General features: G+C 45.4%; 3 protein-coding genes, 1 non-coding gene and 1 pseudogene across 12 annotated transcripts in view; 2 read left to right on the top strand and 3 right to left on the bottom strand.

Moving 5' to 3' along the window:
- The first annotated feature begins 10,882 nt into the window (after positions 1-10,882).
- On the top strand, positions 10,883-97,059 carry TOP1MT (DNA topoisomerase I mitochondrial). Of its 6 annotated transcripts, none has more exons than XM_077166607.1 (19): positions 10,884-11,012; positions 12,024-12,122; positions 12,438-12,537; positions 13,049-13,119; positions 27,326-27,386; positions 27,766-28,937; positions 34,546-34,661; positions 36,721-36,842; positions 72,704-72,826; positions 73,720-73,907; positions 74,834-74,978; positions 81,393-81,536; positions 81,734-81,919; positions 83,665-83,733; positions 83,908-84,022; positions 85,438-85,565; positions 85,981-86,075; positions 95,828-95,977; positions 96,872-97,059. In XM_077166607.1, exons 1-19 carry the CDS (start codon positions 11,008-11,010, stop codon positions 96,972-96,974), a joined length of 3,192 nt encoding a protein of 1,063 aa, XP_077022722.1. In that variant the 5' UTR covers positions 10,884-11,007; the 3' UTR covers positions 96,975-97,059. The 6 variants fall into 6 exon arrangements, 5 of the variants coding, with proteins under 5 accessions (XP_077022722.1, XP_077022723.1, XP_077022724.1 ...); XM_077166608.1 differs by having other exon boundaries at positions 13,052-13,119; XM_077166609.1 differs by lacking the exon at positions 12,024-12,122 and having other exon boundaries at positions 10,888-11,012.
- On the bottom strand, positions 15,415-15,485 carry TRNAG-ACC (transfer RNA glycine (anticodon ACC)). Its single transcript has one exon. It is a non-coding gene; the product is annotated as a tRNA-Gly (tRNA).
- Positions 97,060-112,711: 15,652 nt separating the features above from the next.
- Positions 112,712-120,055, bottom strand: ZNF696 (zinc finger protein 696). 2 transcript variants are annotated; one of them, XM_077166619.1, is made up of 3 exons: positions 120,001-120,055; positions 117,446-117,557; positions 112,712-113,957 (listed from the first exon to the last, which is right to left on the bottom strand). In XM_077166619.1, exons 2-3 carry the CDS (start codon positions 117,459-117,461, stop codon positions 112,864-112,866), a joined length of 1,110 nt encoding a protein of 369 aa, XP_077022734.1. In that variant the 5' UTR covers positions 117,462-117,557; positions 120,001-120,055; the 3' UTR covers positions 112,712-112,863. The 2 variants fall into 2 exon arrangements, with proteins under 2 accessions (XP_077022734.1, XP_077022735.1); XM_077166620.1 differs by lacking the exon at positions 120,001-120,055 and adding an exon at positions 119,484-119,986.
- Positions 120,056-122,688: 2,633 nt separating this feature from the next.
- LOC143688549 (small ribosomal subunit protein mS27 pseudogene) lies at positions 122,689-123,786 on the top strand (annotated as a pseudogene).
- A 16,327-nt stretch (positions 123,787-140,113) lies between these two features.
- The window catches only part of GLI4 (GLI family zinc finger 4), a 13,285-nt gene continuing 10,278 nt past the window's right edge, over positions 140,114-143,120 (bottom strand). For all 3 annotated transcript variants that reach the window (XM_077166617.1, XM_077166616.1, XM_077166618.1), the window contains one exon: positions 140,114-141,102. In XM_077166617.1, the coding sequence (XP_077022732.1) occupies positions 140,222-141,102 (881 nt within the window). In that variant the 3' untranslated portion in view covers positions 140,114-140,221. The remainder of the gene's footprint in view (positions 141,103-143,120) is intronic.

Here is a 143,120-nt window from a genome sequence, read left to right on the forward strand (position 1 = left end):
AGACTTTGGCGGGACATGCCTTCTCCAGAGCCTAAGGGTCCCAGGCTGGTTTGCCGGTGTCAAGCTCTGCCCCCCCGCCCCACATTGCAATCCTTCTTTTTGCTATCTCCTCTGGCGCCTTGGGCTCCTGTGTCCAAGTTGCTTTGCTTATAAGATTCCAGTAGTGATGGATTAAGGCCCACCCTAATTCTATTTGGCCTCATCTTAATAGGCTCTGCAGAGATCCTGCTTTACAAATGAGTTTCCATCCACAGGGCCGGGGGGTCAGGATCGAACACGCCTCTGCAGGGACGCGATTCAATCCACCAAACAAGCAGGCACGCAGACAGCAAATCAGAGAGGAAGAGACTGTGCACAGAAACGGGCACTTCCAAAAAAGGATTGTTAACATCTTCCGGGGAAAAAAACAGGAAAGATAGTGCATCCATGAAAAGAGAAAAGTAATCTATAACAACGGGAACATTTTTTTTAAATTCAGATTGACTTTAATAATGTATTTCTCATGAAAAGTATTACAGTAATAAAATAAATGTCATGTATCAAAGGACATTTCTACTGTCCATCTATAGTAGAGTGAATAAATAAATAGATTTTGGGAATTATGAATGATATTACTCTGAAGATGCCTGTTCTTATCTTTTGGTGGAATTTCTGGGTCATAAGCTGTTTGTGTGTTCAGCTTTAGTAGATACTTAACTTGTTCATTTAACTTTCTACATAAATATTTATTTATTGTGAGATAGTCTGTAAAACTGTTTTTTAAACAGTTACATAGTATATCACCAAATGGTTATACAGCAGTTTACTTAATAATTTTCCTACTGGTTCAATCTTTTGGATGCTTATAATTTCAGAACTCCTTAAAGAAGTTTATACAACCTTTACAAATTTTAGGTACAGCTATTAATTTCATTTATGGAGTGCCCAAACGATACCCTGGAGAGGATATTCACAGTGTATAAATGCACTTATCTATCATCTAATGTGAACTGTCCACCCAGACAGGTGCTATATTTATGGGGATGAAATAAAGGTAGCCTCAGGCACTCAAAGAAATTGACCAGTTGGGTCTGAATCTTGAATGATTCTCACACACACATATCCCTTTTTTAAAATTTATTTATTAATTAAAAAAAATTTAACAACAAATGAACTAAAACATTAACGTATGATCATTCAGTTCTACATATATAATCAGTAATTCACAATATCATCACATAGTTGCATATTCATCATTTCTTAGAACATTTGCATCAATTCAGAAAAAGAAATAAAAAGACAACAGAAAAAGAAATAAAACGAAAACAGAAAAAAAAAGATTATACATACCATACCCCTTACCCCTCGCTTTCATTGATCACTAGTATTTCAAACTAAATTTATTTTAACATTTGTTCCCCCTATTATTTATTTTTATTCCATATGTTCTACTCGTCTGTTGACAAGGTAGATGAAAGGAGCATCAGACACAAGGTTTTCACAATCACACAGTCACACTGTGAAAGCTATAGCATTATTCAATCATCCTCAAGAAACATGGCTACTGGAACACAGCTCTACATTTTAAGGCAGTTCCCTCCAACCGCTCCACTACATCTTGAATAACAAGGTGATATCTACTTAATGCATAAGAATAACCTCCAGGATAACCTCTCAACTCTGTTTGGAATCTCTCAGCCGTTGACATTTTGTCTCATTTCCTTCTTCCCCCTTTTGGTCGTGAAGGTTTTCTCAATCCCTTGATGCTAAGTCTCAGCTCATTCTAGGGTTTTTCTCAATCCCTTGATGCTGAGTCTCAGCTCATTCTAGGATTTCTGTCCCACATTGCCAGGAAGGTCCACACCCCTGGGAGTCATGTCCCTCATAGACAGGGGGAGGGCGGTGAGTTTGCTTGTTGTGTTGGCTGGAGAAAGAGAGAGAGAGAGGCCACATCTGAGCAACAAAAGAGGCTCTCTTGGGGATGACTCTTAGGCCTAAATTTTAAGTAGGCTTGACCTATCCTTTGTGGGGTTAAGTTTCATCACATATCTTTTTTTAAGTATAACTCATAGAATACTATACACTATGTACTGTACCTTGATGTTTTTCATTTAGCAATATACTTGGAGGGTCTTCCCTTTTAGTATTTATGTATCTGTCAAAAGAGGAAAATTTGAAGAACAAAGAAGGACTCCTGGATATTAAAAACATGAGAGAAGAAACTCAGTGGAAACGAACAATATGGTTGAGGGCGTCTTTCAGAAAATGGGACAAAAATGATAGAGATGGGAAGTAGGAAAGAGAACTGGAGTGCTAGTTTCAGAGGTCCATGATCTAGATAATAGGAATTTTAGAAAAAGAAAGCAGGCAAAAAGGGGGTGAGGAAATCAGCAATGAAATCGGTGAAGAAACTTTCTCAGAACTGAACGACAGGAGCTCCCCACTCCAAGAGCTCAGCACGGAAGATGAGGTGGGCACACACAAGGCATGTCTTTACACCTACTCACAAAGCAGGGGACAAAGGCTGCCCAATTGCCCTACAGGTGGGAGATAACAGAGCCCTGCCTTCAAAATCCTGAAAGAAGAAATATTTTCTAATAAGAATTCTATACCCAGCTAGCAACCATTTGGAAATGAAGAGACATGTCTAAATAAGGTTGGAAAGAAAAGAAAGTTAAAACAGAAATGACAAATGACCTAAAAGTAACTAAAAACTAAATGCATGTTGTACCAATTTATGGAATATAACCAAAGCTGTACTCAAAGAAAATTCTGTAACCTCAGATGCTTTGATTGCTAAAGCATACATGCAAAATAAATGAACCAAACCAAAAGAAAGTAGGAGGAGGAAATTAATAAAGATCAAAAACCTGACATCAGCCACATTGCAATAAAGTTGTTTGGGAAAATCAAAATAAAGTTGCTAATCCCTGGGAGGTCTGATTAGACAAAAAGAGATCGTATCAGCCAGCATTTGCCTCTGACCTCACAGGATTGGAGCCACTTGCCCAGAGGCGCGGGTTGTTTATTATTTTTCCCAGACCAGAAAGTTCAGAGGCCCACGGGGGGCATTGTGGCCCCTGCCCTCTGCTCTGCCTCCTGGAAAAGGGGGAAAGAAGCACTGAGGAGGAAAGCAAAATGCCCCCCAAATCTCCCTGAACTGTGTCCTGAGGCCAGACGGAGCTGCAGGGGAGCCCAGAGAGGTTTTGTCCCCCACCCCCACCCCGTCCCAGCACATACTGTCCCCTGCACAGCTGGGGTTCTGTTCATGAGGAAGGAAGTGAGAATGAGGGGAAACAAAAGTAGGCCACTCTCGGAAACGAAAAAGAGCAATAACCAAGTTCTAGAATTTACCTGCTGTAAGTGAACATTATCAAACCCAACTTGAAGATCAAGAGAAAGTGGATGAGTTTGTCTCAAAACATAAATGCTCAAAGTTGACCCAGCAAACAGGAGAAAGCACAGACCCATAACCATAGATGCTCACAGGGCACTAATAGTTACACCCTGAAGTCCTTAATCTGCAAAGAACAGATGCTTCTAGCCTATAAAAGGGGTGGGAAGTTTCCCAAGGTATCCTACCAAGCTACAACCCCAAAATCTAAAAAAGAAAGGGCACAGAGAGCCCCAGATGGATTCTACTCATGAGCAAAAGTTACAGATGTTGGTGGCCTGTCTACATGCCCCTGTGTCTGTACAGAATCCCGTGGGGTCAGTGCCTCTGCCTCGTCTGGGTCCACACGCTCCAAGGAAGGTGACTAGTCCTGGGCCCCAGCAAGCATAGACATGTGGTGCTCAAGCAGGAGGATATTGAAACTAGGTGGGCGCCCTGGTTGTCTCTCTAGCCTGTATTCCATGGCTGGAATGCTAACTGCCCCACAATGCTGCTGCAGACCTGCATAGATCACCTTCCTGACCCACATGCCAGTAGGCCTTTGCTGAGACATACTGACCTGTCGTGTTAGCCCCCGTCCCTACTTTCTTTGCCAGAGATTAATCTGCAGGTATAGATGTTGGATGTAATCTCAGGTGGCTGGGAAGAGGGGAGTCTTCAGGGGGCTCCCCGGAAAGGTTCCCCTGGCATAAGAGAGTCCCACAGGAGAAGACCAGGTCCTTTTCCTTGGGATGCTGTTACAATCAGGTGCGGCTGCAGCCCTTTTCTGACTGTGAGGGAAGTTGGCTGACGAGACAAGGATCAGCAACAGGAAAGTGCAGTCCTGAACCTACGCCCCTTCTGACTTCTCATTTGGTGTGATAACAAGTGTCCTTTCTAGTCCCTTTGAGTGGAGTTTTCTGTCATTTGAGGCCCAGAACATCCAGATACAATATAGACATAAAAATTGAGGAAAAATACTAGTGAGTCAAATTCAGCAGTTTATTGAAACATGAACACAACATGACCAAGTAAGTTCCACATTTGGAAATCGATCAACCAACGTTATCTATCAACAGATTAAAAGACAGAAAGCCATATTAATGTGGCCCTGTTCTAGTTTGCTAGCTGCTGGAATGCAACACACCAAAGACGGCTTGGCTTTTAATGAAAGGGGATTTATTTTGTTAATTCTTCAGAGGAAAGACAGCTAACTTTCAACTGAGGTTCTTTCTTATGTGGGAAGGCTCAGGGTGATCTCTGCTGGCCTTCTCTCCAGACGTCTGGGTTCCAACAACTTTCCCCAGGGTGATTCCTTTCTGCATCTCCAAAGGCCTGGGCTGAGCTGCGAGTGCTGAGATGAGGTATGCTGAACTGCTTGGGCTGTGCTACGTTGAGTCTCTCATTTAAGCACCAGCCAATTAAGTCAAACATCATTCATTGCAGCAGGCATGCCTCCTAGCCCACTGCAGATGTAATGAGCAACAGATGAGGTTCATATACCATTGGCTCATGGCCACAGCAACAGAACTAGGCATCTTCACCTGGCCAAGTTGACAACTGAATCTAACTACCACAAGCTCCCAAAGGCATTTGATAAAAATTCAGCCACTGTCCCCAGTAAAAAATTCTAAATAAAACAGAAATAGAAGGAACTACCTAAATTTAATGAAAACAATGCATCAAACACAGCTAACAACTAGATTACATGTTGAAATCTCCAAACCATCACTATTTAAATCAGGAGCAAGATTTGAATGTCTGCTCTCACTTCCATCCCTCAGAGCTGATTTGTGGTTTCTAGTAAGGAGATAGCACAGCGTAAATATTGGGGGAAAGGAGACACAATTATCTTTGTATTCAGATGATATAATTTCATAATTTGAAATCCCAAATCATTCAATCAAAAGCAGTATTTGGAGTGATTAGAGAATTTGGTAAGGTGGCTAGTTTGAAGATAATTATATAAAAAATCAATTGCTTTAAAAAAAACTAGAAATGTACATGGAGGACATTTTCATTCACAAATGTGACAAAACTATAAAATTCTTGGGGAGAAATTTAAGAAGAAATCCACATGATCTATGAGATGAACAAAATTTTATGGAATGACCATTTGTGTTCCCCTCAAAACGTTATGTCCAAGTTCCAATCCCTGCGGGAACATGACCTCATTTGGCAAAGGGGTCCTAACAGATAATTACAGATCCCAGGAAGAGGTCAGCCTGGACTGACCGTGGCCCTAAACCTGATGCCTGGTGCCCCCTTGATAGAGACATACAAAGAAATAACTGATTCTAGAAATATCCTGTCTGACGTGGATCGGGTGGCTTAGGGTACTGCCTCATTCCCCAGGTGATGCTGAAGAATTTGGACGTTGGGGTCTTTGGGCTTGACCCCAACTGTGGGAAGACTCTGTGACCCTTGGGAGTGCTGAGGGCGACTCCCCTCCACGCCCTTCTAAATTAGTGGTCATTGCTGACACCTTCTTTACACTCGCTTTGTTTTCAGAAGGAGGAGCATTGGAGGGAGGGTTTGGAGCCACAGAATGTGCCAAAGCCAAAGAATTTAATTAGATGTGTAATTGTCCACCGTTGAGATATATTAAGCTTTTGGATTTTGGATGTGCCCCGTATTTACAGTTTAGGGCACACAGTGGGCACCACTGAAAAAGCATTTGGGATCAGGGGAAACTCTTTAAAGCCCCCTTCTTTGGGGTGCCTTGCCCAGGCCTCAGCAGGAAGGGTCTCTCTGGACCCAGAATTGCCCGGGGTCTGGAAACTTCCAGGGACCCCCTTCAGGTTGGAGGCCATCCTGGGCAGGGGAAAGCTGAGTGCACTCAGGGCAAGGGAGAAGTCCTGCTTGGGGTGCCCTGCCTGTTGGCCCACAGGACCAGCACTGCCTAGGAAGAGAGGAAAAAGGACTTGGGGGTACAGTAATTGGGGGCCAACTCAGCAAGCGGCCAAGAGCATTTTTCTGGGGAGCTTCTACCTCCAATCGGGAGATTCCGTGGCCTAAGGGAGAGGGAGGGCTGGGCTGGGGCTGTGGAGGTGTGGGGGGCTGGGGGCAGGTTGGAGCTGCTGACACTAAAGCCAGGCACTGAGCTCAGAGGGGCTGGGAAAGGGGGGCCAGGGAGGGCCCCAGGGCTAGTGGAGGCGCTGGTGGGGCTGGGGGCGGGGTATCCGAGGTGTCTTGGGCAGAGGGAGGGGACAGGGAGATGGCGGTGCCTGAGGAGTTTTGCAACCCCTTCCCTGCTGAGGGGTCTGGGAGTCGAGGTTCATGAACTGGGTGCAGTTCAGGAACAGGAGAGGAGCATAGCAGTGGGGGGCGCCCGGAAGGTGGGAAGTGGGGGCGGGCGCGGCAGTGCTGGAGAGCCGGAGAGTGACCAGGGGCCAGGGTCACGGCCCAGCTGCTTAGGGGCGACCAGAGAAGGTGGGTGGGGGTTGAACGGTGGGCGGGGAGACCCAGGCTGGGAGGAGAGGGCTGACGGGGAGGGGCGACCCTGGGGGTGGTGCAGGGAGGCTGGGCGGGAGGGCAGAGTGAACTCGCAGGAGGCTCACACCCAGAGCAGGTGTTGTTATTATTCCATTTGCACCTAGAGAAACTGAGGCACGGAGAGGTCAAGTCCCTCATCCCAGGCCACACTTAGGTGGGGCAGAGCTGGGATAGGAGCCCAATGAGTCTTGGGTACTGTCGGGTATGCTGACCCCTCCCATCTGGGGTGAGCTGCAGCCTCTGGGAGGGGGCAAGCAGAGCCCGCAACGGGGAGATGGGAGGGCGGGGGTGCACAGGAGTCCATGAGCTGTGGAGGAAGGGAAGAGGGGCGGCCAGGGGAGGAAGTGGGGAGGAGTGACCTGTGGGTGAGAATCAATCGTGCTCTGAACTCATGCCCCGGTGGGGCTGGGCTGCCTCCCACCCTTCCTGCCTGCAGCTTGGCCTCCCAGCCACCCACCCTCCAGGCTGTTCCCGGCTGTCCCTCCCAGGCCAGAGCCCTACTCACCGGGTCACTGAACTGGCCACAAGTCTGTCCCTTTTCCCAATTGCAACTTGGAATATGAGCTCCTTGAAGGTACTTGAGGCTAGGGGTGATGTCTGATCTGAAAGTCCAGAGAAGGGTGGGTGCCAAGTGTGGGGGCCTGTCATCTGTGATTTGCAGGAGAAACCCCCGCCCCTGACCCAATTCCAGGGCCATGACCCTTTCATTCACTGGGGAACCTGATCAAGAAAAACTCAGTTTCTGGATGTCAAAACTGGCTGTGTGGCCACTGCAAACCTTTCATCAGAAATTTTCCGATACGATTTATAAACTGTTTTGACACTTACGGCAGGGCTCTGGCCCCCAGATGAGGCCACTTAGACACGTCTGCTCTCGGAAATACATTTCGGCAGAGAACAGAATGCATTTATTCACCCAGCGAAAGAGGGGGGCATTATTCAGTGAAACCAGAGCCTCCTTCTCCCTGAAAAACTGTTTCTATTTTCCACGTATGACCAATTTTTAATCTCAGTGACTGAGCGGTAGTGCCGCTGCCACTAGTGCTGACAGGGCATTCTGAGAAGCGTGTGATCTATGCTGCCTTCTCGGCCGGGCCCCTGGGTGTCTGTGCTGCTGGGTAACACGGACTCGCCACAGCCGGCCAGATCAGATGCCATCTTCACGCCAAGCTGCCACAGCATCAAGACCCATTGAGCCTGCTTCCGTGTGGCCCATCAGTCACCAGAGCAGGGACACGGCTATTTCCCACAAGCCCGTTTGTTAAGAAGGCAGGAATCCAGCATCTTTAATAACCGCAGACAAAGGCATTTGAACTTATCAAGTAACCAAATTGTGAAATGCAGGCAAGATTGCATTTCGCAGAGCATGTTTTTAACGGGCTCTGGTTTCCTGGGTCTACGTTTTTCAGGCAATTTTCCTGTGACAGGCCTGGGGGTGGAAGGGTCAGGCCTGTACACCCTCCAACTTGTCTGCGACCTCTCCACCATCCCCGCTGCTGGGCCTGGCTCTGGGATCAGCTGTCACCCATGGGGACAATGGCATTGAGGTGCCTGAGCCTCCCTAACTCGCCACCCCTCCTGCTCACTGACACGCAGCCTCCTGACCACACCCCGCTGGGCCCGAGCCCAAACACACATACATACACACATAGTGCATGCACACACTCGCACAGGTGCACACACACGCCCGCACACACTGTGGCCAAAGCTCTCTGCCTATATCTCCTTGGTACCGTCTGTCCCCCGTAGGCACCTGGCACTTTCTGCCTGAGGCTTCTCTGGTTGCTTAGGTGGGTGGCCTGTGCCCAGGGCTCACTGGTAGTGCCCAGGACCCCCTGAAGCAGCCCCGGCTAATGGCAGAGAGGAGGTGGAAGATGGGTGCAGGAGTTGGCTCACTTCAGAGGTGTGTCCTGGCTCTCCCCTGTCGGAGGTCCAAGCAGGATGGAGCACAGCTGCCCACACCACTACCTTACTCATCAGCACACCTGAATCAGATTCTTTCCCTTCCCTGTCTCGATTCCCCAGCCCCCTACCCCTGCTTCTCCAGCCCATCTCCCGAATAAAATATTTACACAAAGGGTCTACCTCTACGGGCCCCAACCCCAGACTCCTCTGCTCTGGCCCCCAAAAACCATCCACTGGGCTCCTGTGCATCCAGCTCCGTCTGTGCCTGGAATCTGCTCTCCCCTGTCAACATCTTAGCTTCCCAGACCCAGCTCAAGCTTCCCCTCTCCAAGCTGTTAGCCCTGACTAACTCGACCCCTCCCTCCTCTGGATGCCAGCTGACCTGGTGTATCTAGATGCTGCCTCCCCTCCTTCTTCTTGACACTGAGGAATGTATTTCGCTTTGCTCCATGTACCCGGTACCCAGCCGAGGGTGCAGCACCACCATGTTCATGTTGAATGAAATAAACAGTAATGCATACCATTTACCAAGCTGGCACTTGCTATCGGTCTCATGTAACCTGATAACAGCTTACATTTATTAAGGACTTGCCATATAAGCTGTTCTCAAATGTGATCTCATTGAACCTCAGAATAACAAAAAGCATCAACAGTTTCCCTTTTTTCAGATGAGAAAATTGAGACCTGGCAAGGTTTAGTAAGTCCTGGAGGCCGCTCAGGGCATGAGTGGCCGCCCTAGGCCAAGAGCTTTAGGAGATGAGAATGCCCAGGAACTGTGGGCAGAAGCATGCTAGGGCAGAGTGGCTTTTTCTGACGGTCCCACGCCCTATGTCTGGCACATCTGTGCTGCTGGGCCAAGCACCTTGGCTTTCCTTGGTCCGTTTGAACTCCACCAGGTAGTCCTGGCTCTGGGGCTTCTCTCTCTTACTTTTCTTGACCCATCTTCACCTGCTTGGGCCCTTCTGAACCCTTCTCACGCCATCCCCTGCCCGGCCTCATATGCGCCTCTCAGGGATGCTTCCAAATCTCCTCCTCAAAGCCCAGCTCCACCTTTACATCCTTGGGACATTTTTATTTTAAATGTGGTTATATATATCAAAATCTGCCATTTTGAGTGTCTAATTCAGTAATGCTAATTTTATTTACAATATTGTGTGATCATCAACACCATCCATTACCCAAACTTTCCTACCACTCCAAACAGAAACTCTGTACCAATTAAACAATGATTCCCCTTTCCCCCTTCCCCAAGGCCCGGGTAACCTGTATTCTTCTTTCCATCTCCATAAATTTGCCTATTATAAGTAGAATCATACGGTGTTTGTCCTTTTGTGTCTGGCACCTTCTACCCAGCATATTTTCAAGGTTCATCTGTGTTGTAGTATGTATTAGAACTTCATTCCTTTTAGTGGCTGAATAATCTTCCGTTGTGTGGATACCCCACATTTTGTTCATCCATTCATCTGCTGATGGGCACGCGGGTTGCTTCCATCTATTGGCTACTGTGAATTACGCTTCTGCGGACAGTGCACAGATAAGCTGTTGGAGTGCCTACTTTCTTCCAGAAGTGGGATTGCTGGGTCACATGGTAATTGCATGTTGACCCCATTGAGGAACTGTCAGACTGTGTCCCACAGCTACTGCCCTATCTCACATCTCCACCAGCCACGGGGGAGGGTTCTGAGGCGTCTCGCCCTCGCCCACACTTACAGTTTTCCGTTTTGACCACACGAGCTGCCCCAGGGGGGCAGGCACCGGGAACCAAACCAGGTCTCCGGCATGGCGGGCCAGAATTTCGCCACTGAGCCATCGTCGCACCACTCCTCACTGTAGTTTTGAGCTATATTTCCCGAATGGCTAGTGGTTACTGGGACGTTTGAACAAGACAGCCCTGCCAGGGGCACCGTCCACTCAGCTGGGGCTTTGACAGAGACCACAGACAGCGACCGCAACAGCCCCCGAGATCCCCACGGGCACTGGCAGTCCCTCCTCACCACGCCCCTTTCTCACCGAGGCCCCCACGCATGCGCCACCGCCGTATCAGGCATGCGCCCACCCGTCTTTCCGGCAGCGTCCGCGGCGTCCTCGAGGCGCAGCGCACGTGGCGGAGCGACTGCGCAGGCGTAGGGCGTCGGGGGCGCGGGCAGGACTTGCGTGGTGTTCCGGGTTCATCTGCACCCCTGGCCTGACAGAGGCCGCTTTCGGTGCTTGCTTTAGCCACGTTGGGTGGTCGGGAGAGTCTTGGACTGCTTGCGATGAGGTGGGGCCCTGTCTAAAGGCTCAGGGCCAGTGTAGGGGTGGGATGGGGTGGAGGGGCTCCCGGTGCGCCCTGAGGGTCTTCTCTCCCTTTGGTTATCCCCTTCCCCTGGGGGTCCCCCCTCCCCTCAGTAACTTCCTTCCTCTGGGGTCCGATTTCCCTTAGATGACTCCCTTCCCTTGGGGGTACCCCTCCTCCAGGTAACCCCTTTCCACTAGGGAACCTCTCTTCTCCGTGGCTCCTTTCCCCTGGGGGTCCCTCTTCCCGTTGATGACCACCGTACTCCCCCAGTGACCCTCCCCCACAGGGCCACCTCGGTGTCCCTCTGGCTGTACGACTTTCCTGTCGCCCCTGGGTCCCCTGCTCACACCCTCTTGCATCTGCTCTGTTTGGTTCAAAGGGCTTGGACCGGTCCTCCCAAGTGGGAATTTTCCGTCGTCCCCGGGCTTCACGCTCTGGAACCTGAACTTCCCCCCTCGTGCCAGCCTTAGGGGCTGATTTTTCCAGTCGTTGAGTCGCTTCTGGGTTACCGTCTTCATTTTCTGAGGTTGGATATTACCCTGCTATAGCCACCCTGTAGTATCTTCGTTGACAGCTGGTTTAGTATTTGGCCTGTTGCTTCTATAGCCTTAAATCTTCAGCTACAACCGGCAATGGGATATTTTTGGTGGAGTCCATACTGCATTCAAAATGTTTAATTGTGATATTTAAAAATATAAACGGGATATTGTACAGAACCAGGGGCAATGCCCTGGACCTGTAAACCAAAACTTAGTAGAGAAATTGATTCTGTAGTAGTGAGGGCCAATAAAAATGCTGGCCCTTCGTGGTCAGACCCATTGGTGACCTCAGCTGGGGGTTGTTGTGTGACTGAGTCATGGCCAGGCCACCTCCTGCTCAGCCAGGGGCCCAGCAGGTGCTGGGATATTTCTGCCACATGGTGTACGCTGCACCTTAGAATGTGCCACGGCCCTGGTACTCTTAATGCCTCCACACCCTTTGTGTTTCTTACAGTTGGGGGTACACAACTAAAGATAAAGGAGAGGCCATGGGAGATGGTAAAGAGCTGGAGGTGAAGCAGTTCTCAGTGAAGGACAAGGTTGCCCTCACCAGGTAACAGAGTGCTTTTGGGAAAAAGAGCGGTCTTTGCTGGGCCAGTGGTGATTTTTGTTAACGGGGGATGTTTGGCCTGAGGATGGTTTTTGTGGCAATCTGCTCTAATTGACTCCCTTGCACACAAGCAACCGCAGGGAATGCCTAAATGCTGTGCTGTCACAGGGTCAGGGTTGGACAGAGGAGCAGGGGGCGCAGGTGATCCTACCTCTTCTGCAGAACAGGTTGTGTTTCCTCCAGTGAAAGGCAGCGTTTTAACTTCAGCTTTGCTGTTGCTTCCTTTGGAGTCACATTAAAATATCTCTTTGATTAAAGGAAGAGGAAGAATACGGAGCAGAAGAAGCCAGGACACTCAAAGAAACAGAAAGTGAAAGAGCGAAGCCAAAATAATCAGAGAAGATGTGGGGGAGATCAGGTTGGAATCTTTGTTTATGTTTTACTTTAAAACTCATCGTGTTCTACATATTGTGTTCTCCATATTTTATACCCACAAGCTTTTTTATTTCCATGTTAATAAATTGTAAAGTATGTAATTTGTGTTCCTGTAAAGTACATCTATTCTTTCCCTTAAATTTCAGGAGGGCTGGGTGTGCCCTGAGATTGCTGCTTTCTGTGTTGTGTGTAGTGTTTGGGGCTGGTCTGGGAAGTGGTAGGTTTAGCTGTTTGCTCCTTGGAATCTTTTGCACGCGGCTGCTGCCACCACGAGGCTAATTTCAGGCTGAGGAGCTGTCACAGCTGGGGCAGCCTCACCCTGCTCTCTTCCTATCCCATCCCATGCCATACCTTTGCCTCCCAGCTGCCACATGCAGGCCCCAAGGGGATGGGGTGGAGAGCTGTCTTTGTATTTTGATAAGACAATCCAACAGTTCACTGTGGCAAGGAGACACTCCAAGTAAATAAACTTCCTATTGTCTTGTGACTTTTAGCAGTGCTTGAAAGAAGAAAATAAATTCTCCATTTTGAAACAAAATCCAGGACAGGAGAACTTTATTGTCGGGTAAGATTCTTTTTTCTTTTTACCCCTTTCTGTGTAGAGCGAGGTCAAGGGAGGTTGGTGAGGAGATTCAGCAGGTGAAAGGGGAGGGGCTTATTGAGGCCACAACTTGTCCTGAGGGCCTGGCCTTCGCCACAGAAAGTTGGTCCCAAAAGGGCTGCTTTGCATTCCAGTCCTTGTTTCCCCTTGAGCAGACACGTGGTTCCAGGAGAGGGAGGCGTGGGTCAGTGACAAGCTTGACTGTCAGCCCCTTCCTGTGCCCCGAGCTGTACTGCTCACACTGCAGGGACCGGTCTTTTCCCCGTGGAACATCTGCTCTTCTTTTGCCTTCTCTCTCTCTCTTTTTTTTTTTGCATGGCAGGTACCAGGAATCGAACCCGGGTCTCCGGCATTGCAGGCGAGAACTCTGCCTGCTGAGCCACGGTGGCCCGCCCCTTCTTTCTCTTTTTAAACAAATGTTTTTTTCTCATCAGAGTGAAATACTTTTAAATTTGTTAACAATCATTGCAAAACCAGAAATGATTTTACGGGTACTTCAGGACTCTCAGGCTGCAGAAGTGTGGGTGCAGCTGCAGGGAGGGGGGCCATGTGTATTGGCCACAGTTTCCAGGGCTCTCAGCTGTTTAGATGAAGGCAGAAGTTGGGTTTTTTTTTTTTTTCCCCATCATGGTCTCAGAACACGCTTTATATGATTTCTGTTCTTTTACATGTGTTAATGTGTTTTATGGGCTAGAATGTGACCTGCCCTGTGGAATGTTCCATGTGAGTTTGAGAATAAAGTGTGTTATGCTGTTGTTAGATAGGGTATTCGATAAGTGTCAGTTAAATCAAGTTGGTGGGTCAGTTCTATCCTTATGAAATTTCTGCCTGCTTGGTTTATCAATTACTGAAGGAGGGATATTGAATACTTCAATTCTAATAGTGGATTTGCCTATTTCTCCTTGCAATTGGGATTTTTATAGTGAAATTTCCCAACTTTTGAATGTTACTGCAATTTTATTAAAATGTTTGGCAGCCAAATAAAAATGTCTGCGGCCTAGATTTAGCTCGATGGCTAAATTTCCAACATACCCCCCACCTGTGTCTGTTTGCAACCCCATGCCTGACGCACAGCCCACGTTCTGCCTTTTCTTCTTCTTTTATGGAAAATGCCAGCAACTTTTGGAAGCTTTTTCTTTTCTGTAAATTGTGGTAGAATTTACATAACCTCACCATTTTAGCCATTTTTAAGTGTTCAGTTTGTTGGTATCTTAGCACATTCACAAGGGTGTGCAGCCACCACCACTCATTCCAGGATGTCTCCCTCACCCCTGGAGAAGCGACTGCTCTCTAATCCGTCGCCCCCTCCCTCCAGCCCTGGTAGTGTCTCATCTGCTTCCTGTCTCTGGATTTGCCTTGTCTGAACATGCTGTCTGATTGGACTTCTCCAGTGTGTGCCCTTTTTGTCTGGCTTCGGCAGTGGGGATAGCATTGAGTTTGTAGATGACTTTAGGCAGCAGTGACAGCTCAACCATGTTAGGTCTTCCAGTCTATGAATTCAGGATGTCTTTCCTTTTATTTAGGCCTTTATTTTTTTTCAGCAGTGCTTTATACTTTTCAGCATATGTCTTTCACCTTCTTAGCTAAGTTTATTCCTAGTTATTTTATTCTGCTGATGCTATTGTAAATGGAATTGTTTAATTCATTTCCTTTTCAGATTGTTCATTGCTAGTGTATAGAAACCACTGATTTTTGCTTATTGATCTTACACCCCACAGCTTTGCTGATTTCATTCATTATCCCTAGTGGGTTTGTGTGTGGGGATTCTTTGGGATTTTCTGTATGCAGGATCATGGCAACTGCTAATAGAGACAGTTTGACTTCTTCCTTGCCTTTTACTCCTGTCTCACCTAACTGCCCTGGCTGGAACCTCCAGTGCAGTATTGGATAGCAGTGGTGGCAGTGGGCATCATCAGTGTCTTGTTTCTGACTTCAGGGAAAGCTTTTAGTCTTTCACCACCAAGGTTTATGTTAGCTAGGAGTTTCCCATAAGTGTCCTTTACCTGCTGAGGAAGTTCTCTTCTGTTTCTAGTTTGCTGAGTGCTACTCATGGAGATTTTTTTTTTAACTTTTATTTTAAAATAATTTCAAACTTATAGGACAGTTGTAAAAATAATACCCCCCCCCCCAAATAGAATACTCCAACATACCCCATCCCTGCCTGTTCAGGTTTGAAACTGTTGTGTAACCCAGAAAAGCCAGGCTCTTTAATCCTCATTCAGTATTGCCAGGTGGGATCTTTTTTGGGGGTGGGAGGGGTGCATGGACTGGGAATTGAACCCGGGTCTCCCACATGGTAGGCGAGCATTTTACCACTGAACCACCCGTGCACCCTCTAGGTGTGATCTTTTTGATTGTTTCCGTGAAGAGATGACCCACCCAGTTGTGGGTGGTAACTTTTGATTAGATGGTTTCCATGGAGATGTCTCCACCCATTCAAGGTGGGGTTGCTTTCTGGAGCTCTTTTTAAGAGGGAGCCATTTTGGAAAAAGCTCACTGCTGACAGAGCCCACACAGCCAGAGACCTTTGGCGATACAGAAGGCAAGCATCCCTGGGGAAATCTTATGAAATGAAAAGAGAAAATAAGCAGATGTCGCCATGTGCCCTTCTCATTGAAAGAGAAACCCCAAACTTAATCAGCTCTTTCTTCGAAGTTAAGGTATCTTTATCTGGATGCCTTAATTTGGGTATTTTCACAGCCTTAGAACTATAAACATGCAGTTTAATAAATTCCCTTTTTAAAAGCTGTTCCATTTCAGGTACATTGCATTCCAACAGCTTACAAACTGAAACACTGCCCATACCCAGACCTACCAATTATAACATTTTGCCACATTATTCTCTCTATCTCCCTGTCTGCCTGTTTATCTATTTTAATTGTCTGGCTGCTAAGTCAAATTTAATGTAGAGAGTTGGCTTAAACAGTGGGAATTTATTGACTTATGATTTTGTGACTAGGAGAAATCCAAAATTAAAGCCTTATCAAGGCGATGCTTTCTTGCAGAAGACATGGTGTTCTGGAGCTGGCTGCCAGCGACCCTTGGTCCTTGGTTTTTCCATCCTGTGCGGGGCACATGACGGCTCTCCTGGACTTCTCCTTTCTCTTCCAGGTTCTGTTGACTTACAGCTTCTGACTGCTCCCTCCAGCTTTCTCTCTCTCTGTAGCCTTCCCCATCAGGCCTGAAGTAATCGGTTTAAGACCCATTGTGATTCAGTTGAACCACCGAAGTAACCTATTTACAAGGGTTCCTACCCGCAGGAATGGATTGAATTTAAGGGCTTGTTTTTTGGGGGTACAGAGCTCTAAGGCACCACTTTACCTGTCTTTGCCTGTCTTCTGAACTTTTCAGAGCAGATTGAATGCATCATGCTCCTGAACATACACTATTTCCGTGTGTGTTTCCTAAGAATTGAAATTTAGTTACCCAGTTCAGGAAATTTAACATTGATGCAAAGCCTGCAGTCTGTGTTCTAGTTTTTCCTTAGTCCCAATAATGTCCTCTTGAGTCTTTCTCCTCTATTACTTCCTGTGCAGGGTCACATACTGCATTTAATTACTAATTACAACTAAATTGTTTCTTTAGTTGCTCCTTTTGAAAAAAATTGTGGGAACATAAACACGGTTTCTACACTTTCCCACCTCAGCCCCTCCTGAGTGGGATTATCCACATTCGCAGTGTGCGGCTGCCCTGGCCGCCTTCCGTTTCCAGTCTGTTCCCGTCCCCTAGGTAGACCCCACCCCCATTATGTGTTAACACCCTGTCCCCCCTGCCTGCGTCCTGCTAGCCTGTGCTCTACTGTCTGTCTCTGTGGGCTTATAAATTCTCTGATGCTTTGTTGTTACTCCAGGGCTTAAATTTAACATCCTAAATCTATAACAATCTTGTTTGGTTTGATACCAACTCAGTTTCAGTAGTATATGTGAGCTGTGTTCTTATACTCCCCCGCCCCCCCAACACCTTTATGTAGTTTCTTGTCATGGATCACATATTTATACGTTATGAGTCAAATGAGTCACCCAAATACATTGGACTTTGGGTCCTGTTTTGGATAAACCACGTTAAAAAAGTGGTGGGACAGTTGGGGATCTTTGTACAGTCCCTGGATATTTGATATTATTCAGGAATTTTTGTCTCGTATTAAAAGGGTATGTAATGGTATAGTGGTTGTATTCTTTCAATAGAGTCCTCACCTGTTGGAGAGGACACTGAAATGTGTGTGGGTGGAATGGCATCCTGTGTGGGGGAGGGGAATGCCCTGCAGAAAGGTTGGTTGTGAGCTGATAACTTTTGACCTAGAGTGGGAGTGCAGGGAAGTTCACTCTACTGTTCTCCCCACTTTTGTGTGTGCTCATAGTTTTCCACAGTAAAATATTGAGGACCCGAGCTTCCCGGGCCCCGACATGGAAGGTGCATGTAAATAGCTGTTGGAGACTCCTTGGGAATCTGTACCTTCGTCCCTTCCCAGTTCCTGCCCCGAAGGCCGCCTTCTCTGCCCCACCATCCCTCCCGGTTTGGCACTTTCTGTGCTGTATAACAAACTGCCACAAAGTTTGTGGCTCACAGCGGTGCCCCTGTGAAGAGTGCACAGGCTGTAGGCCCCGGGTCCACGCGGGCTTGCGGGGTCCTCACGCAGGGCCTCATGCCACTGCCACCAGCAGGGCCAGGCTCCTGACGAGGCATCCAGCTCCTTTGACGGGTGGTAGTGCTCCCTTTCTGCAGCCGTGAAACTTGGGTCCCGTGTCCTACTGGCCTTAGCCGGGATTTATGCTTTCTGCTCCATGAGGTCACACTCAGGTCCTTTCCACATGCCCCTCATGTTTAAAGCCAGCCTGGCACCCAGGAGTCTCCTGTGTTTACAGCTTCTTCACTGTCCCTACCACTGGCTGGAGAAAACTCTGCTTTTAAAAGCCTGGTGAGATTCACTTGGCCCTTCAACTGGATAACAGAGCACAACCTGTGTACACACAATGGGAGGTGGGTCCTGGGCCACTGGGAGAGCTGGGGGTGGTGTTGGTGGGGAGAGCTTTGGGGTGGGCTAAAGTACTAAGGACAAGGGAGCTTCTGGCCTCTTAGTCCAGAACTAGGAGGCCTCCTTCAGTTCTGTCTTCATCCTTCCACCTAGCTTACCTGTTCTGCTGTCCATTTGGACCTTTATTTCTCAGAATTTTCCTTGAATGTCTGTTGCACCTTTGTTTTTGACCTGGCTTGAGGAACTTGCAAATAGGGGGCTGGCAGGACTCTCCTCAGTGGTATGGACCTTTTTTTCCCCGGGGCTTCTCCCTGCGTGGGGGCCTGCCTGTGGGGCCTCCTTAGATTGGGCGGATTTTGGGGAGCAGGTTTTTCAGCTCCAGAAAATCCCTACTAGCACAGTGAGGGAGGACTTGGGTGGAGGCCCCCTTCTAACCTGTCTGCAGGAGCCCCCTCCCCAGAAACCCCTTCCTTGGGTGGGACACGTCCCTGCTGCTTGGGAGCCAAGCTTGGTGGTGGGAGCGCCTCATAGTGCCCCAGCCCCCCCTCACCTTGCCCCAAGCTCCCGAAGTCCCACACTGGGAGATGGTGCCCACCATGTTTCAGACTGAGGATTTCTCTTCCAGGCAGATCCCATTGTGATTTCTGAACTTCCTGGAATTTTTCTTCATTTCTGGCCTACTGACAGCCTGTGCTCTTGATTTCTGGTTTTGTTTCATTCTTTAAAAATTCAACTTTTATGTCATTTTGTGGGACCTTGGCAGGGGAAAGTAGATAAGGGCATGATGCTAGTCCCAGGAACAAATTCCTAGATATCCTAATGTCACCACTTATTGGGGTGGGAAGATGCTCACCCTAAGGTTCTATGGAGATAATTCTGCCTAAATATACTCACATCTATCTAGGTGTTCTGCTTTTTTTTTCTTATTCATTTCCGTAAGGAGTTTGGGCTGTCCTGGTGTTTAGCAAAGTATTTTCTCCATTACTTCTGATCTTTGGGGGCTGGCCTCAACTTCAGAAGTGTCCTAGTGCAGAAGCAAACCCTCGACAAGGAGCCAGAATCATCTCTTAGCTCTCCTGGGGCCTGAAGTCATATCATTAGGACATTTTTAGAAATTGCCTCTGTAGAAATATAGTTTGTGTGACAGACCACAATACACAAAATCCAGATACTCCTTCCCCCTTTTTATAATTATTTAATTCTGACTTGCTAATCTGGCTAAACCAAACGTCTCCCAAATTTTACCTAAGCTATTTAAGGGGAAGTCTTTTAAAACACCAGCTTGCCATGGAAATTACTATTCGATTGTTAGAGATGGTTTATTTGAAAAACAATGTCAATATGTACACTTTTTTGGAATTTCAAAAAAGTGTTATGAGTTGAATTTTGTTAATTTTACTAATGATTTTATTCATTTATTTTGGTCTTTATTTAATCAAGGTGACATAAAAGTTTGAAAGTAAATAGAAGAGTTAACATGATTTTATAAAGACAATTTTTTTTTTTAACTGAGGAGGCATTGTCTAAAATAAGAGGAGGTGGTCAACATATATATAAATAAGTATATTGGTCTGATAAGACATAGAATCTTTGTCATCTAGGTAGATTACTCTATAAAACTATAAAACCTTTTATAGCTTCTCACTAAGAGCAAACAGATAATCCAGTCTATTTCAACAGTGAAAATCAAATTCTTGTTTTGTATGAAGATACGTCTGATAAGAAAATTATTAAACATCTTATAAAACTATGAAACCTTAGCCAACCTTAACCACAACCAATAAAATTCACTTCCAGCAAGACTTCTACAACTTTCTATATCCATCCATTTTGTCCTACACATTCCTGTTTCTCATTCTGCAACAATCAGTTATTTTACTTTAGGGGAAAAAGTGTTTCCTGAACAAAAACCCTTCCTGCATATTTTACATATTTAAATTACCAAAATTGATCTTGAAATCAATCTTCAAGCCAACATCCTACAAAACACCGTTCTTTTTTGTGAAAAATAACATATATACAAAAAATCCAATAAATTTCAAAGCATATCACAACAATTAGTTGTAGAACAGATTTCAGAGTTTGATATGAGTTACAGTTCCACAATTTTAGGTTTTTACTACTAGCTGCTCTAAGATGCTGAAGACTGAAAGATAATACAGTGATTCAACAACTATACTCATTTGTTAAACCCAGCCTTCTCTGTATAACTCCATTGCCACCGTTGAACTTTCTCTCACTCTTTAGGGGTATCAGGGCTATACCCATTCTAACTTTTTCATGTTTGAAGGGGCTGTTGAAAATATGGGATGGGGGGTGGGATGACGTTCTAGAGAGCAGCCCCTCTGCATTTCAGGAGTTATCTGGTCCAGGGACCCATCTGGAGGTTGTAGGTTTCTGGAAAGTTACTCTAGTGCATGGAACCTCTGTAGAGTCTTATATATTGCCCTAGGTATTCTTTAGGATTGGCAGGAATGGTTTTGATTAGGGTTTGGCAAGTTATGATAGTTAGCAATGTCTAACTGAAGCATGCTTAAGAGTGACCTCCAGAGTAGTATCTCGACTCTATTTGAACTCTCTCTGCCACAAATAATACTTCACTTGTGACGCTTTTTTCCCGCTTTTGTTTAGAATGGCATTGTTGATCCCATGGTACCAGGGCCAGACTCATCCCTGGGAGTCATCTCCCATGCTTCCAGGGAGACTTCACCCCTGGATGTCATGTCCCATGTAGTGGGGAGGGCAGTGATTTCACTGGCAGAGTTGGGCTGAGAGAGAGGCTACAGCTGAGTGACAAAAGAGATCCTCCAGGAGTGGGCATACTTACAGGTAAGCTAAGTTTCTCTCCTAAGTACATTAGCTTCATGAGAGCAACCCTCAAGATCAAGAACTTGGCCTATTGATTTGGGCCAAGTCAATAATGTTTGGTACAGTATCTGGGGTTTCCCCAGTGGTGAAGTTTAATAGTTCCGTATTTTTTTCTCCCATCTGTCAGGGGTCTTTGCCAGTACTTTTTGAATATCTGTTCATTTGCCAATACTTTTTGAGTATCTGCTTCATATTCCCTGGGATATCTGTAATGCATACATTAAGGTATACAGGATTAACCACTGTCGTTCTTACTCTGGGCTCTCTGTGTTTGGATTGTTTAAATGGTCTATCCAGACAGGTTGAGTTAGATTATGTGCTACAGAAAATTTAGATTCTGAACAAAATAAACTTTTCTTCCTTTGGTCTCAAAGAGTAGATGAGGTTCTAAAATATAGACAATGTCTTCCTTACCCCTGTATTCTGAGTTACCTTAATCCCAACCTGATTGGCTCATTCTTATCGCCAAGTACCAGGTTATGCATATATAAAACTGCCTCTCAGAATCCAGAAATAATAATTATCACTCTGGATTAAATGTGACTGCTATAAAAGCTTACAATCTAGGCCTCGTTTTCTTGTAAGTTTTTTCTAAATGAGTCCATACAATAATTGGTCTTTTATTTCTGTCTTATTTTGCTGCACCAAATATCCCACAGGTCTATTCACAATGTTGTATGCCTCACAACTTTATTCCTTTTTGTAATAGCACAATATTCGTTCATATGTATGCATCATTGTTCGCCGTCCTACTTCTCAGTGCATCCTTCAGCCATCTCTAATCATTAGGCATCAGTTACAATGTCCAAAGCCAATAGTCCAACACTCTCAATTTTAGATAGTTTTATTGTTCCTAAGAGAAAGATAACCAATAAATACACTGTCACAAAATAGAAAAATCTAAATCTCCCCTTAACTCTTGTCCCTCCCTCCATTGTTTACCACTGGTGTGGCTGAGGTACTATTGATATTTTCTTGTTAATCATAGCCCATAACATGGGAATAGCAGTTGTCCCCCATATCTTGAAATTATACACTTTTTGTACAAGAGTCATACCTTTGAAGTGGTTCATGAAGGGACTTATTTAAATATTTCTAGCATTAATTGGTGGTTTACGTGGGTCTGTACAGCTCCTTTCAGTTGTGTTGACCTTCACCTGATGACTGGCTTTATCAGTATACTTTAAGTGTGAATTACTTCACTTCTTCCCTTACATTTGGGCAATACATAACGTATTCTTGTGTGTTTATTGAAGTCCCAAATTTGTGCTAAACTTTAATCACTGCAGTCCTCATCTCTCTCTCTCTCTCTCTCTCTCTCTCTCTCTCTCTGTATATATATATATATATATATATATATATATATATATATATATATATAAAATTGCAATTGGTATTTATTATTGGATAATCTCTGGGTCTGGCTGGGTTTGGAGTTTCATCGATGGTCTTTCTTTTAGAAAGGAGAGGAAACCAAATCTGTCAAGCGCTGTTCAATGACACGTCCAAGGCCATAGGTAGAGTTCAGATTGAAACTGAAAGTCCTGGAGTATCTTCCCCTCTCTCTGCTCTCCTTTCAGCTCCTGGACCAACCTTGGTGAGGCAGGTACAACCCCATGAGGCAGATGAGAGAGGGAATTTCTGCTTCTGAATTCTGTGGCATGGCCCCAGAGGGCAGTGAGAACTGTAGGGCATCACCGTGACCTCTGAGTGTTCTAAATGAGGATAATGAGGCTCAGAGAAGGGCTCTGCCTTCTCTAGGCTCCCCAGATGGAAATGTAGGTTGAGAAAGAAGCTGCCCTGGTCCCAAGTCCCTTCCTGTGCAACCACACAACACCAGTCAACCAACAGCAGGTCCACCTTGGAAGAATTTATGGTCTACCTGTCTCCTTCTTGGTCTCAGAAGTGATATTCACACATTCACCGTCACGACTGGTGAGCACCCATGTCATACCTCATCTATATTTTCATTTAAAACATAAAAACTCTGCAAGAGTGATGGCAGAAGTGCAGAAGTGTGATCTGAGCCCTTGCCAGGCTCAGCCATGGGCCGGGGGACTCCTCTTGCAGCTTGTGTGTGGGCAGCTTCCTCAGAAATGGTAGGTTCTGCCCGGCCTGCCTCCCCTTGAAGCATCCTGCTCCTCGTGGCTCCGGGAGGTGGACTGCAGAGAGCTCAGCTTTTGGTATGCGTGGGCCCTGCCCAGCGAGGGCCAGGAGGACAGGGGAGGGCCAGCCAGCAAGGGTGAGTGCCCTATCCCCGGCTCTGCCAGATAGTCGGTGTCTGTCTGTGGGGGCTGGATGCTTCCAAGGCCCTGGACCTTTCCATTTGCTCCAGAATTGCTCTGTTGAACGGAGACTGGACAGAGAACGGGTTCCCTTTTGTACTGTGATCCTCACATATTTTGTCACCTCAGATGTACCCTTTCACATGCCATGTGCCTGTGCCAGTGGACCATTGCTTGTACCCCTGACTATTGCGAAATGAGAGCACGAGGAGGTATCAGAGTGGCTGTCTACCTCGAACCAGTTTCTGTTGAACTAGTGTCCTGCACCCTTCTTACCAGCTAACCTGCATTCTCCCTTGTGACTGTTTACTGTCTCCTACCCTCCTTGGTTCATTTTTACCTGCCCAGCTGTTGGCTTAGGTTCCTCCCCATCACCGATTTGTTTTGTTTCCTTGGATTTTTTTTTTTCAAACTTTTTTTATTGTATGGTATAACATGTACAAAGTAAAGAAAAAAGCAGTAGTTTTCAAAGCACGCTTCAACAAGTAGTTACAGGACAGATCCCAGAGTTTGTCATGGGCTACCATATGATCCTCTCAGATTTTTCCTTCTAGCTGCTCCAGAATATAGGAGGCTAGAGGGCTTAAATACTCGTTTATCATCACAGTCGACTGTTTTTTCCTTCTTTTTTTATGTGAGCAATAACATACATACAGAAAAAGCTATACATTTCCAAGCACAGCACAACAATTAGTTGTAGAACATATTTCAGACTTTGACATGGGTTACAATTTCAGTTTTAGGATTTTACTTGTAGCTGGTCTAAAATATTGGAGACTAAAAGACATATCAATTTAATGATTCAGCATTCATATTCATTTGTTAAGTCCTATCTTCTGTGTATAATTCCACCATCACCTTTGATCTTTCCATACCTCTGATTGGGGTTGTTTGGGCTATGGCAATTCTAAATTTTTGATATTGAAAGGGTCTGACACTAATATGGGGTAGGGAGATGATGTTCTGGGGAAGCTGGGCTAGGTTTCAGGATTTAGCTGGACCAGGGACCCATCTGGAGGTTGTAGGTTTCTGGAAAGTTACTGTAGTGCCTGGAACCCATGTGGAATCTAATAAATTGCCCTAGGTGTTCTTTGGGATTGGCTGGAATGGTCCTGGTTGGGTTTGGCAGGTTATGATGGGTAACAAGGTTTACGTGAAGCTTGCATAAGAGCGGTTTTCAGAGTAGCCTCTTGACTCTATTTGAACTCTCTCTGCCACTGATATTTTATTAGTTACACTTCTTTTGCCCCGTTTGGTCAGGATGTAACTGTTGATCCCACAGTGCCAGGTCTGGATTCATCCCTGGGAATCATCTCCCACATTGCCAGGGAGACTTTCACCCCTGAATGTCATGTCCCACGTAGTGGAGAGGGCAATGATTTCACTTACAGAGTTGGGCTTAGAGAGAGTGAGGCCACATCTGTGTAACAACAGAGGTCCTCTAGAAGTGACTCTTAGGCATGCCTGTAGGTACTCTAAGCTTCTCTGCTACCTTCATAAGCTTCACAAGAGTGAGCCTCAGGATCGAGAGTGTGGCCTGTTGATTTGGGTGTCCCTAAAGTTTGACATGGCATCATCAGATTCCCTGATGGTGATGTTTAATAGTTCCGTAGTCTTTCCTCCTTCCCTCAGGGGACTTTGCCAATACTTTTTGATTATCTGGTTGATATACTCCAGGATGTTTCCAGGCATTACAACAATCTACACAGGATTAAAGGACCACTTTCTCATTCTGTGCTCCCTGTGTTTCAGTTGTTCAAATGAGCTATACAAATAGATTGAATTAGATTATGCACTACAGAAAACTTCAGTTCCAGATCAAATAATCCTTTCTTTCACTGGTCTTATAGAGTATGTGTGGTTCTAAAATATAGACACGGTCTTCCTTACCCCTGTGTCCTGAATTACTTTAACCCCAACCTGTTTGGCTGCATTCTTATTTCTAAATATCAGGTTATATATATAAAGCAGCCTCTCAAAATCCAGAAATAATAATCACTCTGAACTTAATGTGTCTGCTTTAAAAGCTTACAGTCTAGGCCCCTGTTTTCTTGTAAGCATTTTCTAAAGTTGATCATGCCATTGTTGTTTTTTGTTTCTGGCTTATTTTGTCTCACCAAATGTCCCACATATTCATTCACATTGTCACATGCCTCACGACATTTTTCCTTTTTGTAGCAGCATGGCCTTCATTCATAAGAATACACTGTCGTTCGTCATTCTACTTCTCCATCAGTGCATCCTTCAGCCACCTGCATTCATCGGGCATCATGTACAGGCCCCAAAGTCCACAGTCCATCAACATTCTCAGTTTTGGATGATTTCATTGTTCCTAAGGGACAGAAAACCAATAAACACACCCTTACCAAATAGGAAATCTAAACCTCCTCTTAACTCTTGTCCCCCATCCCGTTATTTCCTCTGCTGTTGCTGTGGTAGTGCTGATGGTTTCCTTCTGAACATATCACATAGCATGCAGTAGCAGTTCTCCCCCTGTACCCCGGACTTAAACACTCTTTATACAAGAATTGTATCTTTGGAGTAATTCTTACAAGAACTCATTCATATTTCTAGTGTTAATCAGTGGGACACATAGTACTATACAACCCCTTTCAATCTTGTTCCTCTTCAATATGGTAATATTACTTCTAGACCCACTAGAGAATTACCTTCACTCCTATCTATTCCCTTACATTGGAATTCAACCTCATTAGCTAACGGTTCACCCATCTCTACCTTCTATGCATCTCTAAGTCCCCTATATTCTCTATTATAAGTTGTTTCCTTGGATCTTAATATCAGTTCATCATCTTTAGGAGGTGGGCTCTGTGTTTGTGGATGGACACAGAACCTGCTTGTCCATCCACTGACAGGATGGCTGTCAGTGCCTCCTCCTCTTATGTCCCCCCTTGCCACATATACATGAGGGTTAATAGAACCCTGGGCAGCGGTGCCTTGTTACTGGTTTTGGAGGAGGGGGCTACTTGGAGGATGGGATGAAGGGGTGTCCAGGCACTTTGTGGCATTGGCACATGGAAAGCTCTATGTGATTATTTGTTGAATCGGGAACAGCAGAGCCATCGTGAACTGCTAAGAGACAAGGGGATATTATGGGATCTCCAGACTTTGGGAGCTGGGTAGTTATGGTGTCCTCAGGCCCACAGGTGGGAGGGGAGGAACTGGGGGATGGGTGAAGTGAAAGGGAGGAAAAGGAGGTGGGCAGGAGCCTCAGGGAGCAGGCCTACGGGCAGGATGTGCCCGGGGGTGATTTCACTCAGTTTGGTGTCCGAGGAGGGGTATGTGTTCTGATTCCATATGTAATGGTCTAACCTGCCTCTGATGACTTTGGGAACTCTCGCTGTAGCTTCTTGTTGCAAGATGTGCATCTAACTTGTGGGTAGTCTGCCTGGATGTGGGTACATCATGCGTCAGCACCCTATTGTGGGCTGGTGGGGTCTGAGACCCTTGCTGGTGTTGCTCAGTGACAAGGGGCTTGTTGACACCGTGCATGTCTCCAGATCTGGTTTTCCAGCAGGCCTGCTCTCTGGGCATTAGCACAGACCGTGAGCATGGCCGGGGTTTAGTGGCAGCTAGAATCTGTGCCCTTCCTGCTCAGGCCACTCACATTTGGTCCTGTATCTGTTTAGTTTGGGTTGTGTTACTGAATACATTTTCTAAGGCCTTCTGTACTTTTGAAGGAAAATTCTTCTAATTGACGAGTCCTAAACAGCTGAAGTGTTTGGTTCAGGGATGGGCCTGGCGGGTCCGAGCAGCCTTGTGTGGCCCAAGGGGCTTCTGTCCAACTCCTGGTATCTGTCCAGCTCTTCCCTCAGCATGCTGTTCTCAGACCTGGAGTCCAAACTGCATTCACGTCCCTGCTCATAAATGTTCTGTCATTCCAGGAGTATTTGAAAGAGAAATAAAACATTTCCATCAAAAAATCAGGGTCTTCTGCCAGGAATTTTTGAACTTTTTCCCCATTTTAATGGGAGGCTCTCTAACTGAGCAGACAATTCACATGTTTACATGTAAATTTGTATTCTAGGTCTGGGACAAAGTCAGTGAAGACTAATAACCATGAAAAGCCATCCACCGAGAAAGGCCAGGTGAGTGTCTTAAATAACAAGTAAAGGTTGTTCTGATGAACAACTTCATAAGTATCGTCTTGGGCATAACTTTTATTCTTAGCAAATAAAAGGACATATTAAACGTGTGCAGTGTCTAATCTTCTAATAGGCTTTTCTGGTGAAAAGTAGTAGACATGGAGGGGGATGCTCGAGGTCACCCTCTCTCCTGGAAATCCGTCCTAGATGGGCATGCATGGGGTGGGTGGCTGGGCTCGCCCATGTCGTGGGGACTATGATGTGCAGGGTGATACTTGCTTTCTCGTCCATGTTACTACCTCCTCCCCAGCCTGGGGGTGGGGGTTGCTGTCTCTTTCCTGGGCACTGCTCCAGTAACTGTGTCCTCTCTATCCTGGGTAAGGTCTCAAGGCCACAGGAAGGTCCCCACAGCACAGCGAGGATGGCCCTCAGCAGTCGGGAGGTGGTCTCTGAGGACGGCATGTGCCCAAGGGAAGAGAACGGAGTGGGTGCAGCCACCGTGGTGGCCGACAGCAGGGGAAGCGGGAGTGTCCCGTGGCTCAGCACTTCCAGAGGGGAGGACGACAGGCACAGGGACAACAGCTCAGGAAAAGATTCCGTGACAACCAAGAGCAAACAGAAAAAAAGGAAAGGAAACAAGTTTCAAGAGAAAGGGGAGACAAAGCTTCAGAAGCAGCATTCTGGGAGACCCACAAAAGCAGTGAGGCCAGAAAAGGAGGTTGGTGGTGAGGAAGAGACAGTGAGAGAAAAGACGGGGAGCCCAGGACTGCTGGGGAAGGACCGGGGGGATGGGCAGAGTGCCCAGGCTGACACCAGTTATGGAAAGCACAAGAAAAGGGGGGCTGTAGCAGGAGGGGAAAGTGCTAGTAAAGAGAAGGGCCAGCAGAGTCACGGCGAGGGAAGGGGGTTGGAGAGTGACAAAGAAGAAGCAAAAATGAACACAGAGTTAACCACAATAAGAAAGAAAAAATTAGCAGACATTAAAAAGAAAGAAGAGCTATTGGGAGGGAAACAGATAAAGAAAAAGAAAAGCAAGGAGGGAAAAGAAGTATGGGTTGAAAGAATTAAGAAAGAAGTGAATGGAAAGTTAGATGAGGGAACTGAGCTTGAGAAGACACAGAAAAATACATCCAGGCTGGAGGCCTTGGTTACCAGTAAGGAGAAGAAAAGAAAGAAAAACCAGACGGGGGCAGAAGGAGCTCAAAAACCCAAGGAGCAAAGGGTAGAGGGGAGAGACCTGGAGAAAGACGGACAGACAGAAGAGAGGAAAGTGCAGTGTGCCGGTGAGCTCAGCAGAGCTGGGGCTGATGTGAAGGGAGAGGCAGGTGGGATGAAGGAGGAGACGGGGCAGGGGGAACAGCTGCGCAGTGTGAAGGAAGAGAAGGGGCAGCAGGTCTCAAAGCAGAGCAGAAGAAAAGAGAAGCTGAGAACGGAGGAGGAGCCAGCCTGTGCTGGGCTGTGCAGAGGAAGGAGAGAGAAAGCCGACTCCACCAGCTCACAGAAGGAGAGCAAGAAAGGGACAGAGGCCAGCGAAGGCGGCAACAGGTGGAAATGGTATGCCCCCCCCCCCCCCCCTGCCCCTTGTTTCCCAGGGGACCGCGGCAGCCTTCCCGCAATTGGTGTAGGTGGGGGCCTGTGCCTGGCAGCCGGGGCCCACTGAGACAGGTGGCAGATGAACCCCTGTGGCCCAGGTCCTTGACAGCTCTGGGTCGGGCATCACCACCAGTCGGTCCTGAATGAGGTAGGTGGTAGTCGCCCCATTTTTCACACGAGAGTACCGAGGCACAGAGAAAGAAGGTAAGTGACTGCCCAAGGTCATGGCCAAAGTAAAGGAGCAGAAATGTGACATGAGCCACCCTATTTACTGTACCTGTGGTGTCCCAGCAGTCAGCCACTTGCCACCTGGGGCTCCTGAGCCCTTGAGTGGAGCTGGTCCGAGTCACAGTGTGTGGCCAGTATGAAATACGTGCCAGTTTTAAAGACTTAGCTCAAAAAAGGAAGAAAACTATCTTATTGCTTTTCTATTGATTATACATTGAAATGGTGATATCTGGGGTATATTGGTTTAAATTAAGCATATAATGAAAACTAAATTTGCCCGCTTTTTTTTTTTTTTTTCACATGGGCAGGCCCTGGGAATTGAACCCGGGTCCCCAGCATGGCAGACAAGAACTCTGCCTGCTGAGGCACTGTGGCTTGCCCGCCCTTCTCTTTTTTACATGTGGCTTTCAGACGGTTTAAAATTACACACATGGCCTGTTGGCATTTCTGCTGGACGGGGTCGTGAGTGGTGGTAGCTAAAGTCAGCTGTACAGTCAGAAGGGCCTGTTGGCCTGGGCTCAGCACTCAGCAACTGTAAGCCCAGTTTCTTTCCTGCGTACACTGGCATCACTTGTACCACTGAATACAGGATGCGTGGGTCTGTCTTCTGCCACACGACCCTCTGGTGATCCGGAAAGGAGGGGGAGGCCGCGACTTGGAGGTCACAGAGACTCACGCCCGGTCTCAGTCCTCAGCCTGGCTCGTGCTGTGGCTGCAGGGAAACCGGCTTGACCCATCTCAACTCTGCTCTTTTTGATCATCGTGGGGACAGGGGAAGGGATTTGGGTTGGCATTTCTTTGGTAGCTAAGGATGTGCTTTTTGGCATGGTCCGTTTCTTGTTTTTTTTTTTTAATTATTTGTCTTTTTTTACTGAGTTGTAAACATTCCTTATATATGCTGGATCCAAGTCTTTTGATCAGATTTGCAGATGTTTTCTCCCATTTTGTAGATTGACTTTTCATTTTTCTTTGAAATGCAGAAATTTTTAATTTGGATGATGTGCAGTTAGTGTACAGTGTTTTTGGGGTCATGTAATAATCCATTGACTAATCCAAGGTTGTGAAGATTCCTCCATGTTCTCTTCTAAGAATTTTGTTACTAGCCCTTACATTTCAATCCTTGATCCATTTTGAGTTAATTTTTGTGGATGGTTTGAGGTGGGTATCCACATTCATCCATTTGCATGTGGATTTCCGGTTGTCCCAACATCATTTGTTGAAGAGGCTGTTCTTTCCCCATTGAATTGTGTTGGCACTTTTGCTGAAAATTGGTTGACTGTGAGGGTTTGTTCCTGGATTCTCAGTTCTGTTCCATTGGTCCATTTGTCTATCCTTCTTCTGGCACCGCATGTTTTGATTACTGTAGCTTTGTAGTAAGTTTGGAAATTAAGAAGTATGAGTCCTCCAACTTGATCTTTTTCCATATTGTTTCAGCTGTTCTGGATCCTCTCGCATTTCCATCTGAATTTCAGAATCTACCTGTCAGCTTCACGGAGAAACCAGCTTAATTTCATGTTGGATTGATTATTGCTACTAGAGTTAGAATTGGGCTTGTATTGTGTGTTGATGTTGTATCTTGCAACCTTTCTGAACTTGTTTATTAGTTCCTATACTTTGCTAGTAGATTCCTTAGTATTTTCTCTGTAGAATATGCAGAACCTGCCACCTGCAGGTTGAAATGGTGTTATTTTTTTCCTTTCCCTTCTTTCACTCCAGAGGTGTAGTTAGTTCCTATTTCATTTTCTCATCTCACTGCTCTGGCTGGAGCCTCTCATGCAGTATTAAATAGTCATGGTGAGGGCAGGTGTCCTTATCTTGTTCCTGAGGTTAGGGGAGTTTTAGGCTTTCACCTTTGAGGATGGTGTTAGCTAAGGCTTTTAAAAAAATTTTTTTTATTAATTAAAAAAAAAATTACAAGAAACACAAACATTCCCAACACATACACTCAGCAATTCACAATGTCATCACATAGTTGCATATTCATCATCATGATCATTTCCCAGAACATTTGCATCAAACAGAAAAATAAAACAAAAACAGAAAAAAAAATTTTACACACCATACCCCTTACTCCTCCCTTTTATTGATCACTAGCATTTCAAACTAAATTTATTTTAACATTTGTTCCCCCTATTATTTATTTTTATTCCATATGCTCTACTCATCTGTCGACAAGGTAGATAAAAGGAGCATCAGACACAAGGTTTTCACAATCACACAGTCACATTGTGAATAGCTAAGGTTTATTCATAGATGGCTTTTATTATAAGGATGTTCCTTTCTATTCCTAGTTTGTTGAGTGTTTTTTTTAAATAATGAAAGGATATTGGATTTTTAAAGTGCCTTTTCAGCATTTATTGAGATAATTTGTCGAGATTATGTGATTCTGTTGGCCATGTTCCTTTTACGAATCTTTGAAAACTCATTCGCCCCAGGATTTTGTTGGAGGAAATTATGGACCTGCGCAGCAGGCAATCCCTTGCCTAAGTGTGTAGAAAAGGTGATGGGAGATGATTATGCAGAGCTCCTAGGACAAAACCTTGCACAGGGTGGGCTCCCAGAGCAGGGGACTCTGCTGTCCTTGTGGGCATTTTGCACCCGGCAGCCACTTTGGGCTCTCAGAAATGAGGTGATCCCACAGTGCCCCCCCAGTTGGGAAGAAGCAGATGCTGGGAGCCCTTCTCTCCGGGTTGGGGTTTCAGGCAGTGATGAGAGTCATCAGGGATGAGGGTGGGGGTGCGGTGTGGGCTCTGCTGGGCAGCCTGTGCGCTGTCCCCTTTGAGTTCTCACTAGGTGCAGACAGTCCGTGTTCTACACACATACCTATGAACTCATTACAATTTTTGCTCCCTCACTCCCATTTCACAGATGAAGAGACCGAGGCCCAAAAAGTGGGCACTGTCTAAGGCTGAGGTAGACCAGGGAGACCCCAGGAGTTGGAAGCTCAGGGCTGGTGGCTAGTGAGGACATTGCGTAGAAGTCCGCAGCTGGGCCCTGGCTGCCCAGTGCTGAAGCTGGGGTTCACCTGGCAGGTTGGCTGGCCCCTCTTGCCACCACCGTGGGGTGCGTGCAGTCAGCAGGACTGTTGGGTGCCTGTGGTTAGGGTTCTCAGAACCCACCCTCCTCCTGGAGGGTGTGGTGCTTGGGCCTGATTGAAGCTAGTCGTGTGAGTCCCCATTTCTAGCAGCGCAAGGCTGTCTGTGGGCTTACTTGAGCAGACTCAGCTGCATGGTGAACGCCCTTGTGACAACCCGAACCTCAGGGGTTGGTGAATTAGGGCTAGTGGAGGTGGGAGTGGAGGGGGGGCTGGGGCTGGGGCTGGGGCTGGGGCTGGGACTTGTCCCCTGGCCCTGTCCTGAGGGGAACCGAGGGGGAGATGATGATGGTGGAAGTAGGGAAGGGTCAGAGGGGCGGGAAGCGACCGATGCGCACGGCTCCCAGCGCGCAGGAGTAAGCGCTTGCGCGGAGGTGTTCCACTTTCCCAGAACCTGCAGCCTGGTCTGGTGTGCGCGTGCGCCCGCTGTTTGTGCGTGCGTGCGTCCGTGCTTCGGCCATTTATGTGTGCGCGTGTGCCCCCGCCTCTATGCTCGGTCAGGCCCGGCCAGCTGGGCGTGCCTCCCAGTGCGGATGCGCGGCAGGGTTCTCCCACGTCTGGGGCGGGCGGCGTGGGGCCTGTGCCAGGGACCTCCGCTCCCGCCCGGAATTCCGCACAGGCGGGCGGCTCTGAGGACTGGGCGGAGAGCACGGTAAGTCGGGGCGGGAGCCCCGAAGGGCTGGGGCCGAGACCTTGTTCTTCCCAGGTTTTCCCTTCGTGTCTTTTTAAAAACTCGTGGGGGTAGAGAGCCCCGGGCAGGTTAGAGAGGCAGCCTTCGCTGCACGCGAGTCCTGTTCTTCTAGGGGCGATGGAGGTAGGAGACCATGAAGCATGGCTCGGAAGCAGTTGTAGGTGGTATGGGACAAGTGTCCCCGCCTTAAGAGGTTTTTAAATAGAACCTAGGAGATCATCAGCAGCCCCCCACCCTTTGTGCCCCGAAGGGTGACCGTGCAGTCTAGCTCCTAGGCTGTGTGTTTGGGGGGTGGGGGGCATCTGCGTCTCAGTCTGGCATCACTTTGGCCCTCTGGGATGTGAGAGTGGTGCCCTGATTCTTTAACTACGTTTGTTTAGAGTTTTAGGGTTTACACTGATACCTGTGCCCTGAGGGACGCAGTGGGTGGCCTTGACCTTTATGAAACACTGCTGCTGTATGCCACTGGAGACCTGCTCTTCTCATCATCCTTGGGGCGGGGTGATGGAGACCAGAGGTCTCTTTACTCTCATTAGGTCTAAACTATCCAGGCATCCACTCCAGCGATGCCCCTTGGTGTCTGTGTGTGTCTTGCTTTTGGCTTCTCGTCCCCTGGGGTGTTTGCTGGGTTCGTACCCGAGAAGGCCAGGTGTCTTCCAAGAGTACTCTGGCTGGTGCTCATACATGGTGCTCACTCTCCATGGTCTCGTCCTACCTTTCCCTGCTTCCTATGCTCATTAGCCTCTGTACTGGATGTCGGTGTCACAGGAGAGGACAGCTGCTGTTATCTCCAACCCACAGCTGAGGATGCCACAGGTGGCAGGGCAGCTTGTCCATGGCCTTGGGTAGCCTCGGACCTGCCAGGGCAGGAATAGCCACGTGGGTGTGATGGGATTGGAAGGAGCCACATGAGGGGAGGCTAAAGAGCTGCAGGGGCTGGGTGGATTGGAGAGAAGGGGTGGGGTTGGGCTGTGAAGCAGCCCCACCCCTACCCCCCCCCGCAGGCCTATGCAGACTGCCTGGAGGCAGGAGCAGCCTGTTCAAGGAATTCCAGAAAGGGCCACGGAGTTGGAATTGTCAACGACTGGCTTCCACCTGTGAATGTGAAGGTCAAGTCAGTGTCCCTGTAGTGTTCCAAGCCCTGCCAAGCAGCATATCACAGGTTGTGGTACCTGATACCATTTTCTCCTTTCTAAAATAGAAGACAGAGGAATGTGTCCTAGAAAGTTGGGAGGTCAAGCTTAGCACACTGCTGGCACAAAGTTATCTCACCTCTGAAGCTAAGATGTGGAGCTTGTTGATTAGATGAGAAAGTGCTGTGTCCTGATGTAGTTCTCTGTGAAGTGCAAGGGGAGGGAGCATCCTTAATCAGGGCAGGGCAGGGCAGGGTTAACGCTCTGGAAACCTACTAGTGGAAGTGCTGCCTCTGACAGGAGGATCCCTGCAGATTTCTCTGGAGATCCTCCCTCCTCCCTTCTTCCTCTCCTCCCGGGAAAAGGCCTGGCCCAGCACAGTGCTGCATATGCAGCAGGTTTCTGCTCTCTGTCCTGTTTCAGGTGGGAGGAGGAGAAGCGTGAAGATGGTGTGAAGTGGAAGCAGTTGGAGCACAGAGGCCCGTACTTCGCCCCCTCCTACGAGCCACTTCCCAACAGTGTACACTTCTACTATGATGGTGAGGACAGAACTCACTATTTTTACATCCCCCCCAACAGGCCCTTTACCTAGGATCCAAGGAGAAGACAGGGAGGTCCAGGTGGGCAGGAGAGGGCCTCCCAGTGACAGTCTGATGGAATCTCATTGGGGTGTTCTCACTGCTCTGCCCAGCAGCTTATGCATCTCCCTTGTGGGCTTGTCCTCTGCATTGTTGGGGCCAACTCATGCCCTTTGGGACCCAGGCTGCAGTTATCACGAGCACAGATGTTTGGCCATGACCCTTGTTTACGCCGTGTGCATGTGCCGCTCCTTAGGGGATCTGGGGGATTCAGAGCAAAGTCCACCCATCTGTCCATCTCAGGGGTTGGCATTGACCAACGGGGCCCCCTGATACCCCCAGGAAACCTTGGAAAGCCTCTGCTGCATGCCAGAGCCTTGCACACATTTCTAGAGCTGCGTGCCCAGGGTTCCTGCTTCAGAAAAAGGAGGACACGCATTTGGGGCACAGAGGGTAAAGTGGCTGCACTTGCCTGTACATCAGGGGAGCTGGCATCTTCTAGTCCATTCCACGGGCTGGCACCCCATCCTTCCCTTACACAGACCCCTCAGGGGCCACTCTCTCTTGTTAGTATGACTGATCATGGCACCAGTGTGTCCAGGCCTGACCCTCTTGCCACAAGGAGCTGGGTCTCTGCTCCCTGTGGGGTTGGGGTATAATCGTGACCTGGTTCCAGTTTTGGTTTTCAGATAGAAATTGGGCAGATTGTTGTCGGTAAGTGACTGCTAACCCTGTCTTCAAAGTCACAAGAGGGATGAATCTTCCTTGACTTCTCTCTGGGGTTCATGAATCAGTGATTCGTTCAGCCTCCAGCAGGCCTCAATCCAGTGGCTACTTCCTCACCTGTTACGGCTGCCTCCATCCCATATTCTCTCCCCTGATTGATTCTCTTACTTTGCTACTTATTTTATCTGTTTGGATCTGTTTTCTGTATTGTTGCTAGTGTGATTTTTCTGTTAAAAAAAAAAAAAGCAAGCTCGTTCTCAGGGGATGCTTTACCAAGGCTCACACACCACATTGCACTTAAAATCTGTGTTTTTTGAGCTATACTGTAAACTCCACGTGGACAGAGATGGTTTTTTACTTGCTGGAATCAGCCCCCCCCCCCCGCCCCTCACAGTGCGGTGTCCACTTGGGGTCAGGTCGCAGCAGTAGGATGACCCGTGAGCGTATTGCTGAGTGCTTTGAGTTGGTGCTCAGCCAGCCCGTGGCAGTGGTGACCTCCCAGCCTGCCCACGAGCTGCACTCAGCACTCTCAGTTAGGAGGAAGTTGGTGGTAGATTGAGGACTGCGGGCAAGGTGGAGTCCAGGGCTCTGCCAAGGGACGGGCTGTGCATCAGGGCTGGGTCTGCGTGCCTTCTGCTCTCCTAGTGTCCTCTGTTGGCTCCAGAAGCTGGCCATTGGGCGTGGAGGCTGCTGGGTCACAGCTATCAGGCTTTCCCTTCCTGGCTTTTCATCCAACTAATACATGTTGATTTTCCCAACATTTTGTTACGGAAACTTTTCAAATGCACAGAAAAGGTAACTTCTGGAATCTGCTAGCCAGTGCTTGCGTTAGTATTTTGCTGGCCCCGCCTGATAGCCCAGTGATCCATCCATCCATCCCTTTAATATACATACTTATTGTAGAGTAAAACTTAGAAAATAGTGGGGCCAAAAGGTGAAGGTTTTCAGAAGACTACAACACCCACAGTCAATTCATGTTTTCTGCTCTGAAGCCTTAATTTTTAAATTTTTATTTTAAAATTGCATGTTTTTAGTGGTAAATTTCTATATAAAGGTAGTAGCAAAATAAGATACTAAAGCAGGAAAAACGCCAATAGCAGAAATCTGGAGCACTCACCAAGGTCGCCTGTGCGTGTACACGCACATCTTTAAGTCAGCTTCTGCTTCTGAACCTAGGGAGCCTGCTTTTTGCTCTTTGTATAACATAACAAAGTGAGGTTTATAGAGTAGGATGAGGAGGCTGGAGAATAGAGTTCAGGCTGCTCCTAAATCAGCAGGTTTGTTGTTCCCACAGGAAAGCCCTTGAAGCTGAGTTTAGCAGCGGAGGAGGTGGCCACTTTTTATGGGAAAATGTTGGATCATGAATATACAACAAAGGAAGTGTTCCAGAGCAACTTTTTCAAGGACTGGAGAAAGGTGCGTACTGTGGGCCCCTCTCAGTGTGATGTCTACACCGTAGCCCGCTCGTTGTGAACACATATACATGGCCCATTTCTTTTTGCTGGGTATTTGGGTTGTGTCTACTTTTGGCCATCATGGGTGAAGAAACTGAGTGTTCTGGTGTGGGTCTGCATGGACACTTCCACAGCTCTTTATGCCGACTACAGAGGGTGTGTGCTCTGGGGTTGTACCTGCATTTAGACGCTGCCTAACAGCTTCTGAAGCTCTGCACCATTGTAGATTTCCACAAGCACATGTGAGAGCCCCAGGCTGTACTTCCAGGTTTGGCTGTTCTGTAGTGAGGTGGTATCACACTGTGGCGTTGCTTTGTTTTTCCCTGGTGATCAGTGATGTTGAGCATCTTTCCTGTGCTTATTGGTCATTTGGATAATTTTTTTTTTTTTTAGTACATAATGTTTGTAGTAACATTATTCGTAATAAAAAGTGGGAACAGCCAAGATGTCCATCAGTGGATGAATGGGTAAATAAGATTTGGTAAATGCATACAGTGAAATATTTGGCAGTAAAAAGAATTGAAATACTGATACATACTACAATATGGATGAATCTTAAAAACATTATGCAGAGTTAAAGAAGCCAGTTGCAAAAGACTACGTATTTCATGATGCCATTTGTATGAAATTTCTAAATAGGGAAATTTAGAGGCAGAAAATAGATTAGTAGTTGTTTGGGGCTGGGTAGTTGAAGGGAAATGGAAAGTTTTACTTTCCTGGCTGCTAAACCAAATACCATTCATTGCATTGGCTTACCAACAGGAATTTACTGGCTTGCCATTTCAGGGGCTGGGTGGTGTGCTTCCTCCTGGAATCAGTATCTTTGGGCTGGCCAGCAATCTGTGGGCTTCCATGGCTTTTCAACTTCATATGACTTCCAGTTTCTAGCTGTTCCTGTGGCTTCTTTTCCATTTCCAACGTCTTTTTGCTTCTAAGGACTTCAACCATGGTGGATCAAGGTCTACCATCATTCTGTTTGGGCACATCTTAAGTAATAACATTTTCAAAGTTCTGTTTACAAATGGGAGCACATGCACAGGACCGGGGGTTGGGACTTGAACATGCCTTTTGTGTGGGACATAATTCAGTCTCCAATAGAGAGTGACTGCTAATGGTTTCAGGGCTTCTTTTAGGGTGAAGAAAATGTTGAAAAATGGACTGTGGTGATGGTTGAACACAACTCTGTGAAAATACTAAAAACCACTCTTTGAATTGTAAATAGATGAATTATATGGCTTATGAATTGTATCTTCAGAAAGTTGTTAAAAAAGCAAACAAAAATGCAACTAATTGATCACATCTTACGTTGAAAAAATATGAATAGAAAATAATTTATTCCAAGGAAAATTATTTATTTAAATTGATGAAAAATATGAATAGAAAATAATTTATTCCAAGGAAAATTATTTATTTAAATTGAAAAATTATTAATGGTTTAGTTATGTTAGAGAAAATTTGTTATAAAATTTGAATTAAAAATTTGTTCCAAAAATACTATCTCTTAAAAAATTCATCTGTTAGATGGATTCTTAGACTGTACTCCAAAAGAACAAGTGACAAAAGAAAAAATAAATCATTTGGACTTCATCAAACTTAAAAACGTTTGTGCATCTAAGAACATTATTGTTACAGTGAACAGGTAATCAACAAAATGGGAGAAAAATCCTAGAAACCATATATCTGATAAGGGTTTAATATTCAGAATATACAGAGAACTCCTACAACTTAACAATAAAAAGGCAACCCAATGAAAAAATGGGCAAAGGACTTGAATAGACATTTCTCCAAAGAAGATATAAAAATGGCAAATTAGCATAGGAAAAGATGTTCACCATCATTAGCCACCAAGGAAATGGAAATTAAAACCACAGTGAATTACTGTCTCACACCGTTTGGATAATTTTTTTTTTAAACTTTATTTATTAATTAAAAAACTAAGAAACAAAACAGAACATCAACATACATAATCAGTAATTCACAATATCATCACTTAGTTGCATATTCATCATTTCTTAGATCATTTGCATTAATTCAGAAAAAGAAATAAAAAGACAATAGAAAAAGAAATAAAATGAACACAGTAAAGAAAAAAAAGACTATACCTACCATACCCCTTACCCCTCGCTTTCATTGATCACTAGCATTTCAAACTAAATTTATTTTAGCATATGTTCCCCCTATTATTTATTTTTATTCCATATGTTCTACTCCTTTGTTGACAAGGTAGATAAAAGGAGCACCAGATGCAAGGCTTTCACAATCACACAGTCACATTGTGACAGCTGTATCATTATTCAATCATCCTCAAGAAACATGGCTACTGGAACACAGCTCTACATTTTCAGGCAGTACCCTCCAGCCTCTCAATTATGTCTTGAATAACAAGATGATATCTACTTGATGCATAAGAATAACCTCCAGGATAACCTCTCGACTCTGTTAGAATCTCTCAGCCATTGACACTTTGTCTCATATCACTCTTCCCCGTTTTGGTCTAGAAGGTTTTCTCAGTCCCTTGATGCTGAGTCTCAGCTCATTCCAAGATCTCTGTCCCACGTTGCCAGGAAGGTCCATACCCCTGGGAGTCATGTCCCATGTAGAGAGGGATAGGGTGGTGAGACTGCTTGTTGTGTTGGCTGGAGAGAGAGGCCACATCTGAGCAACAAAAGAGGCTCTCTTGGGAGCGACTCTTAGGCCTAAATTTTAAGTAGACTTGACCTATCCTTTGTGGGGTTAAGTTTCATATAAACAAACCCCAAGACTGGGGGCTCAGCCTATAGCTTTGGTTGTCCACACTGCTTGTGAGAATATCAAGAATTCAACTTGGGGAAGTTGAATTTCTCCCTGTTCTCACCATTCCCCGAAGGGGGCTCTGCAGATACTTTTCCCCTCACTGATCGTGATTGGGATTGATTAGAGGGAGATGTGATCCATTCAAGGGGAATCTTTTTTTTAAATTTATTTTTAATTTTTTAATTTATTAATTAAAAAAATTAACAACCAACAAAAACATTAACATATCATTCCATTCTACATATATAATCAGTAATTCTTAATATCATTACATAGTTGCATATTCATCATTTCTTAGGATATTTGCATCAATTTAGAAAAAGAAATAAAATGATAACAGGAAAAAAAAGATTATACATACCATACCCCTTACCCCTCACTTTCATTTATCACTAGCATTTCAAACTAAATTTATTTTAACATTTGTTTCCCCTATTATTTATTTTTATTCCATATGTTCTACTCATCTGTTGATATGGTAGATAAAAGGAGCATCACACACAAGGTTTTCACAATCAGAGTCACATTGTGAAAGCTATATCTTGTTCAGTCATCATCAAGAAACATGGCTACTAGCACACAGCTCTACATTTTCAAGGGGAATCTTAGTATGTTTTGTGGAGCTCTGTATGAAGAGAGTAACAGGCAGAAATCTTAGAGTTCAGACCTAATACAGAGAGCAGGGAGACAAACCCAAGACACGGGTGTTTGGAGATGCTAAGCTAAGACCTGAAACTCAGAGTCTATCTTGGAGAAGCTAAGTGAGGAGCCATAGATTCTTAGGGTGAAAGCCACTGAAAACAGGAATTTAGTGAGCCATCTGAAACTAGAAGCTGGGAGAGAAGGACAGCACATGACATGATGTTCCTTCAAATGTGGCAGAGAAAACCCAGATACTATAGGAGTTTCCTCAGAGTCAAGGTATCTGTTTCTGGATGCCTTAATTTGGACATTTTCATGGCCTTAAGACAGTAAATTTGTAACTTAATAAATCCCCTCTGAAAACATGAGACCATTTCTGCTATATTGCATTCCAATAGCTTTAGCAAACCAAAACATGCCTACATTTCAGTTCAAATATTTTATTCAGTATCTAAACTCCTCTCTGGGTAAGATGAGAATTTTTTTAATCCCATTTTCTCCTCCCTACTGGAAGCTACATTCTTCCTTTTACAAATTATCAAGGATGCTGAGATTTGTACGTCTTCACTTGTGTATTATAATCACAGTAATGTCTTACATGTGTCCGTGAAAATCAGTAAGCAATCCCTGTATTATTATACCTAAGTAAATATCCTTCACTGCTGAGCCAAGCATCCCACTAGGAGAATATTCCCTTTCTTTAGATATTCTAGAAACAGAAGATGTCTAATATCAATGTCTTGATTTTAATTTAGCTTAAAATTAAAAGGTGCTCTTTTCTTATTCTGAAATTTTGGGGAAATGTCTCAGTTGAGTCACCAAAAATAAGGTTATGGCATTGTTTCAATACAAATTTATAGCATCTTATAAAAAATTCCTCCAGTCTGCACTGAGCTTTTTTAAATAAGAAATGATTGTTGAATTTTAACAAAAATCTTTTGATATATATATATATATATATATATATATATCAAGATAACCATTCCTTCTTAAAACAATTATGGTAATAACATTAATATCAAACATGTTGCCCTGTCCTTGAATATACTTTACTTAATTTACGAATGCTAAAGAACTATTTTCCTCTTGAATACTTAGACTTGGTTGCTTAAAATAAACCTACCGTTGTAAGGTTTTCATTTTAATGATATGCTATATTTATAAAAACAATCTGTTAGTATAATTATATTTTGCTGCATAACAAATTACCATAAGAGTTCACATCTTAAATCAACAAAAATATCTTATTTCCCACAACTTCTGAGGACTGGGAATTAAGGAATGCCTTAGCTGACTGGATCCCTCAGGAGATTGCAGTCAAGCTGTTGAGGATGCTTTCTTCTTAAGACTGAACTTAGGAAGAAGAATGGGCTTCAGGCTCAGTCAAATGGTTGTTGTCATTGCATGGACCACTTTAAAGAGTTTTTTCCTACGCGGCATATTGTTTCCCCCAGCAGAGGTTGCCCAGAACCAGCCATCAGGGCTCGGTGGTGCTGCCCAGAGGAGTAGCGAGGCATGAGTATGCAGCAGCCATGAGAAGCAGCTCGCCTGATAAAACTCCTGCAGTCGGTTCTTCTGCAGGCTTGCTGAGTGTTCCAAGGCGAGTCCATGCTGCCGGTGACCGCGGCGCCCCAACGGCCGCTCGGCCCGCCACGGCTCATCGGCGCTGCCCGGCCGATCTCGGAGGCAGCCGCGGGGCATCACCCGTGCCTAGGTGCGGCCCCACAGCCTTTGCGGTGGGCGGAGGGCCGGGGCCGGGGCCGGCGCAGCCGGCGTGGAGCCTTTAGATTCCTGCCGGAAAACTTCTGGCCCCTTTGGATAATTTTTGCCCATTTAAAAAATTGAGTTGTGGCCTTTTCCTTATTGATTTATGAGAATTCTTTATATATTCTGGGTACTCGTTCTTTGTCACGTGTATTTATTCTGTCTCCCAGAATGTGGCTTTCCTATTTATTGTTTTGGAGGATGGGGGGAGCTATAGTTAGCACTTCTGATTGATGACAAATCTTACCTTAGGTCCCCCTCCCCTGCCTTTTTTTTAAAGTTAAATAACCTAGTGTGTTTTTTGTTTTGTTTTGTTTTTACAAAAAACGCCCACCTTTCCTCTGTCCTCCCATCATTCCCCAACTGCTAAGCTGCTTTCATTCTCTGCAAATTCACTATTTCTAGTCATTTCTTATGAATGATGTCATATTATTATTATTATTATTATTTTGTATAGGCAGGTTCCATGTCATATAATTTTTGTCCTTATGTGTTTGGCTTATTCCACTCAGCATAATGTTTCAAGATGCTTTCCTAATACAACATCCCAGAACTTCATTTTATCTTATGACAAAATAAGATTCCATTGTGTGTATCTTAATGTATATCACATTATCCATTATCAGTAGATGGCCACTTGGGTTGTTTCCGTCTTTTTTCTAATGTGAATAATGCTGCTGTAAATACTGGTGTACAAGTATGTGTTTGCAACATGATTTTCCCTCTCTTTGGGTAGGTATATCTAGCAGTGGGAATGCCAGGTCAAATGATCTTTTAGTTTTTAGGCTGCTTAAAGCAGATGTTGTGAAATGGGTTGGCTTAAACAATGGAGATCTGTTAGCTTACAGTTTGAGGCTGAGAAAATGCCAAGTCAAGGCATCCTTCAAGGTGATGCCCTCTTCCCAAAGACCAGCTGCTGGCCTTCTTGGCTCCTCTGCCACATGGAGGCTTCTGGTGTCTCCCTTCTCTTCCCAGTTTCATTGATTTCAGCTTCTTCCTTCCATGTCTTTGTCTCTTTGTCTGATTTTCATTCTCTCTCTTAAAAAGGTCCCCAGTAATAGGATTATGATCCATCCTGAATGATGTGGGTCACACCTTAACTGAAGTAGCCTCATCGGAAAGATCCCACTTCCAATAGGTTCACACCCATAGGAATTGATTGACTTTAAGGACATGTATTTCTGACATACACAGAGCTTAAAACCACCACATTCTACCCTCTAGACCCCAAGAAGACATATTCAGGATGCGTTAATTCCACCAGAATATCCCAAAAGCCTTAAATCATTTCAGTAACAATGCTTAGTACAAACTCTCATCAAAATGGATTATAGGTATGGTGTGTCCTGGGGCACAATTCCCTTCTATCTCTGAACCTGTGAAACCTCGAGAACAAATTACCCATTTCTAATATATGAAAGAGGGACAGCATATGATAAACAAATGCTTACATTCCCATATGGAGAAAATGGAAGGAAAACAGGGATCACAGGTCCCAAACAGCTCTGAAACCCAGCAGGGCATATTCTGTTAGATTTTGAAGGTTGAGAGTCATATGGAAGCATATGGAGGTTTTGTCCCTCTGGGCCTGAGGGAGCAGCAGCCCAACCCTTTCAGGTATTTGCTCCTCCCAAACACTGGGATGAAGAGCAAACACTGTGGTGGCAGCCAAACTGTCCATAGTCCCTGGGGGATATGCACCACCTCTGAAGAGTGGGGTGTTAGCACTCTCCCTGGACAGTGGGGTAGAAGGCCCACCATCTCCAAGTGCTGGGGCAGAGGTACCCTCTCCACAGACATGGGTGGGCTTACTCTCTTGGTCCAAGAAGATGTCTTTGGTCCAGACCTCAGCTTCCATGGTTCTGCCTTGAAGTGATTTTTCTGTTAGTCACTTTTGTGTCCCTTTTAGTCCAGGCTGGAACTCATTCCATTCATACAGAGTGCACAAAAACTTGTCAGTTTTATATGCAGTACGCAGGGGTCCAAACCATCAGAAACAGGACTCTCCACAAATCTTTTCTGGATAACTGTGTGTCTCCAGATGACTCACACTGAAATGTCTGACTGGTTCTGTGTTCAGTTAAATTCTCACATAGGCTCTATTCTTTGGGATTTGATTTCCAGAAACTCAAGAGTTTTCCAAACCATCAGTTTCTGGTTTCTTGTTGCCCAGAAGTTTAGTTCTCAGCTTCTCCCTCTCCTCTCACATCTGCAAGGAGAAACAAGGCTGCGCTTCCCATGCTTAACTTAAAAATCTCAGCTGAATATCCAAGTTAATGACTTTCAAGTTCTCCCTTCCGTCCAATGTTCAAATTCAGTTTTGCCAGGTTCTCTGCCACTTTAAAACAAGGATTGTCTTTCTTCCAGTTTCCAATAACAGAGTCATAACTGCTGTCTAAGGCCTCATTGAAAGCACCTTTTGCATCCATATTTCTACCATCAGTCTCTTTGAAGCAATCTAGGCCTTTTTTATAAAGCTCCTTACAGTTCTTCCAGCTTTTGTCCATTACTCAATTCCAAAGCCATTTCCACATTTTTGGTATTGGCAGTAGCAGTACCCCACTCTCCTGGTACCAAAATCTGTTTTAGTATTCTAGGCTGCTCTGAGCAGATGCCATGAAATGGTTACCTTAAACAATGGGAATTTATTAGCTTACAGTTTGAGGCTGAGAACATTTATAAATCAAGCCATCATCAAGACGAAGCTTTCGCCCTGGAGACCAGCTGTTGGAATCCTGGCCTGTTCTCCATATGGTAAGGCACAGGGTGGTGTCTGCTAGTCTCTTCCTTGTCTTCTGGGTTTTGTTGCTTTCAGCTTCTTGCTTCTGTGGCTTTCTCTATATATGTATATTCATTCTGTTTATAAAAGGGCTCCAGTAATAGGGTCCTATTTGATTAATACCTTAATCAAAGTAACCATCAAAAAGGTCCTACCTCTATAAATCAATTTAGGTAGAATTGACATCTTGACTATATTTTGTCTTCTAGTCCATGAACTTTAGGCCCTTCCATTTATTTAGGTCTTCTGTGATTTCTTTTAGCAATTTCTTGTAGTTTTCTTTGTATGGGTCTTTTGTATCCTTAGTTAAATTTATTCCTAAATATTTTATTCTTTTGGTTGCAATTGTAAATGAAATTTTTTTCTTGATTTCCTCCTCAGCTTCATTCAGTGTGCTTATATTATTGTGCTATAAATCAGGTAGTGTTGTGCTATCCATTTCTGAATTTTTACAATCAGTCCTTTGCACAATCTGTATTCCTTCAGCACCAGTTGCCCAGTCTTTACCCTCTTTCCGTCTCCTTATAACTTGTGTTTTTAACTTAAATTCTCCAAGTTCGCTCATTAATGTTAGTTCATATCAGTGAGACTGTGTAGTATTTGTCCTTTCTTTTTGGCTAAGTTCACTCAGCATAAGGTCCTTAAGGTTCACACACGTTATTACATGCTTCATGACTTTATTCTGTCTTACAGCTGTGTAATATTCCATCGTATGTGTATACCACTGCTTGTTTAGACACTTGTCTGTTGATGGACATTTGGCTGTTTTCCGTCTGTTGGCGATTATAAATAATGCTGCTATAAACATTGGTGTGCAAATGTCCGTTTGTGTCTTTGCCCTCAGGTCCTCTGAATATATACCTAGTAATGGGATTACTGGATCATATGGCAACTCTAGGAATGCCTAGAATGTCCATGATGGCTTCCTGAGGGACCACCAAACTCCCTTCCAGAGTAGTTGTACCATTTTACATTCCCACCAAATGTAAAATGTTTCATTTGTCTGTTTCTCCACATCCTCTCCAGCACTTGTCGTTTTGTTTGTTTGGTAACGGACCTTCTAGAGGGTATCAGATGATCTCTCATTGTGGTTTTTACTTGCATTTCCCTAATAGCCAGGGAATTTAAGCATCTTTCCATGTGCCTTTTAGCCATTTGTTTTTCCTCTTCTGAAAAGTGTCTGTTCATGTCTTTTGCCCATTAAAAAAAAATTTTATTGATAAACTGGTGTACAAGCACATACATTATTAACATACAAACATTCCATACTTGGAATACAATCAGTGGCTCACAGTGTCATCACATAGTTGTATATTCATCACCATGATCATTTTTTTTAGAATATTTGTATCACTCCAGAAAGTGATACAAATTTTATCACTTTTTTTTACTAAAAGAAAAAAAAGAAAAAACTCATATGTACCATACCCCTTACCCCTCCTTCTCATTGACCACCAGTATTTCCATCTACCTAATACATATATTTTTAATTTTAACATTTGTTCCTCCTATTATTTATTTATTTTTAATCCGTATGTTTTACTCATCTGTCCATACCATATATAAAAGGAGCATCAGACCCAAGGTTTTCACAATCACACAGTCACATTAAGAAAGCCATATCATTATATAATCATCATCAAGAAACATGGCTACTGGAATACAGCTCTATTAAAAGGGGATGTCTATATAATGCATAAGAATAACCTCCAGGATAACCTCTCAACTGTTTGAAATCTTTCAGCCACTACCACTTTATTTTGTCTCATTTCTCTCTTACCTCTTTCGGTTGAAAAGGTTTTTTTCAGTCCCTTGATGCTGAGTCCCAGCTCATTCTAGGATTTCCGTCCCATGTTGTCAGGGAGGTTTACACTCCTGGGAGTTATATCTCACATAGAGAGGGGGAGGGCAGTGAATTTGCTTGCTGTGTTGGCTGAGAGAGGCCACATCTGAGCAACAAAAGAGGTTCTCTGGGGGTGACTTTTAGGCCTAATTTTAAGTAGGCTTAGTCTGTCCTTTGTGGGGATAAGTTTCATATGAACAAAAATCAAGATTGAGGCTTTTGCCCATTTTTTAATTGGGTTGTTTCTTTGTTGTTGAGTTGAAGAATTTCTATATATTCTGGACGCTAAACACTTATATGTGGTTTCCAAATATTGTCTCCCATTGCGTAGGCTGCTTTTTTACTTTCTTGACAAAGTTCTTTCTGCACGAAAGTATTTAATTTTGAGGAGTTCCCTTTTATTTATTTCTTTTTTCAGTGCTCATGCTTTGGGTGTAAGATCTACAAAGCCACATTCTAATAGAAGATTTATAAGATGTTTCCCTACGTTTTCTTCCCAAAGTTTTATTGTCTTAACTCTAATGTTTATTAGGTCTTTGATCCATTTTAAGTTAATTTTTGTGTAGGGTGTGAGATATGGATCCTCTTTCATTCTTTTGTATATGGATATCCAGTTCTCCAAGCACCATTTATTGAAGAGGCTGCTCTGTCCAAGGTGAGTTGACTTGACCACCTTATCAAAGATCAAGGGTCTATATCTGAACACTGTGTTCAATTCCATTGGTCTGCATATCTGTCTTTATGCCAGTACCATGCTTTTTTGACCACTGTAGCTTTGTAATATGTTTTCCAGTCAGGTAGTGTAAGAACTCTGCTTCATTTTTCTTTTTCAAGATTTTTTTTAACTATTTGGGCACCTTTCCTGTGGTAGTTAGATTCAGTTTTCAATTTGGCCAGGTGAAGGTGCCTAGTTCTGTTGCTGTAGACAGGAGCCAATGGTACATGAACCTTACCTGTTGCTCATTACATCTGCAGTCAGCTAAGAGGCGTGCCTGCTGTAATGAATGATGTTTGATTTAATTGGCTGGTGCTTAAATGAGAGAGCTCAACGTAGCACAGCCCAAGCAGCTTAGCATACCTCATCTCAGCACTCGCAGCTCAGCCCAGGCCGTTGAGATGCAGAAAGAAATCACCCTGGGGAAAGTTGTTGGAACTCAGAGGCCTGGAGAGAAGGCCAGCAGAGATCACTCTGTGCCTTCCCACATAAGAAAGAACCCCAGTGAAAAGTTAGCTGCCTTTCCTCTGAAGAACTAATGAAATAAATCCCCTTTTATTAAAAATCAATCCACCACTGGTGTGTTGCATTCGGCAGCTAGCAAACTGGAACACTTCCTTACCAAATAAATTTGGTTGTAAGTTTTTCTAGTTCTGCAAAATAAGTTTTTAGGGTTTTAATTGGTATTGCATTGAACCTATAAATAATTTTGGGTAGAGTTGACATCTTAACTTTGTTTAGTCTTCCATTCCATGAACATGGTATGCTCTTCCATTTATTTAGGTCTCCCATGATTTCTTTTAGCAATTTCCTGTAGTTTTCTGTGTAAAGGTCTTTTGTATCCTTAGTTAAACTTATTCCTAAATATCTGTTTCTTTTGGTTGCTATTGTAAATGGAATTTTTTTTCTTGATTTCCGCCTCATATTGCTCATTACTAGTATGTAGAAACACTCCTGATTTTGGGGTGTTGATCTTTATCCTACTTCTTTGCTATACTAATTTATTAGCTCTGGTAGCTTTCTATAGATTTTTTTGGATTTTCAACATATAGTATCATATCAGCTGCAAACAGTGAGAGTTTTACTTCTTCCTTTCCAATTTGGATGCCTTTTATTTCTTTTTCTTTTCTAATTACTTTGGCTAGACCTTCCAACACAATGCTAAATAATAGCAGTGACATTAGGTATTCTTATCTTGTTCCTGATCTTAGAGGGGAAGCTTCAGTCTTTTCCACTGAGGATGATTTTAGCTGTGGTTTTTTTCATATATTCCCTTTATCATGTCAAGGAAGTTTTCTTCTGTTCCTATCCTGTGAAGTGTTTTCATCAAGAAATGATGTTGAATTTTGTCAAATGCCTTTTCTGCATCAATCAAGATGATCATGAGATTTTTCTGTTTTGATTTGTTGATATGGTATATTATATTAATTGATTTCTCATGTTGAACCATCCTTGTATACCTGGAATAAATCCCACTTGGTCATGGTGTGTAATTCTTTTAATGTACTACTGGATTTGATTTGCAAGATTTTGCTGAGGAATTTTGCATCTGTATTCATTAGAGAGGTTGGTCTGTAATTTTCTATAAGAAAATTAAAGAAGTATCATTATAAGTAAATTATAGAAGTATAAAATTATATAGTATCTTTGTCTGTCTTTGGTATTAGGGTGATGTTGGCTTCATGAGTTAGTTCTTTAGTTTTTTTGAAGGGTTTGATCAGAATTAGTTCTAATTCCTTCTTGAACACTTGGTAGAATCCACACATGAAGCCATCTGGTCCTGGACTTTTCTCTTTTGGGAGTTTCTTGATGACTCTTTCAATTTCTTTACCTGTGATATGTTTGTTGAGGTCATCTATTTCTTCTCAAGTCAGTGTTGGTTGTTTATGCTTTTGTAGAAAGTTGTTCATTTCATCTGCGTTGTCTAGTTTATTACACAATAAGTGCATATAATTGGCCATAGTTTACTCTCATTACCTCCTTTATTTCTGTGAGGTCAGTGGTTATGTCTCCTCTTCCATTTCTGATTTTATTTATTTACATCCTCTCTCTCTCTTTTTTTTGTAGCTAAGGGTCTATGCCAGTTTGAAAGGATTATGTACCCTAGAAAAGCTATGTTTAAATCCTGATCAAGCTGTGGAGACAGCTGTTTCTTTTAATCCCTATTCAGCACTATAGTTTGGAAACTTGGTTAGATTATCTCCACAGAGATGTGACACACCCAATTGTGGCTATTAATCTTTGATGAGAGGGGCATGTGACTCCACCTATTCCAGGTGGGTCTTGATTAGTTTACTAGAATCCTTTGAAGGAGGAAGCATTTTGGAGAGAGCAGCAGAGTCACAAGAGGAGAATCATGAGCACCCATGCAGCCAGAGACCTTTGGAGATGAGGAAGGAATACATCCCCAGGATGCTTTATGAAACAAGAAGCCTGGAGATAAAATGCTGATGTTGCCATGTTCGCCATGTGCCTTTCCATTTGAGAGAGAGAGAAACCCTGAACATCATCGGCCTTTCTTGAGTGAAGGCGACCTCTTGATGATGCCTTAATTTGGATGTTTTTATAGACTTGCTTTAATTGGGACATTTTCATGGCTTTATAATTGTAAACTTGCAACTTAATAAATTCCCCTTTTTAAAAGCTGTTCCATTTCTGGTATATCACATTCTGGCAGCTAACAGACTGGAACAAGGTCCATCAGTTTTATTGATTTTCTCAAAGAACCTCCTTCTGGTTTTGTTGATTTTCTAAATTGTTTTCATGTCCTCAGTTTCCTTTATTTATGCTCTAAACTTTGTTATTTTTCTCCTTTTGTTTGCTTTGGGGTTAGTTTGCTGCCCTTTCTCTAGTTCTTCCAAGTGAACAGTTAATTCCTTGATTTTTGCGCTTTCCTTTTTTTCTCTTTCTTTTTTAATATAGGCATTTAAGACAGTAAATTTCCCTCTTAGCACTGCCTTTTCTGCATCACATAAAGTTTCATATGTTGTGTTTTCATTTTCATTTGCCTCGAGATATTTAGTGATTTATTCCTTGACCCACTGGTTAAGAGTGTATTGTTTAGCCTCCATATATTTGTGAATTTTCTGACCCTCTGCCTGTTACTGATTTCTAACTTCATTCCATTATGATCCAAGAAAGTGTTTTGAATGATTTTAGTCTTTTTAAGTTTCAATCTTTGTGACCCAGCATATGGTCTGTCCTTGAGAATGATCCACAAGCACTTGAGAAAAATGTGTATCCTCCTATTGTGGGGTGTAATGTTCTGTAAATGTCTGTTAAGTCTAGTTCATTTATTGTATTAATTCAAATTCTCTCTTTCTTTATTGATCCTCTGTCTAGATGTTCTATCCATTGATGAGAGTGGGCAGTTGAAATCTCCAACTATCATGGTAGAGATGTCTTTTTTTTCTTTCAGTGTTGTTTGTGTTTGCCTCATGTACTTTGGAGCACTTTACTCAATGCATAAGTATTTATGATTGTTATGTCTTCTTGCTGAAGTGTTCCTTTTATTAATACATAGTGTCCTTTGTGTTGTTTAATTGTTTTACATTTGAGGTCTAATTTGTTGGTTATTAGTATAGCTACTCCTGCTCTTTTCTGATTGTTGTTTGCATAAAATATGTTTTCCCATTAAACCTATTTTTGTCCTTGGGCCTAAAATGAGTCTCCAGTATACAGCATATACATGGGTCCTGTTTTTTAATCCATTCTGCTAGCCTGTGTATTTTGATTGGGGAGTTTAAGCCATTAACATTTAACTATGAAGGGCAGTACTCTCTTCTATCGTTTTGTCTTTTGGGTTATATATGTAACATCTAATTTATTTTCTCTTTTAACCTTTACTGATAGTCTTCATTTCTACACTCTTTTCCACATCTCTCTCTCCTGCCTTTTCCTGTCTGCTTCTAGTGCTCCCTTTAGTATTTCATGCAGAGCCGGTCTCTTGGTCACAAATTCTCTCAGTGATTTTTTTGTCTGAAAATGTTTTACTTTTTCCCTCATTTTTGAAGGACAATTTTGCTGGATATAGAATTCTTGGTTGGCAGTTTTTCTCTTTTAGAATCTTACATATATCATACCACTACCTTCTTGCCTCCATGGTTTCTGCTGAGAAATCCATATATAGTCTTACTGGGCTTCCCTTGTGTGTGATGGATTGCTTTTTTCTTGCTCCTTTCAAAATTCTCTTTTTCTCTTTGGCTTGACAGTCTGATTAGTAAGCAAGCGTCTTGGAGTATGTCTATTTGGATCTATCCTGTTTGGGGTATGCTGTACTTTTTTTTTTTTTAATGCTGTACTTCTTGAATCTGTGATTTTATGTCTTTCATAAGAGATGGGAAATTTTCAGTGATTATTTCCTCCATTAATCTTTCCCCTTTTCCATTCTCTTCTCCTGGAACCTCCACAACACATATATTTGTGCACTTCATGTTGTTATTCAGTTCCCTAAGACCCTGCTCATATTTTTCCATTCTTCCATATATTTCTTTGTGTGCCAGATTTCAGATGTTCCAGTCCTCTAGTTCCCTAATCATTTCTTCTGCCTCTTCAGATCTATTGTAGGTTTCCACTGTTTTTTCCCCCCCACATCTTTGATTGTGCCTTTCATTCCCATAAATTCTGTGATTTGTTTTTTCAAACTTTCAAGTTCTTCTTTTTGTCGCCCTGTGTCTTCTTTATATCCTCTCTCAACTTGTTGATTTGAATTTTGATGAGATTTTCCATATCTGTTCAAACATCTGGAATTAGTTGTTTCAACTTCTGCATCTCATTTGAATTCTTGCTTTGTTCCTTTCAATGGGACATATCTTCTGTGTTGCTAGTATGACTTGTTATTTTCTGATGGTGTCTAGACATTTGATTTCCTTAAATTTTGTAGGTTGTTTTCACCTTTTTACCTAGTATTTTCTTGCTAGATAGCTTTGGTCTCTATCTGTTCTTTGACATTCAGTTCAACTTATTTTAGACCTCTAGCAAAGGTTCTGTTTAACTGATCAGAATTTTTCAGTTCTTGTTTTTCTGCTTCTTGCCCTGCCTATATAGAGTCTTCTTTTTCATTTGAGGAGAGTCTCCCCAGATATTATAGACCTCAGACATATTTTCCCAGATAGGAGAGGCCCACATTACAGAAGAAAGAGTCTCCATCACATGTTTTCCCTGAGGGTGAGACCCAGCAGGTTGTCAGACTTTCCTAAGAAGCCTCTAGACTGTTCTTTTCCTGTCTTGTCCAACATGTAGCACATGTATGTCCGTAGCTTCCCACTAGCATACAGTGATGTGGTGCTTTTACTTTCAGCAGGTTCTCCCTGCTGGGGTCTGGTTGAGACAGAGGTGAAGTTGTTGATTGGCATTAATTTCTTCAGTTTTCCAGTCTCTGCAGCCTGAATTCCTTGAAAGATTCCACTTGAACTGGGCCCCACCTTCCTCTTAGGGAAGATAGAACCTTTAGGGAATTAACTCCTTTCTAAGGAGTTCATTTATCTCATTACATAGTCTCTCAAACAAGCTTAATTCTTCTCTTGCCTGGGGAAGTACTCCTGATTTCTCTAGCAATTTCTTCCTTGACCCACTCATTGTTTAAGAGTGTGTTATTTAATCTCCACATATTTGTGAAAGTTCTTATTCTTTGGTGGTTATTGATTTTTACCTTAACTCCATTGTGATCTGAGAAAGTATTTTGAATAATTTCAATGTTTTAAATTTATAAAGACCTGTTTTGTGCCCCAGCCAATGGTCTATCCTGGAGAATGTTCCATGAGCACTAGAGAAGAATGTATATCCTGGTATTTTGGGGTGTAATGACCTATATATGTCTGTTAGGTCTAATTCATTTATCAAGTTGGTTAACTTCTCTGTTTTTCTTGTTGATGCTCCGTCTGGTTGGTCTATCTATAGAGGAGAGTGGTGTATTGAATTATCCTATTATTGTTAAAAAATTTATTGCTCCTTCAGTTTTGCCAATGTCTGTCTGTCCCTGTACTTTGGAGCTCCTTTATTCGGATCATAGACATTTATGATTGTTATTTCTTTTTGGTTGACTGCCGCTTTTACTAATATATAGTATCCTGTATCTCTTATGATGTCTGTATTAGTTAGGATTCTCTAGAAAAACAGAATCAACAGGAAATATTTGTAAATATAAAATTTATGTAAGTGTCTTATGTAGCCATGGGAAACGTAGAGTTCAAAATCCACAGGGCAGGCTGTGAAGCTGACAGTTCCGGTGGAGGGTCTCCACAGGAGAGGCTCGCCAGCCAAAGCAGAAAAGGAGCCCGTCTCTTCCGAATCCTCCTTAAGGGCTTCCAGTGATTAGATTAAGCATCACTCCTTGCAGAAGACACTCCCCTTGGCTGATTACAAAAGGAATCAGCTGTGGATGCGGCCGATGTGGTTATGATTTAATTCTATGAAATGTCCTCATAGCAACAGACAGGCCAGCACTTGCATAATCAGATGAACAGGTACCACCACCTGGCCAAGTTGACACATGAAACTGACTATGACACTGTCTACATTTAACATCTATTTTGTCTGATGTTAGTATAGCTACTCCTGCTTTCTTCTGGCAATAGCTTGCATGAAACATTTTTTTCCATCCTTTCGCTTTCAGTCTGTTTGTATCCTTGTGTGTAATATCAATCTCTGGTAAACAGCATATAGCTGGATTACATTTCTTAATCCATTCTGCCAATCTGTATCTTTTACTTGGTAAGTTTATTCCATTAACATTCAGAGTTATTACTGAGAATGCATTTCTTGAATCCACCATCTTATCCTTTGGATCTTGACAGATCTTTATGGTTTTTTTTCCTTCTTTCTCTTTTTTATCCTTTAGGTTACCCTTAGTGGTATTCTTCAATTCTGTGCCTTCCTCCAATCTTAATTTTTCAACTGGCAAAACTCCCTTTAGTATTTCTTGTAGAGCTGGTCTCTTGTTGACATTCTCTCAGCTTTTGTTTGTCTGAAGATTTTAATTTCTCCCTCAGTTTTGAAGGACAGTTTGGTTGGGTACAGAATTCTAGGCTGGAAGTCTTTCTCTTTCAGGATCTTAAGTATGTCATACCACTGCCTTCTCGCCTCCACTGTGCCAGTTGACTAGTCCAAATTCAGTCTTATGTGGTTTCCCTTCTCGGTAGTAGATATTGTTTTTCTCTTGCTGCTTTCAGGATATTCTGCTTCTCTTCAGCGTTTGACAGACTGATTAGTATATGTCTTGGGGTAGCCTGTTTGGATTTATTCTGTTTGGCATTTGTTCGACCTCTTTGATTTGCATAGTTACGTCTTTTATAAAGGTTAGGAAGTTTCCCCCCATTATATTCTCCACTAAGCTTCCTAGCCCTTTACTCTTCTCTTCTCCATCTGGGACACTATTGATACTTATATTTGTGTGCTTTGTTTTGTCCATCATTTCCCTGAGATCCAGTTCAAAAATTTCCATCTTTTTTGTCATTTGCTCTTTTCTGCATTCAAAATCAGTTGTTCTGTCCTCTGGTTCCCATATTCTTTCTTCTGCTTCTTCAAATCTGCTGTTGTGTGTCTCTAGTTTATTTTTTTATTTCATCTACAGCAGCTTTAATCTCTTTATCTGCTATTGTTTATTTATTCTTTCAAATTCCTCTTTATGCCCTTGTAGTGTCTTCTTGATCTCATTTATGTTGTTAGCTATCCCACTAATTTTATTTAGTAAAGTTATATACACATCTTTGATTTGTTCTTCCAATATCTGTATCTCCTCTGGAATTTTAATTTGGTCATTAGACTAGCTTTCCGTCTGCATCTTCGTATGTTTAGTGATCATCTGTTGCCTTCAGGGCATATAAATATCTTGAGATGATGTATATTTCCTTCAGTAGTCTAAAACTTTGTATTTGTGGGATGGGTGTGGAGGGTGTGGAGAGGGACATGACAGTGCAATGATGGATTGCGGTACAGATACATGCACGGTCGAGGACTCTGTGCTGGTGCCTGTGAGTGTGGGGTCTGACCTCACAGCTGCAGACGTGTAGGGTGGGTGCCATGGGGTGAGTTGCAGCTCAGGCAGGCCTTGAAGTGCAGGAGCAGAGCCACGTGGAGGATGCAGAGGTAGGGCCCGGCAGGAGGTGGATGGGGAGACTGAGAGGTTGCACGGGGACTGCTATGTGGGCAGGGTGGGGGTGGGCACATGCAGCATGTGGTCGTGTGTCAGGGTGTGGGGTACAGGGCACAGAAGTGGTGGGACAGGAAGGCTGGGGCACAGGTGTGTTCTTGCACAGGTGGAGGGGCCCAGGGTGGCCAGGATGTGGAAATGTGAATGGTAGGGGTGGGGCACAAGTTGTTCAAGTTGCAGGAGGTGTATTGGGTGGGTGATGACGGGTGGGTGATGACGGGTGGGTGGGGCCCTGGCACAAGTCTGTAAGGTTGGGGTGGAGTGGGGGTGCCCCCTTGTGCAGGATGGAGGCTTTGTGGCACAGATGTGCCGAGAGCACCTGCAAGGTGTTGGAGAAGGGCACTTGTGCTGTGGGGTGGGGCAAGGGTGTGCGTGGGTGTGGGGCAAGGGTCAAGAGGTCTGAGCATGGGTACGTGGCTGTGCTGGTATATGAATCTGGGGGGTGGGGTCCTGGCATGCGTGTGTGCAGAGTTTGGGGGCATTGGGGTGGGATTGTGCCTGTGTGGGCTACAGGCGGGCGGGTGTGGCTCGGATGTGCAGATCAGCACTTGCCCAGAACTGAAGGGGGTGTGGTGTGAGTGGGTGTGTGCACGTGCACATGTTTGGGGGCCAGATGCTGCTGTGCGCGTGGGCAGAGCTCAGGGGGTTTCGGGCAGGGTTATGGAACTGTATGAGCTGGGTGCGGTGTGACCCAGCAGTGAAGGTGAGTGCCTGCAGCCCAGATGCACAGGTGATAGCCTGCATTGGACAGGGAGTGGTGAGGTAGGGGAGGTAGAGGGGCTGGCCGAGGGGACACAGGTCTCAGGAGGGGCGGGGCGAGGCTGTGTGATTGTGCAGGAGAGTGGGTTGTGCCCCTGTGGGGTGGGGGGGAACAGTGGTGTGGGGAGGAATGCTTCGGGAGGGCGGGGTAGGGCGGGGCTGTTTGGAGAGCAGTGGGGGTGGGTGATGGGGTTCAGGTGCATGGGGTGTGGAGTGGTCGCAGGTCATGGTTTGTGGTGGCGTGCGTGAGGGTAGCACATTCAATTCAAGGAAAGCAGCTTGGTTTACTTCCTTCTGTGCACTCCTGAGGGCTCCAGGTCTCTGTTTGGAAAGGGGCCCGTTAGGCTGTTCGCACTAACTGGCCAGTCTCTGCTTCTCTGTGTCTCAGTTCTTCTGCTTTTCCAGCCAGGGCCTCCTTATGTGGTATAGAAGACCCTCCCAGGTCGGTTACACCCTGAAATCACTCTCCTGAGCTGTTTTCTGTCCCTTCTCTAGCTGTTCTTTGGAGCAGGGGTGAACTCGACCTATCCTATTTCTGCCATCTTCCCGGAAGTTCTGTTCTCTATTATATTTATCTAAACTCTTAATCATTTTTTTCTTCTGCTGACTTTGAGTTTACCTTGCTCTTGATTTTCTGGTACCTCAAGATGCAAAGTTAATTAATAAAGTTTTTTTCCTTTTTCAATTAATGTAGGCATTAGTGGCTATAAATTTTCCTCTGAGCACTACCTCTGCTTCTTCCCTCCCATAAGGTTTGGTATGTTTTGTTTTTGTTTTTATTTGTCTGAAATTATCTTCAATTTCCCTTGTAATTTCTGGAGAATGGTCTGTATGAACTTGAAAAGAAGGAGTATTCTGAAGTTCATATGTGAGTTGGAACTACTTGGTTTATATGTTGTTCAGCTCCTCCACTTCCTTAATGATATGTTTAGATAAACTTTCCAGTATTGTAAGCGTTGTATTGAAATTTCCAACTCCTGTTGCGGAACTGCCTGTTTCTCCCTTCATATCTGTTATATTTGCTTCATATGTGCTGGCATCTGCAGTGATGTGTAATACATATTTATAATTGTTAAATCTTCTTGTTGAAAATAAGGTATCGGTGGCTAAAAGGGTTCAGATAGAGAGGCTGCTCTGGAGGCTAATCGTACGCAAGCTTCAGATAGATATTGCTATTTATCATGATTTGCCAAACCTAACCAAAACCATTCCTGCCAACCATAAAGAACAGCTAGGGCTCTATCTGAGATTCTACAAAGCTTCCATGCACTGTGATTACTTTCCAGAAACCTATGCCCTCCATATGGGTTCCTAGGCCAGATAAGTCCTGAAACCCTGAGGGGGCCTTCCTCTCTAGAACATCAACTAGTTCCATCCCCCATCCCATATTATCAGCGGCCCTTTCCAACATGAAAAAGTTAGAATGGGCATAGCCCAAATTTCTTTAAGGATTGGGAGATCTAAGGAGAAGGTGGAATTACAGAGAAGTTAGGATTTGACAAATGAGTATGATTGCCGACTCATTACATTGGTATTTCCTCTTAGTCTCCAGTGTCTTGGAGCAGCTAGAAGGAAAAAAACTGTGGAACAGCAACCCACAGCAAACTCTAAAATCTGTTCTATAACTAATTGTTGCAGTATGCTTTGAAATTTGTTTTGTTTTTTTTTGTACATGTATTATTTTTACAGTAAAAAATCTTCTTGTTGAATTAACCTTTTTTTTGATATAATATCTTCCTCTGTCTGTTGAAGAGTTTTAACTTAAAGCTTGTTTTGTCTGTTACTAATATAGTCACCCCTGCTCCCTGCTGTCTCTCTTTTTAAAATTTTTTATGCTGTATGATGGGGGTCACATTTCATTCTTCTTCCATGTAAGTATCCTGTTATTGCAGTACCATTTGTTGAATTTTTGTTGGTTTTGTTTTTTCTTTCTTTCTTTGCTTGCTTGCTTGTTTGTTTTGGGAAGTGCATGGTCCAGGAATTGAACCCTGGTCTTCCGCATGTCAGGCGAGAATTCTACCACTGAACTACCCTTGCACCCCCTACCCCTGCTCTCCTTTGATTACTATTTGCATGAGACCATTTTTTTCATCCTTTCATGAAAGCTTGAAAGAGCTGTTTATATCTGTGGATCTAAGATCTCTTGTGAACAGCATATGGTTAGGTCATGTTTCTTTATCCATTCTGCTGGTCTCTGCCTTTTGATTGGAGAGTTTAATCCATGTTTGCGTAAGGGAGTTACTTGATAAGGAAAGATTTACTTATGGAGTTTTGCTTTTGTTTTTTTATAAGCCTTTATCCCTCATTTCCTCCATTTCTGCCTCTTTGTTTAGATGATACTTGATACTGAGCCATTTTGAGCTACTTACCCTTTCCCTTGTTTTATTCTTAGATATCGTCTTCATGGTTATCATGGGGATCACACTTAACACGCTCAATTCATTCCAGTTCAGTTTGTAATTTGTTGATTCCAATCGACTTCAATAGCCCACACATACACAGCACCTTAGAGCCCTCTGTCCCTCCCTTTTATCTTATCCTTGTCACAGATTACATCTTTGTACCTTGAGTGCCCAGTAACAAAGGCTAACGCTTGTGCCTTATGCATTTGAATTTAAACCTTTTAAGAAATAAAAGAGAATTGGAAAGGAAGCATCTAATAACACTGGTGTATATATTTATCAACACTGGTGTATGTATCTATCCATGTTGTTACTTACCCTGGAGATATTTATTTCTTTAATCAGTATTGAGACACTGTCTGGCATTGTTGCTTTTAGTGTTTCCTGTAAGGCAGGTGACACACTCCCTCAGTTTCTGTTTTCTGGAAACGTCCTAATTTCTCCATTATTATTGAGGGGCAGCTTTGCTGGTTATATTATTCTCAAGTAAAAATTTTTTCTTTGAGCCCTTTAAAAATGTCCTCCAGCTGCCTTCTGACTACATGATTTCTGTTGAGAAATGGATGTTAATCTTAGAAAGGTCCCTTATATGGGACACTGCATTTTTCTCTTGCTGTTTTTAAGGTTCTCGTTGTGCTTGACATTGGACAGTTTGATCATATTGTATTTTGATTCATTAATAAACTTGGACTTGTATATTCATATCTTTCGTCAGATTTGTGACATTTTCTGCCATTGTTCAAATATTTTTCTGGTCTTTTCCTTTTGGAGCTTCTGTGATGCATATGTTGGTATACTGGATGGTGTCCCACGGGTTCCTCAGACTCTTCAGTTTTTTCATTTTCTTTTCTTTCTGCTCTCAGCGTGGGTGGTTTTAATTGTCATGTCTTCAAGTTTGCTGAGTCTTTTTCTGCCTTTTCCAGTCTGCTCTTAAATCCCTCTATTGAAATTTTCACTTCTGTTATTATACTTTAGAGTTCCAGAATTTCTATTTGGTTCTTTATACTTTATACCTCATTATTGAAATTCTCATTTTGTTAATACGTTCTTTTCCTGATTTCCTATAGATTTTTGTCCATGTTTTCCTTTAGTTCATTGATCCTGTTCATGAGAGTTGTTCTAAGAAATTTGATTAGTAATTCCAGGGACTGTGCATGCTCTGGAATATTTTCTGTTGAATTCTCTTTTCCTGTGCCTGAGCCATACTTTCCTATTTCCTTGTATGCTTATTAACTTTTTCTTGAGTGCTAGATTCTTTTTTTAAAAAAATATTTTTATTGATAGCTGTCCATACACTTACAGTCCAACCATATTATACAGTCAGTGGCTCACAATATCATCACATAGTTGTGTATTCTTCACCATGATTATTTTTAGAACATTTGCATCACTCCAGCAAAAGAAGTAAATAGAAGAAAAAAGAACTCGTATGTCCCATACCCCTTATCCTTCCCTCTCATTGACCCACAGTATTTCACTCTACCCAATGTTTACCCTTTATCTCCCTCTGTTGTTTATCTATTTATTATCCTTTTTTTTAATCTTATCTGACAATACCCTGAATAAAAGAAGCATCAGACACAAGGTTTTTACAAACACGCAGTCACATTGTAAAAACTATATAGATATACAGTCTTCTTCAAGAATCAAAGCTTCTGGAACACAGATAAAAAATATCAGGTACTTCCCTCCAGCCACTCCAATACGCCATAAACTAAAAAGGTATATCTATATATAATGCATAAGAATAACCTCCAAGATAACCTCTCCTCTCTGCTTGAAACGTCTCAGCTACTCATTTCTGTCATTCCCCTATGGTCAAAGAGGCTTTCTCATTCCCATGATGCTGGGTCCCGGCTCATCCCCAGGAGTCAGGTCTCATGTTGCCAAGGAGATTTACACCCTTGGGAGTCATGTCCATGTAACAGGGAGAACAGTGAGTTCACCTGCTGAGTTGGCTTAGAGAGAGAGGCCACATCTGAGCAACAAAAGAGGTTCATGGGGGTGACTCTTAGGCATAATTATCAGTAGGCTTAACCTATACTTTCCAGGAATAAGCTTCATGGGGTGAGCCCCAAGATTGAGGGTTCAGCCTGTTGAATTGGTTGTCCCCATGGCCTGTGAGCATATCAGGAATTCCCCAGATGGGAAAGTTTAATATTTCCTCCTTTCTCACCAGTCCCCCAAGGAAACTTTGCAAATGTTTTGTTATTCCCTGTCTGAATTATTCTGAGATATATTGGGGCAAACTAACCTGTACAAAACCAACAAGATCTCATGCCCTATTCAAGATTCCATGTAATTATGGGAGTACTGGATTCTGAGTAATATGTAGTGGTTACTTTGGAAATCCAGTTCTTCTACTTTTCAGTGTGCCAGAATAAGAACAAGAAGGAAAAAAGATTGAAAAAGGAGGAAAGAAAAGAGAGGGGATAAAAAAGGGGGGGGGGGGCGGGAATAATAGTAACAGAGACAAAACACCCACACACACAGAGAATAAAAACCAGGGAAGAATAGCGAAGGTCCCTGCCTCTCCAAGTCTCTTATTATGAGCCAGTGGGAAGGCAGAAGCGGCTGCTGTCGAGGCCCAGAACCTTGGTTAGCATCTCTGTCCCTCAGGGTTCTTCTCAACCCAAATGTAGAAAACAAAGGAAAGAAAAATCTAGCCAACCAAAAAAGAAAAGGAGAGTGGGTAGGCTGGTGCTTTATGTCCCTGTAGCTGCTGGTGTTAGGCCAGAAGCTTCTTCTAACAGAAACTGAGGCAGCTTCTGGGCTTGAGATGTGGGTGTGTGAGGAGACTAGAAAAGGGCTGATATCGAGGCAGTGTCTGCAGAGTTTAGCCAGGGGTTCCCTGGAATCTCCTTTCACCCTTTGTTCTAGTTTGCTAGCTGCTGGAATGCAATATACCAGAAACAGAGTGACTTTTAAAAGGGGGAATTTAATCAGTTGCTAGTTTACAGTTCCAAGGCTGAGAAAATGTCCCAATTAAAACAAGTCTATAGAAATGTCCAATCGAAGGCATCCAGGGAAAGATACTTGGTTCAAGAAGGCTGGTGAAGTTCAGGGTTTCTCTCTCAGTCCTGACTGGCAGTGGTTCTCTTTATACAGATCCCACAACACTCTTGTTGGCTTTCTATGCAGTAGCCTTGGATCATGCCCATCAGACATAAGGAGTTTCCACAAATCCTTCCTGGATAACTCCATGTCCGAGCCTGACTCTCTCTGAAATGGCTGGCTGGTTCCACATTTCATTGAATCCTCACATGGGGCAGTTTTCTCTGGGGTCTCCCTTTCTGGAGGCCCAGAATTTTCCAGAACTTCAGTTTCTAGTTTCTTTGTATCCAAGAGTTCAGTCTCAGTTTATCTCTTTCCTGTTACATTTCACTGTAAGCTGCGAGGAGAAACCAGGCTGCACTTTCCACATTCAATTTGGAGATCTCTTCTGCTAAATATCCAAGTTAATAGCTTTTAAAATCTGCCTTCCAGCCAAAGTGACTAGTTAATTTTGCCAGATTATCTGCCATTTTTTAATGATCATTCTGTTCTACATATACAATCATTAATTCACAATATCATCACATAGTTGCATATTCATCATCATGATCATTTCTTAGAACATTTGCATCAATTCAGGAAAATAAATAAAAAGAAAATAGAAAAAAATTCATACATACCATACCCCTTATCCCTCCCTTTCATTGATCACTAGCATTTCTTTTTTTAAAAAATTATTTTATTTTATATTTTAAAATACCAAAAAACACCAAATGCACGCAGACATTCCTATTTTGATCATTCCATTCTACATATACAATCAGTAATTCACAATATCATCACATAGTTGCATATTCATCATCATGATCATTTCTTAGAACATTTACATCAATTCAGAAAAATAAATACAAAGAAAACAGAAAATTTATACAAACCATACCCCTTACCCCTCCCTTTCATTGATCACTAGCATTTCAAACTAAATTTATTTTAACATTTGCTCCCCCTATTATTTATTTTTATTCCATATGTTCTACTTGTCTGTTGACAAGGTAGATAAAAGGAGCATCAGACACAAGGTTTTCACAATCACACAGTCACATTGTGAAAGCTATATCATTATTCAATCATCCTCAAGAAACATGGCTACTGGAACACAGCTCTCCATTTTCAGGCAGTTCCCTCCAGCCTCTCCATTACATCTTGAATAACAAGGTGATATCTACTACATGCGTAAGAATAACCTCCAGGATAACCTCTTGACTCTGGAATCTCTCCGCCATTGCTACTTTGTCTCATTTTGCTCTTCCCCCTTTTAGGTTTTCTCAATCCCTTGGTGCTTAGTCTCAGCTCATTCTAGGATTTCTGTCCCACGTAGCCAGGAAGGTCCACACCCTTGGGAGTCATGTCCCACGTAGACAGGGGGAGGGTGGTGAGTTTACTTGTTGTGTTGGCCGGAGAGAGAGAGAGAGAGGCCATATCTGAGCCACAAAAGAGGTTTTCTTGGGGGTGACTCAGATCTAATTTTAAGTAGGCTTGACCTATCCTGTGTGGGGTTAAGTTTTATATGAACAAACCCCAAGACTGGGGGTTCAGCCTATAGCTTTGGTTGTCCACATGCTTGTGAAAATATCAAGAATTCAACTTGGGGAGGTTGAATTTTCCGCTGTTCTCACCATTCCCTGAAAGGGACTTTGCAAATACTTCTCCACTCACTGATCAAATCACTCTAGGATTCATCGGGGCATCACTCTGGACAAACCAACAAAATCTCATGTCCTATCCAAGGTTCCGTGTACTTATGTTGTTCAACCAACTAGCTACATAAGTTAGATTAGGAAATGCACTAGTCAAAATATAAATTTTGTACCAAATAAACATTTTTTGCTTTAGTCTCACACAAAAGTTGAAATTTTAAAATATTAATTACCATCTATTTTCAGCACCCTGCAGTAATGACATTCCTTTATTTTCCTCATGGAAAAACATTTTTTAAATTTGTACATTTAGTCACTATCATTATACACTCTAGGCATTCCTAGATTATACCATCTCAGTCTTTACCATCTATCTTTCTTTGTGATTTCATTTATGCCCCAGCCCTCCTCCCTCTATCATTCTCGCATTCAGCTTCATTCAGTATTTTAACGTAATTGTGTTACAGTTAGGTAGTATTGTGCTATCCATTTCTGAGTTTTTGTATTCAGTCCTGCTGTACAATCTGTATCCCTTCAGCTCCAATTACCCAATATCTTACCCTGTTTCTATCTCCTGATGGTTTCTGTTACCAATGAAATATTCCAAGTTTATTCACTAATGTCAATTCATATCAGTGAGACCATACAGTATTTGTCCTTTTGTTTTTGACTAATCTCACTCAGCATAATGTCCTTAAGGTCCATCCATGTTACATACTTCATAACTTTATTCTGTCTTATAGCTGCATAATATTCAATCGTATGTATATGCCACAGTTTGTTTAGCCACTCATCTGTTGATTGACGTTTTGGTTGTTTCCATCTCTTGGTAATTGTAAATAATGCTGCTGTAAACATTGGTGTGCAAATGTCTGTTTGGGTCCTTGCCCTCATGTCCTTTGAGTAGAGACAGCATATAGATGGGTCCTGTTTTTTAATCCATTCTGGGAGTCTATGTCTTTTGATTGGGGAGTTTAATCCATTAACATTTAGTGTTATTACTGCATGGGTAGTACTTTCTTCTACCATTTTGCCTTTTGGATTTTATATGTTGTATCTAATTTTCCTTCTTTTTACCTTTGCTCATAGTCTTCCTTTACACTCTTCTCCACACCTCTCTCTTCTGTCTTTTTCTGCTTCTAGTGCTCCCTTTAGTATTTCTTGCAGAGCTAGTCTCTTGGTCACAAATTCTTTCAGTGATTTTTGTCTGAAAATGTTTTTAATTTCTCCCTCATTTTTGAAGGACAATTTTGCTGGATATAGCATTCTTGGTTGGCAGTTTTTCTCTTTTAGTAATTTAAATATATCATCCCACTGTTTTCTCGCCTCCATGGTTTCTGCTGAGAAATCTACACATAGTCCTATTGAGCTTCCCTTGTATGTAATGGATTGCTTTTCTCTTGCTGCTTTCAGGATTCTCTCTTTCTCTTTGACGTCTGACACTGTGATTAGTAAATGTCTTGGAGTATGTCTGTTTGGATCTATTCTGTTTGGGGTATGCTGCACTTCTTGGATCTGTAATTTTAAGTCTTTCATAAGAGTTAGGAAATTTTCGGTGATAATTTCCTCCATTAGTTTTTCTCCTCCTTTTCCATTCTCTTCTCCTTCTGGGACACCCACAATACGTATATTCATGTGCTTCATATTATCATTCAATTCCCTGAGTCCCTGCTGATATTTTTCCATTCTTTTCCCTATATTTTCTTTTGCTTGTCAGATTTTGAATGTCCTGTCCTCCAGTTCATTAATCCTATCTTTTGCCTCTTGAAATCTGACTTTGTAGGTTTCCATTGTTGTTTTCATCTCTTCTCCTGTGCCTTTCATTCCCATAAGTTCTGTGATTTGTTTTTTCAGACTTTCCATTTCTTCTTTTTGTTCATTCCTTGCCTTCTTTATATCCTCCCTCAATTCATTGTTTTGATTTTTGATGAGGTTTTCTATATCTGTTCAAGCATTCTGAATTAATTGTTTCAACTCCTGTACCTTATTTGAATTGTTGATTTGTTCCTTTGACTGGGCCATATCTTCAGTTTTCCTAGTGTGATTTGTTATTTTTTGCTGGCGTCTAGGCATTTAATTACCTTAATTAGTTTATTCTGGATATCATTTTAACTTCTTTTACCTAGGGTCTTCTTGCTGGATGAATTTGTTGTCTATCTGTTCTTTGACATTCAGTTCAGCTTTTTCTGAACCTCTAGCTTAGGTTTTAACAGAGGAGAATTTTTCTGTTCTTGTTTTCTTGTTTCTTGCCCTGCTTGTAATTGTGCCTTTTCCCCCCACCCTTATGAGGGTCTACTTAGGTATTATAGACCACAGCTGGATTTTCCCAGACCAAACTGGCCTCCTGTCAGGAGGAAAGAGTCACCTATGTCGGTTTTCCCTGAGGGTGAGACCCAGCAGGTTGAAAGACTTTCCTGTGAAGTCTCTGGACTCTGCTTTTCTTATCCTGCCCAGTATGTGGCGCTTGTCTGCCTGCAGGTCCCACCAGCATAAGATGATGCAGTACCTTTAACTTTGGCAGACTCTCCCTGCTGGGGGTGTGGTGGAGACAGAGGAGAGGTTGTAGGCTGGTTTTAATGGCTTCAAATTACCAAGCCCTCATCTGAATTCCTTGAGGGAGGGATTGCATCTGAGCTGGGCCCCACCCCCCCCCCGGGGAAGGCACAAGCTCCAGACAAACCCTCAGACGAGCTTGTTTCTGCCTATGCCTGGGGCAGCTGCAGCCTGAGAAGTCCTGCAGCTGTATCCAAAGGCAGTCAGGCCTTTGTAAAAACACAGCCACAAAAAAAGAGAAAAGTCATTCTCAGAGCAGGACTCCCATTCCTCGTGTTTGCCAATCAAGAGAAGTTGATATGTTTCTTTGTATACCTTCAGATCCTATGTGCCCACTCCTTTCCTTCAGGGCTCAGACCCATTCACGTATTATGTGCTATCTGATAAAAAAAACCTGTGTTTTTTTTTCTTTTTTTCTTTTTCCGTCAGCCGTGCCTCCTAGGCACCTGGCAAAAATCAGCAACCTCTGCTTTGGCCAGGTTCACCTGAGCTGGGGACCTATTTTTAATAGTCAGAATTTGTGAATTAATTCCACACTTGAAGTTTAGTTGTGCTCAACTCCTGCTGCTAGTCAAGTCCCTTTCCTTTCCCCTCTAGGAAGCAGCGTGTGGGGGAGGGGCGCTGGCCACCACGGCTTGGGGAACTCACGGTTCTAGGGGGGCTCACAGCCTTTCCAGCTGGTCCAGACTGGGGTGAACTGTGTGTCCAAAGTCACTGACGTCGCCCCAGCGGTTGTTCTGTACTGTTCCTGGTTATTTAGTAGCTGTTCTGGAGGATGAACTAAATCCTACACCTTACTGAGCTGCCACCTCAGCACCAGAAAATTATCTGCCATTTTAAAACAAGGCTCAATTTCCTTGCAGTCTACAGTAACACGTGTCTCATCTCTGTCTAAAGCCTGGTCAGAGATATCTTTTCAGTCCACATTTCTACAGACAATCTCTTCAGAGCATTCTATAGGCCTTCTCTATCAAGCTTCTCACAACTCTTCCAGATTCTTCTCCTTATCCATTTAAAAGCTGTTCCAACATGTTTGGTATTTGCAAACCACAGCAGCACCCCACTGTCGGTACCAAAAATCTGTTCTAGTTTGCTGGTTGCCAGAATGCAATATACCAGAAATGGAATGACTTTTTTTTTTTTTTTAACTTTCACCACTGTTTATTTCCAGAAAATTATCATCCTCAAAAGAAATTATTCCATTTAAGCAATAACCCCTCATTCTACTGAAAAGTAGTTACTCTACTTTTCAGCTCTATGAATTTGCTTATTCTTAGTATTTCATATAAGAGAAATCATTACAGTATTTGTCCTTTCATATCTGGCTTATTTCATGTAACATAATGACTTCAAGATTCATCCATGTTGTAGCATGTACCAGCGACTGCTTTTTTATTTTATTTTTTATTAATTAACGGAAAAAAGAAAAAAAAGAAATTAACCCAACATTTAGAAATCATACCATTCTACATATGCACTCAGTAATTCTTAACATCATCACATAGATGCATGATCATCGTTTCTTAGTACATTTGCATCGGTTTAGAAGAACTAGCAACACAACAGAAAAAGATATAGAATGTTAATATAGAGAAAAAAAATAAAAGTAATAATAATAGTAAAAACAAAAACAAACAAAAAAACCCAACCAGACAGACAAAAACAAACAAACAACAACAACAACAACAAAAAAACCTATAGCTCAGATGCAGCTTCATTCAGTGTTTTAACATGATTACTTTACACTTAGGTATTATTGTGTTGTCCATTTTTGAGTTTTTGTATCTAGTCCTGTTGCACAGTCTGTATCTCTTCAGCTCCAATTACCCATTATCTTACCCTGTTTCTACCTCCTGCTGGACTCTGTTACCAATGACATATTCCAAGTTTATTCTCGAATGTCGGTTCACATCAGTGGGACCATACAGTATTTGTCTTTTAGTTTTTGGCTAGACTCACTCAGCATAATGTTCTCTAGGTCCATCCATGTTATTACATGCTTCATAAGTTTATCCTGTCTTAAAGCTGCATAATATTCCATCGTATGTATATACCACAGTGTTTAGCCACTCGTGTGCTGATGGACATTTTGGTTGTTTCCATTTCTTTGTAATTGTAAATAACGCTGCTATAAACATTGGTGTGCAAATGTCCGTTTGTGTCTTTGCCCTTAAATCCTTTGAGTAGATTCCCAGCAATGGTATTGCTGGGTCGTATGGCAATTCTATATTCAGCTTTTTGAGGAACAGCCAAACTGCCTTCCACAGTGGTTGCACCATTTGACATTCCCACCAACAGTGGATAAGTGTGCCTCTTTCTCCGCATCCTCTCCAGCACTTGTCATTTTCTGTTTTGTTGATAATGGCCATTCTGGTGGGTGTGAGATGATATCTCATTGTGGTTTTGATTTGCATTTCTCTAATGGCCAGGGACATTGAGCATCTCTTCATGTGCCTTTTGGCCATTTGTATTTCCTCTTCTGAGAGGTGTCTGTTCAAGTCTTTTTCCCATTTTGTAATTGGGTTGGTTGCCTTTTTGTTGTTGTTGAGCTTCATGTGCCTTTTGGCCATTTGTATTTCCTCTTCTGGGAGGTGTCTGTTCAAGTCTTTTTCCCATTTTGTAATTGGGTTGGCTGTCTTTTTGTTGTTGAGTTGAACAATCTCTTTATAAATTCTGGATACTAGACCTTTATCTGATATGTCATTTCCAAATATTGTCTCCCATTGTGTAGGCTGTCTTTCTACTTTCTTGATGAAGTTCTTCGATGCACAAAAGTGTTTAATTTTGAGGAGCTCCCATTTATTTATTTCCTTCTTCAGTGCTCTTGCTTTAGTTAAACCTAACTAAACCTAACTATGGAGGTCCATAAAACCGCCTCCAATTGTAAGTTTCATAAGATATCTCCCTACATTTTCCTCTAACTGTTTTATGGTCTTAGACCTAATGTTTAGATCTTTGATCCATTTTGAGTTAACTTTTGTATAGGGTGTGAGATACGGGTCTTCTTTCATTCTTTTGCATATGGATATCCAGTTCTCTAGGCACCATTTATTGAAGAGACTGTTCTGTCCCAGGTGAGTTGGCTTGACTGCCTTATCAAAGATCAAATGTCCATAGATGAGAGGGTCTGTTTCTGAGCACTCTATTCGATTCCATTGGTCGATATATCTATCTTTATGCCAATACCATGCTGTTTTGACCACTGTGGCTTCATAATATGCCTTAAAGTCAGGCAGCGCGAGACCTCCAGCTTCGTTTTTTTTCCTCAAGATGTTTTTAGCAATTCGGGGCACCCTGCCCTTCCAGATAAATTTGCTTATTGGTTTTTCTATTTCTGAAAAATAAGTTGTTGGGATTTTGATTGGTATTGCATTGAATCTGTAAATCAATTTAGGTAGGATTGACATCTTAACTATATTTAGTCTTCCAATCCATGAACACGGTATGCCTGGAATGACTTTTAAAAAGGGTAATTTAATAAGTTGTTAGTTTACAGTTATAAGGCCGATTAAAGTGTCCCAATTAGAACAAATCTATAGAAGTGTCCAATCTAAGGTATCCAGGGAAAGATACCTTGGTTCAGGAAAGCTGATGAAGTTCACGGTTTCTCTCTCGTCTGAAAGGGCACATGGTGAGCATAGCAACATCTGCTAGGTTCTTCTCCTGGCTTCCTGTTTTGTGAAAGTCCCTGGGAGGGGTCTTCCTTCGTTATCTCCGAAATGCTGACTGATGGACTCTCTCTGCTTCATGGTTCTGCAGCATTCTCTACTCTCTCTGAATCTCCATTCTCCAAAATGTTTCCTCTTATAGGACTCCAGAAACTTATCAAAACCTACCCAAACGAGTGGAGACATGCCATCACCTAATCCAGCTTAACAGCTGCTCTTGATTTAATCACATCTCCAGGGAGATGATCTGATTACAGTTTCAAACACAGTATTGAATAGGGATTATTCTGCCATTTTACAAAATGGGATTTTGATTAGAACATGGCATTTGTAGGGTCCATACATCCGTTCACACCAGCACAGCCTTGTACCCCCATTTCTGGAGGAGGGGCCTTCCTCTGCTGGCTCGGGCCCCTGCCACTCCCAGAACCCAGGCACGTTGCCCTGGCTGGTTCTGCAGCTGGGCTCTCAGCAGCCTCTTGCTCTGTAAGTGTCCTCAGTGCTCCTCTGGCTCCACAGGCACCACCAGTCTCTTGTCCAGCTCTTTCACTTTTCTGGTGGAGGGAGTGATTTGTAAAACCTCCTACTCTGCCATTTTTTCCCTTTTCCTTAATGAGGTCTTTGAGTAAACAAATGGATAATTTCAAGAAAGTCAATAGTTCATCAGTGTTTCTCCTTTATGGATTGTGCTTTAAGTGCCTTTGCCTATCCCAAAGTCATGAAGCCCCTCTCTGTTTCCTCTCAGACATTTCTGTAGTTCTGGGGTTTGCTTTGAGGCCTAGCATCTCAGCTGGTGAGGTGCAGGGTGCCAGGTGCGGCTCGCGGCTCCTCCTCCAAGTGGGGGTCTCTGAATGTTCCTGTCTGCTGGTGTTAGGGCCAGTGCTGCCGATCCTCATTGCCTCGATGCTGCAGAACTGGTTCTCCAGGCACCAGCATGCCTCTTCCTGGCCTCTGCACCTCTCTCCACATCACCACCACCCACCTTCATCTCTGCAGCTTTATGAGAGCGCTTGGCATCAGAGTGTGTATTGTCCACTCTTTTCCTCTTTAGCCTTTTCTCGTCATTAACTCCCTCAGGGAAGGTGGGCTCCTGTGGTGTGCTCATCACCAGCGCCCATACCTTCAGGTGCTGACCTCACCTGCACTGCACAGCAGAGGTGGGGGCGGGGCGCCATCCCATCTTCCTGGGGGCCAGCTCAGATGCCATGCCACTTAGCCAGGCGTTCTATTTTGCTAGCTGCCGGAATGCAGTATACCAGAAACGGAATGACTTTTAACAAGGGGAATTTAATAAGTTGCTAGTTTACAGTTCTAAGGCCAAGAAAATGTCCCAATTAAAACAAGTCTATAGAAATGTCCAGTCAAAGGCATCCAGGAAAGATACCTGGTTCAAGAAGGCCGATGAAGTTCAGGGTTTCTCTCTCAAATGAGAAGGCACGTGGCGAACACAGTCAGGGCTTCTCTCTCAGCTGGAAGGGCACGTGGTGAGCATGGCATCATCATCTGCTAGTTTTCTCTCCTGGCTTCTGGTTTCATGAAGCTCTCCGGGAGGCATTTTTCTTCTTCATCTACGAAGGTCGCTGGTGGACTCTGCTTCATGGTGCTGCTCTCTCTGAATCTCTCATTCTCCAAAATATTTCCTCTTTTATAGGACTCCAATAAACCAATCAAGACCCACCCAAATGGGTGGAGACATGCCCTTCCTTAATCCAGTTTAACAACCACTCTTGACTAAATCACATCAACCCAGGGAGATGATCTCATTACAGTTTCAAATACACAGTATTGAATAGGGATTATTCTACCTTTAAGAAATGGGATTTATATTAAAACATGGCTTTTCTTAGGGGGCATACTTCCTTTCAAACCAGCACACCAGGGCACAGGGAAAGGTGGAGGAGGAAAGCAAGTCACCTGTCATCCCACATTCCCCCTGAATGTGAGTGTTACGTTTTCCCTGGGGCTTATCTTGAGCGTTAGTGTTTGCATAATTGAGATCGTTGTGCATGTAATTTAGTTTTTTCACCACTTAACATTTTATCGTCTTTATTTCCCATGTTGCTATATAACCATCATACTTAAAAAATTAATTTTTAAATATTCCATTGAATGAATTTGCCATAATATATGTAGCTTTTTATCATTATCCTGCCAATTTTGGGTGATTTATTTTAAGATACAATCTCATAAGTGGATTATCGGATCAAAGGTTTTCGTTGTTTTTATGATACTTGAAGTGTTAAAAAGGAAGGGGCGGGACTGTGGCATTCAGGGCATCAGGGCCGGCAGCTTGGTGGTCGCACCTGGAGTGTGGCGTTGGCCCTTTGGGACCATGGGTCCCAGCATCTGCTTAGAGCAGCGATTGGGGTGCTGAATTCTTGTTTCCAGGAGGATCAGCTCTCCGAACCCCCCCGTCAGTGGCTGTTGACACTTGAAAGGCTTTGGCGAGGAAGGACCACACTTGTGCTTTGAACAGTGTCTTCCTGTTTGTGAGCTCTCTCCCGGCCTGCATGTCTCCTGTGTGAACGCAGTCTTTCCACATACCAGAAGGGACAGGGCGGGGCCGTCCTTCTCAGACAAGGCAGCTGCACCCAGCTTGGAGAGCCGGGCCAAGGACCCTGTGCCAGGGCTTCTGTGCCACACCCCTAGGGAGCACCGAGGCCCCTGCTTCCCTCCGCCCTGGCCTGACCTGTGCCCCCTTCCCTCTGCCCCATGCCATCTTTGATCCTCAGGAAAGGCACAGCTGCCTTCTCTCCCTGTTCCTGACAACTCAGTGCTGTGGTCTGGGCCAGGTGATGATGGGTGCCGTGAGGCATGGGGCATAGCGTATGTCCAGCGGACTCCCCTGCACCAAGGTACTGGGTTGCAGAGATAGGTGGCACGGTGCTCCAGCCTTGGCATCCATGCTGGTCCTTCACCCCTGTCTGACTAGCTGTTTGAAGCTGGCTGCTGAGGGTCATGACTGTTCTGCAAAGTGCCCTGGCCTGGAGGAGGAGGCCCCCAGCCATGGGCTAGGCCTCCTACTGTGCATGGGTGTGAGTCTGGGTCTCTGGTTTCTGGTATAGGAGATGACAGCAGAAGAGAGGAAAGTGATCATATACCTGGACAAGTGTGACTTCACGGAGATCCACAGGTACTTTGTGGACAGAAGTGCAGCCCAGAAAGCCCTGCCCAGGGAGGAGAAGCAGGTCTGTGCTCAAGGGCCACTGGGAGCACCCCGTGGTTGGTCAGTGCTTGGGTGCCCGCTAGGGGTACTGGGAGGCTGGTTAGTGCTGTGGACGAGCTGGGAGTACTGGGAGACTGGTCAGCATTCAAGAAAAGCTTGTGTGCATGGGGACTTAGCCTGGCTGCAGGGACAGCAGAACCTTCCTTGAGTCTCCTTTGACCTCAGGAGGGACTGAGGGTGTGGGAAGCTGAGTAAATATCTTTGTCACCTTAGAAAAATGCCTATAAAATGTCTGCATGGTAGCTCCCTTAGATGGGCTGAGGGCACCCATGATGCTGCTTCATCAAATTCTGAGAAACCTTCAGGTTGTGTCTTTCTGTGTGTTTAAAATGTAATTGAGCTAACCTAGAGCACGTTTGAAATGGGGGGATTGTTAATTTACCTTCAGCGATGAAAGACTCACTGAAGGGCATACAGGTGTGAGGACCAGACTTGCCTGTTTTGAAATATGGTTCTTCTCCACACTGTGTTGTACATTTGCCCCCAATTGGACACAAACCTACCCTGCTGTCACTTCTTCATGTTTTTCATGGGGCCTCTTGGCATGGCTGACCCTCTCTGCTCAGTGGAGGCCCCATGGTGATTAAGGCTTATTCCAGAGCCTACCTCGCCTTCCCTCCTAGATGCAGGCTGGCCTTCCCCTGCCCCGCGTTCCTGTAGAGAGAGCTAGGCCACCATGCTCCTGGCTCCTAAGACACACCTGGCACTTGCCACCTCCCCTTCTAGACTGACAGAAAGTGAAGGGGCTTTGGAGAGTGCAGCTTAAGCTACGATGAGGCAGCCCGAGTTCATTCAGGGAACTTAGGTTTGTTCTCTCTCAGTTACTAATGTTGATGTACTATTCTGTTAATTCAGAAGCTAAAAGAAGAGGCAGAAAAACTTCAGCAGGAGTTTGGCTACTGTATTTTAGATGGTCACCGAGAAAAGATAGGCAACTTCAAGACTGAGCCCCCAGGGCTATTCCGGGGCCGGGGCGACCACCCCAAAATGGGCATGTTGAAGAGGAGGATCAGGCCGGAGGACGTGGTCATCAACTGCAGCAAGTACATGGGGGCCGGGGGTGCCGAGACCCAGCTGTCCTGAGCCATTTGATTCTGACCCCAGCTCCCCAGTGGAGGAGCCTGTGAGCGTGTCCTTCAGCTCCTCCTGGAGAGCAGGCGCACAGTGGGACAGGCTCCCCCATGCCATTCTCCTCCTGGAGAGCAGGCACACAGTGGGACAGGCTCCCCAACACACCGTTCTCCTTCCCATGCCAGGTGAGGCCTGCGCCACAAGTCATGCTGGGCTGCGCCGCAAGTCATGCTGGGCTGCACCTCAGCCTGGCCAGTGCAGCTCCTGGGTTTGACTCTCTCCAGGAGGGGCCTGCACTGGCCAGTCATGGACTTCAGCAGTCTCCTCTCCTCCCAGAGCTTAGTAACTTTTGCTGAAGTCTGTGAATGATTTCTTTAAAAAACGCTATTCACTTTGCCCACAGTTGAGACTTGACACCACCAAGAAAGCTTTTCTGCATGCTTCACCATTGTTTAGTGTTCAGATTACCAGGACAGTCCAGAGACAGCATGGTTTGAACTTCTGGGGGAAGCTGGTGCTGACTAGCAGCAGGACTGCCACGCAGCCGTGTCCTGCGGGCTCCAGCTGCACTGCGTAAGGGGCCACATAACTGCCCCAGCCTCTGGCGATGTGCAGGTGGAGCTGTGCAGCGTCTGAACAAGCAGGTCGCCATGACGGGGGCAGCCCTGGCCCCCAGCTTCTGACCCCTGGTCTGTGATAGCCTCCGCACGTACTCCCCACGTACCCCAAGGGACGAGAACCCTCAGGAAGAGCTGTGTTGGCGAGTGGGGGCCTGTAGTCTGAGCCCCTTCTGTGTGACCAGGTGCTGGCAGCCGGTCGCTCACCTGGAGACTCTGGGCTGTCTGCTCAGATTTCAGAGACTGTTGACTCTTACCATGTTTGGGTCCCTCTTCTGCAGGGACTCAAAAATCCCTGAGCCCCCAACAGGCCACAGCTGGAAGGAGGTGCGCTCCGACAACACCGTGACCTGGCTGGCGTCCTGGACTGAGAATATTCAGAACTCCATCAAGTACGTCATGCTGAATCCGAGCTCGAAGTTGAAGGTGAGGATGGTGGGGCGGGGCGGGGCGGGCCTTCTTCCAGGAAGCGCACAGATCCTTGGCAGTGGTTCTTATGTTAATATTTATGTTTATTATTATGTTCTTCAGGAACATAATAATAGCCGTGTTTACCCAACACTTAGTCTGCGAATTCCATCAGGACATCCTCATGTGAGCTGCTAAGGGGGACGTACTGGGTGTCCCAGTCCTGGCTTCCTTGATGGATTGAGCTCCTTTGAGTCTTCATTTTTTGTATCTTCTGGGCCTGGAGTGTTTAGTTGAATCAAACATAACCTGTTGAATTATGTAGGTTAAATTAGTAGCCCAGAGAAAAATGTTCTTAATCTGTTCCTCTGGGTGTGAACCCTTGTAAATAAGATATTTTGAGGGTAACATTTTTAGTTAAGGTGTGGGCCAGTGTGGGGGTGTAACCCAGATTACTGGAGTCCTATGTATGAACTTCAGAGAGAGAGAGGTAGAGAGGCCAGAGGGAGCATCCAGAACAAGGAAGTCAGTGGAACCCAGAAGAGAAGAGAGAGTCTGCTGTGTGCGTCATCAGGTGACAGAAAAGCCAAGGGCCAAGACCACCGGCAGCCGGCCCTGGAGCAGCACATGCCCTGGGAGAAAGCGTCACCTTGACGACGCCTTGATTTGTACTTCTCCAGCCTCAGAACAGTGAGCCAACAAATTCCCATTATTTAAGTCAACCCGTTGGGTCCTATTTGTTTAGGCAGAGAGGTAACTGAGACAGCTTTTGGTATCAGAAAGTGGGGTGCTACGCTTATGAATATCTAAATATTCATATATTTATGAATATCTAAATATGAGGACACAGCTTTGGAATTGAGTAATGGATAGAGGCTGGAAGAATTGAGGCACTTGATAGAAAAGTCCTAGATTGCTTTGAAGAGACAAAGCAGAAATAAGGATGTTAAAGGTTCCTCTGATGAGGCCTTAAAAGGAAATACACTACTGGAAACCAGAGAAAAGGTGATCCTTGTTTTAAAGTGGCAGAGAACTGTCCAAAGTATTTGAGTTGTGGGGTCAGATGGAAGGCAGAATTTGAAAGTGGTGAATTTGGATATTTAGCTGAGTTGTTTTCCAGGCTAAGGGTGGGAGGTGCAGCCTGATTGCTTCTTGCAGCTTAACATAAAATGAGAGAGGAAAGAGATAAACTGAAGATTTGACTGTTAAGTGATAAATCATTTAGAAGATTCTGACCCTATCCAGATAGTGTGCCCATCTGTGTTATGGACCTTCCTCAGCTCCTGGGAAGTGAGTGCCCTGAGGACAGGGCTCCATGTGAGGTTAACTCAGCAGCATTTTGCTGAAGAGGGTGTGGCTGAACGTGGGTATGGTCAGCCGTTTCAGTGGAAGTCAGGATTTGAGGTGCAGGAAGGTTCTGTGTAAAGTCCTGTTGTCTGACGGTTTAGACACTTGTCAGGCAGAGCTGACAAGGTTTTGTGAAGTTTTTGTGATCAGAAGCAGTGTGTGAAAGGAACGGACAAGGGAAGAATTCAAAGAAGAGTGACTTCAAGGACAGAGCTGTGAAAGCCGAGATCTGTACTGAAAAGGTCTCCTTGGGCCGAGACAGTGGGCCCACCCGCATGTGTGGAAAGGGCAGGTCATCCACCCCCGCAGGTGGAGGGAGGCAGGCCTTGCACCCTGATGTTAAGGGAGAGTGCCACAACCCCAAAGCTCCGAGTTGGGGGAGGCTGTGTCCTGGTGTGCATTGAGAGCCTGGCTGCTCTCCTGATGCGTGGAGTAGGTGGGGCCTGCACTGCAGTGTGGGGGGCACGGCCACTGCACCAGCACCTGGAGGATGTGGCGCTGCTCCTGCATCAGGCCCGAGAGCATGGATTCACACACACCATGTCCAAACTTTGACATCTAATGGAATCTGCCCTGCTGGATTTCAGAATTGTTTGGGACCCATGATCTCCCTTCTAGAATGGGAGTGCTGATCCTGTGCCTGTTACCCCTTTATATATTGGAAGTAGATAACCTGTTCTCTCGGTTTCACAGGACTGCAGATGGGGGAATTGTGCCCCAGGACAGACTGCACCTCAAACCGATTTTGATTTTGTGCCTAGCCATGTTATTGAAAGGACTCACAGGTTTTGTGATGTTGTGATGGGATGAATGTATTTTACATGCAGAAAGAACATGTCTTTTGGGGCCCCAGAGGGCTAGGGTTGAGTCACATTCCCCGGAAAGACATGTTCCTAACCTTAACGCAGTCCTGTGCGTGTGAGCTCATCGTAAAGAGAGCCTTTGGAAGTTGCTCTCTTAGCTGAGGTGTGGCCAACTGAAACAGGGAGGGCCTTAAGAGGGATTACTTGAGTCCTTTATGACAGAAGAAATTCAGTAATACAGGAAGCCACAGGATGAGGCAGAACCTAGAGTCAAAGGAATCCAGAAGAGAAAGCAGAGGCCAGGAGAGGCCACCACATGGGTACAGTCATCCGTTCTTGAGAACAATTGTATGAAGATACAACTTTTACCGTGTGGCTGTGATTGTGAAAATGTCATGTCTGATGCTTCTTTTATCCAGGGTATGGATAGGTGAGTAAAAAATATGGAAAAAAATAAATGAATAATAGGGGTGTAAGGGGTGGAATAAATTGTGTAGATGGAAATACAGTGGTCAGTGAGAGGGAGGAATAGGGGATATGGTATGTATGAGTTTTGTCTTTTTATTTCTTTTTCTGGAGTGAATCAGATGTTCTAAAAAATGATCATGGCAATGAATACACAACTATAGGATGATGTTGTTAGTCACTGATTGTATACCATGTATGGAATGTGTATGTGAAGATCTGTCAATAAAAATATTAAAAAAAAAGGATGTAGCTGCCCCCACAAAATTGGTTTAGGATTAAAAGAACATGGCATTTCTGGGGTACATAACAGTATCAGACCAGCACAACCTAGGAGTAGAATTGCCAGGTCATATGGTAATGATACATTTAACATTTTATTTCTTTTTTTAAGAGTACTTTTTATTTTGAAATACTTTCAGACTTACAGACCAGTTATGAAAATAATACAGACCTCATACAGAGAACTCCAACATTCCCCTATGCAGATCCACTGGTTTTAACATTTTTGCTGCATTTCCTGTATCATTTATTTGTCTGTCAGTCCATTTTCTGAACATTTGAGTAAGCTGTACATATCACACTCCTTAAACACTTAATACTGTATGTACGTTGCCTGAGACCAACGATATTCACTTAGGTAACCCCCTTAGGTGCAGTTACCAAGTGCAAGAAACTTAACATTGATGCAGAGCTTACAGTCCATTTTCCACATTTTTCATATTCACCTATCATGTCCTCCCCCCACCTTGCTAGATCCCATCCAGGATCACATATCACATTTAATTGTCACCATTTCATTAGATGCTTTTTCTTTTCTTTTTCTAATGTGGGAACATGTATACAACATAAATGTCCCCATCTCAGCCACTCCCATGCATCCATTCAGTGGGATTACTCAGTTACACTGTGGCAGTGCCCTCACTACCTTCCATTACTAAAACATCTTGCATCTCCCCAAACAGTAACCCTACACACATTTTGCATCAACTCCCCGGTCCCCTATCCCTGGAAAACTGTGCCCTAATTCCTGTCTCTTGAGTTTGCATGTTCTCTGATATTTTCCTTGTAGCTACCATGGAGCTTAAGTTTAACATCCTAGATCTAAAATGATCTCGTTTGCTTTGACACCAACTTAACTTCATTAGAATACACACACTACGCTCCTATACCCCTCCACCCCCCCATCTTTATGTAGTTCCTGTCACAAACTACACACTTACACTTTATGACTCCAAAACTGTTGACTTCTTGGGTGGGCCACAGTGCCTCAGTGGCAGAATTCTCACCTGCCATGCCGGAGACCCAGGTTTGATTCCTGGTGCCTGCCCATGTGAAAAAAAAAGCAGAACAACAAAAACCATTGACTTCTCATTACATCTTGTGCATTTGCCTTTTAGCTCATGTAGGAACGAACTAAAAATACAATCATACTGGCATTTATTTACCCATGTGGTTCCCCTCACTGGAGATCTTTATTTCTTCATGTGGCTTCTATCTGTTGTCTAGTATCCTTTCCGTTCAACCTGCCAAAGTCTCTAGCATCTCAGTAGGGCCCGTCTAGTGGTGATGAACTCCCTCAGCTGAGAATATGATAATCTCCCTCTTTTTTTCCCTCATGGGCAGGCACCAGGAAACAAACCGGGTCTCCAGCATGACAGGCGAGAACTCTGCCACTGAGCCACTGTTGCCCACCCAAACGTAGCTTTTTTTTTTTTTGGCAAGTGCCAGGTCCAGGAATTGAACCCAGGTCTCCTGCATGGTGGGCAAGAATTCTACCGCTGAGCTACCCTCGCTCCTGTCCCTCATTTTTGAAAGGCAGTCTTGTTGGATATAAAATTCTTGGTTGATGATTTTCTGCTTTTCAGCAGTTTCAGTAATTCGCCCCACTGGCTTTCCGTCTCTGGTTTCTGGTGAGAAATTGCCCTTTAACCTTATTTCAGCTCCTCGTACACAACATGTTGCTTCTCTCTTGCAGCTTTCAGAGTTCTCTCTTTATATTTGACATTTGAAAACTTGATTATGATATGCCACAATGTGGGTCTGTTTGGGGTTTTCCTGTTTAGAGTTCATTTCGGTGTCTTGGATGTGTATACTCGTGTCTCTGTTTAAATTTGGGAAGATTGTAGCCATTATTTCCTTGAATATTTCTTCTCTGCCCCTCTCTCGTTCTCCTTCTGAGACTTCTGCAGTGCTCATTTTGGTGTGCTGGATGGCGTCCCACAGGTTTCTTGGGCTCTGTTCACTTCTCTTCAACTTTCCTTTTTCTGCTCCTCAGACCGGTTGATTCCAGTTGTCTTATCTTCAGGTTCACTGAATCTTTCTTCCACCAGTCCCAATCTGCTGCTAAAACGTTCTAGAGAGTTTTTATTTCTCTGTCTGTGCTCTTCAGCTCTGTTTAGTTTCTTTTCATAATTTCCATCTCTCAATTGATACTCCGTTTGTGTTTACTTGTTTTTCTGATTTCCTTTAATTTGTCTGTGTTTTCCTTGAGCTCCTTGAGCCCATTTGGGACCATATTTTTAAAGTTTTTTTCTGGACAGTCAGGGTCTGCTCCTCCTCATGGTTTCTGATGCTTTAATCTTTACCTTTGCCTGGGCCATTGCTTCCTGTTTCTTTGTATGTTTGTAACCTTTTGTTGAAACCTGAGCATTTTCATTTTTTAATGTATCGTCACTGGAATTTACACTCTCAGGTATCACTTTCTTAAGCTTGTATCCAGCTAGTGTTATGGCAGAGCTTTCTTGAATGCCAGGAGCTAACAAGAAAGTCTACCTTTCCCGGTCTTTGCAGATTGGCCTGGGGGAGCTCTCTCCTTAAGAGTTTATCCATAAAATGAGTTAGGCGATAGCTCCAGGCCAAAGTATCAGGGCCTCCCTGGTTCTTTCTGTGCATGCCTCTTGTCTTGGGCATGCACATGTGGCCCTAGGAACTCCCCCTTAACCATGGATCCAAATGTCCCCTCTTCTCAGTGGCCCTGGGCACTGCACTCCATAGCCTACAGGCAGCAGTCTCTTGCCCCAGGCAGCACAGCTTCACTGCTTTCTCACAGCATTCTACAGGAGAGCACTGAGCAGCCTTCTGCAAGCAGGGCAAGTCCTGGGACAGTGAGTCCCTCAGACCACATCCAGACAGATTGGGTCAGACATAAATGCTCCAAATACATGCATGAGGGTGACTCATCCTTCCAGAACCAGGACCAGGGACCTGCACTAGGAGAATGTGACTGGTTCTGTGCTGAGCTGGTGAGGGGAATTGGGGCAGCTACCAGGGTATCCCGAGATCCTGCTGCCATTTTCTTGTTTTGGCACTTGTACCATTAGTACAGTCTTAACTGTTTTCTTGCTGGTTGTTGAAAGCTGCTATCAGGGGTCAGAGCCCTGAAGCGGATCCTTCTGCCATCGCTATTGGGCAGGCCTGCTGGTCCTATAGTTAACTTTTTTAGGAACCTTCCCATTGCTTTCTTTGGAGGCTACACCATTTTATGTTCCTAGGTGTCTTTGATTTGGAAACATGGACGTGAGGGGGGAGGTCAGGAGGTAGAGACGATGGCTCAGTATTTCCTGTAGAGTTTGCACAGGGGTTTGAAGTCCTGCTCTGCCTGCTGCCCTGCAGTCATAGAACAAACCAGGACCAGACTTCGATGTGGACTCTCCATTCTGCTGAGTGTCGAGGCCACTGTCCCCACCCTCACCGCCCAGGACGCAGTCCAGCCGGGCCATGGATCTGTGGGAGGGAGGCTCTGCAGATGGTCTGGGAGGTTCTGGGGGGCAGGGGTGAGTAAGCATCAACAGTGCCACTGTGACCTTGTCCTCAGGGGGAGAAGGACTGGCAGAAATACGAGTTAGCACGACGTCTCAAGGGGGTTGTCGGCAAGATCCGCGCTCAGTATCGGGCTGATTGGAAGTCTCGAGAAATGAAGAAAAGACAGCGAGCCGTGGCCCTGTACTTCATCGATAAGGTATCATTGATTTTCCCAGAGTTTTTTGACTGCTATTGGTGAAAGAGTTTGTGTGGGGGAGACCTGGCTGGGGGGTGGTGACAGGCTGTGGGAGGGGAGCATTTTTGTCCCGAGATGGAGCCTTCATGTAGTAAAGGGGCATGTGTTTGCACGTGTGTATGCACCACACCTGCCCTGACTGGTGTCTGTCCACGTAGCTGGCACTGCGAGCTGGGAATGAGAAGGAAGAGGGTGAGACGGCGGACACGGTGGGCTGTTGCTCGCTGCGTGTGGAGCATGTCCGGCTGCTCGCAGAGGCTGGCAACCAAGAGCACGTCGTGGAGCTGGACTTCCTGGGGAAGGACTCCATCCGCTACTACAACCGTGTGCCCGTGGAGAAAGCCGTGAGTGCCAAACCCACATGACTCAGGGCGGAGGTGGGCCCCATGGCATTGTGGGTGACCGCATCGTTGGGGCTCACCCACCCTGCATCGTTGGCGCTCATCCACCCCTTGGCTTACTGAAGGGTCCCTTTAGCTGTGGGCGTTCTCGTCTTCCTCTCAAGCTCATGGGGGTCAGGGAGCAGAAATGAACAGCAGGGAGCTCGGCAGCTGGATGGCATTGCAGATTCCTTCACATGTGGAAGTAAGGCCACTGTGCTTGGCATGTTTAGGGTGGTTAAAATGGTTTTCTCCTGTGCCCTTCACGTGCTTTGGGGGTTTTGGGCTACACTGAGGGTGGTAGTGCAGGGGCACGGTGAGTACTGGAGGGAGGGGCCAGGTAAATTTCGGATTTACAGATCACTGGTCACCATCAGAAACAGTCCAGCCTAGACAGGTCAGCCGGGTTGTGGAGAGATTTACCTCCTCGGCATCTTACCTGATCATGGCCCCACACAACCCTATGGTGGGCATAGCTGTCAGGAGCCTTGACCCCATTTGGGTCTCTGAGGGCCCCCAATTCTGAAGATCTATTGTGAGGCCCCAGTCTCTAGGAAACACAGGAAAGAAAAAGGAAAAGGATGTGCTCAGCACATGGTGTCTGCTCTGGGGACAGCAGATGTGGGCCATGGCCCATTGTGCCTGGGTCAGTAGCCGCTACCTGGTCTTTGGGGGTGCTGGTAGGAGAATAGGCTTATGAGGCAAGCAACGGAAAGAGGATTAAAATTCTTTTAATAACTTGTTATGGGTGTGAAGACCACACACAAAGAGGGAGCAAGGGGGAGGTGAGTCAGGGCTGAGCCCCAGCACTGTGGGATCAGATGGGGCCCAGTACCCTCCTCTGTCTGCCATAAACGAGGTGGCCTCCCGTGGGGTGTTTGTAGTGCACGGGAGCTACGATCACCATTGAGTTTGAATGCACATCCTATGTGTAGCGCAGGTGGGGCAGCAGGCCACTTGCACCCCTCGTGTGCATAGGGTGTGTGGATGTACACAGCCATGGGTCATGCACAGAACTTGCTGATATGGTGCATGGGGGCTGCATGGGGGCCCCGCAGACATGCCCTGAGGCCCTGGCACTTGTGAACATCCACACAGCACAGAGGCTGCAGGAACCTTGTCTGGACGCACTTCCTGCCTGATGGAGATGGGGAGGGAGTTTCACTGTGAGGAGGAGACGTTCTGAAAGGCAGAATTAGGATCAGTGGAGAAGTGAAAGGGAGGCACATGAAGGCACAGTCCAGGGACTTTTCTTATGGTGTTTTGCCCCTCAGTGATGGATGGGGAATTGCACAGCGGCCACAAGGGTCCCCAGGGCCTTGTGATGGGAGGTGAGCGCCAGCCACGTCCTGCTAGTCGGGGTCTCTGGAAGCCATTGGTGCCCAGGGGCTACCCCATTGGTTCATCAGGTGAGAGACAACCCATTAGTGGTGTGTAGGTGTGGTGTGCCTGGAGCAAAGGTGCTGGCAGCGTTTCAGAGCCCTGAGCACTTGCCTGCCTCCTGTAGCCGTGCTCTTACCTCCAACCACGGGCTCACACAGGTGCCCCAGACTAAGGCTGTCAACTCATCTCCCACAATTCAGCTTCGAGAATGGGCCCTCAGGGAAAAACTGTCTCCTCTGCCTTCTAGAAGCTTTTTTCCTCCCTGCATTTATTTTATAAGTCTGTCTTGAATAAATCTGTAGATTAAATTCTTCTTTCTGTTTTAGGTGTATAAGAATCTACAGCTGTTCATGGAGAACAAAGACCTGGGGGATGAGCTCTTTGACAGGCTGACGGTAAGTGTGCTTCTGCGCTCAAGTGGCCATCGGCCGGTGGCTGTGGCAGCCTCACACCTGATGCAGGTTGACAATAAGGATGAGGGTTCTCACTCACCACCTAAATTCCTGCCCTTCCCCCGTCCACGCCAATCCCATGTCTCAGAAGCCCCTTTCTCCTCCTGCTGTGTCCAGACGACTGGCCTGAACAAGCATCTTCAGGACCTGATGGATGGCCTGACGGCCAAGGTCTTCCGGACCTACAACGCGTCCGCCACCCTGCAGGAGCAGCTGCGCGCCCTGACCCGCGGTGAGGGCTCCGCTCTAGGAGGCAGGAGGGCGCTGTGGCTGGCGACCCGGAGGGGGCTGCTGGGGCGGCGGCTGGGGGCGGAGCCGGCCGGACCTGAGCAGTGCTGCCCTGGAGGAGGGGCCGGGGCGGTCGTGGCTGTGGTGTCACCTGTGGGGCCCCCCAGGGTGCAGACTCCTCAGCGCCTGTACACAGGAGCCCGGCCGACACTGTCTCCCTGTGGGCTTCTCGCCAGGCCCCCTGGGTCCTGGCTGTTTCTGGATTCAGGGGGCTTGGGAGGTAGCGTGGTGACGAGGGTGAGCAGGAGGGTGTCCTGCGCCTTGTCTGGGGGACTTTGGGCAGGTATTAGAATTGTCTAAACTCTCCGAGCTTGTTTCCTGATTTGGAATGGGAGTAACGTCACCTTGTGGGGATGGTTTGGAGGCAGCAGGATGCTGGGTCCCTGTGTGTCCTTGGGAAGTGGCCACTGGGTTGTGGCACCATGTTTTAGTTTCCTTGTTGCCCAAGCAGATACGTGCAGTGGGTTGGCGTGAACAGTGTGGATTTATTGGCTCACTACTTTGAGGCCAGAAGTCCAAATCCAGGTGTCTCTAAGGCACTGCCTTCCCCCAAGGACTGTGGTGTCCTGGGCTGGTTGCTGGCCACCCTGGCTCCTCTGCCGCATGGCAAGGACATGCTGGTGTCTCTTGGCCTCTCCCTTCTCTTCCAGTTTCTGCTGACCTTTGACTTCTTGATTCCCATGGCGCTCTCTCTCTCTCTTTCAATTTCATTCTGCTCATGAAGGACTCCATTAGTAGGACTAAGATCCGTGGATTGGCTTGGGCCACATTGTAGCTGCAGGAGCTTCGTGAGAAGGTTCTACTTAAATACCCACAGGAACACATTAAGTTTAAGAACACATTTTTCTTGAGTACATTGCTCCAAGCCACGCCACAGGGGAGCCACCGATGGAAGGAGCAGTGTCCCCCTCCAGGTCCCTGTAGACGCTCCCGATGCCTGGGCTGAGCTGTGTCCTTCCTCAGGGCCCCCGGGGTTCTTCAGGCTCATGTGGAGGCCTCATGCCCCTGGATGTCCTGGGAATGTTGCTCCACCTTGGTCTCCCCCGCCCACCCGAGGCCACCCTAGACATGTACCAGGTGGGAGGACAGGGCACCTACTACCCTGCTCTTCTGTCCACCCCCCACTCCCCTCATGGGTTCTGGGAACCATTTGGGAGCCCCTAGGCAGTGTGGGCCTTTGGGGCCTTTTCACCACCACTCCTCTCCTGGCCCCAGTCGTGGTGTGATCCCCAGCCCTGCCCTGTCCCTGTATGTCCCATGCAGGCAGAGTGGGCCAATGGTCAAGGCTCACAAGGCCAGACAGGCAGCAGCGCGGGGGTGTGTGGCCATATGCTCCCTCACTGGCCCCCCGTTTTCCAGCTGAAGACAGCATCGCAGCCAAGATCCTGTCCTACAACCGAGCGAACCGAGCTGTAGCTGTCCTCTGCAACCACCAGCGGGCCACCCCCAAGACCTTTGCCAGGTCCATGCAGAATCTCCAGCTAAAGGTGACCCCCGACATCCCTCTTCTGTGCTGTTCACTGGCTCACCCGGGCCTGTGGGGGCTGTTCAGGGGGCCTGGTACTCCTGGTGAGGTCTTGGCCCTGCTCTGCAGAAGGCACTCGAGGGTGGAGACATCACAGCCCTGCCCTCAGATTCCCCCACCGTCTTCTGGTGGGACACATTTGGGTGTGGGGAGGTCACTGACCCAGGAAGGTCATCAGCCTGCACAGTGGGCCCTCAGGGCATCCTGGGCAGGGTCTTTGGTTGGTGGCCTGGGTCTCTAGGTCTTACCTGCCCCTTGGGAGACTTGGGGCCACCCACAGGGTATACTGGGCCCTTCTTCCCCTGCTGTGAGATTGGGGTCCTGGGGAGTGGACTGGTGGGGTTAAGAGCAGCCCTGCCTGCCCCGTTGCTCTGCAGATCCAGACAAAGCAGGAGCGGGTGGCTGAGGCAAAGGCGGAGCTAGAGAAGGCAAAGGTGGAGCACTGCGCTGGAGGCGACAGCAAGTCCCAAAGGTCAGTACTCCCCCACGCCCCCTCCCCGATGCCCCCGAGGAGCCTCCTGCAGGGCCATGTCCATGGACCACTGACTGACCTTCCTGGGGCCAGTCCTGTTTGCTTTTCCAGTTGTTTTCTGCCTATTAACTAACAGTGACAAAGCTAGTGGAAAAAGTTGAAGCAGCCTTGAATGTATGAGAGAGTTGTGCCTGCACACCTGTTACTGTGGGCTGCAGTCTCAGGCTGTTCTGTGACAGTTTTGTCCAAATGTGTTCACGTGCACAGCTCACCCCCTTGAAGGCCACAGCCCAGCGACTTCACGATAGTCAGTGCTTGTGCCACCACCATCGCTATCCATCTTACAGCATTTTCCTCACCCCTGAAAGGAGCTCTGATGCCCCTTGGCCATTAACTCCCCAAATCCCTCCACCTCCACCTCCATTGCCACCCCAGCCCTAAACCACCACAGACCCGCTTCCTGCCTGTGGGATGGCTTCTTTCCCTCAGTGACTCTTCAGGACTGTCTGTGTCAAGGATTATGCCAGGACTTGGCTCCTCGCACGGCTGGGCCAGGATTCCCCATGGGCCATGCTGTGTGGATCTGCCATCTGGGTGGCTTCCAGTTTTTGACTGGAATATTAGGATATGCTGCTGTGGGCATCTGTCCATGGTTATATGTTCTGTTTGCATTTCTTTGGGGCCGATACCCAGGAGTGGGATTGCCGGGTCAGGCATGAACTCTATGTTTAGCTTTCTGAGGAACTGCCAGCTTACTTCCCATGGTGGTGGCACCATTTTGCATCCCCACTGGTTGGACAAGAGAGTTCTGCTTCTCCCCCGCTACAGCAGCACTTGTCGTTCCTTCTGTTTCTTCAAATCACAGCTCTCCTAGTCGCTGTGAAACAATAGACCATTGTGGTTTGAGTGTTTCCGTGGTGACTGATGAGGTTGCACTTTTTTTTTTCAGTTACTTGTTTATAATTGAGCTTGTTTATACTTGTTTATAATTGAGTTATTTGTTTATAGTTGAGCTGTAAGAGTTCGTTGTATATTCCAGATACAAGTCCATTACCAGATACATAATGTGCACAGATTATACCTCTTCTGTGGGTTGTCATTTTACTTTCTTGATGTTCTTTGAAGCACCAAATTTTAATTTAGGTGAGGTCCAATGTATATTTTTGTTTCCTTTTTTTCTTTTATGTGTGCTTTTGGTGTCATGTCTAAGAATTCTTTGCTTAATCCAAGGTCGTGAATATTTACACCTACATTTTCTTCTAAGGGTTTTATAATTTCGCTCTTATATGCACGTCTGGGCTCCATTTTGAGTTCATCTTTGCATGTGGTGAGGTGGGGGTCCTTGTCCGTTCTGCCTGTGGGTTTCCAGTTGTCCCCACACCAGTTATTAGGGTCTTCTTTCCCCAGGGAGTGGTCTTGATGCTGGAAATTGGCCGGTCTTCTGAGGGAGACTTACTTCTGGATCCTCAGTTCTATTCCCTTGGTCTTTTTTGCCCCCCTTTGGACAGTACCACACCGACCACTGCAAGGGTTTTGGTAAGATTAAATGTCTAAATACGGAAGTGTGAGTCCTCCAGCTTTGTTCTTGTTTGAGATTAGTTCAGCTCTTCTGGGTCCCCTGCATTCCTGTATGTAGTTAGGACCTGCGTGTCAGCTTCTGCAAAGAGGTCAGATGGGATGTGGTGGGGGAAAGGTTAGGGTTAAGTGTATCTAGGGTGGGTGGAGGGGTCACCACCTAGTGACTTGCCCTCCCCAACTTGCAGCCTTTGTAGGAATCTCGTGTTCGGAATGAGGTCTGTCTCTGTGTCAGAAGTAGAGCGCTGACCAGCAGCTGGGTTTCAGGTGGTCCCAAAAGTGAGAACAGGGCCTTTCCTGGGGGTGTCTACCAGTGACGCACCTGGTCTGGCCAGCACCCATGCTGTTTTCTCAGCAGGGTCTGTGCTCTGAATCTCCAGTACTCCTGGAGTCTGTGCTGTGCTCTGCTTACTTGCACTAGCTCTGTCTGGTTTTCTATTTTTCAAGACAGTTTTGGTAATTAGTGTCTTCCTAGGAGTTTGTCCATTTCATCTCAGTTGTTTAATGGGGAGGTGGGGCAGGCAAGTCTCAGCATTCCCTTTTGTCCAGCGTGCTGCTGTAAAGTTGGCGGTGACGTTTCCCTTTCACTTCTGATTGCCGTGGTTTTTAAAAGGTGAAGGTTTCTCAAACTTGCAGTGTCCTCAGGTGCAAATGGGTGCTGTTAGTAGTGGTGTGTGTGTGTGTGAGTTAGAAATTTCAAGCTGTTAGACCACAGAGCATGTTTTGAAAATTCCTTATTACTCATCCTAGACTTCTAATTCCCCAGAAGCAGAGACTGTGAATTTTCTTGTGTATTTTCCAGAAATTCCACACCTCATGGCATGTGTACTTGCTTTCCCTCTTTGCACTCCCCCCTTTCCACATCAGTAGTGGTCCACAGTTTACCTTTGTCACCTGGTGTTTTGTTCGTCCTCTTGGCAATCTTTCATACCAGCAGTGGCAGCCGTGACTCACTTTCTCTAACAGGCTCAGGGTGGATGGTCACTTTCAAGCTCCCTGTGCTGGGCCAGCCTTTTGCAGCAACGTTTCCATGCGCGTGCCATGGCATTCCACACGTGCTCAGGTGCGTCTGTGGCCTGTATTGCAGAAGAACTGCTGCTGCAGTTCACAGGCTTTGATGAATGTTACAGATGCAGGAACTGGTCCCCCGTGGACTCCAAGGCGCCAGTCCCCACCCTCTCAAGGCACCGTTGTAACCAGCTTGAACCTTTTGAACCAAGAGGTCAAATGAGTGCCTCTGTTTTTTTAAGTTGTTTTCTTTTCTTTTTTTTTTTTTAACTATATAACTATAACTTTTTTGTTTTTTTATTAATTAAAAAAAGAATTAACAAAACAATTAGAAATCATTCCAATCTACATGTACAATCAGTAATTCTTAATAACATCACATAGTTGCATATTCATCATTTCTTAGTACATTTGCATCGATTTAGAAAAAGAAATAAAAAGATAACAGAATAAGAATTAAAACAATAATAGAAAGAAAAAAAAAACAAAAAACTTATACCTCACATGCAGCTTCATTCAGTGTTTTAACATAATTGCATTACAATTGGGTAGTATTGTGCTGTCCATTTCTGAGTTTTTATATCCAGTCCCGTTGTACAGTCTGTATCCCTTCAGCTCCAATTACCCGTTCTCTTTTTTTTTTTTTTAATTAATGGAAAAAAAGAAATTAACCCAACATTTAGAGATCATACCATTCTACATATGCAATCAGTAATTCTTAACATCATCACATAGATGCATGATCATCATTTCTTGGTACATTTGCATTGGTTTAGAAGAACTAGCAACATAACTGAAAAAGATATAGAATGTTAATATAGAGAAAAAAATAAAAGTAATAATAGTAAAATCAAAACAAAACAAAACAAAAACCTATAGCTCAGATGCAGCTTCATTCAGTGTTTTAACCTGATTACTTTACAATTAGGTATTATTGTGCTGTCCATTTTTGAGTTTTTGTATCTAGTCCTGTTACACCGTCTGTATCCCTTCAACTCCAATTGGCCATTATCTTACCCTGTTTCTACCTCCTGCTGGACTCTGATATCAAGGACATATTCCAAATTTATTCTCAAATGTCTGTTCACATCAGTGGGACCATACAGTATTTGTCCTTTAGTTTTTGGCTAGACTCACTCAGCATAATGTTCTCTAGGTCCATCCAGGTTATTACATGCTTCATAAGTTTATCCTGTCTTAAAGCTGCATAGTATTCCATCGTATGTATATACCACAGTTTGTTTAGCCACTCTTCTGTTGATGGAGATTTCGGCTGTTTCCATCTCTTTGCAATTGTAAATAACGCTGCTATAAACATTGGTGTGCAAATGTCCGTTTGTGTCTTTGCCCTTAAGTCCTTTGAGTAGATTCCCAGCAATGGTATTGCTGGGTCGTATGGCAATTCTATATTCAGCTTTTTGAGGAACCGCCAAACTGCCTTCCACAGTGGTTGCACCATTTGACATTCCCACCAACAGTGGATAAGTGTGCCTCTTTCTCCACATCCTCTCCAGCACTTGTCATTTTCTGTTTTGTTGATAATGGCCATTCTGGTGGGTGTGAGATGATATCTCATTGTGGTTTTGATTTGCATTTCTCTAATGGCCAGGGACATTGAGCATCTCTTCATGTGCCTCTTGGCCATCCGTATTTCCTCTTCTGAGAGGTGTCTGTTCAAGTCTTTTTCCCATTTTGTAATTGGGTTGGCTGTCTTTTTGTTGTTGAGATGAACAATCTCTTTATAAATTCTGGATACTAGACCTTTATCTGATATGTCGTTTCCAAATATTGTCTCCCATTGTGTAGGCTGTCTTTCTACTTTCTTGATGAAGTTCTTTGATGCACAAAAGTGTTTAATTTTGAGGAGCTCCCATTTATTTATTTCCTTCTTCAGTGTTCTTGCTTTAGGTTTAAGGTCCATAAAACCACCTCCAGTTGTAAGATCCATAAGATATCTCCCAACATTTTCCTCTAACTGTTTTATGGTCTTAGACCTAATGTTTAGATCTTTGATCCATTTTGAGTTAACTTTTGTATAGGGTGTGAGAGATGGGTCTTCTTTCATTCTTTTGCATATGGATATCCAGTTCTCTAGGCACCATTTATTGAAGAGACTGCTCTGTCCCAGGTGAGTTGGCTTGACCGCCTTATCAAAGATCAAATGTCCATAGATGAGAGGGTCTGTTTCTGAGCACTCTATTCGATTCCATTGGTCGATATATCTATCTTTATGCCAATACCATGCTGTTTTGACCACTGTAGCTTCATAATATGCCTTAAAGTCAGGCAGCGCGAGACCTCCAGCTTCGTTTTTTTTCCTCAAGATGTTTTTAGCAATTCGGGGCACCGTGCCCTTTCAGATAAATTTGCTTATTGGTTTTTCTATTTCTGAAAAATAAGTTGTTGGGATTTTGATTGGTATTGCATTGAATCTGTAAATCAATTTAGGTAGGATTGACATCTTAACTATATTTAGTCTTCCAATCCATGAACACGGTATGCCCTTCCATCTATTTAGGTCTTCTGTGATTTCTTTTAGCAGTTTTTTGTAGTTTTCTTTATATAGGTTTTTTGTCTCTTTAGTTAAATTTATTCCTAGGTATTTTATTCTTTTAGTTGCAATTGTAAATGGGATTCGTTTCTTGATTTCCCCCTCAGCTTGTTCATTACTAGTGTATAGAAATGCTACAGATTTTTGAATGTTGATCTTGTAACCTGCTACTTTGCTGTACTCATTTATTAGCTCTAGTAGTTTTGTTGTGGATTTTTCCGGGTTTTCGACGTATAGTATCATATCGTCTGCAAACAGTGATAGTTTTACTTCTTCCTTTCCAATTTTGATGCCTTGTATTTCTTTTTCTTGTCTAATTGCTCTGGCTAGAACCTCCAACACAATGTTGAATAATAGTGGTGATAGTGGACATCCTTGTCTTATTCCTGATCTTAGGGGGAAAGTTTTCAATTTTTCCCCATTGAGGATGATATTAGCTGTGGGTTTTTCATATATTCCCTCTATCATTTTAAGGAAGTTCCCTTGTATTCCTATCTTTTGAAGTGTTTTCAACAGGAAAGGATGTTGAATCTTTTCAAATGCCTTCTCTGCATCAATTGAGATGATCATGTGATTTCTCTGCTTTGATTTGTTGATATGGTGTATTACATTAATTGATTTTCTTATGTTGAAGCATCCTTGCATACCTGGGATGAATCCTACTTGGTCATGATGTATAATTCTTTTAATGTGTTGTTGGATACGATTTGCTAGAATTTTATTGAGGATTTTTGCATCTATATTCATTAGAGAGATTGGTCTGTAGTTTTCTTTTTTTGTAATATCTTTGCCTGGTTTTGGTATGAGGGTGATGTTGGCTTCATAGAATGAATTAGGCAGTTTTCCCTCCACTTCGATTTTTTTGAAGAGTTTGAGGAGAATTGGTACTAATTCTTTCTGGAACGTTTGGTAGAATTCACATGTGAAGCCATCTATCTGGTCCTGGACTTTTCTTTTTAGGAAGCTTTTGAATGACTAATTCAATTTCTTTACTTGTGATTGGTTTGTTGAGGTCATCTATGTCTTCTTGAGTCAAAGTTGGTTGTTCATGTCTTTCCAGGAACCCGTCCATTTCATCTAAATTGTTGTATTTATTAGCGTAAAGTTGTTCATAGTATCCTGTTATTACCTCCTTTATTTCTGTGAGGTCAGTAGTTATGTCTCCTCTTCCATTTCTGATCTTATTTATTTGCATCCTCTCTCTTCTTCTTTTTGTCAATCTTGATAAGGGCCCATCAATCTTATTGATTTTCTCATAGAACCAACTTCTGGTCTTATTGATTTTCTCTACTGTTTTCATATTTTCAATTTCATTTATTTCTGCTCTGATCTTTGTTATTTCTTTCCTTTTGCTTGCTTTGGGATTAGTTTGCTGTTCTTTCTCCAGTTCTTCCAAGTGAACAGTTAATTCCTGCATTTTTGCCTTTTCTTCTTTTCTGATATAGGCATTTAGGGCAATAAATTTCCCTCTTAGCACTGCCTTTGCTGCATCCCATAAATTTTGATATGTTGTGTTTTCATTTTCATTTGCCTCGAGGTATTTACTAATTTCTCTTGCAATTTCTTCTTTGACCCACTCGTTGTTTAAGAGTGTGTTGTTGAGCCTCCAGGTATTTGTGAATTTTCTGGCATTCCGCCTATTATTGATTTCCAACTTCATTCCTTTATGATCCGAGAAAGTGTTGTGTATGATTTCAATCTTTTTAAATTTGTTAAGACTTGCTTTGTGACCCAGCATATGGTCTATCTTTGAGAATGATCCATGAGCACTTGAGAAAAAGGTGTATCCTGCTGTTGTGGGATTTAATGTCCTATAAATGTCTGTTAAGTCTAGCTCCTTTATAGTAATATTCAGATTCTCTATTTCTTTATTGATCCTCTGTCTAGATGTTCTGTCCATTGATGAGAGTGGGGAATTGAAGTCTCCAACTATTATGGTATTTGTGTCTATTTCCCTTTTCAGTGTTTGCAGTGTATTCCTCATGTATTTTGGGGCATTCTGGTTCGGTGCGTAAATATTTATGATTGTTATGTCTTCTTGTTTAATTGTTCCTTTTATTAGTATATAGTGTCCTTCTTTGTCTCTTTTAACTGTTTTACATTTGAAGTCTAACTTGTTGGATATTAGTATAGCCACTCCTGCTCTTTTCTGGTTGTTATTTGCATGAAATATCTTTTCCCAACCTTTCAGTTTCAACCTATGTTTATCTTTGGGTCTAAGATGTGTTTCCTGTAGACAGCATATAGGAGGATCCTGTTTTTTAATCCATTCTGCCAGTCTATGTCTTTTGATTGGGGAATTCAGTCCATTAACATTTAGTGTTATTACTGTTTGGATAATATTTTCCTCTGCCATTTTGCCTTTTGTATTATATATATCATATCTGACTTTCCTTCTTTCTACACTCTTCTCCATACCTCTCTCTTCTGTCTTTTCGGTTCTGACTCTAGTGCTCCCTTTAGTATTTCTTGCAGAGCTGGTCTCTTGGTCACAAATTCTCTCAGTGACTTTTTGTCTGAGAATGTTTTAATTTCTCCCTCATTTTTGAAGGACAATTTTGCTGGATATAGGAGTCTTGGTTGGCAGTTTTTCTCTTTTAGTAATTTAAATATATCATCCCACTGTCTTCTAGCCTCCATGGTTTCTGCTGAGAAATCTACACATAGTCTTATTGGGTTTCCCTTGTATGTGATGGATTGTTTTTCTCTTGCTGTTTTCAAGATCCTCTCTTTTTCTTTGACCTCTGACATTCTAACTAGTAAGTGTCTTGGGGAACACCTGTTTGGGTCTAATCTCTTTGGGGTGTGCTGCACTTCTTGGATCTGTAATTTTAGGTCTTTCATAAGAGTTGGGAAATTTTCAGTGAAAATTTCTTCCATTCGTTTTTCTCCTCCTTTTCCCTTCTCTTCTCCTTCTGGGACACCCACAACATGTATATTTGTGCGCTTCATATTGTCCTTGAGTTCCCTGATACCCTGTTCAAATTTTTCCATTCTTTTCCCGATAGTTTCTGTTTGTTTTTGGAATTCAGATGTTCCATCCTCCAAATCACTAATTCTATCTTCTGTCTCTTTGAATCTATCATTGTAGGTATCCATTGTTTTTTCTATCTTTTCTACTTTGTCCTTCACTTCCATAAGCTCTGTGATTTGTTTTTTCAGTTTTTCTATTTCTTCTTTATGTTCAGCCCATGTCTTCTTCATGTCCTCCCTCAATTTATCGATTTCGTTTTTGAAGAGGTTTTCCATTTCTGTTAGTATATTCAGCATTAGTTGTCTCAGCTCCTGTATCTCATTTGAACTATTGGTTTGTTCCTTTGACTGGGCCATATTTTCAATTATTTGAGCGTGATCCGTTATCTTCTGTTGGCGTCTGCGCATTTAGACAGATTTCCCTGGGTATTGGATCCAAAAGTTTGGAAGATTTTTCTGTGAAATCTCTGGGTTCTGTTTTTCTTATCCTGCCCAGTAGGTGGCGCTCGTGGCACACGTTTGTCTGCGGGTCCCACCAGTAAAAGGTGCTGTGGAACCTTTAACTTTGGAAAACTCTCGCCGTCCGGGAGGTTCGCTAGCCGAAGCGGCTTGAGCCGGCCCGGGGTCCAAACGCAGGGAGGGTTGCTGGCCGCCGCAGCCCGGGAAAGAGCCCGTCCGAATTTCCTAGTCGGCCCTGGGCGACAAGCGTGGTGGGAGGGCGCCAGCGGCAGCGGCCCGCCCGGGAGAGTGCACGTTCCCCGGGGGTCACGGGTTTGGAAGGGGCCTCCCCCACCCGTCACCGTTCTCCGCGGCCTAGGGATTTCCGATCCAATTCTCTCAGTTGGTCCGGGGGGCTGCGCGTGGTGTGGGCGCCAGCCGCCGCGTTTTCAGGGGACCGCCTCTCCAATTCTCCCAGCCGGCCCGGGAACGGGGAAGGGAGTGACTCCGGCCGCTTGCCGCCCCGCCCGGTGAGGCCCGCGCGCCTCGGTGATCTCACCTGAGCTGCTTCTCTCAGCCAGCCAGCCGTTCCAGGATGGGGTACGCTGTCTTTTTTATCTCTGTTGTGGCTTTGGGCACTTTCTGTATCGTTTCTACTCCCCTAGTAGCTGTCCTGGGGAAGAAACTAAGATCCGCGCGTCTTACTAAGCCGCCATCTTCTCCGAAGTCTTAAGTTGTTTTCTTTAAAAAGGAAGGAAGAAGGGCTGAGTCTTTGCTAATGTTTTGAGCCTCTTGTAATTCTCTTTCACTGCCAGCTTATTCCCATTGAATTATTTTTCCAAAAAGATCTTTAAAACGTGATGTAGTCAAGTATAGATGGGTGTATTTTATGTGTCTGCTGTACTTTATGCATCCCTCATGAGATCCTCTCTAGTTTGTTTTCTGATGGGGCAGCTGGTGCCTAGGGACTGGAAGGCTCAGTGTTGCCCTTTGATCCTGTGTGGATTTTGAGGACTCCCCCTCACTCTTCCCCGTTTAGGCCCAAATCGGGGTAGGGCAGGCAGTGGGGCAGAGAAAAGGGGAACAGGTCCCCTCAATCACGTGAGGTCCTGGCCCCCTCTCCTTTTCCCAAGTCTGGCTCTTCCAGAGGGTGAGCCTGCAAATCCAGCTCTGATGCAGAGATCCAGAGACCTGTCTTCCTTTGCAGCTTCCTGGAGAAGAAGAGGCGGCTGCTGGAGAGGCTGGAGGAGCAGCTCATGAAGCTGACCACACAAGCCACAGACAAGGAGGAGAACAAGCAGGTTGCCCTGGGCACGTCCAAGCTTAACTACCTGGACCCCCGGATCAGCGTCGCCTGGTGTGTGACCCATGGTGCATCCCACACATCCTGGGCTGGGCGGGGATGGGGCTCCAGCATGCCTTCCTCTTCCAGCGCTCTGGTGGGCCATGTGGGGTGTCTCGGGGAGCCTGCTCTGTTTCTATCCTCACAGAGAAGCTCCAGGTGCAGCCCACTCCCAGGGAGGGAGGCAGCTCCCTGACTTGACCCTTCCATTTCCAAAAGTTCTAGATTGTTCCCTTGACCACTGCCTCTCACAAACAGCCCCCAACCCGTCATTTGGAGGTGGTCCATGAGAGGTTTCCGAGAGGCCCCTGTTTAGTTCCTACAGGGCTCACCCTTCCTTGTGCGTCTGTGGTTCCAGTCATGGATGGTGAGTCTTCCTGTAAGGGGGACGACACCTCCCAGCACATTTCTCCTGGCCCAGTCCAGAATCAGCCCTTGGTTCTCCTTTGGTCCTCTCTTGTCCCGAGCCTGGGGGCAGTTGGGGATGAGTTTGGGGGTGGGTGGCTAGGAATGAGGGGCCTAACATGTGGTGACCCCCCAAGCATCAGGCCAGCCCCCACCTCCAGTCTCAGTCACCCCATGATGACGGTAAAGGGCGAGGCAGGTCACTGCTGTGCACTCCCTGGACCTCCCTCACAGGCAGGGGCTGGATCCAGGGTATTTCCCAACAGTCCCGCTGAGGCATCTGTCCCTATCACAGGGAAGGTCTTCCCTCTGTGTTCTGTCTGCTGCTGTCCACCTTGACGGCCTTCCCCTCACTCCCCACCTCCACGTGGGCATGCTGGTTTGGAGACCATAGTCCTTGAGGGAGAGAGCCCTGCCTCCCCCAGCAGTCTGCTTGTCTGGGAGGCACGTGTGCAGGTGTGCTCCTGCCCAAGCTCACATCCCTCCCTGACGCCCTCTCCACAGGTGCAAGAAGTTTGCGGTGCCAATAGAGAAGATCTACAACAAGATGCAAAGGGAGAAGTTTGCCTGGGCTATAGATATGGCAGGCGAGGACTTTGAATTCTGAACCACTGACTCTGGGTCTCTTCTGGTACTCCTGTTGTGTTTTTTCCACTATTAAAGCAATATTTGGGGTATTTTGTACAATGAAATGTTCCATTGTGTTTTTGGGGCATTAGAATGAGTCTCTGGCCCTGCCAGGGCAGTTTGTATTTCCTTTCTCATGTGGGTGGCCTCCGCCTCTCAGAGCCTGCAGCTGTCTGGAGAGTCATCGTTCAGGGGTTTGGGGAAAAGATGAGAGGTGGAGGCCAAGTCATCCAAGAGAGGTGGCTGGACCGTGCAGTGTAGGTACAGCAGTGGCATGAAGTGAGTACTTGGGTACAACTCTCTTCACCTCTGTGCAAAGGACACCTAAGCCAGGCTCCCACAGGCAGCCCCAGAGGTCAGCATCGACTGCACATGCAGACCCCTCCCAAGGCAGCCACCTAGAGAACGAACATCAGAGCAGACGCCAGTCAGGGCGGGGAGGCATTCATCCAGGTCTCTCTGGGGCCATGGGAGTCCCTGCTGGCATGGAGCCTCTGAAGCCAAGCACTGAAAAGCAAGGCCTAGTCCCTCACAGGCTGCTCTGGTGCCAGCCCCCACCCCAGCTGTCTTCCATGGTCACCAGGACTCAAGGCTGTGTCAGGTACTTAACACTGGCCAAAGATGGCCCCATGCCTGTCCTGTTCCTCACAGATCCCATGCTCCCAGATTGTCCCCTCCTGCAAAGGAGCCTGGCAGTGCACGTCTTCTGCTCCCTACCTTGGGGATGTGGCAAAGTTAAAAATATAGGGTGTGATTGCAACAAATTATCACAACACTGACCTTTGGTCAAATGTGGTTTAAAGGGAGATTTTAGGTTGTATACATGCTACTAGAATAAAATTTTTAAAAAACCACAGGGCTGTACAATGCATAAGTGAACCCTAGTGTAAACTATGGGTTATAGTTAATAGTATAATTATAATATTGTTCTATCAATTGTAACGAAGTTAACACAATAGTGCAAAGTGTTAATAATAGGGAAAACTGGGGTTATGTGGGAACTCTGTATTTTTGCAAGCCAACAACTTCTCTAACACACAGAAACACACAACCATTGCTCTCCTAACGAATTAGGAAACCTTGATAAAATGGAAAAATTCTTAAAAGCACAGAAATTACCAAAAGTAATTCAAGGAGAAGTAGAAAACCTGATCAGACCTTGTGCTTGTTTGAAAGGAAGCATGCCCCCTAAGAAAAGCCATGTTTTAATATAAATCCCATTTCATAAAGGTAGAATAATCTTTATTCAATACTGTATGTTTGAAACTGTAATGAGATCATCTCCCTGATTGATGAGATTTAGTTAAGAATGGTTGTTAAACTGGATTAGGGGATGACATGTCTCCACCCGTTTGAGTGGGTCTTGATTAGTTTCTGAAGTCCTATAAAAGAGGAAACATTTTGGAGAATGAGAGACTCAGAGAGGGCAGAGAATGCTGCCGCACCACGAAGCAGAGAGTCCACCAGCCAGTGACCTTTGGAGATGAAGAAGGAAGATGCCTCCCGGGGAGCTTCATGAAATAGGAAGCCAGGAGAAGATGCTAGCAGATGACGCTGTATTCGCCATGTGCCCTTCCGGCTGAGAGAGAAGCCCTGACTGTGTTCACCATGTGCCTTCTCACTTCAGAGAGAAACCCTGAACTTCATCGGCCTTCTTGAACCAAGGTATCTTTCCCTAGATGCCTTTGATTGGACATTTCTTTAGACTTGTTTTAATTGGGACATTTTCTCGGCCTTAGAACTGTAAACTAGCAACTCATTAAATTCCCCTTTTTAAAAGCCATTCCGTTTCTGGTATATTGCATTCCAGCAGCTAGCAAACTAGAACAGACCTAGAACAAATAAGGAGATTGAATCAGTAATAACAAAACTTCCCAACAAAGAAAAATCCAAGACCAGACAACTACACTGATAAATTGTACCAAACATTCAGAGAAGAATAACAGGTGCTCGGAAACACTTCCAAAGACTGGAAGAGCTATGAGGCCAGCATCATCATAGAACCAAAGCCAGATAAATGGCATGAAAAAAGAAAATCACAGACTGAAACCTGTTAAGAAGCTAGAGGCAAAAATCCTCAAACAAACAAACAAAAAATACTAGCAAATCAAACCCAACAGTACATTAAAAGGATTTATACCATGACCTAGTGAGATTTATCCCAAGAATACAAGAGACGTACAACATAAAATCAATCAATATTATATACATGTTAATAGAACAAAAGAAGAAAATACACAATCTTGATGTAGAAAAAGCATTTGACAAAATCCAACACACTTACATAATAAAACACTCAGAAAACTAGAACGGAACCTCTTCAACCTGATAGTGGTGTGTGGTAGTTAGATTCAGTTGTCAACTTGGCCAGGTGAAGGCACCTAGTTCTGTGGCTGTGGACATGAGCCAGTGGTACGTGAACCTCATCTGTTGCTGATGACATCTGCAGTCGGCTAGGAGGCGTGCCTGCTGCAATGAATGATGTTTGACTTAACTGGTTGGTGCTTAAATGAGAGAGCACAACGTAGCACAGCCCAAGCAGCTCAGCATACCTCAGCTCAGCCCAGGTCCTTGGAGATGAAGAAAGAAATCACCCCTTGGAATATTGTTGGAACCTAGAGGCCTGGAGAGAAGGCCAGCAGAGATCGCCTTGTGCCTTCCCATGTAAGAAAGAACCTCAGTTGAAAGTTAGCAGCTTTTCCTCTGAAGAACTAACGAAATAAATCCACTTTCATTAAAAGCCAATCCATCTCTGGTGTGTTGTATTCCGGCAGCTAGCAAACTAGAACAGATTTGGGTACCAGGAGTCGGGTGCTGCTGCGGTTTGCAAATACCAGATATGTTGGAACAGTTTTTTGGATGGCTAAGGGGAAGATTTTGGAGGAACTGTGAAGAGAATGATGGAGAAGTCCTGGAGTGCTTGAAGAGGTTGTTGATGTAAACAGAACCACTTCCAATCTGAACAAAGGGGGACATAAAGGGACAAATTGGAGTTTGCAGAGTGAGAACCATGGATGCTCGTGTCTGAAGCCAAGAAACCTCAGCAAGGAGAGTGGACCCACCCTTATACATGGAGAGGGTGAGTTTGCCCTGAGGGCAGAGAATGAGTCTCCCATTTTGTTGCAATGGAAGAGTTGTGCAGCCTCAGGCTTGGAAAGGTATAGCACGCTCCCCGGGGACTGGGGAGAGCCTGGCTGCCACCACATGGAGGGGTTGAGCATGTGCCCCAGAAATGGCAAAGAGCCCAGGGGTGGCCCCGATGCCTGGAGAGAGTGGAGCCAAGAAAAAGTGGTCTCCTCAATGTTCCCCGAGGTTGATTTGGAAAGAGGCGGGCCTCTGCATAGGCCCTTGGAAGGGGTGGGACTGCCACTTCCTAAAGCTGAAGGATGAATGACTTTCAGGCTTTGAAATCCAATGGCACTTACCCTGCAGGTTTTACATCTGTGTTTCTTCCAATTTCTCCCTATGGAAATGAAAACCTGTATCCTGTGAATATCCTCCTTTGCATATTGGCACTAGACAACTTGTTTTGAGATTCACAGGTCCACAGCCAGAAGATAATTTTTTGCACCTTAATATTGTTTAAGGTGATGCATGTAGTTGCCAAGTTGACGAGGGGTGGACATGTGGTAGTTAGATTCAGTTGTCAACTTTGCCAGGTGAAGGCACCTAGTTCTATTGCTGTGGACATGAGCCCATGGCACGTGAACCTCATCGGTTGCTGATTACATCTGCAGTCGGCTAGGAGGCGTGCTTGCTGCAATGAATGACATTTGACTTCATTGGCTGTGCTTAAATGAGAGAGCACAAGGTAGCACAGCCCAAGCAGCTCAGCATACCCATCTCAGCACTTCCAGTTCAGTCCAGGCCCTTGGAGACGAAGAAAGGAGTCACCCTGGAGAACATTCTTGGAACCCAGAGGCCTGGAGAGAAGGCCAGCAGAGGTCACCCTGTGCCTTCCCATGTAAGAAAGAACCTCAGTTGAAAGCTGCCTTTCCTCTGAAGAACTAACAAAATAAATCCCCTTTTATTAAAAGCCAATCCATCTCTGGTGTGTTACATTCTGGCAGCTAGCAAACTAGAACAGGGGGATTTATGAAAAACCCACAACTGACATCGTACATGTTCTAGTTTGCTAGTTGCCAGAATGCAATATACCAGAAACGAAATGGTTTTTAAAAGGGGAATTTAATAAGTTGCTAGTTTACAGTTCTAAGGCTGAGAAAATGTCCCAATTAAAACAAGTCTATAGAAATGTCAAATTTAAGGCATCCAGGGAAAGATACCTTGGTTCAAGGAGACCGATGACGTTTAGGGTTTCTCTCCCGATTGGAAGGGCACGTGGCTAAGTCTGCTAGCTTTCCCTTCCAGCTTCTTGTTACATGAAGCTCCCTGGGAGGCATTTTCCTTCTTCATCTCCAAAAGTCGCTGGCTGGTAGAGTCTGCTTCTTGGTTCTGCAGTGTTCTCTCCTCTCTCAGAATCTCTTGGCTTTCTCTCTTGTTCTCTAACTTTTTTTCAAAGTGCTTCTTTTAAAGTATTCCAGTAAAACTGGTCAGGTGGAGACACATCTTCACCTAATTAAGTTTAATACCTGCACTTGACAGTCATATTTCCATGGAGATGAGCTAATTTAAGTCTCCAACATACAGTACTGAATAGGGATTAGTGGGGGGAACCGTTGCCCCCACAAGGTTGATTAAGATTAAAACATGGTTTTTCTAGGGTACATAAATCTTTTCAAACTGGCACAAAGATACCGATTTTAGGTGGTTAAGATTTCCATATGTTAATTGTAAAAATATGTTATCTTCAAGTTTTCCTGCAATAAGGAAAATCAGGTCATTACTGTAGCAATGCAAATGTTTATAAGAACTTTCTACTTGATGTTTTGAGAACATTCACAGTTTTGACAGCTGATCAAATGGTATCTAAGTTAGTGGTTAATACTTAGAATTTAAGAACTTTGCTATCTGCATATGTAGATTTTTTTCTTTGTTGTCTTAATTTTAAATAGGTTTATGAAACTTACTGGGCAAACAGGCTTTGCAATGATTATATGGATACTTTATTTAAATATGCTTATGGATATGCTAAGATACTCATTTTTGGTGGTTCTAAGTGTATTGTTTGTTTTTTTAAATTAAAAAAAAGGAACAAAAACAACAAACAAACAACAGCAACAAAACTAGAGGCCCCTCACCCCGCCTTAACTGTTGGGGCAAAGGGGTCCAGATGCTCACCTGGCAGCCCCCGCCCGAGGTGCCCCTGCGCTCCATCCCCCGTGGCCTGGCCGCTCACCTGCCCATCCCCTCTCACCCAGCGGCCATGGCCTCCTCCTGGGCTGCCCTGGCTGGGGCGGGGGGGGGGGGGAGCAAGTGGACCACCTTATTTTGGAGTTCCTCTTTATGCTCCTCACCTTGTCCCTGGAGTTCTGAAATTCCAGGTGGCGTCTGACTTTACCTCTTTTGCCTTTCGGATCGGAAGCCCAAGGCCTTGCGTTCAGGGAAATTTTGATGTGTTTCCCAAGGTGTGCAAAACAAGAATGGCCTCTCAGGTTTTGGCTCCGCCATCCTTTTAGAGGGAATTCAGTGGCAGGCAGCTTCCACTCCTCCTTTGAAAACTGACTTTCTAGGAACCTTGCAAACTTCCTCACACTTTTATTCATAAAACTGTCTCAATTCAGAAAATAAAACAATTTCTCCCACATAATAGTCTAAATCGGAACCTCAGCTTTAAGCCCTCTCCTCTCCTCCACATTTTCCCAAGGGGGTCAAGCAGTGCCTCTAGACCACCCCCTTCTAAAGCACCTATTGTGATACTGGATCTACACATTAATATGGAGAGAACTGACATCTTTACCGTGTTGAGCATTTCAGTCCATGAACATGGCATATTACTCTATTTGGGTCTTTAAATTTTTCTGTCAATAATGTACTATCTAATTTTATGTGTAGATACGTAGACTTCTTTCCAAACATGTATTCTGAGTTATATTTGGATTTTTGAGGCTGTTCTAAATGTTTTCTAACTTTTTTCATATTCCCATTTGTTAAATATTTTATAGAAATACATATTGTCCCTATATCCAGCAATTCGGTTAAACTAATTTATTTAAAAATTTTGTTTGTCAATATCTTTGGATATTCAATGCACATAGTTATATCATCTGCAATTAGTAAGTTTTATTTTTTCCCTTCCAAACATTTTTTTTTTCTTGCCTCTTTTTCCTGGCTAGAAATTCAAGTAGCACAGAATGGGCATCTTTCCTCAATCCTAATCTCAGAAGAAAAACATTCACCATTTCACCATGAAGTACAGTATGTCTGTAGAATTTTTTTTAGATACCCTCTTGGAGGATGAAAGGCCAGACAAACTCCAGCAGATGTGCCAACTGACTTTAGATACCTGAAGAAGCCCAAGCAAATCAGGAAAATTGCCCATTTAAGACTAAGAAAAATAAGGAATACCAAATAATTGTTTTCAGTCACTAGGTTTTGGGGTACTTTATTATTCAGTGAATGCTAAGTTGTTGATCCCAAAAGTGGGGTGCTGCCATAACTAAAGCCTACAAAATGTAGCATGAGTCAGTGGAGGAGGTTGGATAAATGATAACCCGTCTTAGCTAGTAGTGAAAAAAAATTTAGGAAAAGAAACAGAGCCTGCAGGAACTTGGAATGTGGATCAAGCTAAGTAAAGCTCCAGACAGTGTTGGGAATGTCTGTTGAGTGCGTCTAACTGCACATGAGGTCTGCGTGAGCAAAATCAGCTGAAAAGGGAACTGTTCACTTTGCAAGCAGAATCTATAAAGGATGTTTAGAGGAACCAGAGCTTATGCTCATTTGGTAATAGAACGATTTTACATCTTCAGTCTCTTCAGTCCACAAAATATTGTCAACGTAGTAAATGACCTGCTGCATGAAGATAAAATCAAAGGTGTGTTCCTAAGATGCTTTGTTAAGACAGATTTAAGGTGTTACCTAGTAGAAACACTATCATTTCCACAGACAAATGGGAGTCTCAGAATCAAAAGAATATTGTTCCACAACCACCCAAAATAGAAAGAATCTTGTCTGGCAAAAAAAGTTTTAGTGCTTTTTTTTTTTTTTTTTTTTGGTCTAACAGAGTGAAGTGTAATGTTCTATATAGGAAACCCACAACATTTTCAAGGGAGTCTTTGGGGCCTCATCTCTCTACAGACAGTAAACAGGCTGAGAGAGCCACTCAGCCATGAACGTAGGCCAACTGATGTCCCAAAAGGTACAGAAAAGAGCCCAGGGGGCAGAGCCAACATTGTGGCAAGAAATGGACAAGGGTGACCCTTCCACGGAGAGCTGGTCCCTTAAAAAGAAACAACATTTGCCCTGAGTAAGGGAACTGAGCAGTGTGTTGTTAGCTGAATTCCTAAACTGTCATGATCTAGCATCACCTGGGTCTCTCCAACTCTCTTTTTCAAATAGACAATTTATTGTGGTTATCTTGACCTGTCTCATAATTGTATGTTCAGTGTTGGAAGCAGGGAACAGAAACTTGCCTTTTTAAACTCCCAGGTCCCTGGCTGAAGAGGCACCTCATTCACATCCAAATGAAGGTCATGAGTCATTGGCCTTTGAGCCTGATGCAGAATTGGGATGCCTTAAGAGGGGGTGAGCTTATTTTGCATGTGGGAGAAAAGCAAATAATCATGGCTAGAGGAGGGGCTTAGAAATTTTTAAATGGTTACAAATGTTTGCAACTCCTCCCATAAAGAAATAAAGTCTATTGTTTCATTCCTGGGCATTTCCTTTGCTATTGCTGTGAGGATTCCCCTCACCACTTTTTCCTCTTCTTTGGGTTAATCCCTTATTTTGGAGTTCCTCTTTGTTAACCTTCATTTACCAATTCATCTGATTGATAATTTCACTAAATGTTAAATTCTATGTTGAAAATTATTTTCACTTGTAAATTTTAAAGCATTGTTCCATTGCTTTCTCTCATTCAGATCAACTGTTTATCACTGATGGTCAGATATTTAATTGATATAAATCAATGTAAGTCTTTTCATCATTCTTTGTCCAGGGTACTGGTAGATGCTTTTACTCGAGATTCGCATCTTTCAGTTCTTGGGGAAAAAATTAAATGACTTCTCAAATAATCTCATTCCCAACATTTTTTGCTTTTTTTCCTTGCAACTCTTATTAGTCTTAGTTTTTCTATCCTATCATCCATTTTCTTGTTTTTTAAAAAGATTTTCTCCACCTTAACTTTCCAATCTTTTACTAATTGCTAAACTTTTACTACATTTTAATTTCCAAGACTTTCTTATTTTTGAATTTTTGCCTTTAAAATAATATTTTTATACAATTTGAGTATATTGTTATTTTGTTAATCTTTTCTCCATTTCCTGCCCTGTCTCTCTTTGAGTGTGTAAAAAATTTTCCTTTTTGATTTGATTTCACTTTCATATAATAAGCTTTCCTCAAATATTTGCTGATATTTGCATCCATACACAAGGGTGAAGACAGTGATTGGAAGCTTTGTGTACACAGGTGAGGCTTATTGGTTGTAGGCAAGTGAGTTCAGTTTCTTTGGGGTTGAGGGAACCCCAAATGTAAGTATCATTTTTTTCCCCTCTGGGATGGTTCATTTTCTTCAGTGAAGGACTTTCCATACACCTATTATCTTAAGTTACTGAGACATTTGATGGTTTTCCAGAAACCAAACTGGCTTACTTCTCATCTCTATAGGCAAGAAGCTTTAATTTTCCTTCCCTCGGATGAGTGACGCATCCATCTGCTTGCTTTTTGTCTTCATATATTTGGGTTCTGGTTTTCAGAAGCCTCATCCCAATCTTTGTTTTATATCTGGACATATTTGGATTTTTTTCCTACCATCTTACTCTTTGATTTCTGTTTGCCCAGAGTTTCTCTGATTTTTTCTCCTTTCTTGCTTATTTCAGAATAGCAAGAAAATAAGCTTATTTTTTATTTGCTATTTGATAGAAATTTTTATTCATTTTTTAAAAAACTATTGAATTTTTTCTTCTGCTGGTGTAGGAGGTATACAATGTTTAATGCTATTAGTAAATTAATATTAAATTTTAATTTGCACACTTGACATCAAAGTCTAAAATTAAATATCTTAAACCCCCTTCCCAAATAACAGAAGGATCTTAAAACATTTCAATTCCCTTCTAACTAACATGTTATCATGGTCCAGTATTTCAGTTGGCATTATTCTTTATATGTACAATGTTTGGATTTCCATTACATATTTATGATTTTATTTACTTACCATTCATTTCCGCATCTAAGATCCTCTTTCTCAGATCACTTTCCTTCTTTCTGAAGTACAACCTTAGGAAATTCTTCTAGTGAAAGTCTATCAGTGGCAGGTTATCTCAGTTTTTATATATCTTCAAATGCCTGTATTCACTTTATCTGTGAAAAATAATTTTGCTGGGCTTCCAATTCTAAGTCGACAGGCATTTTCTCTCAATACTTTGATTATATGAATCCATTGTCTCCTGGTTTCCATTGCTGCTTAGAGAAGTCTGCTGTGTCGTTGTAAGTCCTTTGTTGGTGATCAAGCTTTATTTTTTTCCAGTTGCTTTTTTAAACATTTTTATTGAGGTAAACTATAGATAATATTTACTGTATTAATCATTTTTAAGTTTACAATTGAGTGGAATTAAGTACATTCACAATATGTGTAATTATCATCACTATCTATTTCCAGAACATTTTTATCTCCCATACAGAAATGCTGTCCCCATTATGCCATAACTCCCCATTTCCCCTCTCTATAGCCCCTGGTAACCAATATTCTATTTTCTGTCCCTAAAATTTGCCTATTCTAGATACCTGTGGTGGTCTGGATCTATATACTTCAGAAAAACATGTTCTTACATTTAATCCATTCCTGTAGGTGTGAACCCATTTAAATAGGACCTTTCGATGAGGTATGACCACCTCAATTAGGATGGATCCTAATTCTGTTACTGGAGTCCTTTTTAAGCACAATGAAATTCAGAAAGAAAAGCCATAGGGAGCAAGAGCTGAGGGTCAATGGAACCCAAAAGAGAAGGGACAAGCCAGAAGAGCCAACCAGGAAAATTGCCATGTGACAGAGGAGCCCAGGACCAATGATTACTGGCAGCCAGCCCTAGAACACTACTCTTTAGGAAGAAAGCATCACCTCGATGACACCTTGTTCTACTTTGCTAGCTGCCAGAATGCAATATACCAGAAGGAATGGCTTTTATAAAGGGGAAATTAATAAGTTGCTAGTTTACAGTTCTAAGGCTGAGAAAGTGTCCCAATTAAAGCAAGCCTATAAAAATATCCAAATTAAGGCACAAACAAAAGGTTACCTTTACTCAAGAAAGGCAGATGAAGTTCAGGGTTTCTCTCTCAACTGGAAAGGCGAACTTGGTGGCGTCTGCTAGTTTCCTTTCCTGGCTTCTTGTTTCATGAAGCTCCCTGCAGGACACAGTCCTCCTTCATCTCCACAGGTCTCTGGAAATGGTGTGGGTTTTCTGGTCTGTGGCTGTCATTATTCTGTCATCATTCTCTGCTCCCTCAGACTCTCAAACCTTTTCCAAAATGTTTCCTCTTTTAAAGGATTCCAGTAAAGCAATCCAGACCCACTTGGAATGGGTGGAGTCACATCTCCCTCTATTCAAAAGTTCATACCCACAATTGGGCGAGTCCCATATCCGTGGAGATAAGCTATTCGAGTTTCCAACCTATAGTACTGAATAGGGATTAGAAGAAATGGTTGATCCCACAAGACTGATTAGAATTAATACATGCCTTTTCTAGGGTAACTAAATCCTTTCAAACCAGCACACACCTTGATTTGGACCTTTTCCTGGTCTCAAAACCATGAGCTAATAAATTCCCATTGTCTAAGCCAACCCATTGTATGGTATTTGCTTGAGCTGCCAAGGAAACTAAAATAATACCTCCCACAAGCAGAATCATACAATATATGTCCTTTTCTTTCTGGCTTATTTCAGCATGTTTCCAGGGTTCATCTATATTGTAGCACGTATCCAAACTTCATTTCCTTCTATGGCCGAATATACCATAATATGGTATGTATATATTTTATTCATCCATTCATCTGCTGATGGAAAGTTGGATTATTTCCACCTATTGGTTATTGTGAATAACGTTGCTATGAACATTGGTATACAAGTATCTGTTTGAGTCTCTTTCAATTCTTTTAGAAATATACCTAGCAATGGAATTGCTGGGTCATATAGTAGTTCTTATTTCACTTTCTGAGGAATCGCCAAACTGTTTTCCACAGCAGCTGCAACCTTTTACATTCCCACCTGCAATGTAAGAGGATTCAAATTTCTCCATATCCTCATCAGTGCTTGTTAATTTCTTAAAAAAAAAAAAACAAAAAAAAATTAGTGCCATCCTAGTGGGTGAGAAGTAGTATCTCATTATGGTCTTTATTTTCATTTCCCTTATGATTAATAATCTTGAACATCTTTTCATATGCATATTTCCCATATGTATATCTTATTTGGAGAAATGTCTATTCAACTCTTTTGCCCATTTTTAATAGGCTTTTTATTGTTGTTGAGTTGAATGAGTTCTTTATATGTTCTGCATATTAAATCCTTATCATACATGATTTCCAAATAGGCTCTCCCATTCACAAACATTTTTAATTTTCATGAAATCTAATTTATATTTTCTTTTGTTGTTCATGCTTTTGGTGCTGTATCTAAGAATACTTCTCCAAGTACAAAGGTCTTGAAGATTATTCCTATGTTTCCTTCTATGAGCTTTATGGTTTTAGCTCTTATATTTAGCTCATTGACATAATTTGAGTTAATTTTTTTTATACTGTGAAAGGTAGGGGCCCAACTTCATTATTTTGCAGGTGGATTTCCAGTTGCCTCATCACCGTTTATTGAAGAGATCATTCTTTCCCCATTGAGAGGACTTGGCACTCCCATCAAAGGTCACTTGGCCATTGATGTAGTGTGTTTATTTCTGCACTGTGAATTCTATTCCATTGGCCTATTTGACTACTTTTATGCCAGTATGGCACTGTTTTGATTACTACAACTTCATATTAAGTTTTGAAATCAGGAAGTGCGAGTCCTCTAATTTTGTGCTTTTTTGAGGTTGTTTTGGCTACTCAGGGTTCCTTGTGATTCCACATGGCTTTTCTATTTCTGCAAAAAAGGCCACTGGAATTCTGGTAGAGATTGTGTAGTTTTGAAAAGTGTTACAATCTTAATATTATCTTCCAGTCTATGAACATGGGATGTCTTTTCATTTATTTGGATCTTCTTTCTTTCAGCATGTTTTGAAACTCAAAGTGCATAAATCTTTCACTTCCATTCTCATTTATTCCTAGGTATTTTATTCTTTTGGATGTTATCTGTGCTGGTTTGAAGCTATTATGTACCCCCAGAAAAATCATGTCCTTTAATCTGTCAATATTGCTGGGGTGGGATCTTTTTATTGTTTCCATGGAGATGACCCACCCGATGTGGGTGATAACTTGATTAGATGGTCTCCATAGAGCTGTATCTCTCACCCATTCAAGGTGCGGTTGCTACTGGAACCCTTTAAGAGGGAAACATTTTGGAAAAAGCTTCAGAACCAACAGAGCCCACACAGCTAGCAACCATTGGCAATACAGAAAGAAAATACACCCGGGGAAGAGGTTGAAGCCTGGAGAGAAAGCTAGCAGGTGTCACCGTGTGCTTTTCCAGCTGAGAGAGAAACCCCAAATGTCACAGGCCTTCTTGAACCAAGGTATCTTTACCTGGATGCATTAGATTGGACATTTTTATAGCCTTGCCTTAATTTGACATTTTCACAGCCTTAGAACTGTAAACTTGCAAATTTACAAACTAAAACACTTATCATATGTGGAAATGTTTCCTTTTCAGGTTGTTCATTAGTGATGTACAGAAACACAACTGATTTTTGGGTACTGATTTTGTACCCTCAAACTTTGCTAACTTTTTTTTCAATGACTGGAAATTGAAAAATGGATTCTTTGCAATTTTTAAATATGTAGGAGGGATCATGTAATTTGCAAGGTTTTATTTCCTTTCCATCTTGGGGGTCCTTTACTCTTTTTCTTTCCTAATTCCTTTCACTAGAACTTCCAGTATAATGTTGAATAATGGTAGTGAAAACAGGCATCCTGGTCTTGTTTCTAGTCATAGGGGAAGTTTTCAGTCTTTCACCATTGAATGTGATGTTACCTGTGACTCATCTTCTTGTGTACTTAATGATCTTTGATTGTAAGCTTGGTTATATCAGCAGGAATCCTACAGGACCTGAGTAAGGAGGAAGATTTCCTCCAAAGAGTATTTGCTATGGCTACAGCCAGTACCCATGAGGTAACACTCACCTAGGACCCTTCAGGCTCTCTGAGGATCTTGGCCTATCCTGGGAGTTCCAGGCTGCTTCCTACCTCATCATTTGTCCAAGGGTCAGTAGCCCAATAACTGTGGTGCCATAGATATACTCGGAGGGCAACCCTGTTCCTACAGGCTACACAACCCTGTAGCCTAAATTTACTTTTTTGGGGGGGGAGGGTAAGGGTGGGTGACCTTAGGAAATATCCCCTTCTCTTGTGGGACCAATAATGCCTGAAAGATTTGCAAGAAGTAGCTGTTCTGTTCAGAAGGGACCCTCAGACACCTAGTATTAGTCAAAAGGCAAACTCTTTACTTCAAATACAGTAAAACCCCATATTACTGCACCCTACCATGTAGATTTGGAAAAATAGTTTCAAAGTTGGCTTCTGTCTTCCACCCAAGCTGATTTCCAAGAAAGGAACCAAAATTCTTCTCTCCTGAGAGTGATACATGGGTCAAGTGAGAACCTGTGCAAGTGCAGAGTGGATAGGCAGTGATGGTAAAGGCAAGGCTGAGAGTTGGCAATCCCCTCTCAGAAGGCTCACAAATCCTCAGGATTTTCCTGATCCCAACCTCCTAGAAATAGGTTCCAACCAGTAAGATCTCTAGAATTGATGCTACTGTCTCAGAAGTCCCAGCCAGTGACAGGGCCCAGAACTATTCTCAATCAATAGTTGAGCCAGAGCTGACAATTCCTGTAAAATGGCACCAAACCACACCTGACCAGGAGTTTTGGGTCATGCAGTGGAACCCAGGACACTTGTTTCAGATGCTCTTAATCATTAGTGTCTTCTCAATGCAGTTCCACCCATTTCATTATGGCAGAGTTTTCCCAGTGCACCAAAATATCCTCCAACAAGACACCTCTCGCTCCCTTAATGGGAAATCTGGCATTAACATTTTATCCAGATGCATAGCATAACACTGTCACATTATAAGGTGGAAATATTAAGTAATGGACCGAGTTCAATTAGACCATTGCATTATATTAAACTTTTTGTCTTTCCTCCACAACTGCAGATCGTTTAAGGTCCTGTGGGGAGGCATAAACTTTGTTTTGACACATTTTTAAAAAAAGCCAGCTTAGGAATCACTTGCCCTGGGAGCTCGTCCCAATTTTTCTCCCTTGCCTCAAATACTCTACTCTCTACTCCACCTCCCCCTTGCTACAAGTTTCCAGCATATGCCTCAATGACTGGGTCTTTTGCACACTGCAGTGATCTCTTGGCTCACCAGTTTTACCCTTTAACCTGCAAAGTCTTTGACAGAAGACATGTTGGATTCACTTCCCCTAGAACAGTGGCAGAAAACCTGGACAAGTAGGTACTTAGGAAATATTGGTTGAATGTACAAATATCTTACACCTCACCTCCTTGTGTTACCTATAAGAGGCTGAACAGAGTTCTCTCCACACTGCATACTCTGAAATAGTACCAAAAAAAATGAACTAGTGCTTCCACCTCTCACTGCGACCAAGATTTGTGGTCTGTCTTCCTTGCCTGTCTTTCATAATACTCCCCTACTTATTTCATTTAGTTATTCTTTTGTGGACTGTGTCCCTCTGTGCCTAGGACTGTGCTAAAATCTTCCCTGGCAGTAAGGGGCTCATAGTTTGATGGAGACAGACAGACATAAGCATACAGCTCTGATGCAAGGTAAAAAGTGGCTAGTTTTAAAAAGTGTTACAGAATTAAAAAACAAATACTACTGAATTCTGCATAAATCTCAAAAACATTAAACAGGCAGAAAGAAGTCAGACATAAAAGAGTATATACCATGTGGCTCTGTTATATAATGTTCCAGAACTAGCAGGATTAATCATAGTGTCAGAAACCAGATAATGATTGCCTCTGGGAAGAAGGGTGGGTTGATTTTAAGGGAGGGATAGGGACTTTCTGGGGTGGTGAAAATAGTTTGTATCTTGATAGTGTTGTGGTTATAAAGGTCAAATCAGGTTACGTTTTTCAAAACTCATGAAACTGAACACTTGAGATCAGTGCATTTCACCATATGTAAATTATACCTCAGGAAAAAATAGAAACAAAGTGCCATGAAAACAAAAGAACTTAATTACAGTTGAATGAGGGTGGAGGAGGGGGAGAGAACAGACAGGTTTCACAGAGGCGAGGGCATCTGGAGTGAGGGCTGCAGGATCCTGGCATAGGAGATGGTGTAAGCAAAGGGCAGCAGGCAGAAAAATCTGGCCCAGATACACCCATCACTATTACAACTCCTTTCCTGAGGGAATGCCTCCATTTCCTGCCCTAAGACACCTCTCATAGTTTTGACCGCCTCTGAGCAAGGTGAGCAGTGGACAGATATTTCTGAAGGGTTTCAGCAAACAAGACAGCTTTATTTCCTCACTGCACATGGAATGAAATACCCAAATCCCCAGGTGTGGGAAGAATTTTAATGGGTGTCACACCCACCCCCTCCAGTCTTGCTCACACACTTTTTCCATTCCATATTCGCCCCATTACAGGTTCACTCTCTGCTGTGAATCCTCTGGTGCTGGATGAGGTGGAAGCTCAGGCGAAAGGCCTTCCCACACTCTGTGCAATGGAAAGGCTTCTCTCCTGTGTGAATTCTCTGGTGCCGGAAGAAGCCCGAGAGTGCCCTGAAGGCCCTCCCACATTCGTTGCACTCATAGGGCTTCTCACCAGTATGGATACGCTGGTGCTCACTAAGGAAAGAGCTGCGACTGAAGGCACGGCCACACTCGTGGCACTCATACGGCTTCTCACCAGTGTGGACTCTCTGGTGCTGGATGAGGTTAGAGCTCTGGCTGAAGGCTTTCCCACATTCCTTACATTCATAGGGATTCTCTCCATGGTGAATTCTCTGGTGTCGAACAACATTTGAACCGTGCATGAAGGTTTTCCCACATTCACTGCACTCATACAGTCTCTCTCCAGTGTGAATTCTCTGATGCTTGAGAGCATCTGACCTCTGACTGAAGAACTTGCCACACTCAGCACACTCATAAGGTTTTTCTCCAGTATGAACTCTCTGGTGTCTAATCAGGTTGAAGCTCTGGCTGAAGGCTTTCCCACACTCCTTACAAACATAAGGTTTCTCTCCATTATGAATCCTCTGATGCCTGACTACATGGGAGCTGTGGATGAAGGCTTTACCACAGTCACTGCATTCATAGGGCTTCTCCCCAGAATGAATGCTCTGATGTTTTGCCACATCAGAATAGCATTTGAAGCTCCTCTCACAGGTGCTGCACTGATAAGGCCGCCTCTTCCCATGGCCTGGTCGATGTGTCCCAGGGCCTGTGTTCAGAGTGACACCTGGCCTGGACATGCTGTCCTCAGGGCCATGATGCTCTCCATTTTTCTCATCAGTGAGTGTTCCCCCAGGGCAACCTGAGGGCCTCTCTATAGCTCCTTCGTACTCACAGAAGCCCGGAAGCCCCAAGGCTGGTGCAGGCTCTTGACACAGTTCTGACACAGTCTCTCCTTCCAAAGTTTCCTGCTTCAGTGTCATGCCTGTGCTCTGTGCCCCCTTCTCAACGGCACTCTCAGAAGCATGACTGTCACTGGGTGCCTGTACTAGAAAAGTCACTTCCACAGCTGGAAAAGAAGTACCAGATTTTAGATAGAGGAAAACCTTATTATATGATATGAAGTTGTGCATGAATTTAAAATGGCCTTGACAATCTACAGGAATGGGGGAAATAAGAAGAAAGATGGTGTATAGTAGACATCTATCATTTCACCTGTTCATTTCCCACTCTCATTTCCTCTCCTACTCCCTGACATCCATGGCCACAGGAAAGGATGAGGGTCTACAGGAGGGCTTAAGCAGAAGGCATCACCTGTGGTGGGAAAAGGGCCCATGTCTCTGATCCCAGTCTACCCATGTAAAGGCTGGAGGAGTCAGAGGCTCTGTAGGCTTCCTTGCTCTTCACACAGCCTGGAAAGCAGAACAAACTGGCTGGTGCTAGGACAGGTGTACTGGGAGGTGGGGGGGGGGGACAAGAGCATTCCTATGCACTGCATGAAATAAATGGTTCCAGTTTATTTCTCAGAATCGGCTGAGACCCTGACTTAGATTCCCTGAGATAGCACGGTATCTTTGACAATTCTCTCCCCCGAATCCCAAAGTACATTTGTCATCTGCAAGGAAGAGAAGACTCCTTACTCTCACAGAAAGTAGTACCAGGGGCAGTGTTATAAGGAACAGCCTCTCTGAGGGATTAAGAAGTGGCTGGGCTGAGGGTCCCAGTTGCAGCTGGTACGACTAGTCTAACTGGTTCACGGGGACAGACTGTGTGCCTGTTGAGACAAAATCTTCCAGGACATGGGAGTCAAGCCTCACAGCCTTTAATGGGAGACAGGAAAGCTTTATCACAAGATGGCCCAGCAAAAGGGTGAGCATCAGTAGGACAAGTGCATCAACCAAGTTATGAGAAATGCTTCCCACCTACAGGCAATCATTTGAGACTGCTGAATTGAAACAGTTAAATTCTCCACTTGCATTTCCTTTCAAGAAATCGGACTGTGTGCGTGTGATGGAGACGCATGCCTGAGAGGGACCCAGAAGCAAGGCTGTTGCTCTACGGCAGGTCAGAGTGAGCAGTGCACAGCCTTACAGGAGGGTGCACCGTTTGCCCTCTATTCATGACCACAGAGGCTGTTCAACAGAGCACCAGGCAGCAGGGAGAGGCCTTGTGCCCGAGGCCTGAGCAGAAGCCCTCAGGTGAGGCTCAACCCAGGTCTTGTGGTTTGGTAGATTTGGATGTATAAGAAACAGACTTAAAGGCACTGGTAATGAAGAAAAATCATTATTCAAAATTAAATGAGAGGAAGGCCACATAGGATCTCTCCTGCTCCGTCACATCGGGCCTTGGCTGGCAGCCTGCATTGCTATCCTTATGTAGGAGACTCCTCCCCAATGACAAGTTCTCAGGCGATGGGGGCAGTCCTGAAGGGCTCTAAACATAGAGCAGCCATTCTCAACTAGGGTGATTTCACCCCCCAGGAAAAATGGTGATGTCTGTAGACATTTTGGTTGTCACAACTAGCTGTGCTCCTGGCATCTCGCAGGGAGAGGCCAGGGATGCTGTTAAACATCTTCGATGTACAGGATGTACCCAACCACCCCCAATAAAGAACCATCTTTCCTGTGATGGGTGTCTACAGTGACAAGGTTGAAAACCCTAACAGAGATAAATCTTCCTAGAAGGCAGAGCCTGGGGCTGCCCAATTCTCTAACCAAGAAACTCATTCCACTGGCAAAGATGTGAGTCAGCAGACAATATCCCAAGACCTGACAGGCCCCTGCTTGTCTCATCCTCCCTCAGGGCATGTGGCATACACTCTACGCCAGCAATCAAGATGTGGTGCTTCCTCTCTCTCCACCCAACACAACAAGCAAACTCACCGCCCTTCCCCTGTCCATGTGGGACATGACTCCCAGGGGTGTGGACCTTCCTGGCAACATGGGACAGAAATCCTAGAATGAGTTGAGACTCAGCATCAGGGGATTGAGAAAACCTTCTTGACCAAAGAGTGAAATGAGACAAAATAAAGTGTCAATGGCTGAGAGTTTCCAAACAGAGTCAAGAGGTTGTCCTGGAGGTTACTTCTACACATTAAATAGATATCACCTTGTCATTCAAGATGTAATGGAGAGGCTGGAGGGAACTGCCTGAAAATGTAGCGCTGTGTTCCAATAGCCATGTTTCTTGAGGATGACTGAATAATGATATAGCTTTCATAATGTGACTGTGTGATTGTGAAAACCTTGTGTCTGATGCTCCTTTTATCTACCTTATCAAAAGACGAGTAAAACATATGGAATAAAAATAAATAATATGGGGAACAAATGTTAAAATAAATTTAGATTGAAATGGTGGTTGGTGAGGGGGAGAGGTGGGGGGTATGGTATGTATGAATTTTTTTCCGTTTTTTTTTTATTTCCTTTTCTGAATAGATGTAAATGTTCCAAGAAATGATCATGATGATGAATATGTAACTATGTGATGATATTGTGAATTACTGATTATATATGTAGAACAGAATGATCAAAAGTTACGAATGTTTGCATTCGTTTGGTGTTTTTGGTATTTAAAAAAATTAAAAATTAATAATAATAAATAAATAAACAAATAAGACATGGTGCTTCCCCTTCTTGCTTTTCTAAACGGGCAGCTCTGCTGTGAGGAGCCTGCTTTTCCTCCACCACCCCATGTACACTGCATCTGTTAAAATTATCACTTAATCCAAATTTGTGGATCCATGAAAGGCCCCATCTGCATACACTTTGGCAGGATTAAGACCAAATAAAGGAGGGACGGTGATGACCTGGGTACCTGGACATGCAGAGTGACTCTCTGACAATGTTTCTGGGTCGTTCTCTCTCAACCCCCAAAGGGGTGAGTGTGAGTGTGGGTGTTTGAATACAGGATGGCTGTCACCTGAGAGAGGGGTCTCCCCAAGTGCATGGCGGAAACAGGGCTAGGTCTATGTGTGCACATGCATGGGGGCTCATTCTGGGCAGCCACAGTTGTTACACGCTGCCCATCATCCCACTGCTAACAAGAATCATCAGATAAAAATACGATTGTGATAAAGCTTGTATGTTTTCTTGCTAAGGTAAGATGGTGTTTCTGGTTATCATTAAGCCTTTGTTATACAATCATGTATACTGAACATAAAATTGAAGTATGAATCCTCAGCTTTGAAGGTCCTTAAATGTGGCTTTGAATCTTCAGAATCAACGGATCCAGGAGCCTGCAAGGGCAGGGGACCAAAGCAGGGGGCAGACAGGACAACCACATAACCAGCTCAACACTGCTGTGCCCTGGAGAAACAAAGGTGAGCCAGAGGATTCCTGTCCTCAGAAGTGTCCAGGCTGGCAGGACTGGAGCCAGAGGTCCCAGGACAGAGTAGGGGGGAACTGGGGTGCAGGTGATAGGGCTCCATCTTAGGTAACATCTCCTTAGCAGCTGAGCAGAGGGACACTCAGAAAACCTAACTCCTGGTTTGTCACACACCCCCAAACCCCAGGAACAGCTAGCCCCCCAAAGCCCTGGGCCTGGGTGCTTCCTGCTCACCTGTATGTGTGTCCATTAGGGCATCCCTTGCCCTGGCACTCTGGAGTCCTAGGCCTGGGCGTGCTCCTCCTTGCTCTGCCTTGCAGACACAGCAGGAGTGGGAACAATTCCTCTTGGGTAAAAAAGAAAAAAGTGACCATGAGGGCTGGATATAAAGGGGCAGGGTAACGTCAGAATGTCCCCTAGAGAGGGGAGGTCAGAACAGCCCTTAGAAGGCCCCAATTCAGGCTCCATCCTGAGTCAGGGCCTGGGTCCCCACAACAGAAGGGTTAGTGGTTAGTCTCTACTGTTCTAGAACCAGAACCTGACCAATATTTGCCACAGGGGTGGATCTGGAAGGGCTCTCCTCTCTGTGCAGGGGGCTGCCCTGCAGACCCACAGGTGGGACTCAGAGGGTCCCAGGGGTTGCTTCTTGGCCAAGTCCCATCAGGTTGGCAGAACAAAGCTGGCACACAGGTGAGGGATAAAAGGCAGAGCTGCAGAAATGTGCTGAGGGTCATGCTTTGCAGCTTCTTTATTCAAGGGAGCCACTTTTGAATTCAGAAGGCCTTTCATATTCTTCCTGACCAAAAGAGGGTGTGGTCCATGAGCCTGGGAACTATGTGGTGCACCAGCCCTGCAGTGATGTCCCAACATCCATTACCATCACCTACAGAAACCCCGATACAGGTCAATCCCTCCTGAACCAGCATTACCCAAGTCACATGTTCGGGCCTGAATCGTGTCCCCCACAAAAGACAAGTTCAAATCTTGATCCTTGTTCCTGTAAGTGTTCCACGGGTAAATAGGACCTCCAGAGGGTGTGATTATTAGGTAAGGTGTGGTCAAACTGAGTAAGGTGGGTCTTCATCTCCATGACTGGAGGGCTTAGGAAGACAGGAAATTCAGAGACAATCAGGCAACTGAAGCTAGAAGTTAGAAGGTAGTAGATTGCCATGAATGCTACCGACGCCAGCAGAAGGCCCTGCCTTCCACCATTTTGACTTGGGATTCCCAGCCTACCAAACCATAAGACAACAATGCTTGTTGTTTAAAGCAACCCACGGTGAGGTGTTTGTCACAGCAGCCCTGGCAGATGAAGACATCCCATAAGCATGTGAAGATCTGCTGCCCTGCTGTCTGCAAGCCTGACCCCTTCTGGCTCCAGCCCTCTGATCTCCCCTTCAGGTCTGCCTGGGATTCCCTGACCTGCCCCCAACACCCCAGCTGCTCAGGTGGGTATGAGACCCAGGTCTAGCCAATAAGAATATGTTTAATTCTTTGACCACAGTGATTCAATCTGGGATGGGTGTGCAAGCTGAACCTGAAGATTTCTACAGGCGCTACTGGGGAAGAGAACCCGTCCTTCACAGGGACGGCTGAGCTGGTAGGAGATGAGGTGCCTGTGAGTGAATCCACCACTGAGGCAAGCAAAGTTGGGGAAAGGTGCCCTCTTTGGATGCCTCACATAAGCCCAAATAAATACCTTTTATTGTTTGTTTGTTTAAGTCACGCTAAGACAACTTTCTGCCACTAGAAAGCAATACAGTCCCGACTAAAGAGATATCCCCAGAAACTGAAGTTCTGTGGGGGTACCCTCTGGGGATGATAATCTATGACACACTGCCTCCACATGTCAGCAGGGAAAGAGGGGCTGCCTCCTCTCTACCCTGCTCCCCAACAGTCAAGCAGAGAGCACGAAGCCTGGCTGCCTGCTATTATACTTTCTTGGCTCCAAACCAAAGATGCACTGCACCCCCTAATCAGTTCTCAAATGTCTAGAGAAAGTTCTCTGGATTAAAAAATTTTTTTGATAGTTATAAAGATTTGGACGTTAAAAATATAAGGAAAAAATCACTAGAGACCAAGACCTCTATCTATTAATTTTAAAAAGATGAAAAACTGGAAAAAGGTATAAACAGGTAACTCGCAAAAGAAAACAAGTGGACAATGTAAGTTTGAAGTTCCAGTTCATGTGCAATTAAGAAATGCAATTTAAAATACCATTTTTTTTTTGCTCCGAAATGAGCAAAGATTTTTTAAATGGAACTAGATCTACCTGCAAGGATTCCGAACACCTGGATGTTCCTTGGCTGGAGGGTAATTTGACAAGGCCGAAAAATGAACATGGACTTCACGTCCAGGAAGCTTCCCTGGGAATGAAACCCTGGACGTTTACAAGGATACTGCATCTGCAAGCTATTTGTAGAACAAACCCGGGAAATACTGTCGTTGTAAGCAAACAATGGGGAACGGATTTAACCACCACAGCAGACCCGAACACCTGACACCTGGCAGCTGTTGCCAACAGCGGGGAGAACCAGGGCAACACCGGTAATGCGGAAGCGCAGGTGGGAGAAGGCTGCACCCAAGTCCACGCCGCCGCACACGCCTTTTTCCTGGTTTGGCTTCTCGGGCTTTCCACAACCTTAAGAACCGACCCGCTTGTCTTTAGCAACAAGAGAAAACCCAGGGACATGCCGTTTCAGAGGCGGCCTGACTCGCGGCCACACGCGGAAGCGGGTGCAGACCCGCGACAACAACCAGCCCTGGACCCGCCAACCGCGGCCACTCACCTGTCCGCCTCAGCCGCCCGCCGGAAGCGCCGCCCTCGCCGCCAGGCACTTCCCGCGACGCTCTAGGCCGTGGGAGGACTCCGCGCTCGGCTGCTCCGGAGGCCGCCCGGGCGGAGCCTGGGGAGCGACCACGGGCGGAGGGATTAGGGACCCCCTGCCGCCTTGGCTCGCGGCCCCGGGTCGGGTAGAGGAATTGCTCGCTCCATGCCCGCCCTACTTCCCCTGTGACTCTTTAAAGGCAGATAGATGACCGAGCTTCTTGGGCACGGAAGACCCTTCCCTGCTGTCTCCAGTCATTTGCATGTTCAATCTCCTGCCCTCCCTTTCTCCTGACGCCCGACCTTCGGGTAACCCAGGAGCTGGGGTTTAAGGAAAGAGGGCTACGGAAACGTTATATAAATATTCTTTTTTCTTTCTACTCCATAAAGTAGACGGAGAGGTGATACCTGAAATCTCTGAACGGATCCGCTGCCCGGATCCCTGACAATGATTGTGAAAGCTCATATCTTGTCGTTTTGCTTTGTTTTGATTTTAACTTTAGACGTTTGTAACGGCAAAGCCCTAATGGCAGTGGAGGAACTTGAGACAGCCGTTAGCTGGTCCCAGCCCCAGTTTCACTTCTTTACATTTGTCAATGATTTCTGCTTACACTTGCTATTTGGAATTTTAATGATTTCATCTCCCCTTGTTAGAATCCAGATAGACTTGAAACCCCCTAGACTCCAGGAGACAGATTTTTGGGCCACTAGGCTGTCTGATCTCCTGCTTTGCACCTAGCAATGAGCTCTTTCTCTCTTAGAAACTGTGGTGTCTCAGGAATTGGTCATTAGAGTGCATTGGGCAGAGAACCCACCACCTTTGTCCGGTATCAAAGCCACATTCAGGGGTCAGGTCGGGGGAGTGGACCGTGGCCGCACACGTTCAGGGTTTGTCACCTAGCTACCTGGGAATGAGTGCATGAGGTGAGTGTCAGTGCCACGGGAAAGTAACAGGCAGGGCACAGGCTGTAGCTGGGGAACTTGAGCTCCAGCGAAGGAGACGTTACTGGGTGAGAGAAAAACCTCAAGGGCATCAGCAGCCGGGAATCTGCGGCTCTCCTGGGCTCACAGTTCCTCATTCTTTCACTGCCCAGAAGCCGGAAGGCTGCTCAGAAATCCCTTTGCTTCCTGGGTCCTCTGGCTGCAGCGCAGCACAAACAGCTGGCCCTGCCCTCCTCACTCATTTTCTCCTCTCAGCTGCAGAGACCCACAGTGCCCTGGTTTCCCTCTGTGTTCCCTATTACTGTGCAATAAACGCCCACGTGCTTAGCCACTTAAGTCAACCCGCCTATTTCACAGTTTCTTTGGGTCAGGGGTCTTGGCACGGCATAGGTGGATCCTCCGCTTCAGGGTCTCCCAGGCTGCGGTCCAGGGAGTCTTCCAGGGCTGGGTCTCACCTGGAGGCTTGACTCAGAAGGATGCATTCCAAGCACCATCACTGTTGGCAGAATTCAGTTCCTTGGGGGCAGGTGGACTGGGGATCTCGGTTCCCCGCTGGCTGCTGGCCGAGCCTGCCAGCAAGACGACAGTAAAAAATGATTGTAACTTAAGGGACATTCCCCCAGGGACTTTTTAGAATCCAGTAACTCCAGGGGAGGAGGTCACACAAGGACGTGAGCCCTTGGACAAGGGGACCATGAGAGTCTACTGCATACTCCAACCTGCAGTTCTTAGTGAGTTACATGCTTTCCACACGCAAAATATGTTCACCCCTCCCAAGGTCTCCAAAAGCCTCTTTCTAATAGAGGATCGGTTCAAAGTCCAGAATCTTATCCAAATCATGTCCAGGCAAGGCAGAGTCTCCACAGGTGTAGTGTGTTAAGTACAGAGTCTGAAACACAGTTCCTTTCCATTTGTGGACTTATGAAACTAAAGAGACAAATTCCGCCCCCGCCCCAACATATGGGTGCTGGGATAAGCCAAGGGCACAGCTACAGGCAGTGCTGTCAAAACGGGGGACAGGAGAGGTGACGCATCAAGGAGTCACTGGCCCATAGCAATTCTGAAATCCAGCCAGGCAAATGTTGGGAGTTCCTTGACCAGGTTTCAAGTCCTGGGAATAATTCTCCCAGGCCTTCAGTTCTGATCTCTGGACTCTTGGTTCTACCCTCCGAGTCTTCCTTCCCTCTGCATGAAAGGTTCTCTGTGTCTGCAACTGCGTGGTTTTCTCAGCCTCTTTCTGGCCAGTAGAATTTGGGGGGGGGGGGACAGTGTCCTAGTTTTCTCCTCCCTCTGTCCCTTCCAGCCCAAACTGACAGTGTTTTTGTTTTTTGTTTTTTTTTGGTTATAATTTCCCAAAAAGTTGTGGGACTAACTTCTGGAGAGATGGTGGAGCGGAGTGGAATGAGTTCACTTCTGCTCTGTGGAACAAATAGGGGACAGGGAGAAAACGATCGGGACTGCAGTGCAGGGTGTGAACAATCAGACAGGGTCGCCAGGCATTTTGGGGGAGGACAGAGGCCCTGGTCCTCCTCTTCCTCTGCCCACCCCCCTCCCAGAGCAGCCCCCCGTGGTGTGGCAGGCACTGCTGCTGGCGGGGAAGGCGGCTCAGCCCCGGCTCTCCTCGGCAGGTAAAAGGCGCCTGCTTTCTGCAGCCTATGTGGCCAGCCACAAATGGGAAGCAGGAGAAAAAGACCATTGTCACTTTGCTGATCTAGCATCATTAATGGATAAAACATATGAGAAAAGGTTGCAGTTAGTTCTTTGACAATATCACGATTTGTGGACAATTCATCTCGAGAAGAGATAGAACATGCAAGAATATTACCTTTACAAATTTTGACACGGCCCCAAACTGCTGGTACCTGAGAGACTGGATGATTCACACCCGGATCAGGCAGTGTCTAAAATGTGGTGCACAAGACAAAGCCATATAGACTCTTGTAAATAAGGTTCAATATGGAATTTTTCCAGATAACTTTACATTCAATTTACTGATGGATTATTTCATTAAGAAAGAAAACTACAAAGATGCATTATCCATGGTTTTTGAGATCATGATGCAAGAAGCCTTTGAAGTGCCTTCCACTCAACTATTCTCTCTCTCTCTCTACATTTTGTGCCATTGACTGGCAAAGAAGACAAGCTCAAGATAGGAAGGAGAGAAGAACTTCGGTGTGTCCATACTGCTCCCAGGCCTAAAACGGGAAAACACATTGGGAATGAGTTCCCAGTTGTATGGGCTTTGCACTTCTTGGGAAGGTGGAATCGCACTGAGGGCTGCGGGCAGTATATCACAATATGTCTCTGATGTGGAAACCGGGGTATCTGGACAGCACCCTTCGAGTGATGGAGGAAGTGACAGCCTTCCCAGCAGACACCAAGCTGTGTCAAGAAGCGATGCATGTGCTGGATGGAGTGCGGCAGGCTCTGGTTTCTCCAGCCGAGGGGTCTTCATCAGAACAGTCCCAAGAAGATAGAGACAACCAAGGTTCAGAAGAACTGGTGGAGCAGTTAGACATGGAGGGAACAGAAAAGTCTAAGCTTCTCCAGTACCTGGAATGATGTAAGGCCTTACATTCTAAGTACAGGCTCTGGGCAAAGTTGAATGAGGAAGCCTTTTGACTCTAACCGTCCAGCTTGCCAAGGAGAAGCTCCTGCCTGTGAAGCAGAGGACATCACTAACTGCGACCAGAAACTGCAGCAGTGGAGCCTGGAGAGGGTACAGCTGATTCAGAGGGAACAGGAGTAGAGGGAGAGAGCAAAGCAGGAGCAGCAGGCGCGGAGAACAGTGCATGCATCTGCCTAATGTGGCCTGCAGGTCCCCATTCCCTCCCACAAGAGCTCATAGCCCCCTGTTCTAGTCTGCTAGCTGCTGGAATGCAATATACCAGAAATGGGATGGCTTTTAAAAAAGGGAATTTAATAAGTTGCTAGTTTATAGTTCTAAGGCCAAGAAAATGTCCCAATTAAAACAAGTCTATAGAAATGTCCAATCTAAAGGCATCTAGGGAAAGATACCTTGGTTCAAGAAGGCTGATGAAGTTCAGGGTTTCTCTCTCATCTGGAAGAGCACATGGTGAACATGGTGTCATCTGCTAGCTTCTCCTGGCTTCCTGTTTCATGAAGATCCCGGGGAGGCGTTTTCCTTCTTCATCTCCAAAGGTCACTGGCTGGTGGACTCTACTTCTTGTGGCTATGTCGTTCTGCTCTGCTCTCTCTGAATCTCTCATTCTCCAAAATGTTTCCTCTTTTATAGGACTCCAGAAACTTCTCAAGTAACGCAGAGGGGGCTCTGAAGCCTTGTGGTGGCGTTCCTAGGGACAGTGATCAGTTCTGCACACTGAAAGTTCCTAATACCTGGTGATGGTGGTGGGAGAAGCAACATGGCTGAAGAGTTGGGTCTCCAGCACTGACTTAGAATGTTCTCTGTCTCCCCAGGCCAGGCGGCTCCAGCTGACGTGCACCTCCAGTCTCCCCACTGGGGTAAGCACTCACCATGAGCTGGGAAGGAGGGGTTCACACTCTCTCATTTCCACTGTGCCTCATCCCTTCCACACCGAACCTGGGCTGCGTGCAGTTCAGTGCAGGAGTGAACACAGACCATAAACCTATTTGATTTTAAATTTCAGAAACCCAAAGTGACGTTTTAGAATGTAAGGCTTTTGAGGAGAAAGCTAGCCTGAGCTAGCGTGGCTTTTCCGTTATGTTAGGTTGACTTCTTTTTCTAAATTATTGTTTTACCTCCTTTATCAGGTACATAAATGAGCCTTTTGTTTACACTCAGCCACACAACTTGTGGACGCAAATTCCAGTTAGGAAAGTTGGAGAAGAAAAGGGGTGAGGGGCATATAATGAATTCATGTAATGAATAGGAGGCGTGAATAATTGTAAAGCTGTCAGGACGTTTCCCTGTTGTGAGAGGGGTAAGGGAGCAGCTTTTGCTTACGATGTAATTTTGCCTTTAAGTGCAGTGGTGGACTTTTATTCTGAATTGTGCTCTTCTTTTTCAAGAACCTTTGGAAATAAATGTGCTGGGATTTAAAAAAAAAAAAAAAGACGGGGAGAGTACTCTGGGTTGGAGGTCGCAGTGCAGGCTGGCATGAGGGGAGGTGCAATCAGAGAGAACTGACTGTCCCTCTGCCCCAGCTAAAGGATGGGGAGACCCCCTCACGCAGGTCATAGTTGGCAGTGCCTGTAAGGAGTCCGGAGGCGGTCCCAATGGTCCACCGTGGGGGGGCCGCACTCCTGGGTTCTGGGAGGGATCAGTTAGGTGCTGGGAATAGCCGTCCAGGTGCGCACGGTGTGTGGTAGATCCTCTGGGCGCTGGTCAATTACCCCGTCCCACTGGGGATGGGCAGTCCTTGTGGAGGCTGAGAGCAGTCGCCCCCCCCCCCGCCCCTCCCCCCCGTCCCCCCACTCCCGGCTGTGCACATGTGCTCCAGCTGCTCCGCTGGGAAGGATGGGGCTGAGGGAGGCCACCTGCTGGCGAGAGAGGGTAAGGGCAGGCTGGCTAACTCCCTATCAGCCTAGGTTTTTATTTTATTTTATTTTTCTCATGAGTAGGCACCGGAAATCGAACCCAAGTCCCCGGCAAGGCAGGCGAGAACTCTGCCTGAGCCGCGTGGGCCGCCCTTTACTTTTTCATTTTTATTTAATTTTTTCTTAATATTCTTTTTCCTTTTATCGCTTTTAAAATATATCCTTTCTCCATATTTTCATTGGTAGTATAATTGTTTTTTCATTTTCAAATTTCTGGATCTTTTATATTTTTTTTACTGATTCTTTAGTTTTTATTTCTTATTTTATACATTCATTTTCTTAATTTTATTTTTATTATTATTTTCTTTTCTTAAGCTTTCTCTCCCTTTTGTGGGCACCAATCTGAGTTCACTGACAATATACCTCAGAGTGTCTCCTTTGACTCTGGGGCCTATTACTGTTGAGGTGTGTTTTGTTGTTGCTCCTGTTTTTTTTTTTTATATTTTCATTATATTTATATTTTATTTTATTATTATTTTCTTTGGGTTTTTTTGGGGGGGGCGGAGGAGGGTGCATGGGCTGGAGTTGAGCCCAGGTCTTCCGCTGTGGTCAGCAGCTCTTCTAACACTGAAGTACCTGAGTATCCCGGCCTAGCTTCTAATAGACCCTCAAGTTGAATTGTATCCCCTAGATGAGATCTGGACTTTGATTTGGTAAGTAATAACTGAAAAACCAAGTGCAAAAGGAAACCTTTAGTGAGTACCAAGTAAATACAAGACTTTAGATAAGTGAAGGAAACTAACTTGCAAAGTAAACATATCAAGATATCAAATGCTCTGAACACAACTGAAAATCGCAAAGCACAGCAAGATCTGAGCAGAAATGGCCCAGCCAAACAACCAAATCAAAATTCCAGAGGGGACACAATATGAACCAACTACTCGAAGATATTTATAAAGATATAAAGGATATAAGGAAGATGCTAAGAGAGCCTAGAGAAGAATTCAGAAGGTTAAATAGAAAAATGGCAGATCTCATAGAAATGAAACATACAGTAGACTAAATTAGAAATATACTAGAGATACATGATAGCAGATTCTAAGAAGCAGAAAGAAGAATAAGTAAGCTAGAGGACAGTACAATTGACCTAGAGTAGACAAAACAACAAATGACAAGAAAGATGGAAAAAATGCAACTGGATCTTAGGGAAATGATGGACAATAAAAAGCATACAAATATAAGAATCATTGGTTTCCCAGAAGGAGAAGAAAAGAGTAAAGGGTTGGGAAAGTTAGTTGAAGATATAATTGGGGAAAACTTCCCAACCCTTATAAAAGACATAAATATACAAATCAAAGAGGCCCAAATAACTTCAAATAGAATAAATCTGAAAAAGCCTACCCCAAGACACATATTAATCAAACTGTCAAATGTGGAAGAGAAACAGAAAATCCTGGAAGCAGTATGAGAAAAGGGTCCTACTACATATAAGGGAAAATGCATAAGACTGACTTCAGACTACTCAACAGCCACCATGAAAGCAAGAAGGCAGTGGTATGAAATATTTAAGATCCTGAATGAGAAAGGCTTCCAGCCAACAATTCTTTATCCACCCAGGTTAGCCTTCAAAATTGAGGGAGAGAGTAAATCTTCAAAGACAAACAAAGAACGAGTCAACAAGAGACATTCCCTACAAAAAATACTAAAGGGCATCCTGTCAGCTGAAAAAAAAGGGAGGGAGGTCTGGAGGAAGGCGCAGAATTGAAGAATACCAGTAATGGGAATTTAAAGGATAAAAAGAGAGAGAAGGAAAATAATATATAGATCTGACAAGTAAAAACTCAGGAAGAAATAGAAGATCTCAACAAACCAATCACAAGTAAAGAGATTCAATCAGTCATCAAAAGAATTGTAACCTACATTTTTAAAAACAAAGCACTGAAGGATCAATAAATTTTATTCTTAAGTCTAAGAAAAAACTAAAGGACAAGATGATAGAGTCAAGAACCACTTTTACGGTAATTACTTTGAACGTTGTCATAGTCAGGTTCATGTGTCAACTTGTCCAAGTTGTGGTACCTGTTTGTCTGGTTGGGCAAGTGCTGGCCTGTCTGTTGCAATGAGGACATTTCATAGAATTAGATAATGATCACATCAGCTGCATCCACAGCTGATTCCATTTGTAATCAGTCAAGGGGCGTGTCTTCTGCAATGAGTGATGCTTAATCTAATCACTGGAAGCCTTTTAAGGAGGATTCAGAAGAGACAGACTCTTCCTGCTTTGGCTGGTGAGCCTCTCCTGTGGAGTTCATCTATCGGAATCGTCAGCTTCATGGCCTGCCCTGCGGATTTTGGACTCTGAGTTCTCACAGTCATATAAATTTTATATTTGCGAGTGTTCCCTGTTGATTCTATTTCTCTAGAGAACCTGACTAATACAAATGTTAATGGACTAAACTCGCCAGTTAAAAGATACAGACTGGCAGACTGGATTAAAAACATAATCCATCTATATACTGTTTACAAGAGATGCATGTTAGACTCAAGGACACAGTTAGATTGAAAGTGAAAGGATGGAAAAAGATCTTCTATCAAGCTGCAACCAAAAGAAAGCAGGAGTAGCTCTTCTAATATAAGACAAAATAGACTTTAAACATGTGTCTCCGCAACCTCCTCACTCCCTTTCAGAGACACCAAGAGAGCCCAGAGGGCCCCTGGAATAGCTCTGACAGCGTCCTCAGCAGGCTCTCCTTCTACAGGCTCTTGCTCCCGAGCACTCCATGTGCTCAGCCCAGCCTCATCTGCAACATGACAGCTGGGACAGCAAGTGGCCTCTGGTGTCATAATGGGGGCCACAGATAGGGCAGGCTCTCCAGGGACTCGCCCACCGCTCACTTCCAGCGGCCAGGCACTGCTCTCATCCCTGGGCTTACTGTGTCCCCAGCCCAAGCTGTGGGACCACTCCCCATTCCAGAACACACCAGGCTCTCTCCTGCCTCATTCCAAGTGTTTGCCTTTTCCATTCCATGCCTGGAAAGCTCCACCCCCTGCCTCCCACAAACTCGTTCCTTTTCCTCATCCCTGGGTGCAGGCCCGCACCTCCAGCTGGAATTCCAGAGAAGTGATGTGTCTGCAGGGCATCATGTTTAGAGACCCAGGGGTCCACTGGTCTTCTCGGCAGGTGTGCTCAGAGCCTTTCTGCTGTATCATTGCTCTTTTCCCTCTTGCAACTAAGAAGCCTTCTCTGCAGAGGATGGAAAGTCTGAGGGGCCCACTTGCATTTCACAATCCTGGGAGACATGGAGACTAAGTGCAAATCCCAGCTCAGGACTATGACCCCATCCCCCACCCCCCACTAGACTGCAAGGAAAATGTCATGAAAGGCTGAACTGGAATAGGGGCTACAGCTTTCAATACCAGATCAATGTTAAATTATCTGAGATTGATAAGTGCACTGTGGTTTTGCAAATGCCTTTGAGTGTAGGGGTTACATGCAAAATATCACAGGATAAAGGGATGTGATACATACAACCCGTCCTCAGAAGACTCAGAAACAACATAATTTGTGTAGATAGGAAAAAAAATTAAAAGAGTGAATTTCTGCTATGCAATTTCATCTGTGGTGGCTTCTTCTCTATTTTCCAAGTTGTCTGCAATATACTCTGTTCACACAAGGAAAAAAAGGTTTCATCAAAAGTGTTATTTAAAAAAATGGAAATCCTGGGTTTTGAGCCCCAGAGCCTCACAGTGGCTTTGGCAGCAAGAACCCCTGGCTGCAGGAGGGGGCCTATGCTGGTTTCAAACTGTTATGTACCCTAGAAAAGCCATGTTCCTTAATCCTGATTCAATGTCATTGGGTGGGATCTTTTTTAAGTTGTTTCCATGGAGATATGACCCACCCAATGGTGGGTATGACCTTTTGGCTAGATGGAAACATGACTCTGCCCATTCAAGGTGGGTCTTGATTTGTTACAGGAGTCCTTTAAAAGGGGAGACATTTTGGAGAGAACACAATTGCTTCAGAGCTGACACAGATAGAGACGTTTAGAGATGCAGAATGAACATGCTCCTGGGAAGCTGTATGAAACCAGAAGCCAAAAGACCAGGAAATGCCAGCCCACATGATTCCCAGATTGGCCTTTCTTGAGTGAAGGTATCTTTATCTGGATGCCCTAGTTTAGACATATTCATGGCCTTAGAACTATAGACTTGTTAACTTTTCAACTTTTTTTTAACAGTTACTGTATGGGGCAATGCTGACTTTCAAAGCTTCAGAAATCTAACTCTGAGTCTCACGTATTAAACAAATACCTGAAGTTCCAGGGAATAACCAGGTTATACGCTAATAGTTCAGCATCTCTCAGAATTTAGAAATAACAATTACACCTCTGGAATAGATGTGACTGTTGTATGAGCTTACAATCTAGGAACCTTTACGGTAGACCCCAACCGGATAACCCATGCTCTCGATTTCAATTATCCAAGTTTGTATTTTATAGTATGATTGAGACATGATAATATCTGTTTTTTTGTTTCTGATATTTCATTCAACATACTGTCCTTAAGGTTCACTCACCTAGTTGCCTGCCTCACAACTTCAATCCTTCTTGCAGCCACTCAGCAGTCCATTGAATGTATACACCACAGCTCCCCCTTCCATTCTTCAGTCTGTGTACCCAGTTTATATAATTCCATCTGTTGCAATTCTTGAACACTGCTGCCATAAACACCAGTGTGCAAATGTCCATGGTCTCCCTTCCTCCAGGTAGAGACCTAGCAACAAGGTTGCAGGATCATATAGCAACCCCACCCCTAGCCTCCTAAGGAACCACCACACTGCCCTCCAAAGGGGCTGCACCATTCAATGACTTCTCTCTGTCATTTTGAAACATTTTTATTTTTATTCACCCATCATACAACCCAACCCAAGTGAAAAATCAATGGTCCTGATATTATCACATAGCTACCACTTCACCACCACAATCTATATGAGGATATTTCCTCTTCTTCCCCCAAGACTCCCATATACCTCCCCCATATCTCCCACTTGTTGACATTTAGTTTTGGCTTAATGCCTTTGTTACATTCAGTGGAAGCATGTTACAATGCTACTGTTGACTATAGACCCTACCTTGCATTGATTATATTTTTTCCTGTATACCATCCCATTTCAACACCTTGCAATGTTGACATTTCATTTATTCTCCCTCATGCAAAAACATTCTTATATTTAATCACCATCATTGTTGGCTCTAAACTCTTCTTAGTTACAACCATCTCAGTCTTTATCCTCTCTGTCTTTGGTTCTGCCTGCAGCCCTCTCCTGCTGCCATCCGTGTAAATGAAGCCTGTGCAAGTGTTGAATCCTTACCCAGTGAGCACGGACCCAATCAGTAGATCCCGTGATTTTGAGAAGAGAGTTTATTTAGCAAAGGTAACCTCCCAAAGACAAGAGGTTAGTATTTTCCGCAGCTTTGGCCTCCTGAGCTGGGGCAGGTGAGGGACATTTTGTGGATTAAACAAAGGGAGGTGGAGCCAAAGGATATCGGGGCTACTGGCATATTGGGATTGGTTAGTAAACAAATCAACGATTGCAAGTTGGTTTTTGTCACTGGCTGTGTCCACATTTAAGTTGGGGGTTGCAAGTTGGATACCATCATTGGCTGGTAGTCCTGTTATCTTCGTGGGGGTGGGAGGTGGGATGTTGCCAGAATTGATAGTGGTGGGACCTCTTGCTTGCTTTCAGGTCTGGAATTCCTCTTCCCTGCTGCTTCGGCCCACTTTGATTTCATTTGCAGAGTGGTTTATGTCCCAGTGGCATGCTGAATTCTGGTCTGTTTTTCTCAGCCCGCATCCTGCTATTTTCACTTAGTTCTGTGGGGGAAAGAAGGGAGCAGGAACTTGTTCTGGGGTTAGACGAGGCCGGTGTGATTTTTAAGAGAGGGAAGTGAAAACTTTAACATGTTGACAAAGGAGGGGATATTCTAGTGGATTCCCACATGCCGGTTCCAGGAAGTGTGATTTTTACCATCATAATTAGACAAAACTTTATCCTGGGTTAACGTTCCTTTGACTGCGCATATGTTTGTGGTTAAAGCTAATTAAGGCAGGTCTGGCTGGAGCCGTTAAAAACAAGCACGAATCTATGGGGTGTGCAAGTGGGAATTTAGGAGAAAAGAGAAATAGACATTTCTACAACCTAGTTTAGGCGGGAGCTGTTTCGGCGTCATGAGGAAAGGGCCAGCCTGAGGCCCTGGCCCAAGCTGTCTGATGCCGGCTCTGGAATACTCGGCAAAAAGCTACTTTTGTATGAGGGTGAGATTGCTGGACTTCCCCCACTCTACATTCCCCAAGACGCTCAAGGGAAAGGGCTTCCTGTCTGGAGAGGCGAGCAGTGGCATCTGCTCTGGGGTTCCCCGCCCCCCACCTTGCCACACCCCATCATCTTGGCTGTCATTCCGTCAACGCTTGTCAGAAGCCCCGAGGTCTCCAGAGGGACAGGGAGGGCTTGACGGGGGTCCGAGAGGGCCACCTGAGAAGGGTGGGAGGTTTGGGGGTCCAGATTGCGGGGAGCAAAGGCCGGAGCCACTTTCAGATAGGAGAGCCCGGGTCCGCATGGACCCCGCACGTGGCGCCCAGCACGCTGCCTGCTCTGCCGCTTCTCTTCCTGCTCCCGCGTCCGGCAGAGCGGTAGGTTCCACCCCCGGGGCTGTGGGCTCAGACCCGCGCGCTGACCTCACAGCCCTCCGCCCAGGCACCCCGGCTGAGTGGCAGCAGAGCGCAGCGAAGGCGCGGCCTCCTCCAGGCGGTCCCCTATCCCCATCCTCCGGGAAGCCTGGCCTCGGTCTGGGCATGAAGGCTCTGCTCGCGAGTGAGGTGCCATCTGAGAAATCCCTGCCACACTCGGCGCAGCGCAGACGCTTGTCCCCGCCGTGGGCGCCCCGGTGCGGGAGGAAGCCAGTGGCGTCCGCAGGTGCCGCCCGCGAAGGGCTTCTCGCCGCGGTGCGGCTGCAGGTGCTGCATGAAGCGCGAGCTGTGCGTGAAGCCCCGTCCACACTCGCCACACACGTGGCAGGGATTCCTGGGGTTAGACGAGGCCGGTGTGATTTGGATCCCCCAGTGCGTCAAGGCGTCCGACCTCCGGCCGGCAGCTCTCCCGCACCCGCAGCACGCAAACGGCGTCTCCCTGCTGAAGCCTCCCCCCGCCCCAGCAGGCCGCACCTGCGGCCTCTCTCGCCCAGGGGGGTGGGTCTTCTGAAACCCCCTGGCCTGGGAGCCGCCCCTGAACCTGGGTGACATTTGCTTGGGTCCCCACCTGCCGGGCCTTTCTGTGGGGCCGCCAGGGCTTGGGGTGCCCAACTCGGTCCCCCACCTGGAGTCCCCCAGCATGAGCCCTCCCGCTGCAAGCCCAACCAGCCTCGGTGATTGGAGGGATACCGTTAGGACGCAGGCGGGAGGGGGGCAAGTGTCCCGAAGGCTGGAGATAGGGAAATGTGTACAGGAAGGGCAGCCTGAGCCCAGGACCGTCGGTGAGGCAAGCCCAGGGTGTGGGGTGGCCCCCAGCTCTAAGTTGCTAGCAGGGGTGTCTGCCCAAGCCCCTTTGCAACAGGGGCTCTGTGTAGCTAAGCTCCCAGGTCCGGTGCCCGTGTGAAGACAGACATCCCAGGAGCTGACGGTAGCACAACCCCGGGAATGTTGGTGTAGCCCCCCCCCCCCCCCCCACCATGGACTCCTGGGAAGTGGTCAAAAGGGGAGGGCTTATTTTGGACAGATATCATGCAATGAGACTTTGACTAAAGAAAAGGGGCAGGCCATGGTGGCTCAGCAGACAGAGTTCTCGCCTGCCATGCCAGAGACCGCGGTTCGATTCCCAGTGCCTGCCCATGCAAAAAGAAAAGAAAGAAAAGGAAAACGAAATGGTCCAATAGCCAGGCCTTCGATGTCTGTCTCCTGTACCCTCACTGTGCTGAACTGACTAAGCTACATTCTTCCTATCTGCAATCAATTTGCATTTCCTAAAAGTAAGTCAGGACCTCGGGTCCAAGAGAAGTGAGTGGGTCCCCTTTTTTGACTCCTTTCCCTCTGACTGCAGGGAAGACGGAAGATGAAGCGGACTGCATGGAGCAATGTGGCAGGCGAGCAGCCTGCAATGGGGAGGCCAGCCTGGACGGTCCAGGTGGGCTGAGCCCCAGCCCCTGAGCTGGCACCTACAGACAGAAGAGGGTGGGCAGCAGTGGGCACTGAGAGGCAGGGGCTGGCCTGGAGCTGGCTGAGGAGATTCGGGGGTAGGGAGGAAGTGGCCAGCACCTCAGGGCTGGGGCCATGAGAAGCGGTGCCCCCTGCAAGGCCCTGCAGAACTGGGACAGGCTTTTGGGGGGCGAGCCTGAGTGGAGGCTAGGGCGCCCCAGGTCCCCTCACCCACATGGGCCCCGATCGGCTATTCCATAGGTGCAACCTACGCAAGCATGGGTGAGGCGCCAACACAAGTCAGTCCAGGCATAACAGCGGGTGGAGAGGAAATGGACCCAAGCAGTGGTCCCTCTGGGACAACCAGGGAACGGTGTTTGGGGGTAGGGGAGGGGGCAGAGGACCCCAGTGGGAGGCAGCCCTTGGGAACAGAGCCCCTGATATGGACAGGGGCTTTCTCTTCCAAAACCTCTGAGAGCTACCAGAAAGTTCTAGCTAAGAGAGGACAGGACTTGACAGATTTAGGTCAAAAAAAAAAAAAAAGACCTAGAAGAAGATAAGCTTGAAAAATAAAAGTTTGAGAAACTATTTAGAATGTTTGAAGTCATCCTTAAAATACAAGTTCAGAATAATGTACCAGGATTTCATTGTATGTTATTAATTTCTTAGTAGCTCTCCCTTAAAAGTTTTGCTAAAAAATAAGATGTATATGATTACATAATAACATTTATTCATATAGCAGAAGTGAAAACACACTAGAAGCAATGGGCAGGTGAATTCATCCCAGAGTCAAGTTGGGGACTGAGCAGATGGGCTTGAGGGCACCTCACAAAACAGAATGGGAACAGACAGCAAAACAAAGGATAAGAGAAAAGGTGACGACACAAGGGGAGAAGGGAAAAGGCAGGATGTTTCTAGATGGTTTTCCTGGAGAAGAGGGAGCATGGGGACTGGCAGCGACCCTCTCCTTCAAATTCAGAGGAGCGACGACTGCCCACCCTGCAGTAACCGACATCACATGTCACGGAGCTCATGGGTGTGGCTCAGACACCAGCTGAGCACAGCAGCCACGGGTCTCTGCCATGACCCTGTTTATGTGACACTGGGAAGCAGACGAGCCCTAGAACAGCGCTTACCTTGGAGCCACACTGACTGAGAGGGCATCAGGGAGCTCAGGTACTAGGAAGTTTTATGTCTTGATCTGGGTGGGGTTTATAAGAGTGCAAACACATGCAAAATGTTGAACAGTACACTTACAATTTCAGCACCACAGTCCTAGATTAATGTCCCTCACAAACACAGGTTTTTAATCTTCATCCCTGTCCCGTGAGTGAGATGGTATATAAATAAGGACCTCTTGAAGATGTGAGTTTGTTAAGGTGTGGCAAACTGAAGAAGGGTGAGCCTTAATCTGGATTACTGGAGGCCTTATAAAGAGAATCCAAAAGTCACAGGAACTGGAAAGGACAGGACATTGACACGTGATGGGAGGTAGAGATAAGCCAAAGGTCCCCAAGGAGTGTGGGCTATTAGCACTGGAATGCTGCAACTCTGGGGGACAACAAGCCTTGCCAATATCTTTTTTTTTTTTTTTTTTGACATGGGCAGGCTCAGGGAACCAAACCCAAGTCTCTGGCTTGGCAGGCGAGAACTCTGCCATTGAGCCACCGTTGCCCCCTTACTAATACCTTGATTTGGGCTTCTCCTAGCTTCAAAACCGTGAACCGATAAATTCCTGTTGCTAAACCAACCCATGTGCGGTGTTTGTCAGCAGCTGGGAAGCCAAGATGGGCACTCTAACTATAAAAGTTATATCCTAATAAGAAAACTCAAAAAATAAGAACACCACATCTCAGAAAAATTATATAAAATGATCAACACCAGCACATCTCTTGGTGAAGCTACTCAAGTTCAGGGATGAGGAAAGACTGATGAGGGCTCCAGGTATAGGCACATTTCAGGGCGGGGTGGGAGAGCGTGGGCTTCTCCATGGTGTGATTTAGTGCTAGATGACCCCAGGGCAGGCTCGGCAAAGCTCTGCAAGGAGGAAACAAAAAACCAAAGCATGCCCCAAGAATCTTCTCTCTGCCTGAGCTATCACTCAAGTGTAAAGGCAATGGAGATCCTTCTAGAGCTTGCAGGGACTTAAATGCAGCATGCCTCTACTGTCACTGTGGCTCCCTGAGCAGGGGCTGGGCCCAAGGTCCCGGACCCAATCTGCCTCAACCTCTCCATCTTGCAAACTGCCCACTGTGCTGTTCACAGTTCATACCACATGCTGGGCCGGGCCCTGGCCTGTGTGAACGTGCAGACTCTCATCCCACAGGGCTGCTGTGAGACCAATGTCAGCAGCCATGCAGGAGTGCTGCACACAGAGATGCAGTGAGGCAAAGTGGGAAGCCCGAGCTTGGACAGGCAACCCAGTCAGGTGCTGGCACTGACACTGCTAGCCGTATAGTTTTGGCAAGGACTTCACCTGCCTGAACCCAAGGAACAACTCAAGCTCCTGGCAGGAGGGGAGTGGCCCATGAGATCTGACATCATCACCTACAAGCTCCCTAACACTGTGTCACCGTCAGCTCGCTCACAGCAGGGAGCCCCACACACCTGGGGCCCGAGCTAGGGGATTAATGAATCACAGGTGTGGGTGCATCTGCTGAGCCTGCCGGCTTGACCCTACAGCCTTGTGAGGCCCTCTGCCAAGACCTGCTATGCTGCTTGGGCCATGTGTGGACCTAGTGGCCCTCAAGCTGGCTATCCAAGCATGTGCTGCCCGGCCACACTCTTCTTGGGTCATGATTGGGACAGACTTGGGGATGGCTTTCCCACAGGGGTAAAAGACCACCCAAAAGGAGCTTGTCAGGGCCCTCCATAATGTGGAATGGAGTCCAGAAGACCCTGCCAGCCCCTCTACTCCTCTGGTGTGCTGGTTTGAAAGGATGTATGTCCCCTAGAAAAGCCATGTTTTAGTCTAAATCCCATTTCATAAAGGCAGAATAATCCCTATTCAGTATTGTATGTTTGAAACTGTAATTAGATCATCTCCCTGGAGATGTGATTCAATCAAGAATGGTTGTTAAACTGGATTAGGTAGAGGTGTGTCTCCACCCATTTGGGTGGGTCTTGATTAGTTTCTAGAATCCTATAAAAGAGGAAACATTTTGGAGAAAGAAAGAGATTCAGAGAGAGCAGAGCAGAACGACATAGCCATGAGAAGCAGAGTCCACCAGCCAGCGACCTTTGGAGATGAAGAAGGAAAACGCCTCCTGGGGAGCTTCATGAAACAGGAAGCCAGGAGAAGAAGCCAGCAGATAACACCGTGTTCGCCATGTGCCCTTCCAGATGAGAGAGAAACTCTGACTGTGTTCGCCATGTGCCCTTCCACTTGAGAGAGAAACCCTGAACTTCATCAGCCTTCTTGAACCAAGGTATATTTCCCTGGATGCCTTAGATTGGACATTTCTATAGACTTGTTTTAATTGGGACATTTTCTCAGCCTTAGAACTGTACACTAGCAACTTATTAAATTCCCCTTTTAAAAAGCCATTATGTTTCTGGTATATTGCATTCCAGCAGCTAGCAAACTAGAACGCCTGGGGCATCCGCTGTGAGGAGAATGCACTGAGGGAGGAATGGAGTGGGAAGGTGCCAGGGGAAGAGCGTGGGGCTCTGAACCAGAGATCTCGGTTCAGATCACCGCCAGGGGTGGGTCTCCTCTGAGCCTTGGCTTCCACCTGTAACACAGGACGCCGGTGCCCCTGCAGGGGAGGACTGGAGGAGCGTGCACAGGAGCCCAGCACTGCTCTGGCAAGTCGGGGGTGTCAGGATATGGGGACCATTTTAGGGGAAGAGTAAAGCATTGAATCAATCTGTTTATAAAGCAACAAGAAGCAGTAAACCATCAAACCGAGACTAAAGGACTGGCTGAAAATGTGTTAAAGGTTGACCGTCATTGTCAATGAGGGATCTCGTTTCTTCTATTTTTCCTACACTTTCAACATTTTCTTTAAAGAAAACGGATGATTCATCAAAATGAAAAGAAACTCCCAAACGCTATTTAAGAAAAAGTAATCTCTTTAAAACCTGTTTTCCATAGGGACTTGACTTCAACCTACCTGCCTGAGGTCTTGGACCTCTGACCCCACAGTGAACGAACAGGGAGTTGACAGTGAGGCCTGAAGGACGAAGAACAGGGCTTGCAGGAGGAGTGCCACGTCCTTGGTTCCTGAACTCCCAAAGAAGAGAGTCTGGCCATGTTCCCTTGGCAGGCAAAGCAGGTGAGGTCAAAGAGGGTGCCAGAGCTGCCACAGGCTGGGATGACTGCTTCTTGCGTTCACGGAAAATGGACTCATCCTGAAGAAAACGTGAATCACAGGTAGGTGGGGGCGGACCGATTGGTGGTTAGAGCCCAGGTGCTCTCCCCAGGGCACAGCACAGGCCCAGGGTGCAAACAGGTAGCTGACAGATAAATGGAACATCGTCCCAGGCAAAGTCTGAAAGGTATTTCGCTTTCTGGTTGCTAGACCAGGAAAATTCTCGCCCACCTCCCAGCCAGCCCTCAGTGGTGCCGGACATGTTGAGAACAATATTCTGTCATGGTTTGGATTTAAAAGGCCTTGTCCCAACATTCTAGAATACCCTCGCACAAAGGGAAACTCCGCCCCTTTTCGGATGTCCAAATCTTTCGGCTGACCGCCTTAAAATGCAGCAAGTGGAAAACACATGACCTCGAGAACCTGGGCGCTCGCCGCGCCCGCCACCAGCTGTGGCTGCACCGTGGGTGTGTCCTCCTGCGGCCAACCCTGGGGGCGTCGCGGCAAGGTGCTGGGGCCACACTCCCCCTGCGTCCGGAACCCAGGTCACGATGGGGGGCTGACCGCTGAGGGGTGTCCGCTACGAAAGCGAAGGCGGCGCCGGGGAGCCCCGAGCCGGGAACTGCCACAGGCTGCTTGGAGGACACGCTTCCCAGTTGCGTCCTGGCGTCCGAGCAGGGTTACCCGGGGGAAGAGGGTAGGGGAAAGAGGCCAAGGGCCGGGCGACGGGCGCCCAGCGAGGATGGAGCGAGTGGGTCAAAAATAAGGCCGAAAAGCGCAACCCGAGGAAACCCTCCCGCACCTCCGCGCCCCGCCCCGAAAGCGGAAGCGCCCCATCCCGCGCTTCGAACACTTCCGGGCACTCTAGGATGCCGGGAGGACCAGCTGGGAGGATCGAATCGTAGGCCTAGGGCGAGCTGGGCGCTGTCCGAGGTGCTGGGTTGGAGGGGGCGACGAGGAACGCTCCTCGGAGTTGAGGGCGCAGCTGTATGAAAACCAGCAAGGGGAGGTCAGGCATTTTGGAACGCCATCGGAGGGATTTAAGCCAGTAAGTGGCTTAATTTACGACTGTAAAAGCTCTTTGGTTACTGCGTAGAATGTCGACGGTGAGAAGAGGAAATGGGGAGTTTAGTTGTGGGGTTTTGAAGCGGTCTAGGAGAGAGATGGAGGGTGGTGGTTTGAACTGGGGTGAGAACATTACCCTCCAACACCAAGGCAAGTCCACGAACCTCCAAACAGCTAAAGGAGCAGAGCACTTAGAAAAGAGCCCCAGGGGATGGGAGATGGTCACTGGGGACAGCCACTGCGTTTAGGTACCCGAAGGCTCTTCTGATGGCTGGACTGGGTCTGACTGCTTGGAGGTGAAAGGCAGAGGCTAACAATTCACACTGCCTCTCCAGGGGATGTCTGAGTAGGGCAGAAGCTCCTGTTTTGAGGCTTTGGGTGAGACCAGAGATTCCCAAACCTATTATCAACAACACTTGGGATGCTTGAATGAAATCCAGATTCCCTGACTATTCTAGGCCTTCAGAATCTGTATACCCTGGGATGCGGTCTGGGAATCTGATTTTCAGCAAGATCACCAGGTGATATAATTGAAACTCCCCCTGTGAGTTCTGCTGAGCCTAGTTTTCTTGACTCCCACGAAACAAGATCCCATGAAATAGGAGGCCTATTCCATTCAGCCTGATGGCCTCAAGATAGCCCTAGGACCTGGAGGGAGACAAGTAGGCACAAGGTTCATACAGCAGATCTGATATCTATGTACGGGGAAGAGGTGGTGCAGATGGAATGGAGTAGCAAGAGATGCCCACCAATCTAAGGGGACTGTATGGCCAGGGATCCTTCGTCCACATAGAGGGCAGGCAGTGAACCCAGGCCTGCACTTGGTACCAGGGAGAGAGTGGGGGCACCTCTTGAAGCACAGGCCTTTGAATTACAGCGTCAGGCAGGGTGACTACTCCTGATTAAGGTTCTGGTTGCATCAGGACACCTCCAGGCCTCAGTGTCCCCTCAGCGGCTGCCCAGTCGCAGGGGTCGGAGGTTACACGAGACCTCCGTGTGGCAGGTCCTGAAAAAGGTCTCTCCTCTCCTGGAGCATACCCTCATGGTAGAAGGAAGCCTCACGCCAGCTGGGAGCCAGCACCCACTTCCTTCAATCAAAAAAAGATTTATTAGGGACACAGCATGCAGTGCAAGGCGGTGGTCGGGAGGCGGCGGCTAATCCCTCTGGAATCCTCCCGGTGCCGGAACTGTCCCAGGCTACTCCCGATAGTGGATGCGTTGATGCTGGATGAGTTGGGAGCTCTGGCCGAAGGCTTTGCCGCAGGCCCCGCAGGAGAAGGGCTTCTCGCCCGTGTGGGTCCGCAGGTGTCGGAAGAAGTGGGAGCGGCCGCGGAAGGCCTTGCCGCACTGCGCGCACTCGTAGGGCTTCTCGCCGGTGTGGATGCGCTGGTGCTCGATGAGGACGGAACTCCAGATGAAGGCTTTGCCGCACTGGCTACAGGCATAGGGCCGCTCGCCCGTGTGCAGCCGCTGGTGGCGCACCAGGTTGGAGCTCTGGCTGAAGGCCTGGCCGCACTCGCCGCACTTATAGGGCTTCTCACCGTTGTGCGTTCGCAAGTGCTGAGTAAAGTGCGAGCTGTGGCTGAAGGCGCGGCCGCACTGGCCGCACTCGTAGGGCCGCTCGCCGGTGTGCGCACGCCGGTGCTGGATGAAGCCAGACCAGCCGCGGAACGCCTTGCCGCACTCGTGGCAGGCGTATGGCTTCTCGCCCGTGTGGATGCGCTGGTGCTTCAGCAGCAGCGAGTTGTACCTGAAGCTCTTGCCGCAAACCTCGCACCGGTGCGGCTTCCCACCTCGCGGACCGCCTGGCCGCGTCCCGAGGTCCGGCTCCCGCTCCCCGCCCGCGGTCCCAGGGGAGCCCGGGGGAACGAGCGTCATGTGCCAGCTGCCCCTCCGCGGGGCTCGGGGCGCGGCCCCGGGCGCTGAGCCGGCCTCCGGCCCAAGGCTGTCCCCACACTGGGGCCTGCGAGAAATGTCCCTCAGGAGGCTTCTCAGCGCCTCCCCGTCCTGACCCTGTTCGTCCTCAGGCCCTTCCAGTTGGGGGGACGACGGCGCCGTCTCGGGCTCGGACTCAGAACCTGCAAAATAGAGAGGCTGCTAGCAGCTCCCCTTCCCTGTCCGCCAACTGCTCAGGGTCCCTCCCGGGCCCAACCAACCTGCGGAAAAGGAGAAAGCCAAGCACCTGGAGGGACAGGGCGGCCTCTCTGGGAACCTACACACCTGGAACTAGCAGAGGTGGGGAAGAGACTGAGCAGGCGCACTCTCCAGGAGGTGGCTCAAGCCAGCGTGTGGTTTGGCTGTGGCCTCAGATGGGGCCTGGTGAGCTCGGGTTGACAGGCCTAAGCCCCAGCAAGGACAGAGCTGCTATTGCATGGGGCAGCAGGGGAGGGGAACGTGTGTAGGCACAGGTGCCCATAGACCTGAGTGGAGGCTAAAAAGTGGCAGTCACATGCACATGAGGTAGATAGGGGGCTAGAGGCAGAAATCTGGCCACCATGGACCGGGATGCAGAAGCAGAGCCGGGAACCAAAAATCAAGGAAGAAGTGGGTTGTGGAAAGCATCTGAGCAAGTTGACGGCTGAGAGCCCAAATTGCTAGGGTCTCCAATTTCACACCATGGCCTCTGGGGACCAAGATGAGTGCAGGTAGAAGAGTGGGACTCCCGACTGGGTGGCTCAGCAACATGCTGGCCGCAAAGGGAGACGGGCAGTAGCCAAGGGATGTGGGATTTCAGGAATGATTGCGTACAGGTGGGACTGTTAAAGATGTCTGAGCGGCTGGACATGGCCACAGTGGTCACAGCAGCCCTGAATTGGTGGGCAGATCCCACACCTGTGTGCGGACCCTGCACTGGGCTCTGGAGATGAGGCCTGCATGGATGTTGCCCTCCCGGACCTGCAGGGTTGATACTGAGGGCGACACTGGAACACAACCCTGGAGGCCGAGGGGGCAGTAAGCAGCAGCAGGTGGCCAGTGACACAGCCCAAGGGTGACACAGGCCAGGCTGAGGGGGCAGGATAGACCCTGCCCATCTGCTGGGCAGATGACATGCCCCTGCTCCAGAGGATGCCGTGGAGGCCACCTCGCCCTCCTGGATAAGCACATCCAACGGCCGGGAGTGAAGGCTGGTCTCAATAGGGAAAGCCTGTAGGCCATACCAGTTCCAGAGCTTCTGAGGAGGTGGCCGAGACCTCTGTGTCATTTGCATCGCAGCCCACCACCCCTTGCCCACCCCCTTCGGAACAGTTGTGCTGAGAGCATGCTTGGGACCCTGGCCAGCAGGTAGGCAGGACACACAGGCCATACAGAGAGCCCCACAGTCTGCCTTGGGCCTTTGGTGGCCAAGATGCACCGTGGGATATTTCTTCAGGGAGCAGTGGCCATAAGGAGAACAGAGCCAGCTATGAGCCATCCACGTGTTAGTGTCCACAATGAAAGACAGAAGATGAAGGGTCACCAATTTAAGGCCCTGTGTGGCAGCCAGAACACCCCCAGCAGCACTGGAAGGCAGGACGGGCTGGGGCCCATGGCTTGGTCGTGAGGCCTTGGTGCTGCACAACAGACACGTTTGAAAGCACAGCAGTGTGCTGGGCCACAGGCAGGCCCCAACTGGAGGCTGAGACCCTGGCTGCAGCCAGAGGATGCTGGGCTGAGTCCTGACCCACGCAACTCCCCTCGCTAATGACCAATGCCCCTTGCTGGAAGACTGCAGAGCTTTGGCTCCTCAGTCCCTGCTGGACAGCAGACCAAGGACCTGGAACAAACAGCATATGAGCCAGTGAGAGAAGTGGCATCTGGGAGGGATTGAGGGGCTGCCTGGAAGGCCCCATGGGCCTGTCCAGCTGTCCTCCCAGAGGCTGGGAGGGGACCCATGGGAGGGCCTCTGAGGGTGCAGAATCAATCTAAGGGTAGACAGAGCTGGGTAAGGGTACGAACTTACCTCCCGGGATACAGATCCTAGCCTGGTCACTGCAGTAAAAGCAAAAAAGCAGGGTGGATGGCACAGTTGGGGCTGAAGACTCAGGGATGTGGGCGAGGCTGTACCACTAAGGCTGGAAGATATTTGGGGGACTGGGGAGAGGCTCGGCACCATGAG

The sequence above is a fragment of the Tamandua tetradactyla genome, chromosome 6 (assembly GCF_023851605.1).
Source record: "Tamandua tetradactyla isolate mTamTet1 chromosome 6, mTamTet1.pri, whole genome shotgun sequence".
NCBI classification, from domain to species: Eukaryota; Metazoa; Chordata; class Mammalia; order Pilosa; family Myrmecophagidae; genus Tamandua; species Tamandua tetradactyla.

Bases quoted from the DNA above. Each gene is read 5' to 3' on its own strand.
- TOP1MT (XM_077166607.1), top strand. The intron at 27,387-27,765 runs GTGAGTGTCTTA...ATCCTGGGTAAG, and splicing joins CATCCACCGAGAAAGGCCAG to GTCTCAAGGCCACAGGAAGG. The intron at 74,979-81,392 runs GTGAGGATGGTG...CCTTGTCCTCAG, and splicing joins ATCCGAGCTCGAAGTTGAAG to GGGGAGAAGGACTGGCAGAA.